Genomic DNA, 116,505 nt, shown 5'->3' with positions numbered 1-116,505 from the left:
GCATAGCCCTTATATATATAATTTTATTTTTTAGTTTTCTTATATTTGGCCTATCAATCCTCAAATTTTTTGTCAAGCCCAACAATTTTGCCCATTATCTGTCCCATTTTGCCCCATTCTGAACTTATTTTAATTTTTTCTTAGCTGGGCCCTATATGGAGATGGGCTTAACGGGCCCAGGCTGGCCTGACTGGGCTTCGTGCCAAGCATGGGCCGGGAGGACATGGTTTGGGGCCGCCCGGCCCCTCTATTCTCGGGCTTCACCGGCCAGGTCCGTTTATCCCGTGCCGGCCGGCCTGTTGGGCATCTATACTCGGGGATTGATAGCTCGATTGACACCCTATTAGGTTTCCTATTACCATGAACCCTTGATTTCTTTATAGGCAACATACCCATGAATCCACCCGATTATATGCATCGGTGTTGGCCATCAGATTAAAACCACGCGCATAAGCTTAGCACTCGGTAAATTTTGCATTTGCACGTCCGCTCTAGCTTAGTCCACCGCCTCTTCTTTGGAAAAATAACCCTAATCCCTCTAATTCTTCTTCTGCCTGCAACAAACTTTTGTCCTGACTTCAGATACTAGAGCCCAATCCAATCATGCATAGACTTTAATTGACATGAAGAATTCTGCAGACTCTAATTGTGTCCGGAGACAACCATCCCACCAGTTTTTTTTTTTTTTTGGGGGGGGGGGGGGGGGGGGGATATAGAGCTCTGAATCACTGAAGTTGAAGTATGGGTTTTATTTTGTTAATTCTAGAGGGCTAGCTTTTCTTTTTGTAATTCAACGCTTGCTTTGTTCCTCTCTGATTTTGATTGTATAATATATGGTGCTAAGTAAGTCAAGTAGCCAAAACCGATCCTTGTTATACGATCGATACGATCCTCTTGTCACGTAACCTAGCCGCCACCGGAACTCTCGTGTCGGCCAGCTAGCGAGCAATGGCGGGTCCCTGCATCCTCTGCTCGAGACGTGACAACTCGAGAGTTTTGTTTTTCTTTTGACAAAGGAGCAAGGCTTGACTTCTCATGCTGTTGTTCTAACAAAAAAGGTTCTCATGTTGTGCGGAGATGATCAATGGTTGATTGCTCGATGTGAAGAAATGCACCGGCCTGCCGGCCCATAAAACGCCGGGGCACTCTGAACTACCTCTTGTCCACACGGGACCAACTAACACATAGTGTGTATATCTTCCAAATTCATCTATGCATGTGTAGTTATCGTTGCCTACGATAAAGTCAATGTAAAAGTAGGTGAGGTTTCATCCTCCCCAAGTAAAGGTCAATCCATTGACGTAGGAGTAATAACGTCAGATCTCCCATGCATTACCGACGAGATACTGTACTACGTTAGTTTAGTTGCTAATCCGAGATCAATCAGCAGACTCGAATTATTGGAGCTGCATATATATAAGGCAGACGCACTACACATAACCAGGCTTAGCTTAAAGCTTCCCTGATTATAGCTAGCTAGCTAGCTAGGTACACGTAGATGCATGCCTATAGCGAGCTGAGTAGGAAGTATAGCCTGCAGAAGCATGCATATGAGTACGTGCGTAGACGGCGCAGTAGCATGCATGCATATATGTCACCGTCGTCGACTCAACTATATATTATTCGGTGGCCTCTCTCAATTAGACAGCGGCCGACGTGTGGTTAAAGCTAAGATCTGATCAAAATCTTTTTGGACAGCAACAGCTACCTAGCTAGTGAAGCCGGTCCCACAAGCTGGACGATCGATGGTAAATAATTATTCCAGGAACAAATATATAACCTGCAGGTCTTCTGGCTGAAGTAGAAGATGTTGAAAATCAGGCACCGTTGTCCCGCGGTACAGAAACGAGAGCCGCTCTTTGAACAGTCGCATTATTTCTACGTCGTGGCTGCCGCGCGCCGGTGCTCGATCGCTCTGCTTCTCTAGCTGTGATCAAATTACTCCGTAGAAACGATGGAGCAACCGCGTGCGTGCGGGCGTCTGTATGTGTGGATATATGCTGGTTGTGGATACGGCGACAGCTTGGAGAGTCGGCAGGATATATGCTGACCTGTGGATTGTTGCTGCACAGCTAGCTGGGCCGGGCCGGGCCGGCCAGAATACACGCGCACGCGCGCAGCTGAAAAAGCGAAGAGAGCGCTATATATGGCCAAGAATGCATGGGTCGACGATGGATCTAGCAAACAGTCTCGCTTTCGTCCTGGTCCTGCAGGGACGTGAAAAAGGGAACAGGAGAGAGCGATCTTGTCGGATCAGACACAAGAGAAGTATATATATATGCACGTCCTCGTCCCAATCCCTCCCATGCATGCATGCATGCAAAAGGACAAAGTACTATAGCAGTATTACTTGGACAAGGTGTACGCGCGCACGTACGGCGCGCGTCAGAGCTGACATCTGATCGAACATATCAAATATCAAAGACCATCCATACATCATGCATGCATGTATATATACGCGAAGAGCACGCGTCGCGAGTCGGTCGGGACTTGACCTGACGTAACAGAAGAAGAAAAGAATTGAAAGGGGCCGGGGCCATGTATCATGAACAGCTAGCATGCAGCAACAAGAACAACGCGTCGCTAGCTAGCTAGCTCCTGCATGGCCCCTACACACGACGACTGCTCAAATCACAAAGCCAGCGACCAATTGATCGTGTAATATCGACCGATGTAATATCGACCGATCGAGGACACACCACCCTTTCATGCACGGAACTCGACGTACGTACGGTCGTGCCAGCTGCATGCATGCTGCCACACGGTTATTACATCGAGATCGATATGCAATGCAGATCGAGCTATATTCCTAGCTACCCCTCCTGCAGTTTATCGTCTGTGTAAGTACCAGTGTACTTCCCATCCAGATCCATGCATGCCACCGTTAGCGTTCCAGAGCCGTCCAAGGGTCCCCCTTGTGCTACAATGGACGCACGCATGGGGTTGTCCGGGGAACGTGGCATCGCCTGCTTCACACGTACATGTATCCTAATTCTTCCCAGATGGCTGTAAGCCGGGTTATATTACTGGGGCAACACGCACAGGGAAAGGAGTACGGAGTACATGATTTGACGCTTAATTGCATTGGGCCCTTTTGATCATGGCCGGACGTCCGTTGCATTGGATGGACATGTCCTATAGGACAGCAGATCGATGCGCGCGACCCGGTACGGACGCGATCTAGTCTGCATACATATGCATATGATGCACACGCACAGTTCGCGTTGTCGAGATCAATGATATATGCATCCATGCACTGGTCACGGAGAAACACATGCTTAGTTATTTTCGTCGCCATTCGTCAAGTCATCGGTCGGCAAGTGGATGGACCGAGGACAGTGTACATTTGTGTACACACACATGCATGATCGATCGAGGCTACGCGTACAACCTTTTTTGGGTTTGGGTTTTGATATTTGTTTGAGGGAACAGCTATTTTTCCAAGTTTGACACCAAAGACAATATTGAGATGCATGCGAATACCAAAGAATTGAGAACATCTTGATCCCACGATTATCGTTGCCGATTCAAAAATAACTATTTTTATATTGAATGATATTTTTTTTTCAACAAGACGACTAAAATGAGGTGTGCATATAAATTACATAACTACGCATGCTTTGAAGGTGCCGACAAATTATAATGTGCACAGCTAGAGCAATCCTAGAAGACAACTGGGCTATCTCAAATTCGTCGGTGTCGTTTTCGTCAGACGAGCAACAATCAGAAATTTATAGAAGGATCTGCAACGATTCACAGGTGTCGGTTGTCCTTGCTGATCAACCTAAATTCACCCTAGGCAAACCATATGCAGCAGGAAAAGGAGAATAACAAATCCGACTCCCGCCTCCCGTGCCCTATCGGTCAGCAGCCAGATCGGATCCGTCATTCGGCCGGCCGGCTTCCCTACCTCCTCTACTTGTAGCTGCTTTGCTTGGTGAATTAGTAAGTCCCTAAAAGTTAGGATTTGGTTAACCGGCAACGGCGCTATAGTGCTGATGATGGCACTGTGGGGATCGAGAAAAAGGTTTTCTCAACTCCTCACCCGCCTCATCGACGGCGATCTCGTCGATGGCGTTGAGGAGTACGGGGCGATTAATTGGTCGCTGCTTTTCTGGAGTGGTGGATCTAGGTTGGCGTTTGTTTTTTTGCAGGCAGTCTATGTGCCTTGGTTTATTGATTCATGTTCCAATCGGCGAGGTTAGGCCACGTTCGGCTTCATCGTGGAGTTACTCATATCTGTCTGACAGGATCTAGGATGGTCATCCAATTCTCTTCGTCACATATACTTCTCCGGGACGGTGGTCTGTTTCTCAGATCACTGTCGCCGGCTTCTTCTGACTCCGACCGGCGATTTTCCAGCTGCTACGTCAACAACGTTTTTCTGGCTCTGTTTCGGTTCAGAGGTCCAGGGACAACATCGAGCTTCGCTCACGGTGCGGCACTAGCGAGTGCAGGAGGAAGACAACACGTTTACCCACAAGAACTTGCGTGTAATTTTCTTTTACTTTAAAGATGGTTCTGTAAGGGTTGGTTGATTTAATATATGGGCCTTGGCCTTCTAGCAAAAAAAAATTTGCTGCAAAAATCAAGATTTCTGCCTGTTTGCTCTAATGCGCGGCTGTTGCAAAACATCTCGCATAGTTTGAAGCAGGAAGACTTCTTGTCATACACATTTATTGCTAGATTAGAAAATTCAAAATGTTTTGCAAAACTCAGAAGCATCGACCCAATTTACGATCTGCTTTCACCCTTATGTATTTGATGAGGGTAACAAAAGTAGATGTCGTATGAGGATAACAAAAGTAGATCTCACATTTAATACCGGAAGGAGGGAGTAGTTATTTTTTAGATGACATTCATAGCCGTTTAGTAAAGATCTTCTCATCGCTTTCTACTTGCATGCACGAAACTCAATGGTCAGATCGGATGTCCATGTCGTCTTATGCAGTCTGAGAAATAGCAAAACAAATATAGATAAGGGTAGGAGAAACTTTACCACGTGGCAAATGTGGTTAGCAATTAAAAATGCAATCAAAAGGATAGGAGAAACTTTTTTAGGAAGATATACAATACAGTAAAAAATCAAGATAATACTAAAAAAAATTAGACACAAGATATTATACTGACTGGGAGACGTTTTGCCGGTTATCTGTGTTGTTGTACTTCTAGCCGGCCTTTAAGTCTTTTGGACCAGCTGATAAATTCAGCTCCGGGTTGATGGATTTTTTTTTGGGTCCTCCTCACTTATGTATGTGTCTAGTCGCGAAGGAGACGAATTTATACGTGTGTGAGAGCGCAACAATACCCCAACACAATGTGATGGGTGTCACCCACTATAAGAGATATTCCAAGCCACCTTATTCTCTAGACGAATTCTAAAAGGAGGAACCGAGCTAGGAAGTGAGGGGGTTGATTCGCTTTTTTTTAGAGAGACTCGATCGATTCGATGACTGGGGTATTGGCCGGCAGAATGGGGGCAGCCGCAAATTAGCCGAGATAGGGAGAGGTTAGTGAATTCTTCTCAATGCGTCGGCGGGTCTTTTCGACAAAACCGTACTGTATTAAACAAAGTGTGTGGGGGGAAAGTATGCCCCCAGCAAAAGTATATACTTTGTGTGTGCGTAACCGTATTTTCCTTTGTCAGAAGAAAAAGCATAGTAGAAACGTACGCGTTATATAGCGTCACGCAGTACGTAGTTATTGAAGCGCAATGATTAACCACGGCAGTTAATTCGAAAAAGGAGGCACTGTGCACGGGGCAGTGTAGTAAGTGTGTAACTAATCAATTAACCGATAAGGACCGAAAAGTAATTAACCGTCACGCAATACCGAACACGTACGTACGTCCAATCTCCTGAACGATCATCATCAGTAGTAAAAGATTCCGTATTGCATTTGCATGCATGTATAATCTCAGGACCACGTCGAGGCTAGTATACTAAAAGGGAAAGTACCAATGCAAAAGAAGCAAGCGCGCTTATTTTATCTCTCACTATACCATAACCAGCCACTTCCATTAATCAAACCCGGCGGCCTGCCTTATTTTACGCCACCAGTGCATCCAGTACTTACCGCTTTCCGGAGAAAGAAAGAAAAACCACAAATGTAGAGGGAGGGGCCGGGGCCTGGGCCCGAGGATGCGTTTCGGGCGAGTGGTTCAGCTGTCATGCTGTCGCCGTGAAACTTTCTCTCTCTCTCTCTCTCCATCTCTCCACACCCACCAGCCACTACTATAACCACCCCCCTCCTCCTCCCCGTTCTTTCTCTCATCACTCATCCTTCCATTCCATCGATCGTCTCAGCTCACTAGCTCCTGTCTTTTACACAGCACTCTTGCCACTGATAATAACTGAAGTAGCTGCCAAATTAAGCTAGCTAGCTAGCTCTGCACCCCGGCTAGCCTGTGGATAATGCCGGAGCAGGATGTGTGCAGCCCGGCGTCGTCCGGCGGCAGTGGCACGACGTCTTCCTCGCCGCCGGCGTCGCCCGGCTTCGGCTCGAACAGGCGTGCTCGGGACGACGGCGTGGGCGGGGGGCGGCACCCGTCGTACCGGGGCGTGCGGATGCGGGCGTGGGGGAAGTGGGTGTCGGAGATCAGGGAGCCCCGCAAGAAGTCCCGCATCTGGCTCGGCACCTTCCCCACCCCGGAGATGGCCGCCCGAGCCCACGACGCCGCCGCGCTCGTCGTCAAGGGCCCCGCCGCCGTGCTCAACTTCCCTGACCTCGCATCGAGGCTCCCGCGTCCGGCTTCTTCCTCGCCACGCGACGTCCAGGCCGCCGCCGTCCGCGCCGCCGCCATGGACATGGGCCATCTTCATCATCAACAGCAGCCCGCAGCCGCCGCATTGTCTCCGTCGTCGCCTGCCCCGGCGATGATGCTGCAGCAGCCCGTGATCTCTGCCGCGGCAGACGTTGTCGACGATCTCGACGCGATCTTCGAGCTGCCGCGGCTCGACGACGACGCCACCGGGCACGTGTTCGGGGGCCTGACGATGGCGGATCATCACCAGCAGTCGTGGTGCGACCCTGTGTGGATGGACGACGATGGCTGCAGCTACGCGCAGGAGGACATGTTCGGCTTTGGCCTCGACGCCGCCGTCGACCAGTACCACGGCTGGGGCGCGCCGTCGTCAGTTAGCGCCCTGTTGTGGAACCTGTAATTGCTGAATATTATTGGGTAATTACCAGCTCCTTTCTTTCTTTTAATTAATCTCCACACACTTTCCACCTCGCTCGCGCTTTCTCTTTCCCTCTCTTCCTTTGTCGTTCTTGTCCAAATCTGTACATATAGATTTGCAACTTTTAATTTCCACGAGTTAATTAATAATACTTCTGTCTCACTCCTTCTCCTCTTTAGTACTGTACTGTCTTGTACTGTACTCCTCCTAGTTGCTATATATAGTACGTAGCCTATCTTTAACTTGCTTTTTGATTTGTTCGGTTTGGGCCTCTTGCCTTTTGAATTTGTCTTTCCTCTGCCCTTAATCGGGTTCCAATAATCAAGCACAGTCATCTCCATATAATTATGGCCTCCACGATTTAATGCATTGTAAAACCGAAATTGGTGCCTCAATTGGCTCCTAGTACATGAATGTACACCGTGGTCCAAGGGAAGGGAAAGCAACAGGAAATGACGGCTTTCACTTCCGGTGACAAAGCAGCTGTACTAGAGGCTGCGGTACTACTGCATGCCTTTTGTACCATCCATGCAGATAAAATTGATGTGCCTAACCTAGCTAGGTGCTCTTTCTTTTTTTCACTCTTTTTAGTTACCATTATTGCACTGATTGAGTGAGCACACTGCAGCGAGCTAGCTAGCTAGCGTTTCCTGTTACTTATTCCACCATACGACACAACTGTATGATCAGAGAAAGGCCAGATGCATGGGTTGTCTTGGTTTCAGTCCACTCAATTATAGGCATATGGAAATATCTCTCAATGGACTCTTGCCACACCTTGTACGTTGTTGGTTTGTTGTCGTCGTCGTACGTCCTTCACAGTCAAGTCAACTAGTGCGCAAGAATGCTCGCGAGAGTACACCATTGAACACCACATTTGTGGTTCAGAGCATTACTGCATGTGTAGATGTGGCACCAAAGCTAGTGAGAGTTTGCTGAGTGAGGTGTCAGAGGCCAGCACCGGCCGGGGACAGGAGCGCGTGGGTGTGTGATGCACTGACGTGAGGTGTCGTCTGGCGCCTTTTAGAATCGAGCAGATCAGTCCAAGTCCAAAGGAGAGGCCGGGCAGGGGACCTCTGCCTTATCTGTACATGCGTAAAATTGGCCTCTTTTTGTTTTTGGCTAGCTAGTTCTGCATATTCCACACACAGACCAGTTCGTAACTTCGATCGGACCACACAAGACTGTGCTCTCATATATGAGGCGCGTTTGATTATTATAAGCAAAATGTTTAAATCATACTTTTTCTTCCTCCGTCTCAAAATAAGTGACTTGGATTTGTATAGATTCTTATGCAAATGTACGACACTTATTTTGAGACGGAGGGAGTAGTAACAGAGTCTCGATCGTCGGATTAGTATCTGCACGCCATCTGTACTTCCTCATCTCCAGTGCGTTCGCCCTGAATTTTAAAGCACGATCCGGATTTAATGGCTAAACAATTAACTTGTTAGTAACTAAAAATCAGGCAATTTAAATATAGCAAAACCGGCAATATATGTACACTTTTGATGTGATACTTGTACGTTAAAAAACAATGATCAAATGTTTGTACTCCCTCCGTTCCATAATATAAGGCAAGCACGTATTTCAAGATTTTGCTTTGACCACCAATTAGACCAACAAAATGTGAATTATGTCTTATAAAAATTATATCATCAGAAACTTCTTTCAGATATAAATATAGTGGTATAATTTTTATAACACATAATTTTCATTTTGTTAGTCTAATTGATGGTCAAAGTTAGACCTCGAAATACATGAGCGACTTATATTATGGAATGGAGGGGAGTATCACACAGTATGTCAAACACCGTTTCCATCTCCAAGACCTGGTCGACCTATTTATGACTGCGAATGGTCTTGGCAGAGCACTGAATCGGTTCTTTTCGGTCGAACTTTCAGTGTGTGGTCCACTTCTTAAACTAGCCTAGTACGAAGTACACTGGTGCGTACGGACCTTATGGCCTGGTGGCACGAACATATAATTGGTTAGTTGAAAGTTGGGGCCGTGCATCTCGATTAATTGTTGAACGATATATTTGTACTCTTCTACAGGGTTTTACATCCAATCAATCCCATGCATGCTTGGATGCCAAATTCGCCTTGGGTTCTGGAGTATCTCATTATCGGAGTCGAACGCGGGCTTAATCTTGCAACCCTCTGTGGGGGAACAAAGCTCGCAGATGCCACTGTTTCTGCAGAAACAAAATCGAATCAAAGCAGCCGGGGCATGTGGCGAATTAAAGAGAGCCGGAGTACATCGCATGCAGCTGCTCCCGTTTACGTACGATATAATCGAGACGCGGTGAAAGGTCTGTCGACCGTTCGATTTTCATCTGAAGGCTCTCCCTCGCTCGTCTTCCTCTCACTCGACGGAACGACTTCCCCCTGTGCGGACGGTCGAGATCGATCGATGGCAGGCCCAGCAGCGACCACCCTGTCTGGCCGTTGGCAGCAGACTAGGAGCTGGATCGAAAGGTCGATCTGTTACATCGTGTCACATTCAACATGCGTGTAGTACGGAGCACATCATCCCGAATTCCCGATCGATCGATCGACCAAGAATTAAATGCGCACTGTTAACCGGTTTAACTGGCCACGTGTGCTTCAATTTATTGCATCTTACATTAAATAAATTGAAAGCTCTTGTAACTTAGTGCACAAGGGAACACTGATATAAAGGAAGCATTGCGAGGTGAACGGCCGTTAATTTATCTCCAAGAATCCTCCCGAAAGTCTCCCTTGGTTGGATGATGTTGATTGGTTTCGCCCGGAGTTGATTATAGGTGTGAAGGCCAGGTTTAACTTTGTGATTAGCTAGCTAGGTAGGGTCTATGCGGAGGTCAAGTGGAACAGTGGGTCAATCGATCCAAAGCCGCGGCATGCATGCAGTGCCCGCAGTATAGTTCATTAAACAAACAGGGCAATAATTCCAAGCACTGTGAGCTCCGCGTAATGCACCCGCGGCATGGGCAAAAGAAAATTATTCACTATAATTACTCCATTTCTCAACATTTTAGGGCTCATTTGGTTCGTACGATTTCCTTTCCATAGGAATTATGCAGGTTTTCAAATCTTGGAAATTTTTCATATGTGTAGTCGTTTCGTACCGATAGATCGATATGCCAGATTCCTAAGCATCATCCTCAAGTTGACCTAATTCCTATAGATTCTTAGCTTTGAATTGGTAAGACCTCGTGAAAAATTACTAAAGATTAAGATGGCCATGACATACCATTAATCCTCTAGTATTTCTATTTATGTGAGTTAAAATTCATTTAAACCGAATAAGGCCTCACCCTACGTCCATCTTATACGTCCGGACGAATGAAACCCAGCTAAAATTAATTAATCAGGCCTGGGGTATTTTAGGGATTGAGTGTCAATACTCTCAAACACCAATTCCACCCCAAAACACTAGTATGAGAATTGTTGAAATTGGTACAAAAACTGGGTGTTTTCCGCGAGAAATCTAGGAATAGTCCCCTGTGATCCCTCTATGGCTCTATCTGTACCAACAACTCATTTGGGATTTCTAGTGATCTGAGCTGGATAAAACATTAAAAACACTAGTGCCAACACAAGGCTTTACGCACATGCGTGAGATGTACTATTCACCCTATTATGGTTCTTCTTTTTGCCATGTATTACACTTGCTTAATTCGTCTCTCCACACTGGCAGATCGCTATATAAAATTCAAAATCAGGGAGGACAAATATGAAGTTTGTTAGGATATACTGTGGCCAGTGCCAGATCGATCGAGAGCATTTAGGTGTAAGCAGCCGTCGTGGCCTAACCAGCTGGGGGCGGTACGGCCTGTAATGCGAATCCACGGCACGGATCCTCTTCTCCGTGAGCAGGTCTAAATGAAAAGATCACCCTGTGTTCACCGCATAATGCAGCTGGATGCCCTTACTGTGAGTCTACCATGAAGGCTGGCTTGTTTGGGCGTTGATATTCGATCCCTGGGAAAGCGTACAGTTTACCCATGAAACGTACGGTTCTGGTACTGTCCGTAGAGCACCGATACATACACATGTGACTGATACCTTCAGCTTAGCCTGCATGCATTTGTTAAATCGTGATGATCATTTTCCTTTCACGCACTCGAAAATAAAAACAAAAGTTACCTTCTCGTTACCAAATTTAAAGATGATAGGGTGTTTTTTACTTGGAGTATGCTTGTTTTACGACCCCAATTATTAGAGACAACATTAAAGATTTAAATGCCGACTTTTTGTCATGGAGAGATCGATAGTTCCGGTTTCATGAAAGACCATCTTTACGGTGAAAACTCCATGCACGCATACTCCAAGTAAAAGCAAACAGTGAAAGATATATATTATACAGTGAAAGATATTATATAGGGGGCGTATCCGGGAGAAAACTATCTTTACGTGAAAACTCCGTGAAATATATTATAAATGTTCAAGAATTCTCACATTTGGTGCAGATGTTAGGGAATTCATGTTTCATATGCGTGTAAAATTTCAAGTCCAAAGTCAATCTCGTTTAGCGACAGTGACAAAAACACATTCAACATGAATACTGGTTTCTTCACTGTTGACACTATTCAGTTACATATTTTTTTTTATTCTTTTCAAACTTAATTGTATTTTGACTTGTGATTTTGCATGTTCGTAGGATATCACATCTCCAACATATGGTTTTTTTTCTAAAATTTGTTTAAACTTAATCTCTACACATGGTTTCTACGAAGATTGCACCGCAAAGCCGCCTGATATTTTCCCATAAGCACAAAGTATACACAGCTACTCCCGTCGCCTTTGCCACAAGCAGAATTGATCAAATTAGAGATTCTGGACTCCGCACAACACTCTCTTTCAGATATGGCCTACACAGCGAGTTGGAAAGTGACGTCCTGTCTTGAAACTGGCACACAATTTTGCAGCAGCACGTTGGGGACCACTATTAATCGTGCTATTGCAATTATTTTACTTGTTTGTGGAGTATTATAATGAGCTTTTCTTTCTTCGGAAAAAGAAAAAGAGTTTCATCTGGTTTGACTAAAAATTCTTGGAAAGACGTGGCCATAGGACGCTCATATACAATACCGGTACATACTAACTATGGTACTGTGATGCTGCTAAAGTAAGAGATAGAGACAGCGCCATCATTACAAAATTATGTCAAGTCAGTGTCGCGCTCGCCAAATTAATTACTCCGTAATAAAAAGCCGGCCAGTCCGCATTGTAGCAAACATACCACTGTTACACAGAAACAGTTGGTGATACGTATCGGGGCATATATGATAGCGACTCTGCCGAACGTCCAGTTGAGCGTTGATTAAGGACATATACGTCCGTACATGGCGGAAACCGTTGTATCCTGTTCAAACAATTATATATACACAGGTAAAACAAATACGGAGTATATATATTAAAAAATACACAAATATCAGGTACTCCCTTCGTCCAACAAAGAATATATCTCAATTTTGACTAAATTTGAATGCATCTATACACTAAGTTATGTTTAGATAGTACATTTAAATTTTAATAAACTTGAGACATCTTTTGTTGGACGGAGGGAGCAGTATTGATTCTAACAATCCGAACCATTATAATAGAGACTTTATAATACTACTTCCTCCGGTTGGAATTACTTGTCGAAATATTACATGTATCTAGACGCTTTTTAAACATAGATACATCCATATTTGGGCAAATTTGAGACAAATAATATGGGTCAGAGGGAGTATTAAATCTTGAGACCGAATTAATGGTTAAGAGAATCTTGTCCCGTTCTCTTAGTTAGTTCAACATTCATGGAAACGCCTCATTTCGCGCCGACACGGGTGACAAACCCTAGCTGCCATCAGGGCCTCCTTCTCCCTTTCCTCCTCCCTTGTTGCCATCGGTGGTGGCCAACGGGGAAAGCTTGTGCGACAGACGACGATCGATGGCGGGGTCTGCTTCCTCTCTGTCACGCGCTTCTGGTGAACAGCGATGTGGCCTTCATTCAGCAGATTCATGTGAAAGGAGCAGGCTGGCAGTGCGGCCGTGTCCTGACCGTCGAGAGTCGAGGTAAGGTCCCCTAGCCCCTGAGCCCAGAGTCGCTTTCTTAATCTTTGAAGGATCTCGTGGCTAGCGCAGTTCCTTTCTATTTTATTTTCTAATTCTATGAATCTTTTGATTATTAATTTGACCATGATTTGGCTTTTTGAATATTTGTCTAGTTGGGTTGATGGTGTATTGTTGGCACTTTGACCGAAATATACTTTTGTTGACTTGGTTTCCATCATGTAGAATTCGTAGCCCACTAAAAAATGAACTGATCGACAACGGTCATCGCAAAGGTGTATGTGCAATGACGGATTGGGCAAGCGTTTTTTTTTTTCCGAATAGTGGGCTGGGGCAAGAGTTGGGGAGGGGATCTGTTCCGTTGAGATGATATCCAATGGCCCACGACGAAATGTTCGATTTGGTGGCCATCCAATCCAAGATGTGAAGCTATAGTTTCTCAAGCTCAAGCAATTCACGGTATAGATATTTGCAGCTATGTCAAATCAATTATCAGTATGTGGAATATACTAGTACTCCTACTATTAAATCACGTATAGTACCCCTACGACCTAGCACTACGTGTGTTTGCTTTATGCAGCGCGCGAAGTCGATCATATCGAATATGTTTGAAACAGGAGGTAGCAAAAAGCAAGCAGCGCAGTGTGTAAACAAACACACTCTAGCTAGCTGACTTGCCAACAGCTGCGTGCAACAGGGAAGCCAATTAATCGAACTCATTCATCCCCGTCGACTTACCTACGTACCTAGGCACGTACTCCCTCCCACCGGGAGCAAGCAAGCAGGCACGCCGCCGTGGCCGTGACAGGGACCGATCGACCGCGCGCCACCAGAAGTCCAGAAGTCCAGAAGGAAGGAAGCAAGAGCCAAGCCAACCTAGGAAGCACAGTACTAGGAAGCGACCCGCGGCTAGGCTAGGCTTAGGCGCGTACATTGGGGCGATTCGTACCTTCATCGATCATCGGTCCCATGCATGCATCCATCTCATATCATCTTTGCTTTAGCCCCCCGCGAGGGCCAGGGCACCAAGCCGGGCCGGGGCCATCGACTGAGAGTACCGAGGGGAGATCAGATCGAAGCTAGAGCTAACCAGCTAGCTGTCGCCACGCGTACGGATGACCCGCCCGGACGGCGAATATCGTGCCCTCGCTCGATCATATGTCGCAACTTTTTTTGTACAACTGTACATACTAAAACGTGCGGTAGATACAAGCGTGTCAAAAAAAAAGTTACAACACTTCTACGCCTAATAATAAAAGAAGGAGTGTTTTCTTGGTCTTCGTCCGTATGTCGATTTTTCAATTTAATTTTTTTTTAAAAACAACAACCCGTAGTCGGACGGAACTGGGATTTTTCGACAAAAACTAGGCTTTCTTGCAATTTTGCCATCTCTTCTGCCGGCCGCCGCCGCCATCCCTTCCACATCCCCAATTTCATGTAACTACACACATGCATCTCTCAATCTTTATATAACTACACACACAACCTGTAAACGAACCGATCTAATTGATTGCACTAATCGATCCATGCGTACATCTAATACAACACGAATATGATACATACATGAACGTACGTTGCACATGTATATACATACAGAATTGAAAAGGAATTGATCTGATCCATCTACAACAGACATGCACACATGCATCTCCCAATCAGGCACATACATAAACAACCATCAACGACGTTTGGCTAATTAACCTAACAATTTTCGTGTGCATATATTTAAGAGGCCGTGGCAACTGCACGGGCATTGTAACTAGTAAAACTTAATATGAGACGAGAGAATATATCTTTACTATTCCTTAATTTCCAGTTGCGTTAGTTCATCGTACGTCCTCCTCCTCCCTCGCACGCGAAAGAAAAACCAACCAGAGGAAAAAAACCGGATCCCTCCGCGGCACCGCCCCCGTGCCCCCGATTCACTGCCGCTCCCACGGAGGACAAAGCCCGCATCTCTTCTCAAATCTCTTCTCTCCTAACCCTCCATCGTGCCTCTCATCCGCCGCCCGCCTCATCTCGCCGAAGTCGAAGCCTACATCGACCTAGCCGTCGCCGCTCTTCTAACACACCGCCGCCCCGCTGATCCGCGCACCTCCGGTCCATAGCTGCCATTCCCTCTGCCCGCTCTCCCAGCCATGTCGCCGGCGTGGTGGACGCCGCGTTCTCGGACGTGCCGGAATGGTCCCAGCCAGATCAGGAGCTGGGGAAGGCCACCCGTCCCAGATCCGGCGGTGTTGTTCTGCAGTGACGATTGCGAGCGGCGGCAAGACGAAGGAGTTCAGCGATGCCCAAATCCTCTCCGGGTAACCGTTTTACATAGCCTAATTACTCTACCCCAAATTGGGATTTCCACGACCTCCGTTGTGTACCTCATCGAGATCCTTCACCACGTGCTCCGTCGATTCCGCGACATTGCTGACGGCAGCCACCCATCCCTACACGCGTTGAATCTGACAACCTGCTCATTCCCCACCGGTGTCATGCATTTCCTCTTCAACTATGGAAGCAGGAAGCAATCGAGTGATTGTTCCACCAAGCTTGGCTTCCTATGCTCCGATTAGACCTGAGTTAACTAATGGAGAAATGTTGCTGCTTTGTAACAAATTTCTGTCTTAGTGTTTCCTTCTGTTTTACTACCAACATTACCTGTTTTGTCAAATAAAGCTTTTTTGGGAAGACAACGTAAACATCAGAACCTGCAGGTTGCAGCCATCACATCTTCTCTCAAAGACATGTATGTGCTAACTTTTATTCAGAATGGCATGCCTTCTCAGTTCCTACAATGGTCCAGCTTTGAATCTGTCTTCCAAATATAAATTGTCCTTGTTGCTTTGACTATATTAGCCAACTACACGTATACTGATAATCTGTCTTTCATAATTTTACTTGCATACATGACAAGTGTTCTTATTTGGTTTCCTGGCTGGATGGACCAACTACACGCATACTGATAATGCAGCAAGTTATTTCCTATATTGTGTCTACATCGACATAATCAGTTCTCTGAAGTTCTAATGGTGATCAGTCTAAATGAGAAATCCACTTTGAAAAAGATCAGATAGAGAGGAAGTCCACTTTGAAAAAGATCAGAATGAAAGGTGTTACTCTGTACCATTTTTTACAAGTCCAAAACACCTCATTTTGCTGCCTTTAAATGTTCCCTGTTACTATTTTCCATGCAATCGGTCTTTTGTGTTTTAATACTTGCATCGATGCATATGTGAGGCTACCACATGTCTTTTCACTGATATATTTTTCTAAACTATTTTTAGTAATCAAATTTTTAAATACATCATATGAAATTGAAATTTAGCACAATGATATCTTCAAGATTTGCTTTATGATTTAACATGGAGCACGCGCTACTGCTGTGAGAAATGCTTATGCTTGCACAGTTCCCTCAGTTCACTCTCTAGGTGCAGCTACAAGTGAGCCTTGCTGATCATAACAACTTAGATTTACAAGTCGGTATATAGTCAACCTTTCACTTTTTTCTGTCAATATATCCATTTGAGAATCATGATATTCTTTTCACAACCTAGGTCTAGATCTGTATCGACCATGTGATGAACCTAATTATATCATGGAAGGTTGCTTGTAATGGATTGCTTCCAATATTTTTAGTTTAAGTTATTTTAGTCAGCATTTTTTCAAGTTTTTCTACATTCTTCTCACAGTAAGTGGCAAGAAAGCCTACACATCTCCAAATTATCAAAGGGCAACCAAAATAAAAAAAGGATTAATAAGCAAGCCTGGACTCGTCAGGAGATTACACTTAAATTATACAACTACTCTTAATTTGGGTGATCTATTTCAGCTACTTTTTTTTTGCCTATCTATTTACTTATTTATGTTGATAACAGGAAAATAGGATGAAAAGGCCATGCCCATATATACATGCAGCAATGAAGCAACGAGACGAGGGAAGGAAAGCGAAGAATCAAAGAATGATGTTATTGCGAACCAACTATAGGGGTACCGTGAGTCTTTGAAAATGGTGTACATTAGCCTTTTTGTGTATGGGTTTTTTGTCCGTAGCAACGCAAGTGCTCTTAGCCAGTAGTACTCCGTACGGTACTCAGCCAGGCCGCGTGGTCCGGCCGTTCGTCCTTGCATGCCGCCCGCGAGTACCGTCGTACGGCCGGTCCGGGCACGGAGGAATATATAAGCGGCTCCCGCGCCGTACGTACCGGACGGACCACTTGTGGGTCGAATGCATATGCATCGAGATTAATTTCAGGCACACGGATTAATTTCCCTTTTTCCCCGCTTGCTGGTCGCGTAAAGGGCGCCCCGGACCGAGCAAAAGCTGAATTCTACTCCGTGTGTGTGCGTGTGTGTGTGTGTGTGAAGTCGTCCGTGCTCGATCGTGAGTCGTGACGTCGGTCATGCATTTGCTTAATTAATTTGTGTGTGGCATCTTAATTTGTGTGGAGTACCATTCATGCGATCCGCGCGAGGTCGTCTCGTCTCTGTCTCCCAAAAGGTAAAAAACGGGCGTCCTTTCCTTTCGAGTGCAACTACGTGCACGCATATTTTAGAATAAATCCAGTCACACTTCAGCTCCAAGTGGATTATTATTAGAGGCGGCCGGGTTGTTCAGATACAGCCATCGTAGCTATGTACACAGTTCTGGCTTGTTTTTTGTTTTCTTGTGTGGATCGGACCTCACCTCATGACAATGTTGACATATCGGGCTTTTTGTCAAAGCCGGGTCGGGCTCACGCGCGTCGTTTCAAACGACGGGCCCCCGGGCAGTACGTGACGGCTGAGCTGGCAGCACCGAGCTACTCCGTAGCTAGCTAGCGCCATGCATCGACGATCGGAATATCGGATAGTTATATTCTAACCTATAGGTGCGATACAGTTGCGGCATTTCCTTTGAGTGCGTGTAGTACTCCTACCAACTAATTGACGGCGTAACTTACCGGAATCATGCATGCGTGCGTGCATGGTGATGTATATATGTCTAATGTCTTTGCTAATTTTGATACGACAACTGCATATGAACAGTACTTACTACAGTGTATGCATGTTCTGCATGGTGGCAATTAAAGATCTAGCTTAGCTTACACATGTACTCCCCTCCGTTCCTAAGTGTAGGAATTGAAGTACTGGCTTTATATATCTTAAATTAACTATTTTAAATTTTGGTCAAGTTTATAGGTGTATTTTAAATTAGTTTTACTAAATCCATCATGATATATATTTTCATACTTCCTCCGTGCAACAAAAGATGTCTCAAGTTTGTTAAAATTTAGATATATCTAGACATGATTTAGTGTACAGATGCATTCAAATTTAGTCGCATCCTTTGTTTTTGTTGGACGGAGGAAGTAGGTATGCTTATTTGATACTCACTCCGTTCCATAATTTTTATTGTTGTTTTGGTACAAATTTGAACTACAACAACGATAAGAACTATGAGACGGAGGGAGTACTATAGCTATATATTGATAAAAAAAATTATAAATTTGATCAAAATGTTAGTAAGTTCGACTTAGTACAAATGTACGTAGACCTTCGTACATTTAGAAACCAAGGTAGTACCACTTAGTTTAGTTAAATTGAAAACATACTCCCTCCATCTCGTGTCAAGAGATCAAATTTGTAAATATAGATGTATCTATTATTAAAAAACATATAAATACATATAATATTTAATTTGGGACCGAGCGAGTAACTGTACTATACTATGGGAGATAATGTCTTGTTGCGCAGACACCTATCGCTGTCCAGCATCACGACAAGCGGGCAATAACCGGGAAAGCGATTGTCGGCATGGCCTCAGCGTGGCACGTGGACAGCAGCACCCATGGGCCCGGAAGCTAGCAACAAGCGTACATGACCTGCTCGTATCGGTGCAGTGCAGACTGACCACCCTGCCAGCGTCTGCAACTTGCAAATTAGCTGGCTGGCCTGCCGGTGACAGAAAAAACGAACCAAACCAATGCAAGAGCCAATCAAGGAATAAGGAGGACCCCTTCGGCCATGCTCGGGAGTCACTTGTATTGACGGAAAGACAGTCCCTCGCAAAAAGAAAAGGAAAGGCAGTCGCTTGCCACTCAATCAGAAGAAGAAACAAGTTTCATGTACATGAACATGGAAAACTAAAAGATCGATCGATCGACCTCCTCTGTTTTCTCATCAGCGCTTCTTTCGTGGAGTGGATTTATAGTCGATGAATGAAACTTCAAAATTCACAACGACCAAACTAGTAAGAATGAGGATAAGATTAAGGCTTAAGATTAATTTGCAGCTGCTCACTCTGTTTTATATTAATAATTGGCGTTGTATTAAATCCGCGCCAATTAAACTTGTACTAATCGACGCCTATTAATATGGAACGGAATAAGTACCATATTATGCTCTTTAAATATCCGTACGCGCGCTTTGTTTAATCATCTCGTCGTCTTCTGCCCTGGAAAGAACGTTCTTCTGTTCCATTATTATTATTGTCGGATCAACCGCGACGTGCGGACAGACATATCTTAATTCTCTCGAAGATAGCGTAAACGTCTTGATTAATCAAGTGAGAAATGAATTAGAAAACCACATCAGGCAATAAGAAATGTCAATTCGCCCCCGCTCGAATGGGATGGCGTTCCTTGTCGATGGCGCCCTACTTTTGGCGGAAATGTTTAATTATTTGATCTGCTTTGGATGGGATAAGCATAAGCACGCGTACCTGCAAATACCAGTACTTTTTCTGTCGAACAAAGGATGTCTTAATTTTGATTAAATTTAAATGCATCTATACACACCAAGTCATGTCTAGATACATCCAAATATCGACAAACTTGAGACATTTTTTGTTGGACGGAGGAAGTATGTTTATTTATAAGGCATTGTACACCCATATTTGAAACAATATCTTTTCGAGAAACAGCTGAATACAGTTATGCAGATAAAAAAGGCCACCATCAAGGTTTTAAATGGCGTGCTATGAGATTTAGCGGCGGCCTACTCCAGATGCTATACATGCTATTTCGTGTTATAGCGTGCGTAATTTCAAATAGCGTTTGACAAAAAGAAAAATCAGCCTAAAAAAATTTCAACACAACAACTTACGAAGAAAATTTTCAGGCCCCAAATAGCGGCAGTCGCGTGCTGGATGATGGAACCGCTCCACCACCGGCTGTGTGCTGGAGGAGCTGCCACCTCGCCGCCCGGCCAGGGTCTCGCTCGGAGTGGAGGTTAGGGATCCCGCTCGAGCGTGTTACGGCATTAGGCTAGGTCTGAGACTGAAAGTTGGACCTTTAATTAGGTCGACATAGGTACTATTTTGACACAAAATAAATAAATTAGCGGTGCTATAGGAAATTATGTTTAGCGCAGTTTGGCGTCATTATAGTGAGAACATTGGCGTAGTGAGAAAAAAAATGCTTATACGTAACGTCGGGTCTTTAAATGTGCTATAACAAATAAATAACAGACTATTTAAAACCTTGGCCACCATCCGGTTGGCCGAAATTAAGCACCAATAGTATTTAGGAGTACTAGAAGCCAATTTAATTAAACTAACCCGAAGGATGGATCAACCGGCCTGAATTCGCGCTCAAGAATGGGGTTTGTTGGTCATTGATTTTCCAGTTTAGGTAGTGAGAGATTTAATTAACGAACGGTAGGACTGTACGTTCGACTATCATTAAGCTTGTTATAGCACCCGTCATTGTTGCTTTATAGCACTGTGCCCCTTTTCTTTTGGCGCCATTGCGTTCTCGCGCAAAATTTAATCCCCCGACCGGCCGGTTAGGATTTCGCCGAATCTAATGATGTCAATGAGAAGAATATTTTGAATCGATGGATTAAACTAGTCCAATTCTGAAAGCCCACTTGTGCATCACCACCTTACTTAGTTTTATTAGCAAGTGTGGAAGGTGGCATCACACACATGCCCCGGCGCGGCGGATGATTAGTGCATGTATATCTGCAACTGGTTAATTTTGTAGGTGTACACCAGTCACGATCATTCTTCAATCGTGTCTTATGCGGCTTCGATTTACATAATTTCATCTAAAGTAACATGCACCTGGCCAACTGGTGCAGAACTTGTCTGTGCTCTGTATCTCCTAAAGAATCTTGTCGACCGCCTGGCGGAGCCCTGTTCTTTGTAGCACTAGCCCTAATATTTTGTGTACGCATCATTATTGGACTGAGGCGGCACAGGCGAGCAGGACTCAGGAGGAGGGCATTCGGAATTCGCAAAACAACGCTTGTGTCCTGGTCTGTTTCACCTCGATGCATATGTCTTGGTTCATGATCAACAAATGTCCTTCTTTCATGAAAAAAACAACAACAGTGCTATTCGAAAAAAAAACGTCGGTGCTTTTGTTTTACCACAAAAAAAACCTACATCAGTACTTTTCTTTTGAACTCAAACTTGGTTACCCCGTTGGTGTGTGCAGTTCGACGCTCTGGCTTTGATATTAACGTGGCTGAAGGTCTGGCTGATGGCGCATGGGTTGGCGACGTTGGCCCTAATCTCTGTGCCGCCGGTCTTCAGGAATTCCTCAGATTGTGGGATCGGCTGAGTGTTTTCGAGCTTGGAATGGGCGATGATTCCTTCTATTGGCGTTGATCCAGCTCCAAGCGTTTCACGGTGTCCTCTGCGTACTTGGCGCTGTTTGAGGGACGTTTGGAGGCTCCGGCGGTGGATCTCATCTGGAATTCTAAGGCCCCCACGCGTTGCAAGTTCATTCTTCGGCTTGCTTGCAGGGGGCGTTGTTGGACCGCTGACAGGTTGGAGTGGCATGGTTTGGATCATCCTGATCACTGCCCTCTTTGTGATCAAGCTCCTGAGACGATCGACCATCTCGTCATGGGCTGCGTGTTCTCTAGAACAGTCTGGTGGAATCTTTTTTTTGGTTGGGGCAAACTTGAGTGGCTTCCACGAATGAGGTGAACATCATTGATTGGTGGGAGGGTCTGCCGGTACGAGGCAAGCTCCAAAAGGATTTAGCTACGACGGTTATCCTGGTTTGCTGGTCGATTTGGAAGCAGCGCAACAGGGTTGTATTTGATGACGATTCCCCGTTAGTGAACAAGGTTCTTTAGGCTATTAGGGTGGAGGGCATGACGTGGCAGCAAGCTAACCTCTTAGGCGATTGTATCTTTGCCTTTCTCCCTAGTGGTAGCGTTGAGTGGAGAGATTCGGAATAATTGTAACTGCGTCGCAGTTTTTTCTTTTTTAATGGATGATACGCCTGATTAGGCGTATTCTAGAAAGAAAACAAACTTGGTTACTGATAATGGATTAGTGGTGCGTATTCGTTCAAACCTTACAAGGAAACTGTGTGCCGGACGGGCCCAACAACTTGCATCGATTCCAGCTTAGCCTTGCTATTTCTTCCGCTTCCAATCAAAATAAACCCAAAGACCTTTTTGATAATCTTTTTAAGGAGGCCAGGAGAACGGGGCCTACTCGCGTTCCCATGCTGGATCGATCGATCGCTCCGGGCAACACATTGTACTATGTACGGCGTCGCTGTCTCAAAAAGGACCAAGGGAAAAAGTCTCGAGAAAGAACTAAAGTAGCCTTCCCGCCATCAATAAGACACCGTTTTCTTAATCGGTTTTTAGATCTATCCCCGCTAGCTAATCAATAAAATAACACAATTTGCATATAGAGCGACGTCGACATCAAGCAATAGATTGACCTGTCGGAGACGATGCCTAGCTGAGAGAATATCAACACCTATTGGGTACTATCGTGATACCACAACATATGCATGGTAGCATTCCTATTTTTTCTAAAAAGATCGAAATAAATTGATTTTTTTATAAGATATGTGTCTACAACGCCATGAATATTTCGAATGTGAATTCATTATACACATAGAGAAACAAAAAAAGACAATTAAATCCAAAATGAATAGTGTCAAAAAAGTTTGTCTTCTGTTTTGTCTGTATTATAACCGCGACAAGCAAAACAAAGAACGACAAAGGAATCACAGCAAAGGGACACATGAATTTAACATGGAAAAACCTCTCAAACAACGAGAGGAAAAAACCACAGGAGTGTTTACACAATGTCGTGGATTTCCACAGATGAGCTTATCCCAACCGGCGGCTTACAAGGGGTATATATATCAGGTAGAAATTAGGTAAAAAAACGATCCGTCGGAAGTTTGCCTTCTTAATGAATTTGGATCACAACTTCAACAGTCTTTTTGCGACCTATTCACATCTGGATTATTCTTTTTTGTTTTTCTATGCATATAATGAATTTGGATTTGAAACTTGGTAGTATTGTAGACACATATGTTATAAATTCACACAATTAATGTTTTTAAGTTTTCTCCAAAACTTTTTAGTGTTGATAAGACTGTGGAATAAAGGTATATCACGGGATATTTTCTTCCTGGCCAGGCCAGCGACATTGCGAGAGCGCTCAATCCATTAGTAGGCAGCGTGTCACCACGTCCAGGATAGCTAGGCCACGAGAAAAATTACTTTCCTCTAATTAATGATGGACACTCGGCTAATGATCGAGATCGAGTGGACTATCGCAAGATTTGTTTTGCTTATAATTTTACTGTTTTACAGTCCCATCGATCGATCCTGTCGATCGTTAATTAATTGCGATTAACATAGGCACAATGCGCGTATCTTCCCGTGAAAGTGATGCCAGGCGGGCTCTCCGTTTCTTCTCCTTATTTTGTCCACTTCGATATGATATTCGATTTCCTGATCCGTCATATCTAGCTATCATCTAGAAGAAGAGAAGACTAGCTTGTTAAATTGCTTCCCTTTAAGGCTACACTTATACTTCCTCTTTTGGGCCGGTCTTTTCATGGTTAGGTACGACGACATACGTTAATCCTCCCGTACGTAATCATGCATATCATGCCAGATAGATTAGCCCGGCCGGAGACTAGTGATCGAGAGCAATCTCAATTTTTTTTGTTTGTTTGAATTATTCTTTTTACCCCCTGGAAATGGAGTAAATTAAACGCGCATATAAGAAAACTGATTTTTTTTAGAAAAAGCAATTAATTATTTCTCTGTTTTTAAATTTTTGTCGTACTTTTAGTTCATATTTGCACTAAAACAACGACAACAATTTAAGAACAGAGCGAGTAATTAAGAACCAGACTGGCTAGCTAGACTGGCCAGGTTGGGGGCAAGCCCGTCCCTCTCCATTAATTAATTTTCTTGTACGTACGTGTGGCCTGCCAGGACGTGGCAACGGGGCATGATGCACGTCTGGTCGAAAATTGGAGCCCACGCGCGTGTACACACTCTCGTCCAGTGATCCAGTCGGCAGCCTCCAAAAAGGCGAACGAAGTCTGCCCAAGCAGTTTTTATCCTGCTTTGCTTTCCATGTCGATGAGTGTGAGCTAGCTAAGCTAGGGGTGCATGGCCGGAGATAATGCATACTCCTATTTACAGCACGTACGGCCATGCACCGATCAGCAATGACTGCAAGCTAGCTAGGCATATCATGGACTTTGTTTTTGGAGAACCGATCGATGTTCGAGAGCTATGGCACCACGTACGTCGAGGTCGGCACACGTAGGCGCTAGCGCTCAAGAAATAATTGCCAGCAGGAATATCATCAGCTAGCAAGCGCGCATCGCATTTCTTCTCTGTCGACAAGGACGATAATTATATATGTATATACCGACCACCTGGCTATATATAGCTACTCTATTCGCATTCCGTGTCGCTGTCGCACGACGAACGAATACATGCCTTAATATGGGGGCAGCATGACTGTATGCAAATAGCCAATAGGATTAGGACGGCAGTCCGATAATTTTTCTTTTCACCTCGAACTCCAACGACAAATGTTTTAAACAAAACTTATATGAAAAATATGTCGATAACTAGATTTTTTTTTAAAATTCGTAGAGTAAATTTCACAAAACCACAGTTTGAGTAAGTATCATAACGGGACCCCTTTCACCTGTCCCGACAAGTAGAGTAATTCCAGCTTAATGGGCTATCGGGTCGGGTTTGTCCAGCATGTCACCTGACAGGGGTGGGCCCGGTATGTAAGGAAAACCGTCAAATTGCCTAAACACATCATTTCGGGATTGTTGTTACAATGTGACTGGAAAACTGTGGTTTTCCAGAAAAATTAGCAACAGTGAGGGCTGCGTGATAAGATTGCTCCGAAATGTGTGGTTTTGTGAAATTCACTCCAATTCTTATGGTGTGCCTTTTTATTTACTTTCAATCGTTTTCTTTTCTAGCCAACTTTTCTTCTTCTTGATACCTTCCGGTAACAATATAGTTATAGTGTCTTAAGATCATTTCCACTGAGCAATCTGTATATAATGTTTTTCTAGACAACATTTTTGAGAATCACGAAACTATGCTTTTCAAGTTAAAAAAAAACACTCTCTACGTAACCTAACCACTTTTTAACAGGCCGGCCCAGTTGACGATCTGAGCTTATATGGCTTGACGGGTAAATATACTGAGCCCAGTGTATGCCAGCAAAAAAGGGTATCTGTTGCGAGTAAATGCAAGCCTTTTGTTGTAACTGGGCCATGAATGAGTGGCCTGAAGTTTTTTTTATCTATTTCATTGCCTCCAGTTCAAATCTCCTATGGCCCGTGCTCCCCTCCCCTTCATTTCCATGTCCGCAACAGTTTGTAGCCCACGGTCAGAATCACGTGTAGCAATATCATCAATTGTTCTTGAGAAAAACATGCTCAGTACATGTACATACAAGATTTAACAATTCGAGTCTGCATTGTGCACCACAAAAATAGATTTCGCACAGAACGGGTAAGTTACGTATGATTTACAGATTCATTTTTTTTTCATAATATCGAACAGGAGAAACAAGTGGAAATCCAATTATTTGTATGGTACTGACACATGAGAACACTATAGGCGATACATCGAGAACATACTGACTGAATCCTCATCAATAACCAACCAAAACATACCAATGGTCGTTGATCATCACCACAAACACACACATCGATCAGACAATATCACACACTAAAAACTAGAATGAAATTTAAGTCCCTACTAAATCGACCTCGATTCAAATGATCAAACCGGCCGCCAGCACCAACGCGTAGGCAGCAGTTACCAGGACGGCTGCAGCAACCGACGGCAGGAGCGAGGCCCCGGCGTCCGACTGGTATTCCATCACCGGGGCCGGCCCGGGTGCCGGAGAGAAGGCGGATCTGTCCGGCTGCGTGGAAGAAGACGATGGCGCTCCCGCGGGGGACAAAGACGGTGCGGAGGGCGCGGCGGGGGGCTCGGCCGCGAGGACGTTGATGATGAGCCTCTGTCCCTGGGCGCAGTGTGCGAGGTCGGCGCTGGCGAAGTAGGCGAAGCCTGGGGCGTCGAGGAGGAAGAGCGTGCTGCCGTCCTTGGGCTCCGGCCCCGTCCCGATCCCCACCGTCTCGTTGCAGTGGTAGTACCCCGCCTTGCTCACCTTGATCACCGTGTCGTTGCTGTACACGAACTCTGCATGCATTCGCATCCACGACAGAGATGGTTAAGTTTGGGGTCTTCGAAGCAAAATGTGGAGAAATTGAGCGCTGCTAGTGCGTTACCGATGGAGTCCTCGACGAAGAAGGTGATGGGGGATGCCCACTTGATGTAGTACATCTCCTTCTCCTCCGGCGGTGGCACGCGCCACCCGTCCGGCCCGCCCACCCTGTACCGCTTCCCCAGCGGCGGCGGCCCGGACAACGAAGACGCGGGGGAGAAGAAGAAGCTCGCGGCGATGACGACGGCGAGCGCCGAGAGACGTATCAAAAGCTCAGACGTCGACGTGGCCATATCGGAGCGACGGAACGCCGATGGAGCAGCTCGATCGATGGCCGGCGACGGTCTCCAAAGAAGAAGATCAAGTGTTGTGCTGTGTGCGCTCGCGTTGGGGGAGAAGAAGCGAGGATCGATGAGAGGAGGGAACATTTATAGGGATTGGACGCGCGGGCGCTGTCGATAAGGAGTAGTGGCGACAAGTGCATGGTAACCGGCCGGTAGGGTTGGGGGAGCGTGCGTGCATGCCGAGGCGAACTCAACTGATCGGAGACTGGTGGTTACGTCAACTCGGCGTCGCAGCGGGGAGTGGAGAACGTGGCGTTGGACACAATCTCTCGAAGGGGCAGTTGCGAGCCATGCCAGTCGCGACGACTGCGTAAAGGCCCAGAGGCCTACAGGCCCCCGTAGAACAGCTAACTAATGGGCCATATCCATTCTCAAAACAAAAAAAAACTAATGGGCCATATCCAGATATCTCCTTTTCGGTCCTGTCAAAAACAAAAGGAATATCTCCTTTTCAGTTACATATCATGATTGATTCCCCTCGAAAAAAAAACATATTATGATTGATACTCCTACTGCTGAATATTTCTTTCTTCGACCAACAGTTTGTCACGAAAGCGATTTTGCAATCATCAAAAGAGTCGTACCAAAATAAATTACAGTTGAAGCTCATATTTGAACAGTCAAAATAAGACCACGCGCTTCTCAGAAGAAACAAAATGTCTCACAATACCATGTGCCTTAGCATGTCAATGTCAGCAAGCCAGGATGGTCCAAGCCTCACCCTCAAGATGTTAATTTCCATAAACTTTGGTTCAGTATTTGGGCACAACCACTACAGAAAAAAATTAAAGTAAAAACAAACTCAAGTACACAACATCTTCAAAATTGTTCTCTGCAGGAAATATGGCTTACACATGGAGTCAGAGCCTGCGATAGTATCCTATAGAACTATGGCTTAAACATGGTTTTAGGTTTTATTGATCTCTGCAAGAAATAAAACCAACTTGCTTGAGCGATGGATCTTTGGAGTAAAGTTAGCAATGACATGCTTGCAATGATCCATTCAGATAACTAGTACTAAAATGCTCCGTTGCTTCACCATGGGACTATGTTGCCTGTTCTGAACTCGATGGCTGCTGAGTGCTGACGGATTCCTCAGGTATAGACACCACAGGTACTTCCACTATCTGCCAAGTGAGTCTACCCTCCTCTCATGCTAGCATATCTGAATCGATTTGTTCAAGATTTGGGAACATTTTCTTCAATGTGGATGAATAGTTTGGAGTTTTTGCCTGCAACAAGGAAAGGCATAGCACAGACAATAAGGATCCAACTTTAACATGAGCTATGATTGCTGTACTAGGCAAGAACGCAGAATATTCTATACAGTACTGGATTTGCAAATATAAATCACTACACATTTCTTCCATAACCAACAGGCATTCATCGTTCTAAATAGTGTCAGAAAAAAGGACCTGATGATCTACCCTTCTATGTCCAGCTACCAGAGGCTTAGTTAGGTCCTTTTTTGCTTTTGCTTTGACTTTTATTTTGTTCTGCTCTTGTGTTCTTGCCTTATTTTAGTTTTTCTAGGTTGTACTCCCTCCGATCCTAAATTCTTGTCGCGGTTTTAGTTCAAATTTGAACTAGAATCACGACAACAATTTAGGATCAGAGGGAGTACTTTGCACCTTCTTGGTGACTTCTTCAAATACAAAATCACAGAAAGTTTTAGTACAGAAAGTTCCCACTCTAGAGGCATCTTAGTTGTTATCTTCTTGGTGACTTCTTCAAATACAAAATCACAGAAAGTTCCCACTCTAGAGTAATACATAATCAGTTGTGAAATTCCCAGATTGCAGCCACTAGATAAACTGGCGATATAAGTAGCACCGGGTCCATGAGAAACCAATGATGAACCAAAATTTCAGGAGTATGAGAGTCAGAAGTTTCTACTTGCAATCAATCGATGTGTTGCACAGTCTGGAAGATACTGAAAAAAGCCTGAGATTCACTTGGGTTATAAATAGTACGGTTCATCAAATGTGTCACAGCAATAGACCTGTGTGCTATGTTGTCCTAAGTGGAGGTGGTCTGGTAGAGTGCTAGGTCAAGAGTAATAGTACAGATGTGGGAAGCATATAGTAAATTATAAATGATTTCTCAAACTTGGATGCCACACTTAATGTTCATCCAGACTTCCTTACTCAATTCATGTTGACTTTAACAACATACACAACTTTGGAAGTGAACCGAGTTTACTACTATGATATTACCATAGCAAAGTTAAACAAGAAATAACAGCACGCGTGAGAAAATAATCAAAAACAGTGAAACAGCAAGCAATGACGCTATGACGGTAAGTAGACATATATTCAACGATAAGGGATATGAAACACTTACACAAGGATTTCTCTCCAGATATATAGTTGTTAGCTTCTCTCGTGAACCAGACAACGCAGATTCTATCCCATCAAGTGATGGTATTTGGTTGTCATTCAACCACAAGTCCTCTAACCTGCAGAACAAATTAGGATTTAGTATAGTAAAAGAAGTCATATCCAATTGTCCACCGAACTGTTTACGTAGGTTAGAATATTGTCCCACCACTTATTTTGCTGCACTAAGGATGATAAACAATAAATCATGCAGTACTACATTACCTGGTTAATGTTTCAATATCTTCGATAGCTATTAGCTTGTTAGATGAAACATCTAAAACACGAAGGTTCTGTAAGGTAGAAAGGCCTTCCATCTTTTGAATTCCATTATGACTGAGGTACAGTTCCTCTAACGCAACACACTCCTGAATTCATGAACAAGTGATATATTACCAAGAAGCAATTAGACCAGGAAAAGCAAGGGAACTGGTGAAGTTATGGCATGGTACTTGTAACCCATTCATTGAAGTTAGCCTGTTGCTTTGTAAACTTAATTTTTTGATTGATTTCAAACCACATAAGTTGATTGTCCGGATTCGGTTTCTCCCCAACCATAACTCTTGTAGATTTGTCAAGGTTTGAAGATTTTCCATCACCTGAAATAACGTGGAACATTTAAGAACGCAGAGAACCAGAGGGTGCGATCTATCAAAGTTTTGTACTATAGCATGCATCGTCATGTGTGAAGAAAATCCAAAAGCTTACCCTTAATCTGTTGCTACCAAGTTCAAGCAATTCTAATGCATGAAAATGATCAAGTTCTTCCATCTTTGCAACTTCATTCTTTGAAACATAAATTTCTTTCACTGTGCTGGAAACCTTGGATAACCCATTTAAGGAAGATATCTCGTTGAAAGAAACATCAAACACCAGAAGTCCCTTGAAGATGCTGGCATCGGGAATCTTTGTAAGCTTGTTATCCCTAAGAACTAACTCCTGAAATTTGAAATGATTTTACATATAGCATTTTAAAATTATTTTGCCACTTCTGAGGTATGGGAGAAAATAATGAAAAGAAAATTACTTTTTCACAACACACCAATAATTCATCTCTCAAGAAAACTGGAGAAATAGCAAAGCAAATTTCAAGAGTAAAACCTAAATTGCACCCTCAAGCCTGTGTGAAATGTATTCAGCAGATTGTGTTGTGTCAAACTCACCCAAGTATGAATGTATGATCATGGCAACCCCATTGCTACTTTTCCACAAAAACTTATTACAAGCAAATTTATCAGGGCATCTTGTTATACTACAGGCAAAGTGCTACACTTGTATGCAAAATAATTGCAAACATACGTACGTTCATTTAAATTTTATGAAATGCCATACACCAAATTTATTTACTTGGGGCGGCACTTCATGTTAAGTTTGCACCGTGACTTGTACAACTAAATGTAAAGATGTACTCCTACTGGTTATGGTGGCATAGACACTGCTCTAACTTATAACTGCTTGTTCTTCTACTAGCTATGAACCAAGGATGAATAATAACAGAATTTGTCAACTCAGATTTAAAAATTCTATAGTGGAGAACGAAGAGTCAAAATCTGGGACTGGAACAACAAATACTCTCACGAAGCATCTATACACAACCTCTCTCATTTTCTCTTACCAATGTTAGCTAAGAAACAATGTGTAATCAAGTAACATCTGACATCGTATTTAACTTACCTCCACACACATCATCTTATTGATGGTGGTACCAAGGCAAATTTGCTTATTCTAGACAGCCTCTTGGTATGTGGACTAAAATCTAAAATCTTGTGGTGTTGAAACTTGAAAGAAAACTATTAAGATCGAACCAGCCCAACAAATTCTCTCGATTATATATCTTCAAGCCCTAGGTTCAACAGATAGAATAATCACCTGTAAGCCAGCGATTGCGTCCCAGGTGGACAGGGGGGCAACGGCGTCGTCATCGAGGAGGTTCTGGCGGAAGGATAGCTTGCGGAGACCGGGGAGGCGACCGATGCGGGGATCTACCGACGCTAGGCGGTTGGCCGTGAGGTCCAGCTCCTCCAGGGAGGACGGGATCTCCACCTCACACAGATCGTGCAGCTGGCAACTGGTCAGGTCGAGGCACAGGTCAGCCTCCGGCACCTCGACGGTCGGCTCGCCTCCGACCACCGTGGTCTTCGGATCTCCCGGGGGTCCCTCGCCGGAGGCCATGGAGGTGGGAATCGCCGGGGGTGGGATTTGGACTCTCGTGAAGCTTCTCGGAGAAGCGATGAGGAAAGGGAAGAATATGATGCGGGAAGGGGGGCCTGCAGCTGGAGGAGAGTGATTGCATATTTGCATGTAGCCGGAGCCGGGCCTGGGCTCAGTACACTGGCTTCGCCTGTAGCCCAATAAGGCCCATGAGCGTCCACTTTCTCAAATCGCAAGGTCCAAAACCCTAAAACCTTCGCCCCACCTTGACCTCCCCTTCTGCTTCCCTCCTCCCCGGCAATGGCGTCGCGCCTCCGCTCCTTCTCCCGCCCCGTCGCTGCCGCCTTCCTCCGCCCGGCCGCCACCCGGAGCCCCGCCGCCTCTCTCCCACGCTCCCTCGCTCCGATCCCCAGGTAAGCGACCGCCCCCTGCACCCCTTGTAGTTGTACGTTCCCTTCCGCAGATTGTTTTTTTAATACCCTTGAACTGGGGTTTGGTGGTGCAGGGCTTCGTCCCTGGGGCGGAGATTGGCGCTGGCACGGTCGCTGCAGCCGCTGCATAGCGCTGTCTCGGCGGCGAGGCTGACGTCGCGGCTTGGGGCGGAGGTGGCGCGGGCCGTGTCGCAGGGTACGCTCTGCAGCTCCTACCCGGGAGTCTGAGTCTGATATGATCTAATCTTTGCGTCCTACCTGTGAGTTGTCACAGCCTGGTTGCTTGTGTGCTTGTTTATTTTAGTTCATGTGTTGTATGGAAGTCCTTATGGCACAATTTAGGGCTTCCATTTGGCAGGTTCAATCAATGTTATGTACTCCCTCCGTCCCATAATTCTTGTCGTTGTTTTAGTTCAAATTTGTTCATTTTGATCATTGGACTATTATTGTTGTTGGACTATTATGGAATTTTGTTCATTTTGTTCATTTGTCATTGATCCTTAGCCAAAACCCAGTTTCTGTAAGCAAAATGATAGGCAAATTGCACATAACGATAGCTGTTTATGTGTGTTCTGCGACTCTTCTAATGGGTAGTATACCTAATTAATACTGAATGCAATATAGAAACATCCGTAGATCCAGCTAATATCAATGTGTAAGGTAAGTCTTGTTGTTTAGGATATCATTTTTTTGTATAACAAATTAAAAGGGAAACTTCCTTGATTTTTTTTCCAGTTTGTTTGCTAATATATCCTAAAGCACACATTTGAGATAGATACTATTTGTTATGTTAATGACTTCCTAATTAGGTGCCAAAATTAAGTTCAAATTTTACTGTTGAATGTAAAGAGGGTGATTCCTTAGCCGCTAGGTGCCAGGCACTACCTCTCAGTATAGCAGATTTTAAGATAGCAAAGTCGAGATGGAAACAAAAAAAATCAAATCACTCAGTAGCCTAGACAAGGCCCAAGAAGACTCTAGGATGGCTCTAAGTTGTAACTTTATTTATTTGGTGTGTTCTCAGTGACCACTAAGGAGCTGAAGGTAAAAAGGGGGGTTTGTCTGTGACCACTTTTGTAGTACTCAATCTAATTCGCTTACTTACCTAAATCTGCTATGTATGCTCCACTTTTCTAGTACTCAATCTAATTCGCTTACTTACCTAAATCTTCTAGTTGTGTAGTGTATCCGGTCCCTAAAACTCTTTGAAGTTGCCTTTTCTTTTAGCTCCATAAACTCCACTCACATTGCCAGCATTGAAAAAGTGAACCCATTGTTCCTTTGGGATGACATCATGGCTGGATATCTGAACTTCAAAGTGATCGTAAAATGTTTTGGAAGTTGAACTTAACATGTTTTGTGAAGTAAACATCGTAAATGGCACACTGCATAATAGACACTGGACTGCATGCTGAACCACTGGTTTGCCCACGGTTGATCAATCTGAACCACTTTTCTGTGTGGCATCAAGTCATTTTTATTTTTAGGATGTTAATCTAAGCTTTACACGGTAACATACCATTTTGGATTATTTATGTACTTAAATTGTACTCATTGCTCGATAAGTTGAGATTATCAACTTTAGTCATGCTGGGTATGTCTATGTCTAAGTTGGAACCATAATTATTTTTTCATTTTTTGTGTGTAATAGTTTCCCCATTTTACAAGGTAATACACCATTCCAGTGCCCTTCCCTGAAGTAGAAAATTGTAAACTTCTGTCAGAGGGAAAATTGAAGTCTTAGTGGTCATGCAACATGGCAAAGCAATAGCAGCATAACCACCATCCAACCAAGTTTAACTGCATTATAATTTCTTTTGTCCCACTTGGATGTATTACAAAGAGGTTGTGTACTTTTACATGAGAGATGCTACTAAAGTGTTATTTTGCTCATGAGACATTTATGATATCACTTCTCAGGTATAGCTGACATGATTACTATGTAAATAGTAGTACCACTTAGGCGCTTAGAGCAACTCCAACCTGTATGCTAAACAAACCTGCATCGTCATAGATTCGTATGAAAAAAATTCTACAGACGAATTGGCAAACGAGATGGAAACTTTTTTGGATTCACAAAACCCTGACTTGGATCAGCATTCCTGCAGCCAAAAAATGGATCGGCAAAACGCAAGGTCCACCTCCACCTTTCCCTGCCGTGCTGCCCTGGATTCTTCAGGTGAGCTTCGTGCTCGACCCGCGTTCTGTGCTACCATGCCCTCCTCTCCGTGCTCGCCCCGCCTTGTCCATTGTTCCCATCTAGGGAGATTTGCTTAGGAGGAGGAATGGAGGGTGAGGGTGGTTCAATCCAGAGAAGGAATCGGGAAGACGGACTAACGGAGGAGGAGCGCAGTGTTAAGAGGGAGAATCAGGAAGCAGGGGTAGCTCGGTCCAAAAATGGTATGGGGAGGAAGGGGTTAGGCTCGGTGGAGTCGGTGGAGGGCTTGTCCTTGATCCATTTTCATACACAGAGGATCGGTAGAAGTTAAGATTTAAGAAGGATGGTGAGATTGAGATAATTCATTCTCAGATGCAGTGCAGGCAGCAGCTTGGAACCTATCCGCTGCAAGGAAGGAGACGAGTAAAAACATACCCACGAATATGAGGATTGAAAAAGCTGTCTTGCTGGAGGTGAATAGCAGAAGTATTCAAAGTGTCTGGAAGTCTATGTAACTAGGTTCAAGTTCAGGCTGGTGTACATATCATATCCGTAACCATTTTGTGTGGGTCACCAAACTAAACTAAAAACATTTTACCTATAGCATTCTGTGCTGACTGCTGAGTATAGGCCACAAAGATAGTTGTAACTTAGAGTGGAATACGGATGCTGGAAATGTTAGTTAGAAGATGTTAATAGAATATTGGTCAGTGGAATATAGAGGATGAGATATAGAGGATCGGTTGGAGTGTAAACTGAAATGGAGGAGGAACCTTTTAGGGTGGTACTACATATTGAGATGTAGAGGACCAAATTTGAAGGACCGGTTGGAGTTGTTATTGCTCCATTTCAAGTGATTATTCCCTTTCCTTCTTGCAGTTACCTTATGTGCACAAGAGTTGATCTTGCAAAAGAACAGTGGGCAAATATTGTTATTCTGTCGGATTAGCAATGTGACCTATCTGAAAATTCATATCTGAAACTTATACCATGCATCAGCTCCAAAACAGTGCGTGTGCAGAATCCTCTTAAGTGACAATTTTCTAGCCAAACTGAAAGTTCGTTGAACAATATGAGATATAATCAATCATGTGAAATTCAAGTTTTCTTTCCACATATCACGAAACTAGTTTCATGTTATCCAAGGAGTTTTGAACTGTATTGACCTTAAATAAGGGAATGAATGGTCTATAGATACTGGACTGTCACCTATTCTTGGTTTCTGAACTTACACTGGTTCTTAGTGCTCATCTGATTCAATGTTTCTGAACTTACACTGGCTGTGATGTTTGTGTTCAGACTAGAGACTTACTGTTCATAGCCTGCCTGTATTCTCAAGCTAACTTGATTTTTATTCGGCAAATGTTCTCATTGCTGCTTATTCTTGTTTCATTTCTGTTTTGGACATCGGTTGTAAGCACCCTGTCTGTGTGTACAAGGATTATTTTGCTGCGTGCTAAGCTGAAACTTACAATCTCCCTATCGTCTTGCAGAGACCGGTCTCAGTGTGCCTCGATAATGAAAGAAAAAACCTGGTCCAGGTGACCTGGGGATGGCCGCAGCAGCAAGACTTTGTTTACTTGGTTTTCATTAGGTGACTATCTGTTCAATGGCATTATATTCTATGTACTAATGGCCCACCCGTGACTTCATAACTTAAGTGAAAGCAACTACGTCTTTCATTTTACATAAAAGAAGCAAATGCTTCATTCACCACATGAGGCAAAGATTTAACTGAGCTATCGTTTCAAAACTTTCTTATTAAGTTTGATGAACTGTTGCTCTATCTTTGTTCTCCTTGGAAGCTCTTGGTTGAAGGTTATGTGCTCAATGGTGAAACTGCCTGTGAGATAACTTATCAGCAGTCTCTCGGAGACAAGTGAGCACCTTTCATGTCAGATCTTGCTTTGCTGTGGATCGTTATGCTGTTGGACAAACAACACACAGAAATTTTAGGTACTCCGTATATTATAGCAACCGTTATTTTATTTTGTTTACTGGATACACCCAAGGATTGGAAGATGGGGTTCTTCAGTGTAACACTCCTTTAACTTGGTTAAAAGAGGCAAACAGAACTCCATCCAAAAAAAGGAACTTAACCCCTAGGCATGGAAGGGAAGCCCGCCCAAATGGAAGGGGCAAAAACCATGCCTAAACTACACACCTTCTAGAGGTCAGGGCAAGGTGCACATGAAAACAGGATGCACCATATTAAGTCGTATCTGGCTAGGTATTTGTACAGTAGTTTAGCTAGCTTAGCTAGTTCATCACCACCATCTGACCGTTGCATACACCGGCCACTATATATCTTCATGCTGCTGGCGGCGCGGCCTTCGACGTCGCCTCTCTAGGTTTAGCACGGTTGGACTTGGGCGATCGAGGACCCGAGAGCTTCCTCAGGATGCCTTTCATGGCGTCGGCCTGGAAGAGCGCCGGGTGGGTCCTCCCGAAGCCATTGAACCGCCTGCACACCGCCATGTGCGCCGCGAGTGCCGCCTCCAGCCCGTCGTGCCCGCCGCCTCTCCTCTTGCCCTCCTCCGCCACCGCCTCGGCGCACAGCCCGCACACCCACCGCCCCGAGAACCGGCGCCGCACCCCGCTGATGTATGCCGGGGTGCACTCCTCCAACATGCCGCAGCACTCGCATTCCGCGTCCTCCACCTCTGACTCCGGGGCCGGAGCGGCGGTACTTCCTCCGAGCAGCTCCAGCTCCCTGCTGGGGTTCTCGGCGTGGCCGTGGAGATCATGCCAGGACGGCGTGGTCCTCGTCTGCCGAACGTTGCCGAGGTTGCCAATGATGGTTGTCAAGAACGGCGCCACCGAGGCGACCGCCGCTGACGCTTCTCCGCTGAGTGCCATGGAGACTCCGAGATCGTTGCTAGTTTTGTGCTCTTGTGTTTGCTTGTTAAAGCCGGCGCTTGTGTTTGCTCGTTAACTACGCCATGAATTCGAGCTATTTATAGAGTTCTTTGTGGCTGTTTATACAGGACAGCGAGCATCCGTGGACGATCGAGGGGCGTTAAGTACGTGATCACGTGACTTGATTGGATATAAGCAAGGTGTCATCTAAGCCCTGGATTTGATACGATACGAGCAAAAACATGTGTGGCTGGGGTGCTCGTCTACGTGGTTGCAAATCCTTTTTTTGCTTATCAGCTATAGCTTAACAATCATGAGATTGTAGTGTAATCTCATGATCGGTGACACGAGTCACATGCGCGAATGGTATCTTTGTAGATCCAATTTTGGTTTCCATCTGACGTACGTGATGGCGTACATGGTGGTCGACATGCAGATGCGCGATGGTTAATTAAGTAGAAGGAAATTTCTCTTATATGGCACCATTGTCTTATTAAGAACCTTTAATGGGCAGGAGTAACGAAAAGTAACAGTCGAAACTAGGCGCTGAGTACATAATACTAGATAAATTTGCCAAAATATGAAGTCCAACAGGTTGTTTGCGCTTAGCAGAGTAAAAAAGACATTTTCATGGGTGCGTTCAAAAAAAAGAAAAGAGGTGCGTTCAACAAAAGAAAAGAAGAGAGCGTTAAAGAAAAATAGGCATTTTCATGGGAAATGTGGTACGGTAACAATTCATTTCAGTAAAGAGGGTAAATTGAACGTACGTAGTGAAGCACATGAATATATGAACAGAGTACCTCATATAAACAGGTTGATTATGACGCTTAAGGCATATGTTAGCCAACATTTTGGTGCTAGCTTGGAAATTTAGTACTCGCTCCATTTCATAATTCTTGTCAAAATTTTACATGTATTTAGACATTTTTTAAAAATAGAGACATCTATGTTTGGGCAAATTTGAGACAACAATTATGAAACGGAGGGAGTAACAGAATACGCAGACCAGAAATTAGACAATTATGTTTTTGAATCGTCAATGATATTTATCGCACGGTTCGACCATGACAGGTTCCTTTACAAAACCAGCCCGTGATAGGTTTTAACATATATACTCTTTTTTTTAATAAAAACCGTATGTAGTTAGATGCATGTATTCCATAACTATTTATACTTGGTAGATATATACATCAATCTATCTGCATAAGAGCGGCAGGTGATGCGTTAGCCATGACCTTATCACCAGCTCTAGGTAGCTAGCTAGCTACCTATCGCGTGATCAGTAACCTTTTTGTGCCCCAGAAGATCGCCAACTTATAACCGTGTAAAGTTAATTAATGATCTCGAATGGAAATTGGTATAGAGTAATTAAGGTCTAAATCCCTTTATGTCTCACATGGAGGCTATTCCGGACCAGGTGATCAAGTCGATCGTCTCCATGATTAGCCAAACCACAAGTTATTTAATATCGTGACCGATCACGGACTGGCTTCCGGTGCCAGTGACATGCATCTCAATTCATCGTTCAAAAGAAGAAATTAAAAGGAAGACGAGACGCTGATATTAGTTAAGATCGAGGCTGGCTTGCGAACTGCATGAGAGGATGCACGGAGACTTCTGGAAGAGAAGATTGTCAGGACAGCTAACTGTGATAAGCGATCAGCTCAGAATACAAACGACCTTAACTATCAGCTCTTCGCGCGCGGTTCTCACTCACGTGCAGTCCTGTTCTCTTGTCCCTTGGGGCTTGGGGACGTTTGGTACTCTCCCATCTAAATTGTTATCGAAATATTACATGTATCTAGACGCTTTTTAAATATAGATACATTCATATTTGGGCAAATTTGAGTTAAGAATTTAGAATCGGAGGGAGTTCCTAAGTAGACGGAAATCTTAGAATATGCAGCAAGCACATATGCATGATATTCATGTTTCATTGCTATCACATCATCATAACTACTCCCTCCGTACAACAAAAGATGTCTCAAGTGTCGAAATTCGAAAGTATCTAGATGTCACTTAGTGTATAGATGCATTTAAATTTAGTGTTGAGACATCAAGAACCATGGTGAGGTGTGGGGAGCCCTTTTCGATGGTGGACAATAGATTGCCGTTGCCTCGTCCATCTTTCTGAAGTAGAGACAAGAGCTTCTTCTTCCTACGGATAGCCAGTTTCGACATCTCTACCCTGCATTAGCATCTTCCTTGGCGATCAGCCATTTATTCCATGCGTAATGGTTTCATCGTTCACGGCTCTTGATCTGTTGTTTCCTTGTTCCTTTTCTTAGTCTTTGTAGTTAAATTGTATTCCTCTGCATCTTGTAATTAATTCGGTCATTTGGGGGCTTTTCACCTTAATGACCTAACGTACAATATAGACGAATAGCAGGAGCCTCTACTGCTGTATTTTGCCCCCAAAAATAAGTTTAAAACCGAGCATAATGCATTCTTTCTAAAAAAAAGCTGGCAACTGGCATCATAAATCTCTTTATCTCTCTAAATCTCTATAAGTTTGAATGAAACTCGACTTTTTTGGGGTATGACATTTGCCAAAAACATGTATTCTCGGTAAAGTTACTTTACCCAGCTACTGCTTACCAAGGCGGTACGAACTCATTGTTTCATTGAAAATTAAGATTCATGTGGTATGTTTCTTCATCAATGAATAGTCATACAAAAGATAACCTCATCAGTAACATAAATCGGAAGAAATGTTTTTTTTACTTTCTTATTCAAATGCCTTTTTTTTTCTCGTTTTACATAGTATACTTCATCTGAACCTAAATATAAGATGTTCTAGTTTTGTCCTAGTCAAATTTTTTTAAAATTGACTGAGTTTATAGAAAAATCTATCGACATATATATACCTCTAAATTACTTCTATTAAATCCGTTATGGTATATTTATTTCATAGTAAGTTTTACTTAGGACAAAGTTTGAACGTCTAATATTTAGCAACGGTTGTAATAATACTGAAGTGTCCTCTGCCCCCTTGTCCTCGCAGGAGCTAGCATCACCATTCTTTTCGGTAAATAGTAACTGATTGCCCAGGTTGTCTAGCTAGATCGAGACTAGAGCTCATCTAATCGTAATGGTCGGAACTTACGGCTGCCTCATCTAATGGTTTATGTAGTTTGCTGGAATGATGTTGTTTGTTATACTCTCTCTGTCCGGAAATAAGTGAATTGGATTTGTATCACTTATTTCTGTACGGATAGAGTACAGAGTTAACCAATCATGTACAAGTTATCTCGTGTACGCATTACAGAGCTTAGAAGCTAAGTATTCGCAGTTGTGATTCCAAGTGTATGAAAAAAAAAACATCGCTCCTTTTCACAATAGTGAACTCATTTGAGAAATGCAATATATATGTTGCACATTCGAAATTTATACGGAGTACTACAATTACTGAGTGCCAGGTGATGCACGACCGCACCGGAACGGGAGCCGGGCAAACGTCTCCACACGATCATCTCGGGATCATCAGGGAGATAAAATTGGAACAATTAATCAATTTACGCTGAAATAGGAGACTTTCTACTCCTAAGTCCTAATGCAGCGCGCTTGTCAGCTGGAAATCATCCGGTCAAGCGCGTCGACCCGGGATCGATGCATGTTCAGCCAATTAGCACCAATGGAAAGTTGGCAGAACTCATTCTACATCACTCTACTACACCAAGAAAATATTGCACTCATTATTATTCTCTGGCCGGCCAGTCCGAGTCCAAAGTCCAGACGTCGCATGCATGTCACGGACCTGCCTGCCACGATGAACATCCTACCGCTGCAACTTTTCTCGCTCCCACCTTTGAGCCGGAGACGAGAGAAAGAGCAGCAACAGCAGCAGTAGTTGGTACTTGCAAATCGCTGCTGGCGGCTTTCTTTTGGGATGGATGAGGAGGAAAGGATGAGGGATAGGACGCCTTTTGGAGGATATGGTCCCGCGCAAGGACTTGTGGACTCACCTCAGTGTTGTTGTGGTGGTACACGCACGCCGTCGGCAAACTAGCCCTCTGTTCCCGTTTTGACCGAGCCCTCCCTCCACTGGCAATCTGACATTGTTTTAGCTTAACTCATGGAGTCATGGTATAGCTTTCCAAGGCGCTCGCTGCTTCACATTGGATTTTAGGTGAGCATTCGCACACGTCGCACTCCTGCAACTAGATATATAGTCGGGTCATGGTATTATCCCAGCGTTCCCATCGATCAGGCCATCAGCGTCATGCCTTATTAATGGAGAGAGGAACTGTTTCAGGTAAAGGAATATATATATATAGGCGCGTTGCCTCAAACAAATTGAACGCGCTGAAATCAACTTTGGAAGAACTGAGCAAGACGATGCTGATTCTGATCGAGTTTCTCAGCACATGGTTTGACCCGGCAGCCGGTTGTCAGGCATCATCGCGCGCGCCCTTGATAGTACTCCTGTTAGTTCGATCGTCGCGACGCCGAGGGAGACAACAAGAACGTACGTACGTCCTGATAATTAAGCCTCGTTACCGGGAGAATAATAACATGACGACAGAGAGGCCACCTTTAAGCAATCCTACCGTACGTATGTACTTGGGGCATGCATTAACCTTTGGGAACCTATGTAAAAGGCGACCATTTGAGATAAATGAGTATACGTAGTTTGGAATTTGGAGCCATTGCGTAGTACGGAGTAGTACAAAAACCATCGTCCCCAATAATGTACGGTGTCTTGTCTAATTAACCCTAGTCCTGGCTCTTGATTTTATATCCTGTTTTTCTTCCATGTTTTGGTGGGGGGTGTTTTATGATAAAAATTCGGTTTTGCTATTTCTAAGACGACTGATTTTTATGTCGACACTAACAACCGTCCGATCCAACCACTGAGATTCGTGCAAGATTCGTACAAGTATAAATGATGGAAAACTCTTAATTGAATGGCTATGATCGTCGACTGAAAAATAATAAAAATAGACACTCTCTTAAAAATTAAAGGTACTGATTACCAAGGTGACAGTGAAAATAGAGTTCTGACGAGACAAGGGGAAAAGGAATCGAGGATATGGTAATGAACCACGAGAACGTACGAATTTGAGATGCCGCAGTAATCAACCAGAAAGACAATTAATTTCAAGATTATTCACTGGTACGTGGACACTTTTGCGAGCATTAAAAGTTTGAACGTACTATAACTGAATTGTAGCTAGCGGCTAGCTAGGTTGCGAGACGTTGTGGTCAACAAAGGTTGCAACCATAAAGAATGACCCGTTCTCTGCAAATATTGTTGTACCATCCGACACACCCAACCAACATGCTAAAAGCCAGTACGTAGTGTACCACACACAAAATTCCAGGAAAATTATCGAATTCTATCCTTGCTTTCTTTTCTTCCTTCTCCCTTTAAGAGTGCCCCTACCCTTAAGAGTGTCCCTTTAATCCCTTGACATCAACCAAAATGCTTTATATAGCACTAAACAAGATCGATCCTGCAAATACATAAATCTGCGAAACCAAATCGATCAAAATCTCTTTCAATTCAACAAGAAACAGAGCAAATCGATTACTTGCAAAGTTGCAACATGTAACCAACATGAACTGGCGTACAAGGACTACGACAAGCGTACGTCGTAAACGCAAAGGCTCTCACGCATGCGGCATGCCTACTGTGGACAGTACTCCTTCCTGCTGGCCGGGCGGCGGCCATGGCCGCCTCAAGCTCTACTCTAGTTAATTAAGCCTCGGTTTAATCAATCAGTCAAGCGAGGCCGCGGGGAATGCCCGTAGCTGTCGGGCGTGGCGGCGGCGCTCTTCTGCGCGCGCAGCTGCTCGTAGAACCTCCGGATGAACTCGTCCGCTTTCCTGTCCACCTGCTGCTGCTCCTCGCCCGCCGCCGCAACCGGCGTCGACGACGACGATAATGTCCTCCACAGCAGCGCGGGAGACGGGGTACTCGCCACCGCGAGCGCGAGCGCGTTGTCGTCGTCGTCGTCGAGGTTGAGGATCTCGAACACCTTGGCGATGTCGGCCGCGTCGTAGCCGAATCCCCCAGCGTTGGTGTAGTGGCGGCGGGGATCGGCGGCAGCGGAGAATGGCGTGTTGCTGCAGCTGAACTCGACCTCGCGGTCGCGGCGGGTGCTGCCGCGGCGCGCCGAGGGCTCGTGCACGTCGAAGGAGCGGCACGACGAGAAGGACGACGACCTCGCCGAAGACGAGAAGCCGCTCTGCTGGCTGCTGTGGTTGTGGAAGCCGAGGAGGACCTTGCCCCCTGCGATCTTGCCGCGGCGGAGGAGGAGGCCGAGGTCCACGGCGAGCTTGCGCCCGGCGGCCGGCCGCAGCACGCCGCGGCGGAGCATGTAGAGCACGGCGCGCGCCACGCGCCACAGCCGCCGCGCCACGCTCTTGCGCCGGGCGACGTCCCTTCCGGCCATTTTTCGAACCGCAGAGAGCGAGAAAAAGAGAGAGATCGAATTGCAAGTTGGTTTGCTGCTGGCTTCGCTCACTCTGGCACTTGGTGGTTGGACTGTTGGAGGAAGCGCAGGGAAACACATGCATTTAAAGGAGCTCGCTCGCTGCTTGGACTTGGACTAGGACTAGGAGTAGTTCTGGTCTGATCGAGTCGTTGCCTGCCGCTGTTTGGGTCCACAGAGGAGGACAAGGCCATGGCATGGCATGGCGGCTCTGCATTATTGGTTTGGTTGGCCTGGCCAAAGGGGAAGGTGAAGCAGCAGCACTGCAGCTAGCCTTCCAGCTCTGGACTCTGGACTGGAGCCACTAGCATATGGATGATTCGCTTGTTTGCAGCCTTGGTTTCGTGATTTGGCCCGCGTTTTCAGTTTCTCCTCTCTGAACATCAAAATACGGAGACACCTTCCAGGTCTGGAGACTCTGCACTCGGGGCTGGAGCCCTAGCTTGGATGATTGGCTTGTTTGCAGTTGCAGCCTTGGTTTTGCAACTTGGCGTGCGTTTTCAGTTTCTTTTTTTCCACCTGGGGTTCCCCCTTTCCCTTATTGTGCTAACGGAAATATAAAGTCTGTTTCTCTGAACATCAAAAACACGGAGTCAGAATGGCTCTCCAGCTTTGTACGCAAAGAAACATGGCATGATGACAGTTTGTGCGTATGGTAGAGTTTCAGTACTAGTTAATCAGTTTCACCTCAATAATAGCCTGGTTAATGTTAACACTCCCGTCATGCAAGTAGAGGAACAGGTACAACCCCCCGGGTTTAAATTGCTGGGAAGCTTTCATCAGCACGTGAAAATTACTCAGGGATGCATGGAGCATATGTTTGCTAAAACTTAAACATGTCTCAGCAGTCAGGACACACACGAAAAGAAATTCGGGGAAACGCTTGGCTGCACCTGGATGCATGAGTGATGAGTCAGTTCACCTATTCTGGAGGATCGGGATCTGCGGTAACCACGGTAACCGGAAGATCTGACCATTTATTGGACAAGATTATTGCACACCCTTTTGTCCGGATCTTGATTCTGGAGATGGTTCTGCAAATTAAACCATAGTGTAGTGGAGTGGGTTATCTCCCCTAATTCGGGGGTTAGATGTTCATCTGTGGCTTAACTTCAAAATAAAATAAAAAGTAAAATACACCCCTCGTTCATGAACTCGGCAAAAATGAACACTTTAGTCAATGAAATCGGAAAATCCACCCTTAAACCCCTAAACGGGGACTAATGTGTCACTTTAGTTCAAAAACAGTTCGGCGATGCTTAAACACGCCACGTGTCCGCCACGTCGGCTCCGGCTTGGACCGCGGGGTGCTACTTGATTTTCTTAGGTTTTTTTTTTTTCAAAATCACCACGCTGGTTAAAACCCATCCACGACCGCCGCCACGTCGGGGATGCTCCTGCCCCTGCTCCTCTCCCGTCCACCCCCGCGCCCCCGCTGCGCCGCTACTCCCGCCGCACGCTTCGCCGTGCCGCGGTAGGGTTTCACCCGTCCCGCCTCCTCGGTCGCGGCGCTGCCTCGCCAGTCTACCTCGCCTCCTTCCCCGACGCCTCGCTCGCCGCCGTCAAGACCTGCTCGTTCCCGCACGAGCTCCACCTCCTCGCCCCACTCCCCGCCGACTCCCCCAAGGTGTCTCCCTTCTTGGCTACTCCTCCAACCACTGTGCCGATGCCCAGCCTTTGCTCCGTTAAGGAACCCGGATTTGGCCGACGACATTAACGAGGACTCCAACGACCACAAGAACTCACCCTTTGTTATGGACGAGAACGCTGCGTCAGCAGTCTCATCGAAGGACGAGAAGAATGCCATCGACATCGGCGTAAGTAAAGGCAACAACGACGGCGAGAAGGAGGCGAAACAGCGTGGTGATTTTGCAAAAAAAAAAAAGAGTAGCAGCCCGCGGTCCTGGCCGAAACAGATGTGGCGTGTTTAAGCCTCGGCGAACTGTTTTTGGACTAAAGTGACACAATAGTCTCAGTTTAGGGATTTAAGTGTGCGTTTTCTGAGTTCATGGACTGAAGTATTCATTTTTGCCGAGTTCACGGACTAATTGTGTACTCCCTCCGTTCCTAATTAATTGGCGCCGGCTGTTTTGCAAAGAAACCCTTGTAAATTTCCGAAATAAATCTGCAGTCCACATCTTCAATTAAACGTGGACTGCGCGTTGATTTCAAAAAACAATAGATTTTTTTCACAAAAGTTCGGATAGAATATTAACTGCAGGTTTATTTTGAAAATTTATAAGTTTTTTTGGCAAAACAGCCAGCGTCAATTAATAAGGAACTGAGGGAGTATTTTACTCTAAAATAAAAACAGTCATGTACAAAAGGGTGTGCATCCAAACCGCATTTCCCCCCAATAACACAGACACCGTCATGTACAGTGCAGAGTTGATCAAGAACGGTTGCCGGTTGCCCCTCTTGCTTTCTTTCACTTGCCAGCTATCCAGAGAGCAGGTGGCAAGCCAGGATAACCCCTATCGGAATCTTCATCTGCCTTGGATTAGGAGGGACACTTGTTGGCAAAAGAAGCTCGCTTTGTATGGTCCACGCAGGATGCACAAGCAAACATCCCAGCACACCTAATTTTATCTGCATGCATGCAAAAGGGTCTGGGCCATAAACTCGTTCAAAAGGTTTCACGACACAGTCACCCGCGCTCTCGATCTAAAGGTTGTTCCATGTGGCCTTCCAATTATGTTCGTGTTAAGTTGCTCTTGTTACTTCTTCCTCTTTTTTTACTTTCTTCGTCTAATAAAAGATGTTTCAAATTTGTCAAAATTTAAATGTATCTAAACATCACTTAATGTATTGATGCATTCAAATTTGGTCAAAGTTAAGACATCCTTTATTGGATGGAGGGAATAGTAGACTCCACTTTGATTTGCATGTTTGTCGCCTAGCAACGGGTTGCACCAATCCATTTGTAATGGTCAAGAGATTTTGCAGGAACACCGATCTCGTTGTCTGCGTGAATGGAGCTGGAGATGTAACTGTGTGTCAATGTTCGCTAGAACATGACAATTGGTTGTCATGTTGTTTTTTGCTCTTTTATAATAGGTTGATCGTGTGCACCCCTCGATGTCATTGATGCCGTGTTCTTGCAGAAGCAGGTAACGTCAAGCATACACCGAGTGATGTTGCAATAAAGTTCAAGCTAGTTAAAGTGGTGGGCACCGGTTTGTTAATTACAAGTCAGAGATTATGTTTTTAGAATTAACACGACGTTTGGAGAAATCTAGACAAAAATATCTGAGTTTTGTGTTTAAGTATAACTAAATTGCTCGTATGTCTCCATTAGTTTGGACTTTTGGCTGAACTAGATTCGTGCAAGATTCATATGGGCCAGAATCTCAGTAATTGAATCAGATGGTTGTTAGCGTCGACTTAGAAATAGCAAAACCGAATATAAAAGGGGCTGGCATGTTCTTCTCGTGACCGTGAACACCATCGAAAACCGGCGACTATCAATTGCCGCTAAAGGTGAAGTGCCGTGAAAGATCAGGCGTCAAAAACCAATCAAATGCCTCGAGGTTCGATCTTTCATCATATCTCATGCCCATATTTCACTCAATTGGCCACCCATTTGTAATAGACATGATTTTGTTGGAAGACTAATCTCATTGTCAGTGTGCTGTTATAAAAGAGCGGAACAACGCGAGGATTGTTGGTGTCTCAGTGCTCGCTAGAATATGACCACTGGTTGTCATGATATTTGTATCTTTGCTTTTCCAAATAAGTTGTTCGCGTGCATCCCTGATGATATTGACTGCAGTGGCCGGTGTTTTATGCACCATCTTAATGCTTAACAACATAGTGCCTTTTATCGAAAAAAAGAGGAAGAAAGGTATCCTCTCCAAAATTGTTATGGACTAGTATTGGTTTCAGTGATCCAACGAGCTTTTACTTGCTACTATATCAGTTATTGATGACTTATTGTTCCCCTGTTGCCGTCAAATGAGAAACTCTACTTTCTTAGGGCTTAAGGATGGCAAATGGCATAGAAAGGGTGGTGAACAGGGGATCGATGGAGTCGTTGTGAATAACCCCGTTACACGCGTGTGGCCGTCAGGCAAAGCTCCAAAAGCTGAGAAGTTTCTGGATCATTGGTTTAAAATCAATGCTTAGATCGAACACTACACGCAAAATGAGAGTCGGTGCAGGAAAAGACAGTGGCACTTCCCCGGGACAAGGACGTTCTTAACTCAAGAGCTAAAGCAGCGTCGTCGTTTGATCTAATTAAGGCTCCAAAAACTTGCACGATTGACCGACGCCGATACATGCCCGTCGCTGTCCTGCAAATCATGAAGATCTATGGTCACAATAAGCAAGCAGTATTTTGTTGCATAATTTCATAACATAAGCACAACATTAATCTTTGATAATATAAAAGCACAATGTAAATTTACAGAAATTCTGTAATCCCTTTGTGCCTTAGACACTATTTAATAGCGCTGAATTAAAGTAAGATCACTGATCACTTGGGTCTTCTCCTCTCCTTGTTTCTTCCTCCTCTTCTTCTTCAGATAATGCTCTGCCAAACAGCCGACCTGTTGCCAAACCATTTCAGATAAGCTCTGTCTGGTAGTACGGTCCATCTTTTAGCTGGCCCCTTAATTATTTATTATTTTTTGACAGGAAATTGGCCCCTGAATTATTGCTGGGATACATCTTTTGGATTATCATATCATCACTGCAATTATTACAGGGAGGATGGAGATGAATGAAGCTGCCTTTTGCTTCCTTTTCTGTTTTCCCAAGTTGCGCTCTGCTCTGCTGCACCAGTAGTGTACTCAACTCGGTGGTCTTTTCGTTGAGAATGAGTTTAGTACATACATATGCAGCAAAGATAATGACGAGTATATTACAGAAACTGATGATACCCTTATATCCTTGTCTGATGCATATAGTGCAGCAGCAGCAGCAGCAGCTAGCTACAAGTGCCATGTCGACTGCCTAACTACTCCCAGCTGAAATCAGATAGTATTAATTAACTTCCCAAAAAAGGGAAAGAGATGTACTACTGGTAGTATCAATTTAAAGGAACGCACACTAGTTAATTAACAGCTAATGCTTGGTGAGTAGGAAGTAGATATAGCCAGATAAGCTAATCAAGTTTGTTAATTAACCAGTTGCTTTATGTCACGAGGTACCATACAATACGCTTACCTGCAATGCTTTCAGGTTTCGCGACAAGTAGGCAGGAAATTAAGAAAGAAACATGAATTTTTATAGTACTCCAGTACCACGTAGTGGTGGTGATAATTAACTAAGAAAAGGCCGTTCTTTTGATCATGCCAGTGGGTCGTCAGATATCCAGATGCTTTAGCTTTTACAGGGCGGGCAGGCTGACCTGGAGCCTGTCCAGTGGATAAGCTTAGCTAGTTTGCACTTTGCAGTAGTACTATTCTCTTGTTTCTTTCTCTTGGCTATAATTTTTTGTAGGACGCCACTTGTGGAGAACGGAAAGATGTGTAACTTTGCTAATCTTGGACGGTAGGATCTTGGCCTCCAACTTTTGTTTCCTTATCAACGCAATTAACCTCGTTTACCGTTTTCTTAATTAGTTTGCGAGCTCTGCTACGTTGCACCGATGAAATGCAGTCAGTGTTGTTCGCTGTTGTACAATTTCTCTCTGCCTACTGTCAAGGAGAGTCTTGACTCTTGGGTGATCAGTTTTGACCGTGGCGGGGAAGATATGATAACCATTGGACGGGTTAACCAATTTATTTCCCTCCGCCGACTCTCAAATCTGAATGCCAATACGATTGGAGACAGGAAAAAGACATTTTCGATGTGAATTCCATTTCCAAGACGAGAAAGGAAGCGGGCAGGAGAATGCATATGCATTAATTTTTGTTTTCCCCGTTCATTTTCGTTCGCATATACTCTGGCCGGGTCGAAATATAATTTAAGAAAGCCCTGGAGAAATTGCCGCCTCTAATTGGCGGACCTGAGGGGTGCGTGCATGGCTGGCAGTGATGCAGCAGCCGTGATCGTCGGAGACAGAGGAGAAGGGTTTGGCTCGATCATCTGGGTGTCTGCATCGTGTGAAGAGTTTTGGTTACCGCCTACCCACGGTAAATGTCTTACCGTGCAAAAAATTCCGGATTTGTTTGAAATTTTGAATTTAAACGCCTAAAACGACAATATATAAATCTGTGTCAGGCAATATTCGCTACCGAGCTGCTAGCTCAGTGGTGAACCGCATGGTCCTCCATTGAGATGACGAGTTTGATTCCCCATCGACCATACCATTTTTTCCCTAAAGTTTTAAATATTAACACAAAAATTTGAACTCAGGTGAGTCAAACCCGGGAATTGGCAAGCTGAGTAACTTGACCGGGTGCCTTGCCGCTGAGAAAGATTGCAATTGTGTCTATTAAGCTTTCTGACATTATATATTTTTGTACAAACAAATCACAACTCAATTTTATTGAAGCGATACCGGCGACAGGATTACACGAGGCCCGAAATGGGCCTACCAGAGTGGTCTACGCAACAGATGCCAGTATGCCACGATGTGGCCAGCATCGACAGAAGAGAGACACTGACAGGCGACAGCATGCAGCTACACTTTCACGGTTTCACCCAGGGTAACCAACTAGACTCTGCTGGGCGACGACGTATACAGGTGGCCGCCACGAGCACTAACGAATCAAGCCTCCAAAATCAAGCGGTGCCGGCAGCGACCGGCCGTGGGGAGTGCCCAGCGGCGGCGGCGGCGGCGGCATAGCCGTAGCTGTGATCCGGCGTGGCGGCGACGCTCTGCTGCGCGCGCAGCTGCTCGTAGAACCTCCTGATGAACTCGCCCGCCTTCCTGTCAGTGTCCACCACCTGCTGCTGCTCCCCGCCCGCCGCCGCGAACGGCGAGTCGGTGACGCGCAGCCGCCTCGCCCGCCCGAACGCCGCCGACATCACAGGAGACGGCGTCTCAACCACCGCGAGTGCGTCGTTGTCATCGAAGACGTGGCCGCCGCCGTCGTGGTCGTTGAGCATCTCGAACACCTTGGCGATGTCGGCCGCGTCGTAGTGGCCGCTGCCGTAGCTGAAGCTGAAATCGGCCACCTCGCTCGGCTTGCCGTTGCCGTTGCCGCTGCCGGCGCGGCGGCGCAGGAGGTTGAGGTCGGCGGCCAGCTTGTTGCGGCCCGTGGGCAGCGCGCCGCGGCGGAGCATGTAGAGCACGGCGCGCACCACGCGCCACAGCCGCCGGGGCACGCTCTTGTTCGGCTTGGCGGCCGCGGTGGTAGCCTGCTGCTTCGACGCGGCCACGTCCTTTCCGGCCATGTATATATGTCAGTCTTAGTGAAACAGAAAATCAAGGAGGAGTTGAGCTGAGGAGAGGAGAGCGATTGTGTTTTGGTTTTCGTTGTGGGGAGGAGGGAGGGGCAACGTATTTAAAGGAGGCCGGTAGGGGAGGGTGAACGAGGAAGGAAGGATGATGGCTTCCATTATTGGTTTGGACCGGTGTTGGTTTTGATCAGCGCTGGATGATTGGATCGGATGGCTTAATTTGGTGACTAATTCTTCTGTACGACGCAAATTCAGACACATCTCTGTCCACCTTTCCTAGCTCTTGGACACCAAAATTCGGGAGCCTGAGCTTCATGCATTGGCTTCGCGCCCAGGGGAGACGGACATATACGGGGACGAAGGACTTTCACCTCAATGATAGGTTTGTTAAACTACGTGCTCTTGCTGTCAAGGCTTGATGAAAAATGCATGCATGAGTCATGTTTTAGTTCGACACACAACCATCTCGGAGAAAGAGATTGATGTTGATCTCCAATCGACTGTTTCCGGAGCATCGAGAGGCCTAGTTTAATTCATGGAGACTTGTTTCGAACTTTCTATGCGGGGAATTGTCAGTTTATAACGGTTTTCTTTTGAAGTGCTAGCGTTCTCGTGAAGTTGTTATCGAATTCTCCCGAGTCAAAAGCCTTTACATTCCAGTGAACTGTTTCATCCACTCATAGCTATATATGACGCGGCAAGCGCATGCATGGTAACCCCAATTATTGGTTGTGTCAGTCTCAATTCGCTTTGGATCGATTGGCGGCACACTTGTTGCCAAAAGAAGAGCGCTACGCATGATCCACGTAGCACGCACGAGCAAGGTCCCGGCTCTCCTAATCTCATCCACACGTAACGGGTCGGTGCTAAAATCTCACATGCAAAAAGTTTCCGAGAAAGCAATTAGGATTCACTCGTGTACTGTTAAGTTTTCTTCGAGTTACTTTACAAAAAAAATTGGCAATTATTTTTCAGCCCATCAAACTTTTACCGTTGATTTTAGTTTCTGCACTACCTTAAAAAATAAAAACCCTTCCAATATGATCTGTCTCCACCAACGGGCGACCGGCGCGTGACCATCAGTGGTTTTCAACATCGTTTATGATACCTCAACGGGAGATCGGTGCATCAGTCAGAGTTCTTCATCTCCACGTACATTAATCTGCTCGTTAGTAATTTGATGAAAGCACCTTCTGCGTGGCATGCCAAAAAGGACTGACGTGCGTGCCCAAACTGCCATAATTGTGGGAAATTGGAAAAAGGTATTACATGTGGTAAAAATTGGCACAAGTTTAACTAAATGGGGTAATCAGAGGTGAAATATGAAGTAAAAATGGAATTCGCTCTTACAAAAATTCAGTCCATCAACTATTTCATACTGTAGATTTTAGTTCTTGCAGTGCCCCGAAAAAACTCCTCCCCTGATCTATCTCCACTGACAGACATTTGCGAGATGTTGTGATGTAGTCGTAACATCAATAATGGGCATGGAGTGACCCATCAGTGGATATCAATCGGAGGGTGACTAACAGCCGTCGGTTGTCCGATAATGGCGGCTCCTCCAGTGCAAACGAGTCGAGTTTGAGCGATCTAGGCTAATCTCGGCTTAGCTCGTATTATAAAACGAGCGAGTTTTAATCTGACCCGAGCTATGACGAAGAGAGGCGTATGGACCAGAATCAATATCCATTGATCCGGCAGAAAACACAAATCAAGATGAACTCACAGTCTTCTCGCCCTGCTTGCAAACAATTGTGGAGCGTATAGGTTGTGAAGATGGAAACACCGAGTCATAGCCAGGCAGGAAAGATGTATTTAATGCTAACATTACTCTGCAGACAGCAACAGTGCCCTACCGAACAGAAAACACAGTTCCCTCCCAGCGTGACCTCATTGATTTGGGTTAATCTCACTGAGGCGAGTGTCGGATAGTCGGATCCCAACTCCCAAGACAGCAAAAGACGGTGCTGGACGCCCGAGCCTATATCAAATTCGCATTCGAGAACAAAAACACAGAAAGTTTTCGTACATGCAAAATTCCTAGCACCAATCTTGAAGCAACGAAGAAAACCTTTTGCTAGAAAAAGAAAATTAAAACCTTTTACTAGATTCACACTTTATCTAGATTTCAGAAAGCTTAACCAACCAATGAAATTAGGGAAATTAAAACCTTTTACTAGAAAAAAAAGAAAAATTAAAACTCCGCATCCCGTGCATCTTTATCCGCCGCGCCATGCACATGCAGCTCCTTGCCGGCGAGAAGCGTTGTGACGAGGCCTGATATTACGTTCACGAATTGCATCGTAGGGCGCTCCGGAGTCCGGCGGCCGGACTGGAAATGGCAGAGGACGACGGGAGGTGCGCCCGTGCAGTAGTTGCCAACGGCCATCCGTGGGGGAATGGCAGTCGGCCTGTAACCCCAGCATAATCTATACTGGCCGTATCCCCACCGCGGGTGATACCATGAAGATGAACCTGTCTGTTCCTCCTCCAGCGTCCACCTCCCGGCCGGCAAGCGTGCACCAGCGCCGCCGTAAAGCCTGAGGCCTTCTCCCCGAAACCAAACGAGCAGCCGATTGCCTCCGCAATCCCACGCGCCGACTAACCAGCAATGGGACACGTTATTCCTCGGTGCAACCTGGCCCATCACGCACCGCTTCTGCCAATCGAGGCTCGGCGTGAGCAGCCAGAGCGTAACCTCGTGGGGGCTTTGCTCGTCCTGCACCGCGACGCACAGGTTCCCACTTACCTCCATAAGCTCCGAGCACAGCACAGTTCCGGCGCCCGCCGCGGCAGCTGGGAGCCTGACCGGGCGAACCGTCTCGCTGTCCACGTCGAAAATGAGCACCCTCCGTTTCCTGCCGTCGAGGAGGCAGACCTGGCCGCCGATGCACAACGAGAAGGCGTGGTCGCCGCCGTCTAATTCAGGGAACACGGTCCGCGCTTCTTCTCCACGGGCCGCCTGCTGCAGGGACACCACTTGCAGCGGGCCGCCGCTGAAGGGACAAGCCCGTCTCACGACGAGCAACTTGTAGGTCCTGCTGGCAGGGCCGTACCCGAAGCCCCGGAGCCAGTACTGGTACCGCTGCTCGGCTGCTAATCCGAGGTAGACCAGCGAGGCCTCCTCTGCGGTGGCAGGGTTAAGCACGGCGCAGGTGAAGAACCTGGGGTTGTACAGCCCCTGCACCTCCAGGGCCACCAGGCCGTTGCACGTGCCGACGTAGCGCTGCTGCAGACCGTGGCGGGCGCTGGAGAGGAACCCCTGCGCGAGGGCGGAGCTGCTGCTGCTGCTGCTGCTGCTGCAAGGGCCGTCGACGTGGTGCAAGGCGTGCTGGAGCGACTTGTGGCCGCCGTCGCGCTCGGCGGCGTACTCGTGAACGTAGGCGATGCTAGAGCCGGGCGGCGGCGGCGGACGGTGGTCTGGAGCCAGAAATCGGGGGCGTTGATGAACTCGCGCCACCGCTTCGAGAGCGCGGCACAAAGTGCAGCCGAGCGGGCCGGCAGGCGGGAGAATATCTCTTCCAGCAAGTCGTCGCACAGCTTCCTGCTGCTGCTCTCCGCCGGTATCTCCTCTTTGTCGCCATTGGAATCCAGTCGCATCCTTTTCATCGTCGTGCCAATTGCGTAGCTAGGGCTCCTGTTTTTACTCTTTGCCGACGTACCCTTTATATAGTACGGAGTAGATCCTTGATTGATATATATGATCATTGTGTGCATACTACATGACTTGTAACCTAATCGGACCCTGCGACTGCAAGAGTTCCTAACGAATAACAATTCCAGACCCATACTGTCCCGAAAAGATTTCTTCCCTGGACGTTTGGTCGCCCTGGCTCCTGCCTCTCCCCTCACGCGCGGATCTCGTCCACCAAATTCACCTGGGCTAATCTCTTGTGCGGGCGGATTCAGGCGGCCGGCCATGGCGTTTGCCTATGCGCCGCGCCGCTGTCACCATGCAAGGACGAGCCGAACACATCAGTGGCATCCTCGTGCTCGCCGGGTGCAGCAGCAGCAGCCATTTGGCAACGAAGCCAGCGCCTGAATGCGGCGGCAAGGAGAGGATGTGAGGCGCACGGCACGGACGTTGTGGCGATCGTGGCACGGGACTTGGCCGTGGTCGGGCTACTATTCTGCTACTTTTGGCTCGTCGCCGGAGAGACCTGGCCAAGCGCTTATTGACCCAGCACGCATCAGAGCACCAATCAACCAACATACCCTGCGCCACCGCACGTCAGCAAGCTGTTCTGCTACTTCTTCTTTTTTTTCCGATGTGGCATATGCTAAATAGGGCTGACGTGTGGGCCAAATCTGTCATAATCTCGGGAAATGTGAAAAACAAATAGATAAAGTAATTTGTGTCACAAGTTTTAAGTTTTACTAGATGGGGTAGTTTGTAGAAATTCCATTAAATGAGGTAATTTGCGTCATGAAAGCACCGCTAGCGGTAAAAAATGGAATTCACTCTTAGATAAAACAAATTAAGAAAGTCGAAACATAGCCATTGAAAGGGTAAACTTTTTTTCCATCCGAGGAATAGTGGTATCGAGTAACCCTTCATTTTATGAAATATTGTGCTCTCTCAGAAACGCCTGATGCTGACTAAGTATTAAGTGATGAGAACATATATTACCTGCTGACTCCAATAAAATAGTGAGGACTGCAGTGATGCAGAAAAGGCGTTTGATGTATTTGGTAAAAATATTGGATCGACTACCAATCCACCGTATTCATCTCCAAAGACATCCAGCACACCAACAGCCCCAAGCAATGGTGTATCAGGAATAGCAGCATTAGTTCCCTTGCTCCCATGCCTGTTCTGAATATTGATATTTTGATTTCAAGCAAGGCTGTCTGGATGTTGAAGCTGCAACACAGAATAAGGAAATGGGAGCATATACAACATTAAACCAAGGACAGTAATCCATTCCAGACACTCAAAAGTTTGCTCATCAAAAGCACTGGAAATAATCAACTGTTGTCAAAGTAACAAGCAGAAACCAAACTAGTGTTCTATCCCTTAGCAAATAATCAACTGTTGTCAAAGTACATGAAAAGCATCAGAAAATGATAACCATATCTGATTACCTGACATCTGGTGCGTCCTTTCTAGACAGCACATATTTTTTACCCTATATAAGGTTGAATATAGAATTGGTACATCACCTGGTACTGGCATGCCAAAAGCGGCTCGTTTTGTGTTTGAACACCATAGAGAAAGAGAAAGATGGTACCTCAAGTATGACAAAGAGGGTGCAATAAATGTCATTGTATCTTTTATCACTCAGTGAACTTGAATTACAGATGGCAAACCTAAGAGGCATATGAGCTATGGCTCTTAAATAGAAATGGGAAGTTTGAATGAGCGGCGCTCTCTTCTGGTGATCAAAAAGGAGAAATGCATCTATATACTCTTACGCCCATTTGAACCATCATACAACCTTGTAACTTGGAGAGCACGCCAGCTCAATGGAACTACTCTAACTTTCCATATCAGGTCCTATTTGGATAATAAAGAATCGAGTGGAATATGCAATTATAATGCAAAGGTAAAGTCAATACATTCAAAATGGCGGGGAGGAAATATGTTGACAAAGTATGTTCTGTGAACATTCATCAATGAAAGTCTATCTTAGACGTATAGAACATTTATCAATTTCACAAGAGTTGAATATTCTATTGATCCCAGCAACTAACAGATAAGCAATCAGTTTTTTCTGTTCTTAATTAACTCTTCCTCGCCATGAATACATATACCAGTGAGCCCCAAATAAAGGCATAATCAAGCCTGACAAGAAACATAAGGTTGTGAAGACAGATGGCTGCATTTTCTTTAGTAGTTAGTAGAAGTACCACAGATTTTGAAGCTCTGGATTAACCAACCTATCTTACAGTAATGCTGCTACTCTTAGTCATTACTTCATACACATGCCAAGCATATGTATAGTGCTAACTGAAAAAGACATAAGAGAAGAGGCATAGCCAAAGATGGGAGGAAAACTGGATGATACACCCTCCGATCCATAATAAGTGTCTCAGATTTAGTAAAAAGTTAATAAAAAGTTGTACTAAACCTGAGACACTTATTATGGATCGGAGGGAGTAGATTGTAACACCATATGACACTTTGAATTTAGATGGATATATAAACCTCCTCGTTTAGCTATGAGCACACTGATTCCTGAAGGTTTGCAGCTATCAATATCTCAGTCCCCTTGTTGCTGGTACCACACTCACGTTAGATCCAAACAGAATGAGATGGTTAGCTAAAGGCATTGTAGAATTAAATAGCAGCATCCATTGATAAGATAACGTGAACACATGAAAGTAGTGACTGTTGATAAATTTTTACCACATGCTGAGTTAAATTTGTCGATATTTAAGACAACCAAACAGATAATTCCAAAAAAAAAACTGTGGATTGTGTCTGTCTCTTCAATGCATTAAGAAAGTTGAGTTAAAGTTAAGGGAATAACTGTCTCCTAGTAAGTAGTGGCAGAGGGGTTACTATGATAATAACTACTGTTCATCTTCGTAGATCCAAACAAAGAGCTCCATACATCACTTTGCAAACTTTTGTGTCTACCATTAACTAATAAAGATAGAATTATATGCATGGTCTGCAAGGACAAAATGAGCACAAAGTAAATGACCTGGGGAGAGACAAAAGTGTGAGGCTATTGCTTGAAAATTAAGAAGAAAGAAAATCAAAATACTGTACATTTAAGTGGCTTTGTGATTTTACCTCTTTCTTTCTTCTGCTTTTCAAAACAATGTAGACAAAGTAGCCTGAACAAGTGGTTCGTTTCTGATGACCTTCAATATATGATCATTTTAGGCATTGTTAAAAATACTACTACATAGAATTCCCAGATTTATGATACAATTTCTGAAATGCATCGAAGTACATGACCAAGAATCCATAGTACTAAATAAGACAACATGCCAAGGATCTATGAACAACATAGAGTGCGAAAGTGGCATGAGCAGCATGTTTACATTGCTTGATCTCTACAATCCACGTTCATGATCCATTTGCATCTTTGATACATCTGGATGGCAATAGTTCAGTTGAGCTCGATGCGAAGGAATAAGAACGAGATGAAGACAACAAGAACTGATGTCCTGGAACCAGTGGTACTATATCTCCAGTTTCATTTGTCTACAGCAAGAAATATAGACACTGAAATAATTAGAATGCAATTATATATCCCATTCTTACGGAAAATAAACCTAGCTGATAAGGAGTGTCCCATTTGGATTTGTAACATGCAGACCTCTGAATATTTCCTCCAAGCTATTTATTGAACTATTGAAAAAGGATTGTAATGCATGCTGATTAGATTAGTTTAGTAGACAAAACAATTTTTAATCTAAGTACAACTGCAGAGTTATCAGTTTTTCAGCACTTAGGAGCTAGTAAAATAGACAACTTTAAAAGTGTGGACAATGGGAAATAGGAAAAGTAATTACTTAAAAGAGATGATCTTTTCAACATGGTACTTTCCATCTTAATTAGCACTAGTACCTCCTTCAAAACTGGACATATCAAGTCACTAATCTAAACAAGCTTAATTTATTACTTAGAAGAGAGCAGCAAGAGCAGCAGCAATCAGAAGCAGAGCAGCAGCAGTGGCCGGCTGCAAGCAGAAGCAGAAGCAGAGCAGCAGCACACAGTAATCTTGAAATTCCAAAAACATATATACACCCAATAAAAAGCACAAAACAGATGCAGCTCCTCACAGGCAAGAACAAACAATAATAAGAGATGGTTCTGGTTCAAGTGCTCTTCATTATCAAGTCATATCCATTACCAAAACAAACCTAGTCGCATAAATTAAAATACCTACCATTTTAGCACCACTATACATATCAACCGGAGTTCCATCTTTTTTTGTATGTGTAATGCTATACAACTCAGCGCGCCCAACTTTGATGCCCTCTTTGAGCTCCTGGAAAAATATGAATTGATGTTAACCATTCAAATCAACATTGCTCCTAGAACAAGAATTGAGCTATTGCATTAAATTAATACCTTTTGGTCAAGGACATAAGCAAAACTTCGTGATCCTGTTGTGTGCTTCCTATTTTCCTGTGTAGCTCGGTTTGCTTTCAGTTGATCAGATTTAGCCTAAATAGTACAGAAACAAAAGTGCTGAATATTAATAATGTGCATTCACCTTTATGTTGGTATGGAACAGATGAGTAGCTAGGTACCTTAGCATTATCTGTTTTCCAATACCTGACCAACGTCTCCCATTGATCTGGGGGGATTCTATGTTCACAACCATTGGAAATATTTCGCACAATTGACAAATCTGAATTGAAGTACTTCCTCTTTAAAACAACCTTGAAGTCTTTCCCTTTTTTACTTGCTGATATTAGCACCCATGGCTTGTAAAGCTCATCAATATTGAAAAATTCCTATTATACAAGGCAAATGAATATTATCATCAAAATCAGGGAAACTATCTGAACACAAGGCAAATGAGTTTAAGGTTAAACTGGATACCTTAACAGATGCTCATAAATTCTCTTTGCTACTTTTGGGAACCTTGCTCCAATTTGAATGAGCTAATGAAACTGATTTTCCTTTGACAAAGTATCCAATGATATTTGCCAGCTTGCATGTTTTCACTCCACAAATTTAACTCCTAAGCCTCGTCTAGTGATACAACACACTTCTAGTATTACTCAAAACACAATTCAGTGGACGCAACTAGAGACTAATGACTCCTGGATCCTTTAATTTATAACCAGGTTACTGAAAACACAAGCCATCCATCGGTACATCATACTACTACACAGTACATCCATTAATTTATATGCGAGATGGTATTGGGTTGACATGGAGCTTCAGCTTGTAGGCACCTGTACATCATACTACTGTAACATACTACGACAAAGTATATGATGACTCAGCTTGATCAACTCATGTATTTGTAGCATACTACTACACAGTACAGAACACCTGTACATCATACTGGCTAGTACACAGTATAGTAAAAACAAATTGCAATTGGCTTGTTGCAAAACAAAAATCCATACATGAAGACAACACGAGTACGAGCAATTCAAAGGTGAGAGGCTAGAGATAATCACCTGCCAGCGATTTAGAGGTAAGAAGGAGAGAGGTGAGCGATCCAGAGGCGATGGTCTGCGTGAAGGCCACCTCCTAAACTCGCACGTTGCTCAGAGATGAGAATCAGAACGAGGTGACCACCTTTGCTCCTGCACTCCGTTGCCGCCTCTGAAGGTATTCGCACGCACAAGGACGATATGGCGAAGGGTAACGGGAACGAGTGGTGGGGAGAGAGCGCACCTGCAGTGGGAGTACCTGCACGTCAACGGTGCGCGCGCGGCGTAGCGTCTCGCTGACGGCACGACGGCGGCGGCTCGGTGACAGCACAGCGAGGATGGAGACCAGTAGGCGATGGCGGCGCGAGGGCTCGGATGCGCGGCGGCGGGGGCGGCGCGAAGGCGATGGAGGCGATCGATGGCGTGGCGACGGGGGCGTCGCGCTCGGCGGCAGGGGCGGCGCTCGGTGGAAGAAGAAGCGTGCGAGGAGGATGGGGAACGGGTCCGGCTGCAGCAGGTAGGAAGGGGAACGGGGCAGCAGGGGCGGCGCTCAGCGACGCGCGGAGCAGGGGCGGCGCTCGGCGACGCAGGGGAACGGGGCAGCAGGGGCGGCGCTCGGTGTGGAAGACGTACGCGCCCAGGGAGAAGATGGAACCGGGATAGGTAGAGATGGGAAACGGGGTCTGCAAAAATTGGATGCAGTTGTTTTCGGTGGTGGGACCACAGCACCATCTCAAATTGGTGGAAGGGTACTTTTGATAAACGTAAAAATCATTGGATGTTTGTGCAAAAGATACAGACTTTTCAAGGCTTTTTCATCGAAAATGCCTCAACAAGTTACCCTAATTTTACGGATTGCCCCCGAAGATTGGATCCGTGGCTTTCTTCCAAATGCCTTTGATAATTAAATTATTTTAGGCTTATCTTTATTATGACTTTGATGTCCAATGTTTTTGAGGATTTTTTTACTAAAATGCCTTTATTGTTAAAACCATTTGAGGCATTCTCTTAAAATTGCCTTCATTTCCTTGTTGTTTTGAGGCATTTCATAAAATAGCCTTCCATAGTTAGTAATTAAGGCTATTTAAAAAAATGCCTCCAACAAAAAGCCTCCAATACTCGTACGTGGTATAGTGATACCTTGCGCCACCGCACGTCAGCAAGCTGCTCTGCTACTTCTTCTTTTTTTCCGATGTGGCATATGCTAAATAGGCCTGACGTGTGGGCCAAATCTGTCATAATCTCGGGAAATGTGAAAAACAAATAGATAAAGTAATTTGTGTCACAAGTTTTAAGTTTTACTAGATGGGGTAGTTTGTAGAAATTCCATTAAATGGGGTAATTTGCGTCATGAAAGCAATGCTAGCGGTAAAAAGTGGAATTCACTCTTAGATAAAACAAATTAAGAAAGTCGAAACATAGCCATTGAAAGGGTAAACTTTTTTTTCCATCCCAGGAATAGTGGTATCAAGTAACCCTTCATTTTATGAAATATTGTGCTCTCTCAGAAACACCTAATGCTAACTAAGTATTAAGTAATGAGAACGTCTCTCGGAAACATTAACTAAGTATTTTATGAAGAGGTCGTGAAGGGGAAGTCCATCCACCTATGTTCCATGCCTCAAATCAAAAGATAAAACTAGAAAACTGAAGAAGCATCGACACTACACATTTTTAGTGGTGCACGAGACGGCCCAAGGACAGGGCCCAAGGAGAAATAAAAGAAGAAGCTAATGAGATGTCTGACTTAAGTTATTTGGGGACATGGAAATACAAATGCTACCGTAGACTTGGTACGCCCTTATTTTGGGAGGGAGAGGACTTTTTTCCTTTCTTGAGGGAAGCACTGGCCACTTACTTTTTTTTAGTACTGGACTAGAAGTCTGATAAAAAGAGAAGAGTTATAAACCTAGTGGGCCACGCCGGATTCTACGTGGGCCAGACTTGCTAGTCCGATCCCTTTCTCCCTTTCTTCCTTCGCCACCTAAAAATAGCGAGGCTCCTCACGGGACCCCCGCATGGCCACCGCCTCCACGCATCCCGCGCGCGCTCCTTTCCCTCCCGTCCTCACCTCACCACCGCCCCTCTCCTCGCCGTACCCTCGATGCTGCGCGGCCTATACCCACCGCATGCTCGTCTCCGTCGCTCCGTTTCACCTCGCTTTCCATGTCCCTCCGCGCACCCAATGCCGCGCAAGACCCAGGTAATTAAAACTCGCTCTCGGTTAATCTTGCCGGTTCATCTCTGTCGATTGGCCGATTGATTGGTTCCTGGGGTGGTTACGGCGCAGCGAGGCGGCGGGCGGACGCCGTCGGGTGGCTGCGCGAGATTTTCCCGGACTCGCCGCTGCCGCCACCGTCGGACGCCTCCGATGCCGACCTGCACGCCGCCCTCGCCGGCGGCAGGCTGCTCTGCGCGCTCCTCAGGAAGATCTGCCCCGGAGCCCTGCTGGACGACGCATCCACGGACAATGTCGGCAGGTTCCGCGCCGCCGTCGAGCGGATGGGCGTGCCCACCTTCAGCGCCTTTGACCTTGAGAGGGTTTGCTTTCCTGCCAATTGCTCTTTTGGGGTCTATTGCCGCGACGCTAAATTATTAATCTTGGTTGACATTGGTGCCGATGCATCCATTCAGGGTGGTCAAATGTCTTCTGTTGTGGCCTGCATTCTTGCACTCAAGGATCGGTATGGATCACGTGCCGACGAAGATCAGAGCTTTAGTTTCCTGACCAGATGCGACAGCGAAGGAAGCAGAAGGCACATGGAGGCCAAGCTGCAGAGGGTCCTCACCAGTCCAGTTATGTCAGGTGTGAACTCTCTTGATATTGTGAATAGGTTTTGCGTTTAAATTTAATTAGTTGCCAGTTGAGACATCTTTTGTCATCCTTGTATTCAGAACCATCCAGTCCATCACTAGGGGCCAATCTGTATACACCATCAGGGGTATTTCAGATGAAACAAGGAGGATACGCTGATCTTCCTGGTTGTAAAATTTCAGACTTGATGAAGTCCTCAAGCTTGGATGTAAGTCAAAGCTGCAAACTTCATTTGAAATAAGATCGATAATCAGTTAAACACAGATAGATAGGGACTTCATGTTATTCATCGGCACCAACTTGATATATTCAGCGTGCTGATGTACCAACATATTTTGCAGAATGCACCCACCCAGTCACTTCTAGGTGTCGTGAACAGCATCGTCGATGAGAGCATCGAGAGGAAGAATGGACAGATACCTTATGTAGGCTTCTCAGAAAAGCAATATAGTTAGTTTATTCTTTCCATTTTCATGAGGTTTGATTCTCTACGGGTTAACATCTTTCCTTTATAAATGAATGCGAATATTTCATTGTAGCGTATTGCTTGCTTGCTGAGGAAGGTCATAGTTGAAATTGAACGGCGTATGTCTTCTCAGGCTGGGCATATACGAAATGTAAGATAAATGTTCATATTTCACTTTTGTGTTGGATGTTCCCATTGTGATCTCTTACTTGTCTGCAGCAAAACAACCTGATTAAAGCTCGTGAAGAAAAGTATCAGTCAAGGATAAGAGTGCTAGAGGCACTAGCAGGTGGGGCAAGCGCGCAAGCACATGTAAATTCTAGCACCATTTCTGAGTGATCTATCTCCGGTCTTGCTTGTACCAGAAAATCTTGTACACTACGTAATTATTTACCTTCTCTAAATAAGTTTGCAAGCTCCGCGTGTGTCAGGAAATGAAGAAATAAAGGGCCCACTACCCAGTGAGAATAACAGCAAAAAAAATCATTTGTTTAATTCTATAGCAGGGATGACCAAGTATCTTGATCAGTCTATGTAAAATAATGACAACTCATGCATTTGAATCACTATAGCTTTAGCATCAAATGATATATTTGATTCATTTCTTTACGAAAGCCCGCTCTTATCATGCAGATGGAAAATGATAAGCTCAAGGACAAAGGACAACAACCAGAAGAAGATATAGCTAGGCTGATGAAATGCCAGGAAGAGATTGTTAGATTGATGAAAGAAAAGGAAGATATGGTTAAGTTGCTTAGGGAGAAGGAAGATATGGTTAGGTTGCTGAAGGAGAAGGAAGATATGGTTAGGTTGCTGAAGGAGAAGGAAGATATGGTTGACTTGAAAAAGGTCAAGGTTGAAGAAACACGACGAATAGCAGATGAGGAAAAAGATAGGTTACTCAAACAGAAGGATGATATTGTAGTTAGATTGACAAAGGAGAAGCAAGAAATGGTTAGGTTGTTACAGGAGAAGGAAGATATGGTTAGCTTGTTGATGGCGAAGGAAGATATGGTTGACGTGAAGAAAGTCATAGTTGAAGAAACACAAAGAATAACAGATGAGGGAAAAGATGTGTTACTTAAGGAGAAGGATGATACAGTAGCTAGATTGACAAAGGAGAAGGAAGAGGTGGTTAGGTTGTTGAAGGAGAAGGAAGATATAATTAGAGTGTTGAAGGAGAATGATCATATGGATAGGTCAATAGAGAAAGAAGATACAATTAAGTTGGAAAATTGGAGTAGTAAGGACAAAAAACAAAAGGCAGATGATGATAACGATCAGTTGATTAAGGAAAATAACGCTATTGTGGTTAGGTTGACAGAGGAGAAGGAAGAGATGATTAGGTTGATGAAAGAGAAGGAAGATAGAATTAGATTGACGAAGGACAAGGAAGACCTGTTCATGTCAATGAAGGAGAAGGAAGATAAAGTTGACTTGAAGAAAGGTGATATTGTAAACATGAAGCAATCAACAGATGAAGATGCAGATATGTCAGTTAAGGAGAACACCGACATAATTAGGTTGATGAAGGAAAAGGAAGATTCTAAAAATACAATTATGAAACTTAAGCTGGAATTAGAAGCACTAAAATCGTCACACGAGGAGAACTGCAAATTGTTAGAATCTAAGAAGGAAGATATAGTTAAGCTTCTTGCAGACAAGGAGCACAATGCCAGTATAATCTTGCAACTTAGACAAGACGAGTCAACCAAGGAGAATAACGACATTATTAGGTTAATGAAGGAAAAGCAGGATGATAACAATATAATTATGAAAGTCAAGCTAGAATTGGAAGCATTAAGATCATCATATGAGGATGGCTGCAAGTTATTACAGTCTAAGGAGGCGGATGTAGTTAAGCTTCTTGCAGATAAGGAAGACAGTGCTAGCTTAATTTTGCAACTCAGGCAAGAGATTGAAGCAACAAAAGGATTGCATGAGACATATAGTCAACAATTAGAGATGAGAGCTGCCAAAGTAAAGGAGGAGTTGGAAGAGAGGATAAAAGAAGTAGAGCTCATGTTAGAAGATTCTATCAAAAGAAGAAGAGAAGTTGAGGAACTATCCAAATCGAGAATCCTATTTTTGGAGCAGAAAGAAATAGTGGTCAATCAAATTTTGGGTTTGCAAATACAGCACGTTCAGGTATTAGCTAAATCAATTCATTTCCTTAGTTTCCCTGGGGAGTTCCTAAATTTCTAGTTATGTGAACAGTGTTTTTTTGCGCAAAATGTGAACAGTGTTTTGTTTTTTTATCAGGATTTGAGGCTATCCTCTGTTTCAGTTAGGCATGAAATTCTAAATTGTCAAAAAAGATGGCTTGAAGAACTAGCTGGACTTGGTAAGAATTAACCCTGTGAGTAGCTATGGATCACATTTAAATGAATACTTTTCCATAATAGATCACAACTAAATTATTGCACTTCTTAATAGGACAAAACCTTAAGGTGGTAACGAATACTGCAGAAAAATATCATGCAGCTCTTGCAGAAAACAGAAAATTGTTCAATGAGATTCAGGAACTAAAAGGTACCAGTGTGTAGTACAATCATCGGTTAAATTTTCTTGATTATTTATATTAACTTATGGTAGTGCAACTAAAACTAATTGGCTTAACATAATATTACCGAGCAGGAAATATAAGAGTTTATTGTCGGATAAGACCTTTTCAACGTGGGGAGGATGAAAGATCTAGTTCGGTTGAATATATTGGCGACAATGGTGAACTTGTTTTATCGAACCCTACAAAACAGAAGGAAGGGAGCAAGAATTTCACATTTAACAAAGTTTTTGGCCCTACCACTACACAAGGTACTCATAGCAATGGGATCTATGCAACTTATGTTCTCTTGATTTTAGATTTTACTTATGAAATAGCGATGAAGTAGTTTACTGATTACTGGTAATGTTAATATTTAGCATACACTGCGGTATGCCATAAACAGGGTTTCTTATCTCCTTATTTTTGTTAACAGATATGGTCTTCAAGGACATCCAGCCACTAATTAGATCGGTTCTTGATGGCTACAATGTCTGCATTTTCGCATATGGTCAAACTGGATCCGGGAAAACGTACACAATGGTATGAAGCTTTCACAGCAAATACTTTTGACTTTCTTTATTTCTGTTTGCATGTCACTAATGTGCTTACAATACCTTGTTCCTGTATTAGATGGGGCCTGAAAATGCAACTGAGAAGGAATGGGGCGTCAATTATAGAGCACTAAATGACCTTTTCAATATCTCCCATGATCGGCAAGACACAATCATGTATGAACTTAGTGTTCAAATGATTGAGATCTACAATGAGCTAATCCGTGATCTCCTTGGTGGTGGTGGTGTGCAGAAGAAATATCCTTTTTGTCCAAAATTGCATTACTACAGGCTTCCACTGGGTTGTAGATTAGCAATTTTTCTACCTTAACTTCGAAATAAATCATTCGGAATAGGTCTATATAAAAATTTGCAAATTGATTGGGTATGTTATTTTGTGTGTGTCTTCTGCAAGTTCAAAGTGAACTTAACTATTGTGTTATGCATTCTGGATTCCTCTGGTATTTTGAATGGTTATACATAAAAATAGCATCTTTAGCTGGTTACACAATGGCCAGTCTTTATCAGATTCTAGTGTCATCGTCTTGCATCTGGAGTTCAATTCATTCCATTTTTTTCTTAACTTGCACACGATAGGAATTCAGAATACCATCCAGCCCAACGGAATTGCTGTTCCTGATGCAACGATGTGTCCTGTCAACTCAACTTCTCATGTTATTGAGCTAATGCAAACTGGGCACGGCAATAGAGCCATGAGTGCTACAGCTTTGAACGAGAGAAGCAGCAGATCCCACAGGTAGGTTTCTTGTGTCACTTCTTTTTTTCTGTATGAATAAACCTCCTTATTTGTGGTATATTATGCAGTGTTGTAACCATTCATGTCCGAGGCCAGGATCTAAAAACTGGGAACACTTTACGTGGCGCTCTACACCTTGTGGACCTTGCTGGAAGTGAGAGGGTGGATCGTTCTGCGGTTACAGGAGACAGGCTCAAAGAAGCACAACACATCAACAAGTCTCTGGCTGCTCTGGGGGATGTTATATTTTCTTTGTCACAAAAGAATGCACATGTGCCGTACAGGAATAGCAAGCTTACACAAGTCTTGCAAACTTCTCTGGGTATTCTTCTTCCCTGTTCTTCACTTAACTGTTTCAAATCACATCATCACATGTTGTACATAATTTATTGACATGCAAAGTTTTTTATATGTAGGTGGGCATGCAAAGACTCTAATGTTTGTGCAGGTAAACCCAGATGTTTCATCTTATACAGAGACCTTAAGTACTTTGAAATTCGCCGAACGAGTGTCTGGAGTGGAACTAGGTGTTGCAAGGACCACTAAGGAGGGAAAAGAAGGCAAAGATGTCAAAGAATTGATGGATCAGGTAACTGCAACCTATTAGCATAACTTTCTAATGACCTTAATGTTGAGGTGTGCAGATAAATTAAGAATATCATACTGTGATGTCAAGTTCAAAACAGTTTGTTATGTGGCCACTATAGTTTTTTACTCTCTTTTTTTAAGGAATATAGTTTTTTTTAATATTTTCATAATGAAATAAACTTGCATTTGTTACCATGTAATGTTTCAAATTGCAGCTTTCATTGCTCAAAGACACTATTTCAAAGAAGGATGATGAAATCGATCGACTACAACTACTCAATGCTAGCACCTCCAGATCGAAGTTCACCAAACAAGCTGATTCCCAATTGAAGCATTCGTCCTCTTCTCCTGGAATGACATCTTTAGGGAAGGCCTCAAGTGTTGGCAGTGGGGCAGCTTCAGATCCAGATAACTTCTCTGACACTAGTGATAGGCATTCTGAAGCTGGTTCCATGCTCTCTATTGATCATGAGGTTTCTGGCCTTGGTGATCTTGACTCTGACGGAAGGTTAAGTGATACATCTGATGGCGCTATTTCCGCCGGTGCAGAAACTGACAGTTCAGTAAGCAATGTGGTGGACCAAGGGCAAGAGAAAACGTCTAGCCCTGCGAAAGAGCGGTTGTGCGTATCTCCAGTTCTCCATAGTCTGAGACTTAATACTCCCTCATTTTTCCATCAAGTGTCACGGAGTAGTTTAATTCATTTGGCATCTTTAATGTGTACAATTTTTCCATCAACTGTCAGGTTTTTCCATGGTCTTATGACTCCCTCTATTTTTTTCGTGTAGGACAAAAGCAGTATCTCGAGTTCAGAAGTTGACAGTTCCCAAAGTATCCAGCTTACGGCCTAAACCAAGGGATTCTCCTGCTCCTAGACCCTCAGGTAAGATCCTGCCAAGTTTACATTTCAGTTACAAGTTAATTTTGGAAAATGCAAAGCTTGGAAGAAATAGATCGGAGTAATGACAACTATATTTTACAGATAATTTATTCCTATTATGAATAGGACAACATTTGCAGTATGCCTTGAACAAATATTTAGAACGGATTTAGCTGTACATGGATTTGCATGTAATCCGTGCCTTGATTTCCTGTTCTAATACACAGGCGATCTGCCCATCTTTGTATTAGAAGATGGCAGAACAAATGGACTTTTGCATTGCCGAGCACTATAATCATCTGGATCAAGTTAAATTAGTCTGCTCATACTAAAAGGAGTGAATATGGAAGGCAGGAAAAAATTATAGTCATGTGTCAATGCAGTTTACCAAATTCTCATACCATCATTCCACCAATCTAATATGATACAGATCCAGTGTAACTCTTGTAATCGTATACAACATATATGCAACTCTCGAGCAGCTCGTAGGAACCTCTGCAAGGAATGGGACATACTAGAGTAATAAACTTTTGCTATTACACTATTTATACAACTTTGTGTTTTATGTTATTACAGCGCCAACAGGGGCACGAAGAAGTACAACCACCCAAACTACTCCAACAGCAAGAGCTAGTAGCACTGCAAAACGAGGACCTTAGATCAAGTTTCCAATCATTTGGCTAAACTATTTTCCACTTGTGCTGATGTATAGTTGTTTAAGAAAGGTTTTCGTTGTCAGCAAGATGTCTGCAACATGGATGCTTCCATCTTTTTTCTCTTGTGACGGTTAGTGAATTTGTATTAGTGGGTAGGTTGTTGTTCTTATTCTTTAGTTTGTGTATGAGTGTAAGACTGTAAGTATGATGTGCATGTGCTCTGTATATGAAATTACCATGCCACGAGGTGAGAAGTATCTGTTGAAAAGATAAGTAGAGACTGAAGGATTCTATCATCTATGATATTGAATGTAATTATGCAAGTCCTGTTTTTTTTATGCATGACGCAATCTTTCTGTTTTACTTGTTGTACTATGTACTTAAGCCTTTGCTAATATCAGCAAAAAATATCGCGGTTTCGGATATGGAGGCAAATGGAAGGAAGGTGGTCTATTTTTTCTATCCCAATTATTTTCTAATTCTAGATTTAGTTTTTGGACTTGAAAACAAAAAGTGTACATATTCTGCCACCACTGAAAAAGGATTTTGTATAGCACACGTGGCAATCCTGCACGAAAAACAGAGAAAGAATACATAAGACATCAGAAAAGCTGAAAATCAGTAATCCATCTGTCCAACAAAAGATATCTCAACTTTGATTAAATTTGAATGCATCTATACACTAAGTTATGTCTAGATACATTCAAATTTTGACAAACTTGAGACATTTTTTGTTGGACAAAGGGAGTAATAAAATATTTATAAAAAAACTGTAATGAAAGGATGTACAAAGGAGTACATCAACAGCAAACTTCAAACCTCAAATGCTGCAAAAAAAAACTTCAAACCTCAAATTGCACGAGAATAACAATGCACCTAATCAAATCATTAGATTGCCTATGATTTGCCACAAAATCGCAAATGCTCAAAACTGGAATTGTGTACCAGTTCTACACCAGAGCGCCTTATTGCATTTGATTTTCCTCATACCACTATAAGAATCCATGTAAAATATGTGTCCAGAGAAATCTTTCGTCTCAATATAGAAGGTAACAAATAGCAATTGCTTCTTTCAAACTGAGGTAACAAATAACAAAATTCTTCCTTTGCACAAAACCAGTACAATATTGTACAATACAATGCACAAAGTGCAAAAGCTTGGAAGTTGACAAAAAAACACGATTCTTTATTTAGGACATCAGCACAGTAGTTCAGAACCAGATTAGAAGTTGAACATTCCTACCAGCAACTAATGATCAATACAGTACTAATAAACAAGATGTGGCGATGAATGACATGAGATTTCCCTACTTTGCAGCTTCCCTTTCCCGGTGATGATTCTTTGTGTTGCATAAGGAGCGCGAAAAGATATCTTCTTCCCTCTCATTTGCAACTCGAAAGTTTTCCGATCTTCGTGAGGGATCCTTTGATTTGCAATTTGCAGTGTACAAATTGAAAGAAAAGCTCCAGAAGGAACTAGGCCTTGTTGGTCATCGCTTGCTTTGCCCCTACTGCAAAGAACTCTGTGATGACCTCGAGGGGCATGCCCTTTGTCTCTGGGACTTTGAGGTAGACAAACACAAAGGCAATGCAGCAAACAACTGCATATATACCGAAGACACCTGCTAGACCAATAGCATTCAGCATCACAGGAAGACTGTAGGTAACAATAATGTCCCCGATCCAGAATGTTAGGGCGCAGATAGCGATGCAGAGGCCACGGACCCTCGTGGGGAAAATCTCTGCACATAAAATGTTCGGGATTGGACCGAAGCCCATGACGAAGCAGCAGAAGTAGACAATGACGCTAACGGTGGAGAGCACAGCGTGGGGCACGGTACTCAAGTTGATAACATTGGACACAACCAGGACAACTAAAGATGCTATCAAGATAGGAATTGTGCCCAGTAGCAGAAACCTGCAGAAAGGGAAATAATTTATGATACAGTATGTCAGTACTCCTCATGAAATTGCCTTTCATGTATCTAGAAAAAAAAAATACTGAGATGGTGCAATCAGAGGAAACAAGCTACCTTCTTCCAGATATATCCATAAGTCTCATGGCTAAACCAATACTAGGGAGCATCAGTAAAGTCGTGAGAGAACTGATCAAGATGGATGCTGATGCTGAACTGAGGCCAAGATTCGAGAGAAGAACCGCCACACCGGCTTGCTCAAGAATTTGTGGAGTATAGTAGAGAACACCGTTTATTCCAGCAAACTATACAAGGAAAATAATCCAAAAGTGTTAGTGAACTCTCAGTAGAATACAGCCTAGGTCTTATCTAACAAGCTATGAGTGATTGGACAACCTAAAACACACACAAAATGTACGGTGAGTTGCTTTTCAAGAAGAACTTAATAATTCAAGGTCAAAACTTATTTATATGTGCATATCTGGCATAAAACATGGAAATATACTTTCACACAGACAAATCTGAAGAAATCAGTATTCTCTACCTGTTGAAGCATCTGAATTCCAACACCGACGAACAGTGCACGCCTCACACCAGGTTCAAACAGATCTTTCCAGCTTGGACCTTTGGGAGCTGCATCTGATGAGCGCATCATGGCTGGACCGGCTGCCATACGCTCTTCCATAAGATCCTTGGAGTATAGAGCTGAGTGGCTAACCAAAGCAGCAGCATGTATGAACCCACTGCCTTCAGTGGCATCACCCCCACCAGGAAGTGAAACAACAGAGCCCTTTCTTGAGTCAGGCACTCCCTCTTGGTGCAAGTAGATCCTTTTGAAGCCTCCTTCCTTCTTACCATCCTCACCTTGTCGCTCTGACCATTTCCATGCAAGCTGCCACCCCCCACCAATACCAGTGCTGCTGGCTGCCTCACCTCCCTCTTCCAAGAGGCTTCGTCTTCTCATACCCAAAGTGCTTCCGTGGTGATCATGGTGTGCAATGTCCTTCCCATCAATGTTTGTAGTGGAAAGCAGCGGACTATGGATGTTGTCTTCATAGTCGCCTCCAGCACCATCAGATGCATATTCCTCGTCGTCCCGGTGAACGTTCTCCTCATCCCAGTGCTCAGTTTTTGGATGTTGATCTGTCACACTGAGCATACTGCCAAAGTTAGGAAACAATGTGCTTCGCATGCTTCCGCCAGCTTGAGGCATGTTCTCATGAACACTCCCGAAAAGTGTTACTAGAGGATCCATAAGGGGCACACTCTGGTTCACCATGCTTCCATGACGAGATGCGAGAGAAAGTACACTTCCCAGCATGCTTGGTCCCTTGGAAGGTCGAGCAATCCATGATTGGCCCTCTTCGGGTCCATATAGTGTTATTTGATCATTATCGCCATCAACAACATGATCATCAGCTTGGTCGCTAGCTGGGCCAATGATATACTCTTCAATGGAGGTGTCTCCTCCAACCTCTAAACCTTCAACAAGAAGAGCCATTTCTCCTGCACGATTGTACTTCAGAATTACAATCTGAATTATGCTTCAAAAATATTTATTTAATTTTTGAATTCACAACTGAATTTAAATAATTCAAATTCAAATTCCAGACAAATGAAAAAACAAAATTTGGATTATAACTTAGATTATAAATCTACAAATTATTTTTTGCAACAAGCGCCACTCAATTTGAAGTTAAAATGAGTGGGAGATGTTTATATTTCAAGGTTTCAGAGAATTCCTGTGATCATTTTTCAATATCCTGTGATGTGGTGTCCATGTGGCTTCTGAGTCAGCTGCCGCATGGATCTTCCATGTGAGGTCAAGTTGGCCATATTTGGAAAAATTGTTAAATGGGGTAAACCATGGAGTAGGCCACAAGTGTGAGGTAAAAATAGGAAAGAAACTTTAAATACCTCACTGAAATTGGCAGCTTATGCAAGGTAACCCTTGATACTCTGAATCATAATTAACATAAATACCTTGCTGAAATTAGCAGGTTATGACAGGTAGAGAACTCTAGTTACATACTTCTGTACAATTACAATAGCCATAGTTTATCTGAGATTTGTCAACCAAATTGTTTGCTTAAAGTGCAAAACAAGACGACAAATACTACTTTGACATGCTGGTGTGCATGTTTCGCTGTAAGGTAGCAACAACAATTTACTCCTGAGTATAATATAAATTAACTAGCTGAGTGACCCGCGCATTTGCACGGCAATAAGACTTATGTGTGTAACAATCGAACACCAAGATATGCAAACTCGCCATGCAATTATTTCAATTATTTAAAAAATACTTTGAGAATCAATTCTCTTATCTAAATTGTCAGATTATTTTTTCTAGCCAATCGAGAGCACACATAACTATGCCTGGTTCTCTTATCAGAATTCACATCGGAGTTGAAAGCATATTTCCCTTGCTAAGTTCAGAAGATGTGTTTATTGTCCTACACGTACACGTATCATGGTTGTACTTGTTGATCTCAAATTGATATACTTCTAGGGCCTGGACATGGTAGATTAAGTCACTTGTGCGGAAGGTTTTTAAATCATAGTCGTTATAATTAAGACCCATCACATAATGGACAGTGGAGATAATTTAGCCTATGTGTATGAACATGGTGCTTCTTGTCCTTTTGTTTTAATTATATAATAGATGTCAAGAACACTGAAATCTTAAGCTCTGCAAGTAGTTCTGATCTAGGAGTACATTATGTTATGCAGTCTGTACAAAACTAAATGAATTTGTTGTCGAAAATACTTTTGCAACTCGAAATAACAGTTAAAACTGTCACGCATCACATCTGAAATTAAACGCAAGTTTAATATAGGGAGCAATTTCAAGGAATCAGACAGCTAGAAATTCAGGTGAAATGAACATCACATTTTTCAGCAAAACAGACCTGAGACATCTTCCCTTCCACGTAATCTTTGCAACACCTTCTTTGCCTCTGCCATTCGCCCCTTGCTGACAAGCCATCTTGGCGATTCTGGGAGATAAAATACAGTCAATCCGAAGAAAACCAATGAAGGAACTGAGAGAACCCCAAGCATAATTCTCCAATCAGGTAATGGCAACAGTGACATCCCGAAGACCATGCAGTATGACAAGAACATTCCTCCTGACCCGCTGAACTGTGGCAGCGTATTCAGCTGTCCCCTGATCTCCGAAGGAGCTGTTTCCGAAATGTACAGAGGTACAAGCGTGACAGCCAAGCCGATACCGAATCCATCTACAAGACGTGCGAGAAGCAGAACGTAGACATTTGGGGACCATAGCATGATCAGGCCACTGAAGAAGTACAGAATTGAAGAGAGAATCAGCATAGGGCGCCGGCCAACCCAGTCTGATACTGGCCCAGAGAATGTGGTGATGATGGTTGCGCCAATGAGTGACATGGCCACGATCAAACCCTCGAGAGTCGGATCATTTTCTAGTTTGAATTCCTTCTTTATGTATAAGACAGCACCTGGAGAGGAAAAGTTTGCCTTGTTAATCCTTAACATCTTTCTTAAACAAAGGAATGCTTACCATATATTTAGTCACTAAAAAGGAAAGCAAACTGTACTCGTTGGAGTGTTGGACGGCACATAACCTAAGATTGGGCATCTGTGACTTCAATAGTACAGATCAGGGAGAATCAAGTTATTATTCAGATTAAAACCCAGGACTCTCTCCTTGATGATTACTTTTGTTAGCACCAAGTTGCTTAGAACGGAAGGAAAACCCCAACTCAATTTGCTAGAAGCCACCCAATTATCCCTACTTTTTTTGAGCCAAACTAGTACTGAACAACAATTTCTGATCTCAAGTGACCGGGGAATATCTCACGAAACTCTGAACCCAAATTCACCAGAGTGATATAACAAAACAAGGTGCATATCTCTAGCAGAAGAAGAGCCGATCTGCGCAGAGCAGATGATATACCTGCAATGGTGGCATTGTCCCACCCCTGCAGCAGATTGCCGATGGAAGCCGCAATCGCGACCAGAGCAGCGCCCGACATCTTCACCCCCATGATCAGGATCCCTGCAGCTGCAAAGCCCAGCTCGAGATGAACCCCGTCACATGGAACGAGCAACTACAACTCGGCTTGCAAAACTGCCCTGACATACCTCCAAAGAAGGGCAAGGAAAGGAGAGATCGAAAAGCCGGCAGAGAAGCGAAGAAGCGGCGGTCCCCCGGTCCGGTAGATCAGAATCGAGCAAAGGCAGTTCAAATAGGAGCCCAGAGCCAGCCCCTCCAACCTGCTTGCTCCCTGGCAGTAGAAAAAGGAGAAGCAGAGGAGAGAAGGGAAGAGAAGAAAGGACACAAGCCTCGTCCCCCTGCGAGAGTGAGGACAAAAGATTCAGTGGCAGGCCAAGCAACTGCCCAGATGCCACATGTAGAGAGAGAGGGGGAGAAGAGAGCACGGCGGGGGTAAACAAAACAAACGGAGAGAACAAACAAAGTACTCTTTTCTTTGGTTAAATGGCCGCCACTAGGCTTCCCAGCGAGGCAACCACCGGGAGAAAAGATCTCAGCTTTTCAATTCCCCCGGCGAAAAACACCCGACTACCCGGCAGATCCCCTCTAGTCTCCTCAGGAACGCATCGGCAATCGAAGATGCCGAAAGATCCGACCTTTCCAGCAAGAGAACAAGCAAGATCTCTCTCCCTGGTGTCCAACACATGCGCACACTTCGTTTCAACGGGGAGAGGGGTTTTGGGACGTGCTTTGCCGCCGGCGTCCCGCCAAACGGTGCGTCAGGAGCCAGCCAGGAACTCAGCTGTCAGCACGAGACTGTCGTGATCTACCAGTCAATTCGCTCGAGGACTGAACGGCCCGGATTGATCTTATTAACTCCTAGATTTTTTGTTTTGTTTAGGAAGCATTTATTCTTGGTTGGTTGCAACAATTATAGTGCACGGTCTTTTGGGTGTAGTTTTAAAAACCGGACCGGTTTATGTACCGTTTGAGCATTCGGTTCAGTGGTTCATCGGTCTGACCGGTGGTTCACCGGTTCAACCGTGGTTCACTAACTATAAAGACATACTATAAGTACTAACTATAAATACTATAAGTAATAGGAGTAGTAACTTCAATGATAGTGGTTGGCTTGGTTGGCTTGAGATCGAATCCCACCTAGACTAAACAACGACGCCCGTTTCGGCGGTCCGACCGCTTCCGGTTTTTACCGGTCCAATTGGAAAAATCCTGGTTCGCTTTTTTTGCACGGACCGATAGTTTTAAAAGGCCAGCCTGACCCTCAGTTTGTCAGTTTTTCCAGCATAACTAGCGGTCCGGTCCTGTTTTTAAAACTATGCTTCTAGGAATCAATATTAACGAGAACTCTTAAGTCTTAACAAAATAATTAGATTTTTAGATTATGCACGTGATGGCATGTCACTGCTACCGCTCCACTCTTGTGTGTCAGCATTCCGAAGGGTTGTCAGAAACCATCAAACTCTCAATCCGTGTCCAACATTACCCCTTCAAGAAATATCATCCATGAGCCACATCCTACCTTACTTACATAAGATTCCAGAATTCATCTCGACACTAATGGGAGTGCACGGAGACATGGTGGAAGCTCGAGAAAAAACACTCAAAATTGCCTCGCTGCCTCACCGATGCAAATCGAGGGAAACTACACCGGAAGGACGGCATACCTTAACACATTTACTGCTCTTGAACCGACAGAGCACGGTTAATATGACCCCCATCATTGTCTGCTTCATGAAAAGGAAAGAGCGACCACAGGTGAATATAAAAAACAAATAATATCATAACCTAAAAAAGATAACATTGTATGAACAAAATGGGGTCCTCTTACCTTTCGACTTAGATGAGACGTCAGGGGGAGGGGACCAAGAGATCCAAGGATTTAGGTCAATGGTGGCTAGGGTTTCTTTGGTTTTCTCTATTGTTTATTTTTATTTGCAGTTGATTTACACGGTCGTATATTTTATGAAAAGTTACGTTCTACTCCCTCCATTTCACAAAGAATGGCGTACAAGCTTTTCGAGATCGAATTTTGACCAATGATTAGACCAATAGAGCGTAGATTATATGTTACAAATTTTATATTGTTGGAAACGTTTTTGAAATACGAATTCAATGATATAATTTTTATAGCACATAACCCTCAAATCATTAGTCTTTTTTTTCGAAAAGGGGTAGAAGCTCCGGCCTCTGCATCGAAATCATTAGTCTAATTGTTCGTCAAAGTAAAATCTTGAAATGCGTGCGTGTCATTCTTTGTGAAAAGGAGGGAGTATGTTTGAACTCCAGGGAGTTGTAGATCTATTACTAAATGTTATTGCAGCTATACTGATAACGCCTTTTCTTTCGAAAAGGAGGGCAGCCCCTAGCCTTTGCATCGATCGTATCTTGGTAACATAGAATCTCGAACTAAGCGAGTGAGAAATAACAAATCCTCAAATGAAATAGAAATCGTGAATCCATTATGTTTGTTATGTACACATCATAATATGAAGATCGTATGATCTGTTATACTGCCACAGGCCAAGAAAACGGCATGGATTGAGCCGCTGAGGTGGTGCAAAATACTTCCAGATTCTAACAACGTGGCTAAGAATGCAAGCAATGACATAGGCGGTGGTACAATTACAAAACGACAGCTGCTTGACCAAGACCACGGCTTATTTGGTATGGTACCGGTACCCGTTCCTTTCAGGAGCATGACAGTAGATAGCATGCGTCAGCTAATTTTCAAAGCTCTTGACAATCCATGAGTTTAAAGGTTGTTGAGAAAATAAGGCTAAAATATGCAACATAGACACGTAGCAATTGAAGCTTAAATTAAGGGTCAAAATCGTACATACAACTGAACCATCGTATCTATCCCTGAGTTGACGTTTGATATCACTGTCTGACCAAGATTTGCCGCTGAGGTGGTGCGAAATATTCAATTTCTAATGAAGTTTAAATGCATTTTTATTTACCGACCAAGAGTTCCTTGTTAAACTAATCAGCTTCCGTCTATGCATAGGAGTAAATGATAAATCCACTACACAGACACGCGGTGACATATGTGACCAATAGAAAGGGCAAATTATATTTTTCATGTGGCCCTTGACGGCCAACCAGTAGTAGAGGCATTACCTTTCAAAAAAAAAATAGTAGAGGCATTATTTTTTAACGCGGACAAAAGCTTTAGCTCGTCCATTTTCTTTAAACAGAGTGGAGACAAGCAATACAAGAAATAAAAAGGCAACAAGAGAAAAAAAAACAAGGTGATGACTCTCGTGCAAGATCTTGCCTAAAGTGTTTGAGGCGCAACGTCACCCAACAAGATGCCGTCAATTTGATCTTTAATGCATGTTGCACAATTAAGATGACCCAGCCAACTCATCTTGTTCTGCAGCGGGGCCCAAGCCTTCCGGACATATTTAGAGCCGGTGAAAATTTTGAATGATTATATTTGAAGCCGAGCATTTGTGAGTTGTGACTGATTATTCGATGGTATAAGTATCATTTGTACTCCCTCCCTCCGATTCATATTAATTGTCTTAAATTTGTCAAAAAAACATATACATACATGTAGTATTTTGACAATTAATATGTATAGGAGAGAGTATCTTTTCTTCTTATTATTATTATCAGTAGTTTAGCAACAGCTACTTCGCGGAACTCCAGCCTAACAAGCAAAACCGCCGCTAGCTCTCCCGACCGTAGCCTTACACTCCAACTTGTGCCTTCTCCTTTCCATGGGCACAAGCAACCGGCGCTTTCGGGCAATCGACATGCCCAACGCCACCAGAAAACCACACGTCACAGGGTCCCGGTGCCGATCACACTCCTCAATAATTTCCGTGAGTCCAAATCGAAAGCGGAATCTCTGTCCCACGGGTCCGCATCGATAGCGCAGTCTCTTTCTCTTTCCGCTGGTTGGTCCGTGTCGGAAGCGTAGTACGTATCTCCCTGTCGATCGGTGCTCCCCAGATATTTCATTTCGGGCGCGCCGCTTCCTCGATCGATCTTCCACGGGGAGAGAGGCCGTGAATCGCCAATGCCTGATGAAGTGATGAAGCCCGGAAAGGGAGTCCTGGAAAGGTGTTTCGTTTCCTGAATTCATTGCGGGGGATTCTCTTGTGTCGAATGAGAATCGAATCGATCCGATCGGTAGTGGGGTATAATCTGGGTTGTGAGAGCGACGAGGCGATGCAGGGAGTGCCGTAAACGGAGGGACCTTTAATTAAGAAAAACAAAACGAAAGGGACCATCGAGATCAAGCAAATGTCATGGTGGGGCGTGTCTCCGATGAAAATCAATTAGTGGCGCTCGAGTGCACGCAGGATTCTGCTTTAGACAATAATTGTGACGGGGGATTTAATCCAAAGAGAATTCAAGTGCGCGCGGCGGAAGCATGGAATGGAGCAGCATTGAGAAAAAAGACAAGAAGGAGCATCCAGAGAACCAGGCAGCAGCAACACGTCGACAGTTTGACACGTCTGCGGTATGGCTGGCGAGACACGTACACGGTACACTGTTGTTTCACCTTAAACAGTCGCGTGTGCCCGAATGGCGCGTAGTCGCAAAAGGAAAATCGTGCACACAGTTCATCCATCGTCTTGGTGGGGAGAAAAGCCAACGTTGTTGTTACCTGACGGAACAAACAAAAATACAAAAATCGTCGTTTATGAACGAACGACCAAACGCCGCGCCGCTGCCTCGAGAGGTCGGCATTTCGGCAATAATTGGGCGGAATCTTGCGCTACGATACTAGTACATCGAATTATTGGGCCCAAGATATTTTTCCCTTTCACGGTCCCTGGAGGCTGGAGTTTGGTGGATCCGCCGTGACAGGCGCGTCCCGGTCGCCGTGGATCCTTCTCTGGCTTGTTGCGAGCAACGGTTCAGAGTGCAAGGGGACGGGCACCTGCTGTCTTTCCTTTCAAACTGTCACTGTTAGTTCTACTCTCCTTTTTCTGGTCACTGTCAGCACTACTACTTTGATACGTGGAGGGGTGTAATGTGAAATGCTTAAATGCAGAGTTTTGTTCTCCAAGGTCAAATAGGTACACGGTACACAACGCCTGGTTAGAAATTTTTAGGCTCGATCATTATGGAACAAATGTTTTTTGCAGCATTGATATTGTGAGGTCTTTTGGATTTTGGAGCGGATATATGAAATTGTATAGGAAACATTATTTTTCTATCTCCACATTTTAGACTACTCTCTGCATTTTTCCATCAGCTGTTTTAACTTTGTGCTAAGTCAAATTTCTTAAATTTGACCAAGTTTATAGAAAAATCAACCAACATCGGCAACTCTATTAGCTTTATCAAATCTGTCAAAAAAAAGTTCATACTTTCTCCGATCGGTATTACTTGTCTCAAATTCGCCCAAATACGGATGTATCTATGTGTAAAAAACGTCTAGATACATGTAATATTCGACAAGTAATTCCGGTCGGAGGGAGTAGTATATTTATTTATTTGATATCGTAGATAGAAATTAGTATATTTTTCTAAAATTTTGGTTAGACTTTTTTTTTATTTACAACAAAGACAGAACCTCTCATAGAAAGCAGCAGACTGAGTATTTTGCTTCTCGAGCCTATCAATTTTACTCTCATTCGACCCTTGAGCCTTCCACAACTCTCTCTAGTGAAACCAGGGAAACTCTAGATGAGTCCTTGTCGACATCGCTTACGTAGACCTCTAAAGTAACAAAATCAAATAAATGACTCCCCAAGCCAGTTTGGTGAACAGGTTGCTAGTGTGGCATAAATATACAGTGGTTGAACCACCTAAGCACCATGATCTTTCATTTTTTTCCCCTCTCGCTATGTATGTAGAAGCTAGCTTATTATCCGGCTTCTTTTAAAACCGCGGAGTAATAACACTGATTGAATCGGTGTATTGATTTTCTTTTTCGCGTCGACGATGACAAGTTATCCATGCAGCCAGAACCACCTCGAGTATGTTTCATAAGTGAAACCACACTCCATGACAAGTTTAAATTACTCCATTTTATTCTTTATATAAGAGATTATAAGCTTTATCCTAAGTCAAAGTTTTTAAAGTTTGATCAACTTTATATAGATAAATTTTTCAACATCACAGCTCTCAGTTCGTCATGATATATGTACTTAATTCATATTATAGGTATTGCATATTTTTCTATGAATTTGGTCAAACTAAAATTTGACCTAATCAAAGGTAGACCATTTTTTGTAAAAATAAATAGAAGAAGTACTAGTATTTAGTCATTTCGAGAGGTTAAGTATCCGTTATAATTACCGCGTGGCATACAGGGTTAGCGACTCTTTCAAACAGAAAAAAAGTATCCGTTATAATTGCTGAGAGAGTAAAAAATGCGTTTGAGCTGATACACATTACTCAATGCAAGAAAATAGCATAGGAAGGTAAGGCGGGGCAATGTCACGAGGACAGGACGGGACGTGTCAGCTAAACTAATTAAGCCCAACAACGAAGGGCCGAACAGCACACTGTGTGGAAACTGGAAAGCAAGCAAGCAAAAATGTCGTCTTGATTCGTGGGCCTCGTCTCCAACTGTTTTGGAGACTCCACAGATCCTTTTTTATTGCACATGCTCTCTCTGTTTGTTTTTTGTACAATCTCGTAAATATAAATAAAGTCCCTAAGGATAAATAGGAACTTATAAACCATAAACATGAAGAGAACAGGACGCGCACTGCTCGATCCTATCAATCGACATCAAGGCCTCCATAGTTTTGCACCCAATTATTTTGAGAAAAATCTATTTTTAACCCTGAACTTGTAGACGTAGTGAATCAGGATTGCTGGCTAAGACTAAGACTAAAGGAAAGATACAAATGATGCTCTTGTTTCTCTTTTTTTTTTAATTTTGATATTTTTAACTATGTTTAAGAAATAACTAACGAGAATAACCGTTACTAATTTTTTTAGAGCGTCTTCTAATATATTTTTAACTATGTCGGTTAAGGTCTTCTAATATATTTTCTTAGGCGAGGCGACGGCTTGGCTCGCCGCTCGCCAGAACTGGCACTCTTGGCGCGTATGCTCCGCTACTGCTGCCCAGGTCGGGAGGGCTCGCTTCGAGGGAATAATGCCAATGTCCTCACCAGATGACTAGTAGTTTTTTAAAAAATGTGGGTAATTTTTTCCGGATAATTTTTTCAGGTATAACCGTATAAAAATAAGTAGCCGGGACCCACATACAATGCTCACTCACCAGATCCTAAGACACATCATTATCCCGACCTAGCCAAACAGGGAATTTCAGGATAATGTTTAAATTGACCGGGATTAGATAGGTCAGGGGCTGAAAACCTGGAATTAGAAGGTTAGGATTTGATTGAGACAAGTTATACAATTTCAGGATTCAAAATGAACTTTTCTCAATTATTTTTCTTCAATTTCCATTACCGGGGGAGAAAATAACCTACGAACAGGAAACGAGACAAATTCAGAACGAGGCCACAATGAGAATTGGCAAGAACACATTAGCTAGCACAACACGCGTACATATGTGACATGCATATAGATATAGAGGTGCCACCGTGCTAGCTAGTGTCACCGTACAATACATGGATTTATCGGTATCTCAAAGAGCGCCGGTGGCGGCGGGGGCTGGTGACCGCGCCGGTGAGCTGCTGTCGGACGAGCTCGCCCCGGACGTGGCGGTAGAGGGAGCCGATGAGTTCGCAGAGCTCCGGCAGCAGCGCGGTGAGGTTCCTTCCGGACGGCGCGAAGGCGCGGAACGGGCAGAGCATGAAGCCCACCGCCAACAGCGTTCCCGGCGGCAACATGTCGAGCGATCGAGACGGATTAATTAATCCCTCTCTCTGCACGGGGATCAACTTGTTTGGACGATCTTGCGCTCTACTTACGTACGTAAAGCTAGTCTGCGATGTTCTTTAATTTGAAGCGCAGTTGTGTTTGCAAGGACGTTAAGTGTGTTGTAGGTAAGAGAGTTGTTAGCAATTCGTCGGTAAGTAGGTCATGCATGCTTGACGCGCAGGTGAGGAGAATGTTAGCTGCGTCGTCAGGCGTGTCAGGGGCCATATAGGTAGCGGGGGCACAGGCACACAGCTAATTTTGTTTTTACGGGGCCGAGTGGTTTGGACCGCTCGATGGAATTGTTTCAACTCACGTTTACTCGCTGTCTAACTCTGGTCTCAAATTTGCCGAAAATTGGATGTATCTATTCGTTAAAAATATCTAATTACGTGTAATATTTCGACAAGAATTATGTAACGGTGGATGTAACTTTCAACTGCACAACACACAGTTTCAAACTTCAAGTATGTGAGCTTTGAACCGAAAAAATTAAGAACAAAACAAAAACAACTTCCCACCGAACCAACTTTTAGCTCTCATAAAAAGTCAACAAAACTCAACCTGAAGGTGCAGGCCAATAAAACTTATAATATTTTTAAATACATTATTTTTTTTATTTCTTAAATGTGGTTGTAAATTTTAATAGAAACAAATCACTTCGCATACTGCCTAAGAAACAAGTTCAGTGCTTAAATCCTGCCTTTCTAAAGAACTGAGAACTGGTACATTTTTTGTTTTGTTTGTTCTAAGATATAAAAACATGAATATTTTGTAGGATTTCCAAAGGAATTTTTTAGGATTCTAATCCTTAGGATTTTTTTCCCTATAAGAGCCATTTGGATCATAGGAATGCAGTTCGCAAAATCCTATGAAATGCATCCCTATGGCCTCAATTTCATAGGAATTCTAACATGAGCTCAAACCTCATTCTTTTTTTCATGTGAAAGTTCTAATGCATCTACTATCTCTCTCTCCTCTCTTACTCCATCTACAAGTGTATTCCTATGAAAAGTAATAATTTACTATTTATCTCTGAAAGGCGTGGGGGCCATTTCGCCTATGTCTAAATACATGTCTTCTTAGAAACATCTATGCAATTAACAGTTAATAAAAACAATACCCAATGATGTCTGAAGAACAAATAAGGTCCTAGCTGCCTTTGTCTTCAACTGAAATCCTACACAAGCTTGATTCGTGTCCAAGAGGATTGGAGCCGAGGGTCAATTCAATCCCTAAAACCCTCTAGGAGAATTTACATGCCCTTTTAATTTAATTTTTTGAAATTAGCCCTTTAAAAAAATTGGATAGGCAAAGACAATCTTCTTCTTCTTTTTATCTCAAACAAAATCTTTTTTCCGAGGAAGCGAAAATTATTCTTTTTTTAGAATCAATCGTAATTTTATTCAAATTCGAAAACCATTACATGTACGGTGCTTCGAATCATAGGCAAAAGAAACTACAAAGTAACCCCTATGACTAAGAACTACAATGAAATCTCTTGAAAACATATTCTCCATGGTATTAATCTTTGCAACACGAAATATTCTCCAAGGTTTAGCAAAAGAATTGCAATTAGACTAGAACAGCAACATCGCCACTCGTACCCCTGCACGAACTTGACTACCTTCATAGGTTTTGAAAAGCCTCTTGAACCGTCCATGTAAAAAGATGAGAAGCCGTGAGCGTTAAACGTACTTGGATCGGGGATGATCCCCTAAAGCAGGTCATCCAACCACAAGATCTTCATAAGAACACTAGAGAATGACTCCAAAGTCACAAAAGATCAGACCAACAAACGCATCATAACACACTGACAAAAACTCATCAAATCCATATGAACGGATCTGCGAGGACAGATACTCAAAATCCACATGATCGAATACATCGAATTTGCGGGGAGTAGAACTCTCCAGCCCGTGGCGTTGCTCAAAGAGGCACTGTCGCAGCAGAGAAAGAACCAGAGTACCTTCATTGTCAATGGCATTGCATCCTCCGCCGTAACATTGCCAATGAAGATCACAAGACTCATAAAACTAAAAACTTCTCAAATCGTCTAGGAGGATCTGACGTTTCTCTCACCTCTCAGCGCCAAGATGGCAACAGGAGTAGAGGTGAACCGGTGAATCCTGACGATGCGCTACCTTTGAACCCAGTTTCTTAGGGAAAACTATTCGTGTGCCGAAATATCGAGTGACAACAGCATTGGGCCATTAACAAACGGCCGGCAGCTATTGCGAGTTCAGTTATCCTAAAGGCCAATGAAGCCCGTATAAGGCCCATCAGAACCCATAGTTCCTTTTCGTTTATGAGCTGCAAAGACCTAGGGTTCCAGGTGTATATAATCCCTTCTCCACCCCACCCCGCGCCACCCCTGCCGCCGCCTCCTCTCACTCGCGCCGCCGCCGTCTTTAGGAATCCCAGGGAGCTCCGCCGCACGTCCGGCAGCAGCAGCAATCATGGCGGACGCGAAGACTTCTCCCGCGGTCACTCTCCGCACCCGCAAGTTCATGACGAACCGTCTCCTCTCCCGCAAGCAGTTCGTGCTCGAGGTGATCCACCCAGGCCGTGCCAACGTCTCCAAGGTGCGTACTACTCAATTTCGCGGCGGAAAAGCATCTCTTCTCTTGGTGAGGTCGTTTCGATGCGAGCTGCGGCTGATCCCTTCCTGTCGCAGACGGATCTCAAGGAGCGGCTGGCGAAGATCTACGATGTGAAGGACTCGAACTGCATCTTCGTCTTCAAGTTTCGCACCCACTTCGGAGGCGGCAAGTCCACTGGCTTCGGACTCATCTACGATAACCTCGAGGCCGCCAAGAAGTTCGAGCCCAAGTACAGGCTGATCAGGGTACGCTTCTCTTGCTTGCTTCCATCCTCAGCATCCTGCTCTTAATCGTTAGTCTTCCATAATAATTTCTACTGATTATCTGACATGAAAAATGTAATCCTGGATTACTGTATATACTGCATTCAGTCTATAGTGACGATTTGTTCAGTTTAGTTTAGTTTAGTTTCATTACTAGCCATCTTGTTTTATATTCCTCCGTCCGACAAAGGATGTCTCAACTTCGACTAAATTTGAATGCATCTATACACTAAGTCATGTCTAGATACATTCAAATTTTGACAAACTTGAGACATCTTTTGTTGGATGGAGGGAGTAGAAGATCTTGGCTGTGGTGTGCGATAACAAATGGCTCCATTTCTTAGATGATGGTTTGTTACGGAGAGTATTAAACCAATTCTTCTAATATTCTGATGTACTGTAGAAATTAATACGGTATTGGTAGACCTTACAATAGGTCCCAGTAGCAGTAGTCACCAATTATCCACCTTCGACCAACATGGCCCTTCAGATATCTGTTAAATTGTCCATAAGTTCATTGATGCAGCAGCAGATAGTTCAGGCTCAACATATCCTGATTAATCTTATCCCTCAGCTACCGCTACTGGTACCTATTCATGTGAGATGCGCTAAATTGTCATCTAAGCTGTACTATTTTACTATATGGATCTGCAGAAATTATATATGGAACCTTTCTTTGCAAGAATACATCTGCTAGACTTGTGAAATTGCCATTTGTCTGCTTGCCTCTTACATCATATTGCTCATATAGCTGCATTATTATGTTTCATGCTCTACTGAGATTCTGTTCTTCCAATTTTATCAGTTTATTTTCAGAATTTGTCTACCTGTTACTAATATTTTAATTTGCTCAAACAAATTGTCTGGCATTCAATTTTTTTCCCACTGAATAATTGCATTGCTGAAAACAATTGCTGCTTTTCCACAGAACGGGCTAGCTACCAAGGTAGAGAAATCACGGAAGCAGATTAAGGAAAGGAAGAACAGGACAAAGAAGATCCGTGGAGTGAAGAAGGTATACAAATATTTTCTATCAGACCAGACTGGAGTTCCAACACTATTTTGTTTCAAATGTCACTAAATTGATTTCTTGGACTGCTTTTGCAGACAAAGGCTGGGGATGCAAAGAAGAAGTAAGCTAATTGTGCGTCTTGGCTGCTTTCAGTTCTGCCTGTTCGCTATCAGTTTTTGTACTCCTTACACATCTTGTTGGCGTTCGTTGCAGAAAAGCTTGATCTGCTAGAAAGAGAATTTTGAGCTTTTACCATGCCTTGTTATGTTGGGGCTTATCCTTGACTTCTATTTTAATCGACGTGTCTACAATTTTTAATTCTTGCTTCTACTCAACTGCTTCAAGTGTTGTGCCTCTAATTCAAGCACAATGTTAGCGAAAATCCATAATCAGGTGACAACGTGCGCAGCACAACAAAAATAGTATAACCTGCTATCCTAAATTCTTGTCTTTTTTAAGTTCAAATTTGTGCTAAAACAATGTCAAGAATTTGGGATTGGAGGGAGTACTGTTTGGCGGAGTAATTCTTATCAATCGTAGATCTGTAGCTGTTTGGCGTATTACTTGAACTTTGTTTTCTGCTGTTCGGTCTAACACGAAACTGGGGAAACATTAATCGAAACTGGGGAAACATGGATCGAAATATGAGGACAACGTCAAACTGTTGAATGTAATGTAAGCGAGATTCAAGTGTCTCCGTTGATGATGAATGTATGTACAGCAGGAGGGATGGGGGAAACCGGACGTGCAGAATCAAGTGAGGATTATCCGTTTAATTACTGAATAATTAAAAGTAATTAAACCAGAGCATTGGAGCACAAATGAACAAATTTCAAACGAGCGCTTGCTTTCACACAAGATTCGATTAACCATTTATTTTTCTAAAGGAAGCAAACGAAGGAAAATGAGACCTGATCACCTTCTGAATGTACACTGATTTCTTTCGTACTCAGGTCTTTAACTCTTTACTACTACTTAATTTCGAGTTTGGTACGTACGTCCGACCGTCCGTCACCCTCCAACTGGCCCACCACTCCCCGCGTTCGTTGTCATCCCTCCCCAACCGTATGGGCTATGCCCATACCCCATGGACGCCGCCACCTTGCTGCCCCACATTGGCCACCACCGTCGCCGACCTGGCCACCAACATGTTCCGCCGTATCCTCCTTGCCCTCCGCCTCCCCTAATTGCTAAGAGATCTCAATCGCTGACCGCCATCGTCGCCATCCACAAGCGCAGCAGCCTCAAGTATGACTCCCAGCACCGGTTCACGGTATGACCCTTGCTCCGGAACGTTCCTTTCTTCCGGATACCTCCTCCAGCCCCCGCCGCAGATGATGCCGCCGTTGCCACCGCAATAGCCGCCGCCCATCGCCCTTGCCCTCCCCCGCTGAGGACGCCGCCCTCTCCTTCCCTTGCGCGCGCCGTGATGGAAACTGGATTCGCCGCCGCCTCTCCGCTTGAGGTTGCCGCCTGCTAGGGTTTTGGGTGTTGGAGGATAAGCTACCTGCCCAGGGAGGTAGCACATCCGTGCTGCCGCCGTGCGACTGTCGAGATTTCCTTATGTCTGCATTTTTTTGTACAATTATCTTCAGGAACGTCGGGCAGCTTTCATGAACCAATCCCCTATTCAGACCGGCTTTCATGAGCGCTCGTCGGGCACATGGGGAAGGAGGCCGGCGAGGAGCACCACTGGGGGGCAGAGACATATTTAATCTTGATCATTGCAGGCAATATGCACTTGGTGAGCGAGCACTAACAGGTACACTTGCAATCTAGCCCACCTTTGTCCAAAAGTAATTTTCAAATGCACTCGCAATCTTGCTTGTTGTGGAACTATGAAGTAGAAATTTTTAAGACTAAATTGTAATGATTACCAATCTCACATAGGACATGACGCTGCAGGCTTATCCAAGAACATGTTTTTGATGCATTCCTGAACATATGAACGACTTGATGATACAATTTAAATTGTTGTTAAGAGGACTGCCAGTGTTTTGAGGCAGCCATATTTTCTAATCTAGGCCACACCAGTATTTTATCATGTCGGGACTTGAGAAATCATGCGAGTTTGATTTGAAAACTGACTTCTGTCCTGACAAAGTGATAGACCTACAAGGGCATCGTCCGACTATTTTGATGTATGCTTATTAGAATAACTTATGAACTTGTGAAATGGGTGACGGGTCAAAAGATTTGTCACTTGTTTTCTGGAGCGTTTCAACAGAACATGCTTGATTTAGACGCAGTCAAGCCCATGCCTTCCCATTGTTACATTTGAATTTGCCATGCTAATGGAAGCACCCCTCCCACTTTTGGACATGTCTAACCCAATTCAAACATCTCAAACATCATAGTTGTATTTCTTGGGTCGTGTCGATCGAAGGGTTATTTCCTAATATTTTGTGTGGCGTAACATAAACTGTTATATGCATCGCGGCGCTGTTAACTTCCAGTGAATGATGAATTATGGGAAGGAGTTTTCCGTCATTTGGATTGCTTTCTTATACTACTTGCCACATTTAAGAATTTACAGGATTTGGTTTTAGTGGTCTTTTAAAATATTTTTGAATGACGCAGGTTCCAGTCAACATAGTTGAAGATTACACATTTTTTGGTGGATCAGAATTTTTTAGAAGCCACGACACAAGTTTGGCGAACGTTCTTAATATTGGTGAAAATGTAAATGACGATGGACTTCTCACCACACTTCCAGTCATTGATCTTTTTGTTCAGGTTATTACTACCTCAGTCCCATAATATGATGCATGCACATATTTCTAGATCGTCAATTTAGCTAACTAAATATATATTAAATAATTAAATAATTAGAAAGTTCTTTCTAACGAATCAATGGTGTGCTTTTTGTTAAGAAAAATACATATTTAATTAAAGATCTAGGAATACGTGTGTGCCTCTTATTATGGGACGGGAGGGAGTATCAATTTTCTGTTTCTGAAGCAACTTGACTTTTTGCAAAGCTTTACCTGATGTTGCTAGCTATGAATCATTTATAGCAATGTTGACAATCATCTCGGCAAAATGTTTGGTGTGCTAATGTCAGGGGAACTGTTATTTTGTACTGCTTGGAACTAATTTATTGCCGTTTTATCTGAGGAAATTAGTTCCTAATACTCTGTAATGTAACTGTAAATGCTTCTTTCTGTTTTATTTCAACATGTTACAGTTAGAAGTTAGCCGATCTCTTTTTCTCCTTCTCTTTTGGTGGATTTGTTGTTCTATTCCAATGAATGTCTTGGTGAACAAGGTAGATATGTAGTTCTATAAAATTGAATTATGTTTTCACGTATATATCTTCTGTTTGACCTGGACAAGATTCTACAATAGCACTCAACTATAGTTCACTGAGTCAAACACAGTTGGTACCAAATTTTATGTAGTCTGATTTGCTAGAATGACATCTTGATCTCATGAGCTGTATTTTACGATTAGATGCGAGAATGACAGGCTCTCACCATATACTTCTAGATGGGTTATGTGTTGGTTTGTTGTGTTTAATTCATCTCTCCTGAGTCCTGACTACAAGTTAACTGCAATTTAAATTTTTGTACAGTTAACTCATATGACGTGGCGTGAAGGTCAGAAAGGACAATTTAATTGTGATGTTAGAAAAACTGCAATAATTTGCTGGTGATGCCTATGCAAACGTATGTCTTCTTATATTGCTCAATGTCCTAACTCAATGGTCAGGAGCCTAAAGGTCCTTGAGAAGATTGCCTGCCAGGGAATCCAAGAAATTCAGAAATGGCATATGGATAGCTAATTCAGAGATTTAGGACTACTACAGATGCAAAACCTCAAGTATCGAGTGCTGGAAAAACCTACAGCCTGACAGCCCTACAAAATTAAATACTTCAGTAAAAATGTATTTTTCGTTTGATACATTTTTTATCTTTGGGTATATCCCTTTGTTGTGTTGAACTAGCAATAGTGTAGCTGTGTCAATAAAACTGCTGGAACAATATTGTGCTGGGGATCATCGCAAGGCTGTCGATGAAGCGCAAGGCCCGTCCGCAGAGCAGATCTGGAGGGGCCTTGAACAGCGCAAGGCCCGAGTGCAAGGCCCGTTGTGGTGTTGACCAGGCTACCGCCATTGCGGCTCAAGTTGAGGTCAATCAATTTAGGTGTTTATTGTACAAGTGAACATGTGGATTATAATTTTATATAACACACGCATGGTTATGCATTGAATAACCAATTTATATTTGACTTGTTTTCATACAAGACAAATGTGAAAGCAATATTGTTTACCCGCACATGAGTTTGTAAATCCGTAGCAACGTACGGTCACTCCACTAGTATAAATATATATAACTGTTTTAATCACAGAGCTGAACTGGCACTAGGAGAGCAATATGATAAGCAGGCTTAGGTGCATTGGCAAAACAAGTAAACCAACTGATATTAGAGAAGTGCATAATACTTCGAACTACAAGTAGCACAGTTTATAGCCCAGCAGTTGAGCCAAGTTGGAGCTGTGCTACATTTTTTTCCTTCTCAACCTCTCCGTGACTGCTTCAAAGACATCATTTTTAGGCTAAATTTGAACTGATAACGAGTGAGACTTCCATGTATAAAATCAAACTAGCACCAGAAACAAGAGTACACCACGAATGAAAGATAAAAAAAGACATTAGCATCCTGCACATTGTCAAGAAAAATGATTTAGATTCGGTAAAGAAGACATTGACTTTTCAAAAAATTAACAGTCCAAACAGCGACCAATTTTTTTGGCCATGACCAAAAATTGGTAGGATAGATTTTAGCCACCATCCAAACACACCCTTAAATGGATGTTGCTGTTTAATCCAGGTTCAGGATTTAGGCCAAAGACATTCTGGAAGCTGGGCTGGACAGGTTTTACTGTCGACAAGCGCTATTAGCGGCAGGATAAAACTGACCTGGAAATAGCAGGGAGCAAGATAATATGGTTGGCATGCGTGTACACTAGACAGGTATACTGGTGCATTAAGACCAGTTGATAAACATCTAAAGACAATTATACATTTAACCAAATAATACAACATTAGGCACCAGGTACATTGTCATAAATTTTTAAATATAAATTCAACCTATGTGTCAACAAAACGAAGAAGAGAAATCCCTGTGAATAGTACATGAAAGCAACTATCCACATCAAGTTTGAATGTGCTACTTTCCTATTTTTGTTCCATACGTTTAAAAGGAATTTTGCGTGGAAATTTTGTGCATACTATGAAAGAAATTGGCATTATGCATCTTGTACACAAGTGCACCTAATGTTTTGAGTGCACATCATATGCTCCAAATATGGTGGGGAGGGAGACATCTGACAAAATGCTCCCATCCAATATCTCACTTCAGTATGATGTTGACACAACAGTTATGGAAATAAAGAGCTGTAGAATGTGCACATACCCGTCTAGTGACTACTCGTTCCGTTCCATAATTCTTGTCGTGGTTTTATTTCAAAATTTAACTAAAATAGCGACAAGAATTATGGGACGGAAGAGTACAACACACGAAAGAACATTCAACGCTTGATACCTCTAAAGAATCCAAGAGGAATTAATAGAGAAGAAAAACAATAAACTGTACTTACACTTCTACAAGCACAAGAGGTAACTGAGAGATTCTCATACTTGCCTAAGGATTCCCGAATATACCTTAAGCTGTCAGCTAAAGGAAATATCGCGTGAAGTAAATTAACTAGCCACAATTACCTTGTTGAAGTAACGTTGTAGTGAGGAAGTTATTTTTTTTTAGTAAGTCTGCCCATGGATACCCGACCTGGATGGTTAGGTTATGTGTCAACTTTTATGCCTATGGATATACCCGATGGGTCGTCCCGTTATTCATGTGTAGGTTATGGATATACTCCCTCCGTTCCTTGAAATATGTCATACTCCCTCCATTTCACAAAGGTTGTCGTATTTTGTTTCATTAAGACAAGGTTTTGATCAATGAAAACTCTATTGATATGTGTTTTTTCATATATGAAATTTATATCTACGGATTCGTCTTTAAAAATTCTTGCTAATGATCATGGTTTTGTATCATATAACTTACATATTAATAGAATAATTTTTGGTCAAAGGCTTGTCTTAACGAAACGAAATACGCCAACCTTTTGTGAAATAGAGGGAGTATTAGCTTTCGTTAATACAAGGCTTTGACCACAAATTAATATGTTAAGGTGTGGTTTGTATGACATGAAACCACAATTATTATGAAATACTTTTGATAATGAATCTAGCGAATAAAAGTATTATGTCATATTTTATTTTGAGAAGGCCGATGGGCAGCGGCCAGACGAAGGAGGAGGCCGACGGGTAGCTGTCAGATCCACTGCTCAGCCTTGGCGCCAGCGCAACCTTTCTCTACACCTGCGGCAGAGGGAGCAGCTTCCTCCGGTGGCTGAAATTGGCTGCAAGGGGTGCGCAAGTGGTTGGCGGAGGCCGGGAAGGGGTCCGACGGTTGGCGGCGGCGGTGGCGGTGGGAGAGCAAGGGAAGCGGGTGGCGGCCTGGCGGCTTTGCTCGGAGGCGGGCATGCCCCACACATAGTGCTTGGGGGGCTTGGGCTTGCTCGTTTGATGAAGAAATTGTGAATAAGACGGGAGGGAGAGAAAATAACGAACAATGGCATATTAATTGTAATTTTAACGAAATGACATACATAGCCCAACCATCACCACCAACTCCAATTTAATACTTATATAGTAATAGATTTGACTGAAGGTCATGGTTTGAAATAGCGTGCTATAACATTTGGTGACGTCTTTCTCTAGATGCTATAGCGTGCGCAGTTTCGAATAGCGTTTTGCAAATAAAATATCAAAATTAAAAATTTCGGCATAAAAACATACTAAAAAGTTCTCCAATCATTTGCAAGACCAAATAGTTTTAAGATAACATCCACAGCCCACGGGGGAACAACATAGCATAAAGTACTCATTCCGAACTAGACGGAAAAAGCGCCGCCCTCTCGGTGGAGCTGGTTAGGGGCCGCATTCTCGTTTCAAGCGTGTCAGGTGTGATAGATTTTGGGCCTAGGCCTTTAGGCCACGGTGGTACTATTTAGATTTTGGATGCAAAAATATTTAGCACGCTATACGAAATAACGTTTAGCACAATTCAACAAGCTATAGTGATGAAATAGCACGCTATAGCGGGAACAATGAGGAAAATAGCTTAAACGTAGCGTCGGGTCTTCAGATATGCTATAGCGAGGAAATATCGCGCTATTTAAAGCCATGCTCAAGGTTGATCAAACATTTGGCGTATATTTGTTTTTTACCCATATACGTTAGTGTGTTCGTCGGTCCAAAGTTTTGCAATTAATTAAGATTAGAAACCTACTCTCACAATATTTTGGGCGATAGAAAACATGATACAAACTTTTTAAATTGTAGAAGATGGTCTAACCACAGTAGTAAAGCAGACAAACCTATTTATGATGCGAAGTCAATCTAAAACTGTTGCTTTTCACATTAACGATTTTGTGAGAATAAGTTGCAACAACCGTATCATTGATTGAATGATGTTATATATACTTATACCCACTAACTAGGCCACCTACGCACAGAACTTAACGTGAGAAGTTCACGGCATGAAGGCTGCACTAAGTGTGTAGTAGACCACAAAAGAACATTATGCGCATCATGTTTTGAGCAACTGCGGAATCCAATCTCCTGAAACAGATCCGATAGAGTCAGTGCCTTTTTCAACAATCATATTTATGTTCCAAATATATAATAAGGAAGTCTGTTTTTTTTCCTAAATTAGGATCTCAAAAAGGGAAGATAAAACTAAAAACAAACTATTTACACTAAAAGTACAAAATATTGATTACATCGGTTAAAAGTTATACTGGTAGGGTTTACTCCGAGTGGTTTTGCAATTTTAGCAACCCATAATTTCCTCCAAACCAATCTATTAACTATTATCTAGAGAAAAATTTAAGAAATACATTTATTAAATCCTTCGATCCATAATACATGTCTTTGGTTTAGTAACTTTGTACTAAATCTGAATATGGATCTGAGGGATAAGAAAATAAATATTATTACCAGGTCTACAATACTCTGCTGGAAAATGCGAGTAACTGAAGTGGTTTTGCATTTTTATATGCTACTAGTGATTTATTAGGCATTTTACAAGATTTAACACATTTGAAATATAGATGTAACATCTAATGGATATCTCCGAAAATATCTATAGAACAACGGTGCATACATACTCTAGAAAATACTTGGTTAGGTGCTTGCTTGTTATGCGAGTTTTCTTGCGGATATCCTTAAGTAAGCCGTACTCCATCCATTTTTTAGGTCTAATTTTCTTCATAGAAATGAGCTCAATTCTTTTTGTTTCATACTACAACTCACGGAAACTCGTGCACTCCGGTTCCTCAAAAATTCTACTCTCTCTGTTCCTAAATGTAAGAAATCTTAAGTTTGTCCTAACTCAATTTTTTTGCAGATTTTTTTTATAAAATCGATCAATTTTTTTTTAGAATCCTATTGTTCTCCCTCTGTACATGTAGTAAGTGTTACTCTCTCCGTTCCATAATTCTTGTCTCAAATTTGCCTAAAAATAGATGTATTTATTTTTAAAAAGCATCTAGATACATGTAATATTTCGACAAGAATTATGGAACGGAGAGAGTACTGATTAATTAATGCATGACGCTGGCTGGCTGGCTTGAAAGTTGTACGAGCACTGATTAGATGCATGCGCCCACTGGCAATTTGCAGTACGAGCCGGCCGGGGGCGCATGCACCATGCATTGCGTTGCAGTCCGTGGCTATGCGCATCAGTGCCATGGCCTTGTTTCAGCAAAGGAGGCAGCAGATCACTTGTCACTTCTTGGTTCCTTCCTTCCCTCCCTCCCTCCTGCTGGCTGATCTAGGACTAGGAGGACACGATGCCAGCCAGCCAGCCAACCCGGGTCAGATCGAGGAGAGAACCTTGGCTAGCTAGCTATGGCAAACGCTTTACTGCAATCATGTGAACAAGATGGACGGCCGGCGCCGCGCCAAAAGCTGCCTGCCACGGTGCAGCGGTTGGAATGTCGTTGGACCACACACACACCCCCCCTAAAGCTAAGCGCCAAGATATATATATATATATATACGCGGGCACAGACCAAATCACGCAGGCGTGCCCGCAGCCGTCGGATCGAGCGATCGAACAACGTATGATCTCCATTCAAGGACGGACGGTGCATGCATGGTCTACAAAGGCGTTGGCGAAATGAGCAAACTGCAGTGGCATGCTACGTACAAGTACTAGTAGAGAGTACTTAAGGAGCGAAAGATGTAGGGGACCGAGAAAAAGTGCCGAGGTTTAGGCTGGAAAATGGTTCATCTCCTATTAATAATCAAAAGAAATGCTTTACGGAGCCTATAGTCTCTTATTAGTAGTTATATGATACAGTATCATTTTTCTGTTGAAGTGGAAGCTACAGAGAAACTGAAGGAAGAGAGCATATTTTGTTGTCACCTCTGCGCCCACTGTGGCCTTTTCAGCGTGGCCTGCGCCCCTGGCCTCCTGACGCAGAGGGAAGGCAAGGGGCAGTCTCCCCAGGGGAACAGCGACGCGCCCGCCTCCCAACGCCAGAGAGACAAGGCACAACAGATCATCGGAAGGATGCGCGCCTAGCCTAGCCCAGCTAGCTCAGGCAAAAGCCAAACGTTCGGATCGTGCGGATCTTCGCCCTCTGCACGCCTAATTATCCCTCCCGTCTTGTCCCTAGCTGTTCTAGCCTCACTAGCCAGGGTCGATCCGCCATGTAATTGGTACTCTCTTCTTTTTTTTTTTTGCGGGTAGTAATTGGTACTCTCTTCACTAAACTGAACTGAAGAGAGAGACCTTTGTTAATGATTAGCACCAAGAACCTCCGTGCTTATTTAGCCTCAACTGAAACAACCCATAAATTAAACTAACTGACCTTCGTTACTGATTATACATTTATACTTAACGCGCCGCTTCTGCCCGCTTTCGAGAGGGAGAGAAAAAGAGAGAGAAAGGAGGAAGGTCACACACGCACGTCTCCATCAGGGTATGTATGACCAGCCGTTGCATTGCATATCTGCATGAGTAGCAGCAGCACAAGGATGTCATGGGCGGCAGCGAGAGAGATCAGAGATGCCCCTGTGATCACACTGGCCTTGTGCGCGCTTGCTGAGCTCCGTTTCCATTTCTAGCTCCGTGGAATCTCTACCTCCTCCATCCCCCCTGCAGCCCTGCTAGCTCGTCTCGTCTCGTCTCTCTTCCTGGGCGCCGAGCTCTTCCTTGCTCCACTACCCACCAAAGCTGCTTCAGTGGTTCTTGTTGCAGCAAAGCACAAGGCCAGGAACTTGCCTCGCAAATACACGGCTTCTGGCTGCTGCTGCTTTCCTTCTCCCTTTGAGATTTCCCCTTCCTCTTTGGTTGAGCTGTTTTTTTCGCAAGGAAATTACTGGTGGAGAAGAAGAAGAAGAGGAGGAGGAGGCCCATTGGTGATCGACCAACCCCTGTCCTTTTCCTTCTTAATTTCCTTCGCCATTGTTTTAGTTTGAGTTACACAAGATCATTGGTTTTAACTCCTGCTGACCTCTTTCTGTCCCCGCAGAGCGCGGCACCAACAAGAAGAACAGAGCAGGGACGGCTTAATTAGAAGCACTTCGTGTTGTTGGTGGTGTCTCAGCTCTGAAGTCTGAACCAGGCACGGCCATCTCTGTCTCTTTTCACTCTGTTCTTGCTAGTTTTTGCTGCCAATTTTGACCCGGTTCTCCATTGTCTGTGCTCGCGCAGAGGATAGTCGTTGCGAGGAAGAGATGGGGGAGGCGGAGAGCAAGAAAGGCAGGGGCGCCTGCTCAACGGCTCTTCTTCTCAACTGGATGGGTGAACCGAGTGAGCAGGACCAGGAGGAGGAAGAGACGCTTCAGCTCAGCCTTGGGCTCCCCGGAGGGAGCCGGAGAACGGCATGCAGAGACAAGGCGAAGAAGCACTCCGCCGGCGACAGCTCCGTGCTCTCTCTTGGCTACTCCACTGCAATCCCCAGCCCACAATCACAAGGTATCACCACTTCAAGACTAGGCACATGCATGCTGTTCTTGCGATGTTTTTCTTTTTTTCTGCTGGTTGTTTTCATTGTCCGGTGTTATTTAAATGGCACAATGGTGCGTTTGTGCTACAATGAAAACTGGACATCGGTGCATTTCTTTCTTGGACTTTTTAGAAGTGACTAGAAATGATCATTGCTCTGCAACAGTTTATACTTTTGGGCAAGAGGGTTAATTTAAGCAGGAAAGTATCTAGATGAAGGCTGACTGACTGCATTTCTCTGACAGTGTAAACTTATTGAGGAGTTGATAGAATGATAGGTGCATGAAGCTTTTAAACATATACTGTTTCATTACTTCGAGCGAGTTTAGACTCCTGGGAAATGTGTGTTCACAGTACATGAGTAGAAATGCACCAACATTTTCTGTTCTTGATTGTAAATAATTGTCCAGAAGTCAGTATAATAATAGATAAAAGCATAACTTTTAACCTTCTCATGTTTTCCACCTTGTGGTTTTGCAGGCAAGGCACAGGGATCCCAAGACGAGCCAGCAGCTACAAGGAATGCAGTTGCACCAAACAATAATGGCCCCCGGACAAGGTGGGAAATTAATCATAATGCTTCACATGTAAAAATTCTAAAGAACTTGTGCTTTCTAAGAGTGGGTAACTGTTGATTGCTCTGATTTCTTTATTCTCCCCATCTGCCCTGGCATGAATTAAAGAGGGAGGAGCCTCCATCTCCTGCACTGCTCCTCGTTTATGGCAAAAACAATCCCAGGAATCAAGGGCCAGGTTGCTTGTTTTGTTTCTGCCTGACATGCATGGAGATGGAGCTCCTCCTATTTAAGAGGGATGCATTTATTTTTGGCTCTATGTAGGTGTTCTTCAGTTTGTCCATGCTGATCACTCAGTGCTGAGATTCGACCCTTACATGTCTGTTTGCCTTGTTAACTAGGAGTATGTACAACTAAACTAAAACTAGTAATAAATAGGGAAGATGATTCTTCATCCTGCAAACTTCCATTGCAAATGCTCAAAGACTAAAGAAATTTTAAGACGCACCCAAATTAATCATACGGCTAATACTACTATTACCTCTTCGAAGGTAAGGGTGTGAACAACTTTGTAGGGTTGAAATATACATTTTTTTTGTGCCAGGAAATCAATAATGAGGATTGAGGCATGGGCTTATCAAGATGTCACTGTTATTCTATCTTTCCTACGTGACAGACATTCCTAGCATTTTTTTTACCCGGCTTTAGTTAGTATATTCAAAGTTTCATTTTTTACCATGTAGACATATGGGTTGTATCTTCATGTAGCAAATAACATCTGCTAAGCACTCACCTGATTCCGTAGGACCAAAATAGAGTAATCTTTATTTTGAAGGTGGAAAAAATTATATTTAATGTTAGTAATCCCTTCTCATATAAAATAATTTTAACTGGACTAGAAGTTGCAATAGTTTTGCTTAATTTCGCACACTGTGGCACATTGCAATTTTTGCTTAGTATTGTGAAAACTTTGGTGACCAAGTGATAAGCTAATTTCATGGGGCTAACAAGGAGAGTGAAACAAATAAAAATATTATATTATATATGCTGATATGGAGTATAATTTTCTTTTGTGAAATAAAGTTGCAATGTCTTAAAAGAGCTAGCAAGACTGACAACCAAAACTCTAAGATTCTTTTATATCTATTCATCAGTTATACCAATTGGTTGCTCAAAACTGTTTCAAACATGAATTTCTTTGAGGTTGTTTAGCTCAATGCATTAACTATCTCAACAAATATAGATTGGATAGCAGGTACTACCTTATCATTTCTCAATCTTCCAACATCCAATTTCAGATCTCCTGGCGCTCCAGTTATTGGATGGCCTCCTGTTCGTGCATCCAGAAGAAATCTTGCTACTTCTTCTAGCAAAGCATCCCTTGAACAACAACACATGAAAAAGGCTGTGAAGGCTGAAGAGACCAGGAGAGCTCCATTTGTAAAGATTAACATGGATGGTATCCCTATTGGTAGGAAGATTGATCTGACTGCCCTCGATAGCTACGAGAAGCTTTGTGTAGCTGTAGACAAGTTATTCCGGCACCTTCTTGCAGGTATTTGAGCCCCCACTCCATTGTTTCCATGTTTCCATATCACATAATTATGCTAGTTATAAGATTTAGTACAAATGCTCACTTGCTACTGAACAAAGTCACTGTAAAAGTTTGCTTCCATGATAAGTATATTTCAGTAATCTGAATGGCTCTATCAACTGATGGGTATTTAATTCAATGTTCTTAATTTGCATCCTTGTATGTAGCCCAAAATGATCCTCCTGCTGCTGGGACAGAGTGTACTCAGGAAGTGGTGGCAATATCTGGTTTACTAGATGGAACTGGGGAGTACACTCTGGTTTATGAGGATTATGAAGGTGACAGAGTACTGGTTGGAGATATTCCTTGGGGGTAAGTCATTGTTGCTGCTTGTTTCTTTACGGTGATACAGTTAACTATCTTTATGAGCAGTTTTCTGTACACAAATTAAAGATAATGCATGTTTGCATAATTATATTGTTTTGCTTGCAAATTGTTGCACATAGATAAACAAAATAAAGTCTTGATCAAGAACCCCATCTTACCACACCCACTGTTTTGTTTTACATATCGATTAAGTAAACATTGTACTTAGAGACCAAGCATCTGCTCTTGGTGGCTACCTAAGGAAGTGTGCTCAGAGACTGAACATTGAACTACCCGCGTTTGAGGCACAACCTTTGCAGGACTTGAATAAGGTTACGATAAAAGGAAAAAAGAGTATAATATACTCCCTCCTCCCATATTGAGTGCTCAAACTTGCTCAAATATGGATGTATTTATACCTAAAAACGTCTATAGATATTTTTACACTTAATATGTGACGGAGGGAGTAGCTGATAGTAGAATAAATTGATAAACTTTTAGAACATTAATGGTTACTTAAATAAATATGTGATATATGCACCTAAATACTCCAACATATATACCTAAAAAAATACTCCAACATATAAAGTTATTTAAAAAAAAGTTAGACTGCGGTGGGGGGGCCAGGGCCCTCCTTGGCCCCAATATAGCTCCACCACTGCCTTGTTGTTCGAGTTAACATTGTACTTGTAAACAGCATTGCCCAAAGATGAATCACCGAACATTCTATTTACCACTCTGTTTAATTTTACTGCAATTCATGCAGAATGTTCGTTTCATCAGTGAAGAGGCTACGAGTGCTGAAGACATCTGACCTCTCTTCATCTGTCAGTACCTCTTTCCATCATCCAGTTTACATTGTCCATTTCAAATATCTTTACTTTTTTGTGTGGGTAATATCTTGACTTTTTTGGGACTCTGAACATTTCATTCTCCATACAGCTAATCACTTCCAGTCGGAAAAGAACAGCAGCCGAGTGTTGACCTTGTTTTAGAATTGCCTGGACACTAAATGGGACGTGCTGTGAAGAAGAATTCGGTCTTCTGAGCTTGTATCATCTTTTTCTCTTCTTTTGTGGTGACGATTTTTTGGGTTTTCCTGCTCTTCTGTAACATATGTTGCTTTCAAAAGACACTTTGAGAAGTTTATGTTTGTGCAATGACCACCTGTAAATGTGCAGCTGAAATCATCTCTAAATTCATGTGTGTGTGTGTGATCCCTTTTGCGGATGAATGATAGATGCTTGACTTGTTGCCTGTGATCTAGCACCAGTAACTGCCCCCTACTTGGTCTGCTACTTATCTTTTTTCTTTCTTTCGAGAAACACAGTACAGACGTTCACAAACATGAGCGTACAAACCGCCGCCTAGCTCAACGTATAAGTGGCAATCATATGGATGATCAAGACATCCTATGCTTACAGCATAAAGTATATGGGTTTTTTGCAACTCCCCTGAATCAATGGTCAAGGACTTTCAGATTGCTGATGCCATTGTGGAACCTCTAATCCGACCGCACCAAATCAATATAGACCAGATGTGGTTTCCGGGCATATGCATACACTCATAAAATGGCACAAAGGATTGTGACCTATTTTCAAGGTTTCTAAGTTGGGTTATGCAAGTGGTGGATACTATATCGATACAGAGTCTATAGATACACACAAATACTGTGCAAACTAATATCATGATGAACTATCATGGCCACCAGCACATTAGCATGGCTAGATTTTCTATCTATTTTTACCTATGTTGATGTACATGTTTACATTATTACATAGTCTCTCAAACACAGTTTTAACCATGATTTCACATGACTATGCTTTTATAAATCACAGATGATAGTACTACAGAAAAAAACACTACGAAACAAACTGATAGTATTTCTACTCTACTAATCAAAATATTCCTTCATACAGCCAATGGTAAATATGCTTGTCCACACCGATTTTTGTCAATCAATGCTTTTGTGATTTATTATCCAAAGAATTGCATCTAAGTGTTGGTGGTTCATAACTATGTTGCAACTCCCCTGAATCAATGGTGTGCCACCGTGGTACCTCTAGTCCGATCCGACCAAATCAATATAAACCCTATGTGGCTCCCAGCATACACATACTTTCGTAGAATCGGCATCAAAGGATGCATCCACATTGAGCTTCACACATAGCCACTCGGTGGCCTATACAAGCCATCTCGCTTGATAGATGCCTTTGCTAGATGTAGATTCCAATCCAAATGTTTTGTCTTCTATTTAGATCTTAAATCTTGACCTTAAAAACATAGGGTAAATTAAAATCAAATGTGTTGATGATAATTTAGCCTTTGTGGATGCTTCTTGGCCTATTAATTTAATAATATAATAGATTGATTACCAAAGACTTGAAACAATGGCCTACTAGACTATGGCTTGAATTAATGTAAGCGTAGTGTTTAAGATCCATTTCAGCATGGCGATAGGGGTCACATGGAGATACGCCTTGGTGATGCTAGGTGTGAGTAGGTGTTAGCTAGGGTTATTGGCCGAAAACAAGCACAAGCCCATGTTTATTTGGCTGTTTGGCGATTTAAATTTATATTAGTTTTCTTGTTCTTCATGACTAACCATTAACCTGAAACACATAATCACATGATTCATTTGGGATCATTAAATATGGCTGGCTATTTGTTGATACTAGGTGATTCCCCGCGTGTTGCTACAGAAAGTTCTATATGCACATCTGGATATGTTGTTAGAAAAAAAAAGATAATAATATGATTCAATGCAAAAGAAATATGAATATCGTAGGACAAAACGATTTATCTTTCATAACGTCTATAGGAGTAATTTTGCTGTACATGAACATCAAAATATGTGTATTTGCAGATCTTAGAAAGATTGACATACATATCATGAAAATATTTGTATTTGGTCAAATATTTATATACAACGTGAAGGTGAAAATCCTAAGTATCAAAATATTAAATTCGAAAGGACCACCCAAATGGATTTCTAATGGTCTACAACACATGATGCGGATGATGATGTGGACAATTTGAATGCTCATGATATGCATGATGTGGACAACTTGCATGTTAAGTTTGTAAACATTTAATGAACATAGCGGGGATCAATTTTGTAGATATTATAGATTATAGATATCATAAACAGGGCACAATTTTTTTTAAAAGTGGGGAAAACCTCTGTCTTTGCATTTATTGGTGTACACAACTTAAAAAAATTTTGATGTCTCAAGCAATCATCATAAGGGGTGGGCATAAAAACCGAGAAACCGAAACCGATCATCGAAAAACCGAAAACCGAAGCAGATTGTACCGAAGCCGAAAAACGTTAAAAATTCGCATGAAGGTAGGTTGCCTCAGGCCCGCAGCGACGGTGGCCTATTTTTGTTCACTGAACTGCATATTCTGGTTTTGTTCGAGAACCGAACCGAACTTTTGAGAAACCGAATTTTCGGTTAGCAATTCTCGCAGGAACCGATCGGTCACCATATTTTGGTGAACCGATTTTTTCAAAAACCCGAAACCAAACCAATCGGTTCGGTCGAACTGAACACCCACCCTTTCATATCCAAACAAACTTCCCAGTTACATCCAAACCGGCCGAAGAATTTTGATCGGTCTCCATACAGTCTGCATCCAAACACTCCAAAGAAGCAATCTCCCAATGTAGTGACCAAGAACTGATATACTGCACATATACACTTCGAATATGTCTGAACATGACTTGCAGTGTTTGTGTGTGTGTGTGTGGGGTGGGGGGGGGGGGGGCGATCACACTCTCTTGGTCTTCTTAGTTGAATTCCTTGCGTTTTTTTTATTTGGAATCTCGCATCAAAGTGGGAGCCACCATGACATTGGCGGGGCGAAGACCTGGAGTTTACTTCTCAGTTCCGATAAGACAATCATAGATGAGGCCACACAATCCAACAATCAAACGCCAAACGGACGGCAGTGGCAGTAAGTGATGCGAAGCTAAATTCCCCTTCGTACGGTGGCCACGAACGGCAGTGGTAGTGACCAGTGAGTGACATCCATCGGGTGTGATTTGGAGCTGCTAGTAGTGCTTGTAGTACAATCGTTCAGATGCCGATGTTTAAGTGGGACAATTTTCTCCTTTGTGGTCTATAAAGCATATGATAGATCTTAGTCCTCATAGACAGAGAGGACTGAGCATATGGATAGATCTTAGTTGTCTCTGTTCGTGCGTGACTTGGTCTGATGTCGACATTGTCTTTGAGAATTTGGAGTCTGCACTCTGCAGTAGAATCACTATTGGAATTTGGAAGACGGAACACAATTTTGTCTGTTCCCGTCGGCTACAAGCTAGTGACATGGACGCCGGGAATACCGCAAGAATAGTTCACGATTCTCCCATCCAAACGCGAATCAAATTATATGCCTATGCTTTGCTTCACGCCAGGAGTTAATTACAGAGACAGCGAATATATGAAAGATGCAGTGTGAAAAAATGAACTACGTGCCGAGTGTCTGATCTGAAGCGAACCAACGAGATACAGGAGAGGCGGGTCTTGAGCAACAAGGAGACGGTAAATATAATCTGTGGGCTTTCTGCTGAAAAGGGGTGCGTATTTACGATGGAAAATTAAGAACCAACGACGCCTACGAAATTAAATACAGAAAAATGGTAGGTGATACCATACTCACTTGAAGAACCTCGCCATGATTATGTTTATGCCTAATCATGGCAATGATCACGCACGCTTCTGCCTAATCCAACAAATGTTCCGAGTGATTGTCTTATGCTACTACCTACTCGTGCTAGCTTATCTGCTGCAAATCTCAACGAAATCAGAACAGAGACAACAAATTAGTGCTCCACAAGCAGTTTTCCATCGAAGAATCTTGCGCTAAACTAGTGGAAAATCTATTCGCATGGCCGGGAAGACTTTGACCAGCTTTGAGACTTTGAGTCTTCGATCTTTGTCTCATCCATCCATACTACGGGCCATCCAGCCCCTTGATTACAAAATCTCACTCCACACCACATGTGAACACACCAAATCCAAGAACACCGCCGCACAAAATGGCAAAATTCGGCACCTACGGCTACAATCCTCTCCTCCGATTATCGCTCGTCCTTCTACTACTCGCCTCCAATTCGATCTCCGATTCGACGGCGCAGCTCCCCAACGCCGGCGATCTCGCCAAGCTCCGTACCATCGCAAAAGACTGGGGCAGCCCGGCGGCGCTGAGCCCATGGGCCGCAGGCAACTGGACCGGCGTTACCTGCAACAGCAATGGCCAGGTCACCGCCCTGTCCTTAACGAAGCTCCACGTAGGCAACCCGATCCCGGCGGCCTCCATCTGCAGCCTCGAGCAGCTCTCCTCCTTGGACGCCTCCTACAACAACCTCACGGGCGAGTTCCCCACGGCGCTCTACGGCTGCTCGGCGCTGCAGTTCCTCGACCTGTCAAACAATCAGCTCGCCGGCAGCCTCCCGCGCGACATCAACAAACTGTCGTCGGAGATGCTGCACCTCAACCTGTCGGCCAATGGCTTCGTCGGCCAGGTTCCGTCGGCCATTGCGGGATTCCCCAAGCTCAAGTCGCTGCTGCTTGACACTAATGGCTTCAATGGCAGCTACCCGGCCGAGGCCATTGGGCAGCTGCCGGAGCTTGAGACACTGACGCTGGCGAACAACCCGTTCGCGCCGGGGCCTATCCCCGACGCGTTCGGCAAGCTGACTAAGCTGACACTCCTGTGGCTGTCGGGGATGAACCTGACCGGCAGAATCCCCAGCAGCCTGTCGGCGCTCACGGAGCTCTCGATCCTGGACATGTCCGTGAACAAGTTGCAGGGCGAAATCCCCGAGTGGATATGGAAGCTTCAGAAGCTCCAGTACATATACTTGTTCGCCAACAAATTCACCGGCCGGATCGGGCCGTTCGACGCCGCCGCGAGCATGCTCCAGCTCGACCTGTCAAGCAACAGGCTCACCGGACCCATACACGAGACCATCGGCAGCATGAAGAACCTGAGCTTGCTGTTTCTGTACTACAACTACATCGCCGGGCCGATCCCGGCGAGCCTCGGGCTGCTCCCGAACCTCGCCGACATCCGGCTTTTCGATAACAAGCTCTCGGGCCCTCTGCCGCCGGAGCTCGGGAAGCACTCCCCGCTGGGAAACTTCGAGGTCTCCAACAACCTCCTCTCAGGGGAGCTGCCGGAGACGCTCTGCGCCAACAAGCAGCTATTCGACCTGGTGGTGTTCGGCAACGGATTCTCCGGCGCGTTCCCGGCGAGCCTCGGGGACTGCGACACGCTGGACAACATCATGGCGCACTACAACCGCTTCGTCGGCGATTTCCCGGAGAAGATATGGTCGTTCCCGAAGCTCACCACCGTCCAGATTCACGACAACAGCTTCACCGGCACTCTGCCCGCGAACATATCGCCGTTGATCTCAAGGATCGAAATGGAGAACAACAAATTCTCCGGTGCCGTCCCGACGTCTGCGCCGGGGCTCAAGGTGTTTTGGGCGCAGAATAACTTGTTCTCCGGCGAGTTGCCGAGGAACATGAGTGGGCTCTCCAACCTCACCGACCTCAACCTCTCCGGGAACCGTATATCAGGCTCGATTCCGGCGTCCATCCAGTTATTGGGAAGGCTGAATTACCTCGTCCTGAGCAATAACGAGATATCTGGGCCGATTCCGGCCGAGATTGGGTCTCTGCCGGCGCTCAACAGCCTTGAGCTCTCTAACAACGAGCTCACGGGTACCATACCGCCGGAATTCGGGAACCTACATCTCAATCTTCTCAACCTTTCTGACAACGCGCTCACTGGCGAAGTCCCGCCGTTGCTGCAAAACCCGGCATACGAACAGAGCTTCCTCGGGAACCCTCTGCTCTGCGCCCGCGCCAACGTGAACAAGAAGATGAATCTTCGGGCGTGCGAGGACGGCTCCAGCCGTAATGGCAAGTTATCCATGGAACTAACCATCGTCTTCTCCTTGCTCGCCTTGTTGGCGTTGGTCGGCGCCGTGGCGACCGGGTGTTTAATAATCCGGCGGCAGAAGCAGAGGAAGGAAGACGATCTGATCGTGTGGAAGATGACCCCGTTCCGCGCCGTGGAGTTCTCGGAGCGCGACGTCGTGACCGGCCTCCGGGAGGAGAACGTGATCGGCAGCGGCGGCTTCGGCAAGGTGTACCGCGTGCTCCTCCCGGGCGGCGCCAAGGACGCCGGGGCTGGAGCTGTGGTGGCCGTGAAGAAGCTGTGGAATGCCGCGGGGAAGAAGTCGGACGCGAAGCTGGACAAGGAGTTCGAGTCGGAGGTGCGGATCCTGGGCGACATCCGGCACAACAACATCGTGAGCCTCCTCTGCTGCATCTCGGGCGGCGCCACGAAGCTGCTGGTGTACGAGTACATGGAGAACGGCAGCCTCGACCGCTGGCTGCACCGCCGGGAGCGCGGGGGGGCGCCCCTCGCGCCGCTGGACTGGCCCACGCGGCTGGCCGTCGCCATTGACGCCGCCAGAGGGCTCAGCTACATGCACCACGAGAGCGCGCAGCCCATCATGCACCGGGATGTGAAGTCGAGTAATATCTTGCTTGATCCGGGCTTTCGAGCAAAGATCGCCGATTTTGGGCTTGCGAGGATGCTCGTCAAGTCCGGCGAGCCCGAGGCCCTGTCCGCCATCGGCGGCACCTTCGGCTACATGGCCCCAGGTAAACCATCAGACAATTGTTCATGTCTCAAACTTAACGAACGGCATTTGGTCGGTTGGATCTGGTTGCAGAACTGAAGGCGGTTTATATGGTTTGGAATTTGCAGAGTATGGGTACAGGGCAAAGGTGAACGAGAAGGTGGACGTGTACAGCTTCGGCGTGGTTTTGCTCGAGCTGACGACTGGCCGGGTGGCGAACGACGGCGGCGCGGACTGCTGCCTTGCGGAATGGGCGTGGCGGCGGTACAAGGCTGGCGGGCAGATGCGCGACGCCATCGACGCCGACATTGTCCGGGGCGGGGCATTCTTCTTGGATGACGTGGTGTCAGTGTTCATGCTCGGGGTGATCTGCACCGGGGACGACCCGGCGTCGCGGCCGTCCATGAAGGAGGTTCTGGACCAGCTCCTCGGATATGACCGCACCTCCAGCGTGGCTAGCGCGTGCCGGGACGAATACGGCAAGGAAGATGGCGTGGTGCAAAAGGGTCGTTACGAGGCGAACAAGAAAGGAGATATGCAGGGGAAGGACGTGATGGAGGCCCGTGCGGCGTGGAGCGGCGGTGAGGAGGACAGCGGCAACTTCGTGGCGCATCCCGTTTAAAGGCGTGTATGCCGTAAATTGTGTCTGGTAGGAGTAGCTAGGCGGCGGTGTTTCGAGGCGCCATCGGCGGCGCGGACTTCTGCTGCGGATCCACGCCATCGGCGGGGCGGCCTGTGACTGGCTTCTCCAGCGGCGCAGGGACGGCCTGGGGTGGCGCGATCTGGGTTCGTGGTGCGGTGGCTGGTCCTGCAGCGGGGCGGCGTGCCTTGGCGGATCTCCGCCATCAGCTGGTGGCGGCGGATGTGCTGGCTGCGGCCGCCGTCCGGGCCGGGCAACGGAGGGCTCTCGCCGTCGGATCTAGTGGCTTGCGTTGTCGCCGGCTTTGGAGAAGGCGTGATGTCATGGTGTGGGTATGGTACCGGGGTAAACCCATGCTCTGGAGAAGGCGGTGACGTCCTTGGACGTCTCTACCCTTATTTAAGGCGTTGTCGAGGTACATCCACATCACCCCCGATCTTGGTTACCGGGCAAAAACCCAAAGTCATCAGACTGCGCGGTGGCGGCGCTAGTGGCGTCGCTCTCCCTCTTAGGGCATCGTTGTTGGGAACACTAGATTTGCGGGTTGGTGTGTCTTGGTTGGTGGATCCTTGTTGGGCGTGTGCTTGCCTCTGGATTGCGTCATCGATGAGGTGTGGCAAGGTCAATGATTCGATCATAGTCTTAAAAATGGGTAGGTGGAAGCGGTGGCGGCTGAATCTGCAGCATGTGCATATGGCGCACGCTGTGGATTTGCTGAACTGGTTGTGCCTTCGTGGCCTCCGGATTTGTTGTTAGAGGGTGGTATGCGGTCAGGACATACGGCCCCGAGGTCACCCCTTTCATTGGGCTTGTAGACATAGATTGGTGGTTTTGGATTGTTTTGATCGTTGTATTTATTTTGTCAGGTTTGCTAATAAATAAATAATATTTCGTTGTGTACATCATTTTGATGCAGAGACCGGGGGTTTCAACCTCCTTTTCGAAAAATAAACATACTACTTCCTCTCTGTCCAAAAATACGGGACTTATAAATTTTTTTGACCGTGAGACACGCTAACGTATGATCAATTTTATACTTCCTCTGTCCCCAAATAAATGACATGGATTTGCATAGATTTTTATACAAATACACGTAATTTATTTCAGGACGGAGGAAGTACAAGAAATCATCGGCATTTAGAATGCCAAATCAAAATCACTAGACCTATGATGAAATATATTTTTGTTGTGGACTCGTTTGAAATAGTAGATGTTGATATATTTTGCAATAAGATTGATTGAAGTCTAGAAATTTTGACAGGCAACAAAAATCATATTCCTTATATTTTGTATGGAGGAAGTACTCAGTAGTGACTGACCTTTGCTATAATTGACCTCCACACCTCCCCTCCCATTCAGTTAATTGAGATACTATGTGTCAAGTGATAATGAGGGCCATTTGCTGGAGAAACAGTTAGACGTAAGGATAAATGCCAATGCTAATTTTTTTCCCTTAACAGTTGGTTAGCTGTCTGTATCTCATTACATATCAGTGCACCCTTTAGTTACTGCAGTATTATTGGGAAATCTGTGGCAGTTGGTTCAAACATCACCTAGTAAACTAACGAATATAGTTTTGAGAGCCCTTCTCATACGATCCGTATGTTTATGACTATTATTGGTCTGACGGAGGAAACACTATACTTGATGTCTTCATTCCCGAGCTATTCGATGGTGGCACTACATGTAACGGGTGTAAACGAGCGGCGCACCGATTTGCTCGGTCACACTGTCACACTGAGGCATGGGCAACCGCGACCAAAAGCGTTGGCGGTCTTCCATGGGGATTCTCGTCGTCATTCCTTCAGTGAAGGTGCCGCTTTTGTGCCATGGTCTAGCCTTATTGGTTGGACCTGCACGCTATCCAAGTCAAAATCCTTTTCTTGGCCTTCATAGGTCGGATCCGACAACATCAGAGTGTGTTTCTCCTTTCCTGAAGGCTCTGCTTCAAACTTATTTGTCCGTGTTTTTAGTCTCATTTAGTGGTGGCTACGTTATTACGAGTTACTTCATGTACTCTGCTTTGTATGGTTATGTGTCTTGGCCTAACATCTTTAATAAAATTATAGCGAATTGCATAAAACCACCACATTTGTGGCAGATGTTGCACATTAACATCACCTTTTTTTTTTATTGCACAAAACGACCTTTTCAGACAACAACAGCGTGAAACCAAAATTATATTGTCAGACCAAAATTCCTATAACCCCACTCTTGACATGGCAGAATGACCCGTTAGTGCTAGTAGGCTGACCTGTCGATGCCTTCTTCTTTGTCGGTGCCGTCGAGGCCAACTACCGTCATGGTTATAAAGTTGAGTTGGTGGTCGTCTGTTTACTGTGCAGTGTTCTTAGGATAGTCATAGTGAGAGTAACATAGAGATAGTATCATGCATATGATACTAGTATATGTTACTACCTTCATAATGCATGATATCATAAGCATGGTATCATAGGACCCTCATTTATTAATTTACAAGACACATTGTGACTCGAGAAACACTATGTTACCGGTATCATATTATGATAGTATCACACTCTCTTTCTTCATTAATGATGTGCCACATCATCGAAATGGCTATGTGGTATTGCATGATACTATCTTTGTTACTAGCACTACGACCAGCCTCACAATCTCCCTCTCAGCCCTTACAAGTGGGACTATAGAAACATGCCTCCTGCACTTCTTCCCTCCTAAATACCCAGCCATTTCCTACCACATGCTCCACCCTGAAGGAGCGTTTTATCTTGGCTTGCAATGTTTATCATATAGTATCATACATAATTTATTTTTATCATTCACTGAATTGATTGTTGCTACTATTTCTCTCTTCCGTTGATAACTAATAGTTGATATTTGTTTCCACATAACACATCATTCAGCACATGTGTGTTGATTCGTGGGTCCTTTCTCCCAAATACCGAATCCGAATTCCTCATTTGGGTTCAGAATTTCATAGGAACTCACACATTCAGTCAGTTAGTATTAAGCATGAGTGCATAACTTGGATGCCTTAGATGTTGGTCGAGCAACACTTATTATGGATACCAATGCTTGATAGTGCATAAAATATGGCCTATATATACGACAGCCTTATGGCAAATGTTACTATATACTTAGACAATTTGACATGTTGATGTTTTTTGAATATGTTCGATCGACCTTGTAGGTACAACTTAGTCCTATGTTAAGAGAGGTTTCGAGTGGGTCGATAGACAAGTGCTCGAACTGAACGGGTCTTTCTGAGTCACCTTTAGTGAGAGATCCTTCTGGGCCATCTCGGACTTGGACCGAGCGGGTATTTTCAAGTAGCAAGGTTAGGATACACTTGGTACTCTAACCCAATCCCTCTCCTAGCCTTGAGTCCGGACCGAACGGGTATTTCCGAAACCTTGGAACTAGAAATCCTAGCCCCCCCCCCCCCCCTCGCGCGCCCAGGATGGTCTAGCTCTCTCCTTTGGAGTTTATTCAAGTGGGGTGAATGAGTACATATTACCCATGGGGTGATTTCTATAGGCTAGGAGTGCACGATAAACGATCATGGCTACGCCGAGAGAGAAAGTGGGTAAAGAGGAAAAACAAGGAATCTTGATTCATATCTTTATGGTGCAGCAAATGGGAAAAGAGAGTATATGTTATCCCTCTATCCTTTGGCCTTATGATTTTAGCCCCCTTCGTCTCTTTTATTCTTCTTTTGACCATGTCATTAGGCTTGTTTTATTGACTTCCTTTGACCGGTGCCACGTAGGCTTAACCATGCCTTGTTGGTCTCCTTTGCTCCAACATGCTTGTTGATCTCCTTTGTCAATTTGTTTCCGGTGACACCACAGATGTCAAACAGGTCCGCATAAATAAAAAGCTACATTAAAATCTATAGAAAAGCACCCTTCTTAGCAAAAGAAAAAGGGAAAATTTGCTCCTACACACCGTTATTTTGTGTCCTTTGCTCAGACACACTCCTCAATTGTGTCTTTATTGAGTACCATTATGATTTTGTGGTCATTTGCTACAACACACTCTGACATGTAGGGCTTCGTTGTCAACCACTCAATGACCTTCTTCCTCCTCTAGCACATCCCCGATCTCATCCTACAATTTCCTTCACACGTGACTCTTGTTTGTTGCCTACTGATCCATCTCGCGTGACTCTATTGCATATTGAACAAAGTTGAGCAGTGTATAAGCATGTGTATACGGTGCCTTGTAATTATTGCAGAAAAAAGAGAAATAGAAAAAAAAAAACAAGGCTCTACACGGGCCTTTCGCTATCCAGCAAACTCCAATCGATTTTCCAAGCTACGTGTGGAGGTGCGTGCTCTGCTTCCAGCCAGCACCGATTAGGCAAAGGAGGAAATCGAGCTAGCTTTGCTTGTTGTTCGTTAGGCAGAGGAGGAAATCGAGATAGCTTTGCTTGCTGTTCGTTAGGCTCTGTGCTCAGGTGAGTTTGAGACCTAGGATTTGGGTTAATTTCCAACAGCGCGGCGGTGCAGCGGCAACAAGAGGAGGAGTCGTCCACGCAGCACGGCGCTAGCCAGCTGCACCAGTGCGAGAGGCTCAACGAGAGCTTTGAGGCGCACAGAGCCCTGCTTCCTCTTGGATCAAAGACATGATGTGATCGGTGGTGTGCCAGAGGAGGAAGAAGATCATTGAATGGCTGACAATGAAGCCTTACATGTCAGAGTGTGTTGTAACAAATGGCCATAAAATCATAATGGTATTCAGCAAAGACAAAATTGAGTAGTGTGTCTGAGCAAAGGACACGAAATAACGATGTCCAGGAGCAAATTTCCCCAAAGAAAAAAGATGACTGGTTTCAACCCTGAATCTTTTTGCTTCCTGTTTCATTAATCCAGATTTCAACCAAAAGAGTACATGATGTCTACTAAATTTGTTTCAAGGTTTCCAACTCAACAGTACCATAATTCAACAAATAAGGCAAGCTTCAGCCACCGTGTCTAAGAGCTTCTAACCAAACTTTGTCAAAAAGCAATACCCAAATAAACACGACTCAGGTGATTGGTTCCTTGTGGTGGAACCAGCCCACCCAGGTTCAAGTCCGAGACTTGACATGGGTGCTTGCATTTTCTTAGATTTATTCCAGGATTTAACCGGCGTTGTTTCAGTGGGAGTGACGTACCTGTCAACTACGAGGCGCCTGTGGTAACTTCGTCAATCTCAAGATGATCTGCCGCCGACCTAGTCTCTCGGAGGTGCTCATATGGGTGAGTGTACGTGCGTGTGTGTAAGTGCTTGCGTCTGTACTGTGTTTCCTAAACAAAGCATGACAAAAATAGTATATATTGGAGCCTCATTTTTGTTCACGCTCTCCCCCAAAAATGGAAGGCACACAGTAACTCAGCCGCCCTGCTACCATTTACTTTGCGTGATTAAAGGCATGCACTAGTAGCGTGCTTTGCGTGATCAATTTGGAAATGGTTAAAAAAACAAAATTTTGAATGGGCAAACAACTTTCATTAATCAGGCATCAAATCGCCAAGTGCCAAAGGCCTTACATCAGGAGGGACATCCTCCAGAACTAATCTATTACAACGAGAAGTTTTACCCTTCATAGCTAAAGCATGCGCAACTGAGTTGTTCCCGCGACTAACAAAAGCAACCGAGCAACTCAGAGGTTCAATCATGAGAACCTTAGCATCGTGCACCACGGCCGCCAAGTGAGAATGGTTCCGGTGAACTTGGTTCAAGGCGTTGGTCATCATCTGACAGTCACTTTCCAGAATATTTTCAGTTGTTCTCGCTGCTCTACTGATCCGGAGACCTTCAATACAAGCAGCCAGTTCAGTCTCCTCCGCGGAGCAACAGTATGGCAGTCTGCCCCACGCAGAAAGGAGCGCCTCGCCCAGGTGATTACGAAGGACAGCTCCCCAGCTAGCTTCCTCTGAACTTGCAACGAAACCGTCGTCCACGTTAAGCTTGAGAAAAGGATCCCCCGGCGCAGTCCACCCCGAGCCCGAACTGGACACAGCTTGCTTGGTGCTTGCAGCTGGAGTGGTGACGCCAATGGGACGTTTACCCTTCTGGTCGGGGATCTCAGTCGTGAAGGAGGTAGCAGTCTCCTGGGAGAACTTGAGCAGGAAAGTAACAGAAGCAGCAACTGTAGCTTGGCCTTTTAAGATAATGCCATTTCTCAGATGCCATGCCCTCCACCAAAGAAGGGGTAGATTGCGCCGAGTGTCCTGGGACGAATTAGCAAGGATTAGTAGGACCCAGTCCGGTCCAGTGAACTTGAGCTCTTTCTCAGCTGGCAGCTTCCATGAATTTCGGATATCAAATCTGAGCGCTCGAGCTTTAGTACAGGACATGACCGCATGGAAGGAGGTCTCAGGTTCTGAACCGCAAATGGCACAGGTGGAGGAGTGGTCCATGTGTCTATGGTGTCGGTTAGCTTGGACTCCCAACGCATTAGTAACCAGCTTCCACCCAAAGACCCTCACTTTCGGTGGAACGTCGGCTTTCCAAATCAGGTTCCATAAGCTCTCTCTGCCCACCGTGTTCATGCTGCCACCAGTGTCGCCGAGGTGCAGTTGGAGCTGAAGCCCAATTCTGTAAGCACTACGGACAGTAAAAATGCCAGAGGGTTCAGCAGACCAGGCGATGAAATCATCAAAAGGAGTTTTGCCAAGTTTGATGCTGAGGATCTGTTCAGCGTCAGGCGGGTAGAAGGTGGACCTCACACGCTCTTCCTTCCAGATTCTTGTAGGTTTATGAGGTCTGCAACTTTTCTGAACGTCGCTCTGCCATGAGCTTTCAGTCCACCCCTCAGAATCCGATTGTCCCTCCAAATATTAATTTTATTCCCATTACCAATTCTCCAAATCGCACCTTTTTTGACGAGTTCGAGCCCATGGCTAATCCCCTGCCAGCCGGGGGAGATGTCGCCGATGAAGGCAGTATCGAGGAGGTTGCCGACTGGATAGTAGCGGGCTTTCAAGAGGCGTGCACAAAGGCTATCAGGGTAAGCGATGAGTCTCCAAGCTTGTCTAGCCAGTAGCGCCTGGTTGAAAATTCTCATGTCTTTGAACCCAATTCCTCCAAAGCTTTTTCGTTTAATCATCTTATCCCAACCAAGCTAATGAGTGTGTCTTCTTCCTTTTCATCTCCCCACCAGAAATTCCTTGTGAGATGTTCTAAGTCCTCGCAAAGCCCCGCAGGGAACTTGAAGATCGACATGGCATATGTCGCAATGGCCTGGATAACCGACTTGATAAGGACCTCCTTACCACCAACCCAAAGGAATTTTTCAGACCAGTCATCCAACCTTTTGAGGACCTTGTCTTTAGTACTCTGAAAATTACCATTTTTCATACAACCTTAAGGGACAGGCATGCCTAGGTATTTTTCCTCAAAACCATTATTAGTGAAATTTAGAATCTGGCAGATTGCCATCTCATTCACAGCAGAACACTTGTTCCCAATTAAAATCGAGCATTTGGGCTGGCTAAGCAGCTGTCCCGTGCCTCTTTCATAGGTGGAGAGGACATCCTTTAACTGGGTGGCTTGTTCAGGCGTCCCTTTGAAAAACAGCAGGCTATCGTCAGCGAAGAGGAGATGAGAGATGCCCGGACTATTTCTGCAGATATGGAGCTCCTTCATTCTTCAAGAGGAGATCTTGTTATGGAGCAGCAGCGATAGACCTTCAGCTACGAAAAGGAAAAGATAAGGTGACAGGGGGTCTCCTTGTCTTAAACCACGCATAGTGGAGAAGGGTTCCAGGAGGTGTCCATTAAACCGGATTGAGTACTGGACAGATTTAACACAGGCCATGATCCAACCAATCCAGAAAAAAACTAAACCTAAGCAGAGCACCTTCAAGAAAATTCCAATCCACTCTATCATAAGCTTTGGCGAGGTCAAGTTTGTAGGCGCAATACTTATTTGCTTCGACAGAACCTGTTTGGATAGCGTGAATGTACTCAAAAGCAATGAGTGCATTATCCTTGATCATGCGGCCTGGGATGAAGGCACTTTGGGTAGGGGCAATGGAGTCCTGGAGGATGGTTCTT

General features: G+C 44.1%; 13 protein-coding genes and 1 long non-coding RNA gene across 24 annotated transcripts; 7 read left to right on the top strand and 7 right to left on the bottom strand.

Annotated features, from left to right (window-relative positions):
- Positions 1-6,151: 6,151 nt before the first annotated feature.
- On the top strand, positions 6,152-7,523 carry LOC100826141 (ethylene-responsive transcription factor ERF039). Its single transcript, XM_010235775.3, has one exon. It carries the CDS (start codon positions 6,414-6,416, stop codon positions 7,161-7,163), a length of 750 nt encoding a protein of 249 aa, XP_010234077.2. The 5' UTR covers positions 6,152-6,413; the 3' UTR covers positions 7,164-7,523.
- An 18,495-nt stretch (positions 7,524-26,018) lies between these two features.
- Positions 26,019-26,987, bottom strand: LOC100825827 (uclacyanin-3). Its single transcript, XM_010235774.2, has 2 exons — positions 26,759-26,987; positions 26,019-26,669 (listed from the first exon to the last, which is right to left on the bottom strand). The coding sequence occupies exons 1-2, from the start codon at positions 26,985-26,987 to the stop codon at positions 26,239-26,241; spliced, it is 660 nt and encodes a 219-aa protein (XP_010234076.1). The 3' UTR covers positions 26,019-26,238.
- A 740-nt stretch (positions 26,988-27,727) lies between these two features.
- On the bottom strand, positions 27,728-31,691 carry LOC100844283 (protein phosphatase 1 regulatory inhibitor subunit PPP1R7 homolog). The gene is made up of 6 exons (XM_003571755.4): positions 31,286-31,691; positions 30,125-30,355; positions 29,869-30,015; positions 29,642-29,784; positions 29,382-29,496; positions 27,728-28,270 (listed from the first exon to the last, which is right to left on the bottom strand). The coding sequence occupies exons 1-6, from the start codon at positions 31,586-31,588 to the stop codon at positions 28,190-28,192; spliced, it is 1,020 nt and encodes a 339-aa protein (XP_003571803.1). The 5' UTR covers positions 31,589-31,691; the 3' UTR covers positions 27,728-28,189.
- A 92-nt stretch (positions 31,692-31,783) lies between these two features.
- LOC100842455 lies at positions 31,784-35,942 on the top strand. 3 transcript variants are annotated; one of them, XM_014900273.2, is made up of 4 exons: positions 31,784-31,980; positions 32,073-32,194; positions 34,107-34,177; positions 35,650-35,942. In XM_014900273.2, exons 1-4 carry the CDS (start codon positions 31,868-31,870, stop codon positions 35,752-35,754), a joined length of 411 nt encoding a protein of 136 aa, XP_014755759.1. In that variant the 5' UTR covers positions 31,784-31,867; the 3' UTR covers positions 35,755-35,942. The 3 variants fall into 3 exon arrangements, with proteins under 3 accessions (XP_014755759.1, XP_003571797.2, XP_010234075.1); XM_003571749.4 differs by lacking the exon at positions 34,107-34,177 and having other exon boundaries at positions 31,792-31,980; XM_010235773.3 differs by lacking the exon at positions 34,107-34,177 and having other exon boundaries at positions 31,793-31,980; positions 32,073-32,258.
- Positions 35,943-36,097: 155 nt separating this feature from the next.
- Positions 36,098-37,116, bottom strand: LOC104583977. The gene has a single exon (XM_010238038.3). It carries the CDS (start codon positions 37,013-37,015, stop codon positions 36,467-36,469), a length of 549 nt encoding a protein of 182 aa, XP_010236340.1. The 5' UTR covers positions 37,016-37,116; the 3' UTR covers positions 36,098-36,466.
- Positions 37,117-42,488: 5,372 nt separating this feature from the next.
- LOC100825519 lies at positions 42,489-43,948 on the bottom strand. The gene has a single exon (XM_014900687.2). It carries the CDS (start codon positions 43,531-43,533, stop codon positions 42,733-42,735), a length of 801 nt encoding a protein of 266 aa, XP_014756173.1. The 5' UTR covers positions 43,534-43,948; the 3' UTR covers positions 42,489-42,732.
- A 5,874-nt stretch (positions 43,949-49,822) lies between these two features.
- Positions 49,823-51,017, bottom strand: LOC100825211. Its single transcript, XM_003571093.4, has one exon. It carries the CDS (start codon positions 50,734-50,736, stop codon positions 50,122-50,124), a length of 615 nt encoding a protein of 204 aa, XP_003571141.1. The 5' UTR covers positions 50,737-51,017; the 3' UTR covers positions 49,823-50,121.
- Positions 51,018-55,243: 4,226 nt separating this feature from the next.
- Positions 55,244-60,498, bottom strand: LOC100824914. 7 transcript variants are annotated; one of them, XR_002965420.1, is made up of 7 exons: positions 60,062-60,497; positions 59,842-59,970; positions 59,252-59,610; positions 58,957-59,163; positions 58,775-58,870; positions 58,590-58,691; positions 57,468-57,901 (listed from the first exon to the last, which is right to left on the bottom strand). XR_002965420.1 is itself a non-coding variant. In XM_014899973.2 (5 exons), the coding sequence occupies exons 2-5, from the start codon at positions 58,997-58,999 to the stop codon at positions 57,764-57,766; spliced, it is 354 nt and encodes a 117-aa protein (XP_014755459.1). In that variant the 5' UTR covers positions 59,000-59,163; positions 59,252-60,498; the 3' UTR covers positions 57,468-57,763. The 7 variants fall into 7 exon arrangements, 1 of the variants encoding a protein (XP_014755459.1); XR_002965417.1 differs by adding an exon at positions 55,244-57,359 and having other exon boundaries at positions 57,485-57,901; positions 59,252-60,497; XR_002965418.1 differs by adding an exon at positions 55,244-56,960 and having other exon boundaries at positions 57,485-57,901; positions 59,252-60,497.
- Positions 60,499-61,832: 1,334 nt separating this feature from the next.
- Positions 61,833-69,425, top strand: LOC100824605 (kinesin-like protein KIN-14D). Of its 2 annotated transcripts, XM_010235771.3 has the most exons (19): positions 61,833-62,020; positions 62,108-62,358; positions 62,452-62,623; positions 62,713-62,840; positions 62,974-63,057; positions 63,172-63,249; positions 63,318-63,410; positions 63,732-65,246; positions 65,361-65,442; positions 65,535-65,630; positions 65,736-65,912; positions 66,077-66,183; positions 66,274-66,452; positions 66,787-66,951; positions 67,020-67,273; positions 67,368-67,540; positions 67,755-68,161; positions 68,328-68,422; positions 68,996-69,425. In XM_010235771.3, exons 1-19 carry the CDS (start codon positions 61,984-61,986, stop codon positions 69,076-69,078), a joined length of 4,176 nt encoding a protein of 1,391 aa, XP_010234073.1. In that variant the 5' UTR covers positions 61,833-61,983; the 3' UTR covers positions 69,079-69,425. The 2 variants fall into 2 exon arrangements, with proteins under 2 accessions (XP_010234073.1, XP_024317880.1); XM_024462112.1 differs by lacking the exons at positions 61,833-62,020; positions 62,108-62,358; positions 62,452-62,623; positions 62,713-62,840 and having other exon boundaries at positions 62,989-63,082.
- A 728-nt stretch (positions 69,426-70,153) lies between these two features.
- On the bottom strand, positions 70,154-75,644 carry LOC100835732 (monosaccharide-sensing protein 2). Of its 2 annotated transcripts, XM_014900790.2 has the most exons (7): positions 75,453-75,644; positions 75,114-75,323; positions 74,926-75,033; positions 73,901-74,467; positions 71,536-72,497; positions 71,109-71,296; positions 70,154-70,993 (listed from the first exon to the last, which is right to left on the bottom strand). In XM_014900790.2, the coding sequence occupies exons 3-7, from the start codon at positions 75,014-75,016 to the stop codon at positions 70,552-70,554; spliced, it is 2,250 nt and encodes a 749-aa protein (XP_014756276.1). In that variant the 5' UTR covers positions 75,017-75,033; positions 75,114-75,323; positions 75,453-75,644; the 3' UTR covers positions 70,154-70,551. The 2 variants fall into 2 exon arrangements, with proteins under 2 accessions (XP_014756276.1, XP_003571780.1); XM_003571732.3 differs by lacking the exon at positions 75,453-75,644 and having other exon boundaries at positions 75,114-75,431.
- Positions 75,645-85,143: 9,499 nt separating this feature from the next.
- LOC100833592 (40S ribosomal protein S24-1) lies at positions 85,144-87,004 on the top strand. The gene is made up of 4 exons (XM_003571728.4): positions 85,144-85,376; positions 85,469-85,639; positions 86,586-86,672; positions 86,765-87,004. The coding sequence occupies exons 1-4, from the start codon at positions 85,251-85,253 to the stop codon at positions 86,792-86,794; spliced, it is 414 nt and encodes a 137-aa protein (XP_003571776.1). The 5' UTR covers positions 85,144-85,250; the 3' UTR covers positions 86,795-87,004.
- A 1,192-nt stretch (positions 87,005-88,196) lies between these two features.
- LOC112271895 lies at positions 88,197-90,614 on the top strand. The gene is made up of 3 exons (XR_002965416.1): positions 88,197-88,431; positions 89,250-89,405; positions 90,244-90,614. It is a non-coding gene; the product is annotated as an uncharacterized LOC112271895 (long non-coding RNA).
- Positions 90,615-96,674: 6,060 nt separating this feature from the next.
- On the top strand, positions 96,675-101,434 carry LOC100823989 (auxin-responsive protein IAA7). The gene is made up of 8 exons (XM_003571089.3): positions 96,675-97,168; positions 97,282-97,374; positions 97,464-97,727; positions 98,238-98,316; positions 99,571-99,827; positions 100,034-100,178; positions 100,939-100,999; positions 101,115-101,434. Exons 3-8 carry the CDS (start codon positions 97,487-97,489, stop codon positions 101,154-101,156), a joined length of 825 nt encoding a protein of 274 aa, XP_003571137.1. The 5' UTR covers positions 96,675-97,168; positions 97,282-97,374; positions 97,464-97,486; the 3' UTR covers positions 101,157-101,434.
- A 3,633-nt stretch (positions 101,435-105,067) lies between these two features.
- LOC100823682 (receptor-like protein kinase 5) lies at positions 105,068-109,383 on the top strand. The gene is made up of 2 exons (XM_003571088.4): positions 105,068-107,863; positions 107,970-109,383. The coding sequence occupies exons 1-2, from the start codon at positions 105,220-105,222 to the stop codon at positions 108,461-108,463; spliced, it is 3,138 nt and encodes a 1,045-aa protein (XP_003571136.1). The 5' UTR covers positions 105,068-105,219; the 3' UTR covers positions 108,464-109,383.
- The last annotated feature ends 7,122 nt before the right edge of the window (positions 109,384-116,505 follow it).

Source organism: Brachypodium distachyon, chromosome 3 (genome assembly GCF_000005505.3).
Source record: "Brachypodium distachyon strain Bd21 chromosome 3, Brachypodium_distachyon_v3.0, whole genome shotgun sequence".
NCBI lineage: Eukaryota > Viridiplantae > Streptophyta > Magnoliopsida > Poales > Poaceae > Brachypodium > Brachypodium distachyon.
Note: the sequence above shows the minus strand (reverse complement) of the source record. Positions and strands in the feature narration are given on the sequence as shown.

What these genes read in the sequence shown, in the direction of transcription:
- LOC100823682 (XM_003571088.4), top strand. Translation starts at nt 105,220, where the DNA reads ATGGCAAAATTCGGCACCTACGGCTACAATCCTCTCCTCCGATTATCG. An exon ending in CTTCGGCTACATGGCCCCAG is followed by an intron (nt 107,864 to 107,969) that starts GTAAACCATCAG and finishes TGGAATTTGCAG; the next exon opens with AGTATGGGTACAGGGCAAAG.
- LOC100824914 (XM_014899973.2), bottom strand. An exon ending in CTTATGTCCTTGACCAAAAG is followed by an intron (nt 58,692 to 58,774) that starts GTATTAATTTAA and finishes ATATTTTTCCAG; the next exon opens with GAGCTCAAAGAGGGCATCAA. An exon ending in TGTATAGTGGTGCTAAAATG is followed by an intron (nt 57,902 to 58,589) that starts GTAGGTATTTTA and finishes TTCTTGCTGTAG; the next exon opens with ACAAATGAAACTGGAGATAT.
- LOC100823989 (XM_003571089.3), top strand. Translation starts at nt 97,487, where the DNA reads ATGGGGGAGGCGGAGAGCAAGAAAGGCAGGGGCGCCTGCTCAACGGCT. An exon ending in CCCCAGCCCACAATCACAAG is followed by an intron (nt 97,728 to 98,237) that starts GTATCACCACTT and finishes GTGGTTTTGCAG; the next exon opens with GCAAGGCACAGGGATCCCAA. An exon ending in GTTGGAGATATTCCTTGGGG is followed by an intron (nt 100,179 to 100,938) that starts GTAAGTCATTGT and finishes CAATTCATGCAG; the next exon opens with AATGTTCGTTTCATCAGTGA.
- LOC104583977 (XM_010238038.3), bottom strand. Translation starts at nt 37,015, where the DNA reads ATGGCACTCAGCGGAGAAGCGTCAGCGGCGGTCGCCTCGGTGGCGCCG.
- LOC100824605 (XM_010235771.3), top strand. Translation starts at nt 61,984, where the DNA reads ATGTCCCTCCGCGCACCCAATGCCGCGCAAGACCCAG. An exon ending in AGAATGGACAGATACCTTAT is followed by an intron (nt 63,058 to 63,171) that starts GTAGGCTTCTCA and finishes ATTTCATTGTAG; the next exon opens with CGTATTGCTTGCTTGCTGAG. An exon ending in TCAAAGAATTGATGGATCAG is followed by an intron (nt 67,541 to 67,754) that starts GTAACTGCAACC and finishes TTCAAATTGCAG; the next exon opens with CTTTCATTGCTCAAAGACAC.
- LOC100826141 (XM_010235775.3), top strand. Translation starts at nt 6,414, where the DNA reads ATGCCGGAGCAGGATGTGTGCAGCCCGGCGTCGTCCGGCGGCAGTGGC.
- LOC100842455 (XM_014900273.2), top strand. Translation starts at nt 31,868, where the DNA reads ATGGCGTCGCGCCTCCGCTCCTTCTCCCGCCCCGTCGCTGCCGCCTTC. An exon ending in TCCCTCGCTCCGATCCCCAG is followed by an intron (nt 31,981 to 32,072) that starts GTAAGCGACCGC and finishes TTGGTGGTGCAG; the next exon opens with GGCTTCGTCCCTGGGGCGGA. An exon ending in GGCGCGGGCCGTGTCGCAGG is followed by an intron (nt 32,195 to 34,106) that starts GTACGCTCTGCA and finishes GCATTCCTGCAG; the next exon opens with CCAAAAAATGGATCGGCAAA.
- LOC100833592 (XM_003571728.4), top strand. Translation starts at nt 85,251, where the DNA reads ATGGCGGACGCGAAGACTTCTCCCGCGGTCACTCTCCGCACCCGCAAG. An exon ending in CCAAGTACAGGCTGATCAGG is followed by an intron (nt 85,640 to 86,585) that starts GTACGCTTCTCT and finishes GCTTTTCCACAG; the next exon opens with AACGGGCTAGCTACCAAGGT. An exon ending in AGATCCGTGGAGTGAAGAAG is followed by an intron (nt 86,673 to 86,764) that starts GTATACAAATAT and finishes CTGCTTTTGCAG; the next exon opens with ACAAAGGCTGGGGATGCAAA.
- LOC100844283 (XM_003571755.4), bottom strand. Translation starts at nt 31,588, where the DNA reads ATGGCCTCCGGCGAGGGACCCCCGGGAGATCCGAAGACCACGGTGGTC. An exon ending in TTGGTAGCAACAGATTAAGG is followed by an intron (nt 30,016 to 30,124) that starts GTAAGCTTTTGG and finishes ACGTTATTTCAG; the next exon opens with GTGATGGAAAATCTTCAAAC. An exon ending in CTTCAATGAATGGGTTACAA is followed by an intron (nt 29,785 to 29,868) that starts GTACCATGCCAT and finishes TCATGAATTCAG; the next exon opens with GAGTGTGTTGCGTTAGAGGA.
- LOC100825827 (XM_010235774.2), bottom strand. Translation starts at nt 26,987, where the DNA reads ATGGCCACGTCGACGTCTGAGCTTTTGATACGTCTCTCGGCGCTCGCC. An exon ending in CTTCGTCGAGGACTCCATCG is followed by an intron (nt 26,670 to 26,758) that starts GTAACGCACTAG and finishes GAATGCATGCAG; the next exon opens with AGTTCGTGTACAGCAACGAC.
- LOC100825519 (XM_014900687.2), bottom strand. Translation starts at nt 43,533, where the DNA reads ATGTGTTTCCCTGCGCTTCCTCCAACAGTCCAACCACCAAGTGCCAGA.
- LOC100835732 (XM_014900790.2), bottom strand. Translation starts at nt 75,016, where the DNA reads ATGGGGGTGAAGATGTCGGGCGCTGCTCTGGTCGCGATTGCGGCTTCC. An exon ending in TGGAAGGGAAGATGTCTCAG is followed by an intron (nt 72,498 to 73,900) that starts GTCTGTTTTGCT and finishes ACAATCGTGCAG; the next exon opens with GAGAAATGGCTCTTCTTGTT. An exon ending in GAATTCAGATGCTTCAACAG is followed by an intron (nt 71,297 to 71,535) that starts GTAGAGAATACT and finishes TTCCTTGTATAG; the next exon opens with TTTGCTGGAATAAACGGTGT.
- LOC100825211 (XM_003571093.4), bottom strand. Translation starts at nt 50,736, where the DNA reads ATGGCCGGAAAGGACGTGGCCGCGTCGAAGCAGCAGGCTACCACCGCG.